The following is a 144179-nucleotide window of genomic DNA, read 5'->3' as shown; positions in this document are numbered from 1 at the left end:
AGAAAGCTTAAACCCAGCAGGAGAAGAGAAATAATAAAGACCACAGCATACATCAATGAAATAGAAACCAAAAAAGCTAGTAGAACAAATCAACAAAACTAGGGGTTGCTTCTTTGAAAGAATTAATAAGACTGATAAACCCCTGGCCAGACTTATCAAAAAGGAAAGAGAAAGGACCCAAATTAATAAAATCATGAATGAAAGAGGAGACATCATAACCAACACCAAAGAAATGCAAACAATTGTAAGAACATATTATGAGCAACTATACAGCAGCAAATCTGACAATCTGGAAGAAATGGATGCATTCCTGGAGACATATAAACTACCAAAACTGAACCAGGAAGAAACAGAAAACCTGAACAGACCCATAACCAGTAAGGAGATTGAAACAGTATCTGTATCTGTAGTGATCGAAGTGGCACGTACACCCGAATGTTTATAGCAGCAATGTCCACAATAGCCAAACTATGAAAAGAACCTAGAAGTCCATCAACAGATGAATGGATAAAGAAGATATAATGGAATACTATGCAGCCACCAAAAACCTGAAACCTTGCCATTTGCAATGACATGGATGGAACTAAAAGGTATTATGCTAAATGAAATAAGTCAATCAGAAAAAGACAATTATCATATAATTTCTGATATGAGGAATTTGAGACGTAGGGCAGGGGGTCATGGTGGGTAGGGAGGGAAAAAATGAAACAAGATAGGACCGTGGAGAGAGACAAATCATAAGAGATGCTTAATCTCAGGAAACAAACTGAGGGTTGCTGTGGGTGTTGGGGGAGGGATAGGATAGCTGGGTTATTAACTTTGGGGGAGGGTATTGCTATGGTGCTGCTGTGAGTTGTGTAAGTCTGATGATTCTCAGACCTGTACCCCTGAAGCAAATAATTCATTATATGGTAAAAATAGCAGTAATAAAACTCTTAAAACACAGGGGGAAAGCTTTTAAGACATTGAATTTGGCAATGATTTCTTGAATGTGACACTAAAGTCAGAGACAACATAAGGAAAAATAAGTGGGACTACATCAAAGAACACAATCAACAGAGTAAGAAGGCAACACAAAGAATGGGATAAAATATTTGCAAGTTATATAACTGATAAGGGGTTAAGATGGAGAATATACAAAGAATGCCTACAACTCAAAAACAGACAAACAACACAATTAAAAATAGGCAGAGGGCTGGAAAGAAGAGATTTCTCTAAGGAAGATATACAAATGCCCAAAAAGCACATGAGAAGATGCTCAGCATCTTTGATCATCAGGGAAATGCCAATCAAAACTACAATGAGATAACACTTCATATCCATTAGGATGCTACTATTAAAAAAAAAAAAAGATGACAAGCGTTGGCAAGGATATGGAAACATTGCAACTCTGCACTGTTAGTGGAAATGCAAAGTGGTGCTACAACCAATGAAAACACTATTGCAGTTTCTCAAAAAATTCAAAATAGGGGGCGCCTGGGTGGCTCAGTTGGTTAAGTGGCTGCCTTCGGCTCGGGTCATGATCCCAGGGTCCTGGGATCAAGCCCCACATCGGGCTCCCTGCTCAGCAGGGAGTCTGCTTCTCCCTCTCCCTCTGCCTGCTGTTCTGCCTACTTGTACTCTCTCTCTTTCTCTGTCAAATAAATAAATAAAATCTTAAAAAGATCTATTTAAAAAAATTCAAAATAGAATTACCATATGATCTAGCATTTTCACTTCTGGGTATATACCCCAAAGAACTCAAAGCAGAGAATCAAAGAACTATCTGTACACCCACGTTCATAGCAACATTATTCACAAGAGTCAAAAGGTGAAAGCAACATGTCCATGGAGAGATGAACTGATAAACAAAATATAACAAATGCTTATACAATAGAATATAACTCAGCCTTAAAAAAGGAAAGAAATCCTGACACATGCTCCAACATGGATGAACCTTCAGGAAATAAGGTAAGTGAAGTAAGCAAGTCACAAAAGGACAAATACTGTAGGATTCCACACATAGGAGGTACCGAGGGTAGTCAAACTCATAGAGACAGAAAGTAGGATGGTGGTTGCAAAGGGCTAGGGATGGGGAGGGAAAAATGGACAGCTATCTAATCGGCACAGTGTTTCAGTTTTACATAACAGAAAGAGTCCTGGAGATGGAGGGCGATGGGTCGAGATGGATGGAGATTGATGGAGATAGATGGTGGTGATGTGGCAGAGCACCCTCAATGTACTTAATGCCACTGAGCTGTACGCTTAAAAATGGTGATATGGTCAACTGTCTGTTATGTGCCTCTTACCACAATTTGAAAAATTATCCAAGTATGCTCAACAGAAAAGTAATTCAAGAGGCAGAGGTTAAACAAAAGATCAACATAAAGTATTTCTACCCAAGTGGGAAAAAAAATGTTTGTTTTTATTAAAAAGCATTAAAAAATTTTTTGAAAATTTACAATATGGCACAAGAAACAAGTGCTCAATTTTAGAAAATTTAAAAACATAGGCAAACAAAATAAGACAATACATAAAAAGATCTGTGGTTTGCCATCCAAAGGTAACTGCGGCTAACTTTTTTGTATGTCTCCTTTACATATGATGTGTGTGTGTGTGTGTGTGTGTGTGTGTGTGTGTGTGTGCATGTGTGTGTGTATATAAAATATACCAATGAGAGTTGTTATCTGTGTGTACAGATGCAGCTGAACAGACAATGGGGAGTCCTTTCTGTCCTGCAAATGAAAGCTACTTAATCTCCCAACATTTTATGAACATTTTAAAAAATTTATTTATTTGAGAGAGAGATAGAGTGTGAGAGAGAACATAAGAGTGGGTGGGTTGGGGTAAAAGGGAGAAGTAGACTCCCTGCTGAGCAAGGAGCCTAATGTGGGGCTCGATCCCAGGACCATGAGATCACAACCTGAGCTGAAGGCAGACACTTCACCGACTGAGCCACCCAGGCGCCCCTGAACATTTTCAAACAAATAAGAAGTTGAAATAATTTCATAGTGACCACCGTATATCCACCACCTAATTCTTCCATTAACATTTTATTATGCTTATTTTTTCACATATATATCTATTCTCTCCATCCATCAATCTTCCTTATTTTGAATGTTGCAGATGCCAACTTCTATCCTATTACCCCCAAATACTTCTTTGTGCATATTATTGTTTTGACATATAATTTATATACAATGAAATGCACAAATCTTAAGTGTGCATTCACTGAGAATTGACAAATACCTATAGCCATTTAATCCAGACTTATCAAACTATAGTTCATGACCATCACTCGAGAAAGTTCCCTCCTACCCTTTCTCAGCCACCACTGCCCTCACTCCCCAAAGGCAACTCATGCTCGGATTTCTTTCCACCATAGGTTAGTTTTATCTGTTGCAGAATTTCATGCAAGTGGAATCAGGCTTCTACACAATATAAGTAATATGTCTTATTCAAGAGCTCAGATAGAGGGGATTTAATTCCTTCTGGTCTCCAGTGAAGGTGGGACACCCATTTGATGCTGCTGCCATTCCTGCTGGCTACTTAATGTAGCAGCTAGCTGTGCGCAGGACTTACCAAAGTCTATGAGATGGATGACTGTGCCAGGCCACCATTCACTGGGGTCAGAGGAAAATGGAAATCATGGGTTAGGTATTTACAAATGAAGTGTGGGAAATAGCAGCTGCCCAATTCTACTGGAGAACATCTATGGAGTAGTCATAATGGCCTTATGCAGTGATTTTATCATTAATTATACAGTATAAATCTACAACCATTTATTTTAATTTGGCAATACTTTAATTTTGAAATAAATTCTTTTTTAAAGATTTTATTTATTTGAGATAAAGAGTATGTATGTGTGTGAGAGAGAGAGAGCATGAGCAGGGGGAGGAGCAAAGGAAGAGAGAGAAGCAGACTCCCCACTGAGCAGGGAGCCTGATGTGGGACTTGATCCCAGGACCCTGGGATCATGACCTGAGCCGAAGGCAGATGCTTAATGGACTGAGCCACTCAGGTGCCCTTGCAATAAATTCTTCAGGTAACAAGAAGTAATAAATTTTTAACTAAAATGAAAGTGTATATTTAGTGAAAGATTAAATACTAAAATTCTGGGTCTCAAGATAATTGATGATGATAAGGTGCACAAAATACGTTTGGCATCTACCCTCCATGAAGAGTGTCACAGCGAAATCACCAACCACTTGGAAATGGGAAGATACAACCACTGCTGAAGCCCCAGCTACTACATAATCCTAAGTGGGATTTAAAGGAGAATGTGTCCATGTGGAGAGATAAAAGGCTATTCCTCATCTACACTGCATGTGCAACAACATTGGCTGAGATGTGCCCGCTGCTCTGAAGTCCAGGGGTAGGAATTTGAACTTCAGTTGTGATTTTCATGGGCTGAGAGTCAAATCAAAGCCCAGACTACTGTGTTACACTGAACTTGGAAGGAAGCATAAGTTAAGATATGCCCTGCATTGAACAAAAGCTGCTGGAATCTGGAAGACTCTTCTCCTAAACAAGGATTGCCTTTGAGGTTCACTCCAAAGACCGAACAACCACTGGGCATAGCCGGTCTCATAATTTTGAGTATGTAAAGCGCTGCGATTCCAGTCCATGGGGACTAATGCAATTTGTGAAAACAGTACACTCACAATTGGCAAGGAGCTCAAAACTTAACAAGATCTCGGGGCGCCTGGGTGGCTCAGTGGGTTAAGCCTGTCTTCAGCTCAGGTCATGATCCCAGGGTCCTGGGATCGAACCCCACATCGGGCTCTCTGCTCAGCGGGGAGCCTGCTTCCTCCTCTCTCTCTCTCTGCCTGCTTGTGATCTTTCTCTCTGTTAAATAAATAAAATTAAAAAAATAAACAACTTAACAAGATCTCTTTTCTACTAGATGCATTGTTGGCTAATTGCTCTCAGCCGTTACCTGGAAGAGACACACGGGAAGAAGCCTGTGGAGGTGCACAGAGAACCAGGTGATTTAATTTTTTCTCACATTTCTCTTTCCTTGGTAGTTAATTAGCCAAAACTCCTTTCTCTACCTCATCTCTTTGTTGAGGTCGTATCAGCAAATATCTGGTCCGATTTGTGCAAAACTACCTGATTAATTCATAATGCAGAAGAGCTTATCAGCTTGCTTCTATCTACCGTTGCCCAAGAATGATTAGCAATGAAGTATTTCAAACATACAGAAGAATAGGTCAATAAAATCACCTAGGTTTAACAGATGTTAATACTCCACTGTACATGCTTATTGTAATATTTTTAACAAAGCTCTTCAGTCATTACTGCCCTATTACAAGAATGTTTGGCCTTTTGCGATAACATGTCGTATGAACACATCCTTATGTGATAGTCAGTCAGATTTCTCTGAAGTACTTGCCTCGCTGTCAGCCCCGTGGTCTTTGCTGTTCCAGTATGGCCCCCTCTCATCTCAGGGATGAGACCAGGTGGTGTAGTGGTTGCAGCGTGGCTTTAGGGCCACACAGATCTGATTCCCAATCCCGGCAACCAGATTTCCAATCTGGTGGGCAGATGTCTGTACCTAGTTTCACATTTATAAGATGGGACTAATACTACCTATGTTGTAGAGATGCTGTGAGGTGATGTTTGTAAAGCATGGGAAGAGTACCTAGAACAGAATAAGTGGCTGTTACCAGCTTGTGTATCTGTTGTATGTGCCAAGCAGCCCCATTCTTCTTGGGTCCATCTCTAACTGAGGTGGTATTTACCAGGAACCAGCCAACCACCATCCAGATAATTAACAACTTCTTATTTGTGGACTAATGGACACCAGCTTTCCACATGAGCCTGGATTTAGCCAGTAAAATGGCGGTCCCCTTTATTCCTTTTCCTTTTTCCTTTTTTTTTTTTTAGCAGTTGGAGGTGACTTTGCCCCAATGGTATGATCTCAAAAATATGATGGAATTTTAAAAAAGATTTTATTTATTTATTTATTTGACAGACAGAGATCACAAGTAGGCAGAGAGACAGGCAGAGAGAGAGAGGAGGAAGCCCGCTCCTCACCGGGCAGAGAGCTCGACATGGGGCTCAATCTCAGGACCCTGGGATCATGTCCTGAGCTGAAGGCAGAGGCTTTAATCCAGTGAGCCTGGGCATTATTTATTTCTGTGAGCATCTTCTAATCTTGTCCTTAGTGTATCTATTATTTGTCATTAAAGCAAAATGGCTTTAAAAGACTACATAGTTTGGATGCTGGGTGGCTCAGCTGGTTAAGCGACAGCCTTCAGCTCAGGTTATGATCTTGGAGTCCTAGGATCAAGTCCTGCAACCGGCTCTCTGCTTAGCAGGGAGTCTGCTTCTCCCTCTGACCCTCCCCCCTCTCATGTTCTTTCTCTCTCTCTCATTCTCTCTCTCAAGTAAATAAAGTCTTTAAGAAAATAAAAGACTACATTGTTTAACATAGTGGTTCTCAACCAAAGCTGAGCCTCAAAATCATCAGTTTTTTTTTTTTTTTTAAATCGTTCTATCTATCTATCTACCCCAAGGTCCCCACCTAAAACATACTGGGAGTCTCTGAGAATGAAATCTTCATCTCCTGGATGAAGTGGAAGGGATTAATGTTCCACCCAGGTGAGGATGTTATAAACCCAGGGTTGAGAATCACACTGGGTTAACTACTTGAAGTGGTACCTATTTAAAGGGTAAATGAAAATTTTGGAATAAATCAGGAATTAAAAAAAAAATTTGCAAGCAAGATGCTGCTATTCCAAGTCTTCTGTTGCAAATGACATCTTCCACAGGAACGAAGCATACACATGGTCCATCCAAGAACAATGTAAATCAAAACACATGTCCACAGCTGGAGCAAAAGTCTTAGGACCGTCTGACTGGATTCCATTGGAATGAGTCTGCGTGACACCATGTCAAAGTAATTGTGCACAATTCCCCTAAAGAAAGCTACATGAAGGATAGCCAAAGCACAAAAAATTTGGATTTAACTCAATTAAAAAAAAAAAAGGATAATGCACGCACTATCTTTTGCAAACAAAAGCACATCAAATGTCAGAAAGTGATATAAGACCACATCATTTTCCAGACTTATATTGACCAGTGCTTCCAATAGTCACCTTTCCTCCCTCCTTCCCTTATTCCAAATAGCTGTCTGCTCTCTCAGGTAATTGGGCAGAGAAGTGCATCTAAAGATGGAGGCCATTAGGAAATCAGGCTTTCCTTTATTTATTAGTTTCCATGGCAAAAACAAAATAAAAGACAATTGTGTTTCAAAGCAACAACAGTAAAAGAAGCAACATCTCGCTCAGGCAGACAAACGTCAGAGGGAAAGTAAAAGCTACACTATCCTCCATGCCTTTCCCCAAACCAAGGGGCATGATTTCTAATGGCACTGGCCACAGGTAGACACTAAGTCCAGACACCGAGAAACTACTCCTGGAAGCTACTAACTTCTGTATTTTCCTTGGGGATTCTGTTGCTAAGCTTCTCTTTCATTTGACTCCCAGAAATCTCAGGGGCTTTCCAGGCCACCTAATTCAAAGTAATCAGGAACCAGAGTAGGGTCAGGATGCTGGCTAACTTCTTTCAACAAACAGGGACCTAGAATGCGGGCTACTGAGGTATTTCACAGCTCTATCCCTCAAGACACAGTCAGCAGGTAAAATGCCCCAGAAGATTGGGTTTTGTAGTACCCGAAGCAGGGAACTCCATGGCTAGATCCCTCTTCCTCTGAGCAGCCAAGGCCACCACATTCATTAGTAACACAGTGGTCTACTCCTGCACTGCAACCTCATTCTTATGGGTCCCCTGTGCCTCAAATTCAAGTGCCTGGTCCAGATCAACTGCAGCAGTTTGCTTTCCTTTTCTAATAAAGTCTCCAGTATCAAATTGTTAGTTTCCTCAACCACCCAACACAATGACAGTATTCTCCTTGATGAGCCTCCATGGTCCCCTGTTAGAAGAGTGCGATATCAGGCAAAGGTAAAATGGTGAAAGCAGTAGTTTCTAACCCCCCCGCCCTTTTTTTTAAAGGAAGGAAATTCCCTCAGTGGATAATCCACTTAGAGCAAAAAATGATTCTCACCCTTGGGCTTGCCCCTACATTCATTCACGTTGGTACTTTTTATTTAAGTTTTTATAGTAGGTAGGTTCCCCTCTGCCTAAAAACCCAAGGGAAAACACCCAATTCTTTAATTTACTCACACCCCGCTGCTATGCTTTCTCAGGCTACTCATTTCCTTACCCAGCTTCATCTTCAGCTTCAAGAAGCTGGAGTTGGAGGAAAGGGGGAGGCAGGCCAATTAGAGGTTGTCCTGACCTCAGAGGGAGAGGACCCTGGTCATCAACACCAGGGCTGCCCTAGGCTATTTCAAAATGTCAGCAGGTTCAATTCCAGAAGAAAACACCATTTGCTTCCCAACAGGCTGGGGCTCAGTGAGGCATAAAGAATAAATTAAGTAAATTAACTGACAAAATTTGGCAATTGCCACTTCCTGAGAACTTGAGAAAGAAACGGTAAGAGGTATCCTCAACCTTCAGGGCCATGAGGAGACTGTCTTGATGTAGTAAAAATAAAGGAATGACGTACTCTACAGATTTGGGGAGGTCTTCCTCTCTGGTCCTGGGGGTGCCCATGTCCCTGGCTCTAGGAGACTATCCAACCTGCAACACTGACAGCTCAGAAAAGGAGTGTTGCTCTTCCCCACTTACCACTTGGGGCTGTGGACTGCTTTTATTCTAGCGGTGATTTTAAATGCTTCTCTTCCTGCCATGGCTGTTGTACACTGTGACCCATCTCGATCTGTATGTCCAGGTTTGATTACATGAATTCTGAGCATCATCAAGGAGCCACAGATGGAGGAAGGAGGAAGAGGCAGTAAAGAGGAGCCAGAATGCCTACTTTGGTTGACAAGGATAGTCATGATCTTGGGGTGGGCTGGGGGGATTTTGTGTAGACAATATGTGAGACAGGACAATAAAATAAAGGCACCCATGTCACTGGCTGGCTAGAGAAACCATCTTCACTACTGGGCCACCACACTGTATATGCTCATGAACCATAATGTATATGCACATGAACCACACATCTTTTTTTAAGCTCTTGCTGGCAAATCCACTTCTAGCTCCTCGTAGGCAGGCTTCCTTGGTCACTACTGAGCCATCAGTTATCTCCAAAGCAAAGTTCCCTGGCCCTCAAAGTACGGACCTCTGACCACTTGCTATTTGTAATATTGCCCCCTGAAATCTATCTCCTTCTGAGCTCACAATGCTTGGATTTTGGCATTATATTCTTAAACTATTAAGTCCCCCACGTTATGGCCATTCAGAAAGTCTAAGCAGGCAAGACTAGTTCTTTTAGTAAATGGCCAATTTAGTCCATGGAAATTTGTTCCTTTCATTGCCTAGGACCGGTGGATAGCTAGTTCTTAGTCTCTCCCTAATAGCCATTTGACTTCAGGGAAAGACTTGCCTTTTCTCTGGATTTTAGTTTTCTCCTCTTAACAAATGAGAAGCTGGGTAGGTAGTATCAGTAATATTTCCATCAGCTGTATATTCTATGCTTTGTAACCCTGAGATTGAAGATTGGAGAATTCACACATTCCCAAAGAGCATAAAAAATAATAGTGCCTAATACACACTTTCCATGTATTAAGTCATTTAATTCTCTGTAGAATCCTAGAAGTATTATGACTTCTCTATTTGTTGGGTGAGGAAAAGGCCTAAAGAGGTTGAGCAGCTTAAATTGTGTCATGAAGTAGCAGTACAATGGGGGTACAAACTCAGTCTGGCTCTAAGATATGTTCTAGAAACCATGTCAGATACGGGGGAATAGGCAGATTTAAGGACCGATCTTTCTTGATGTTTCTGTCATTAGGTGGGAATCATAGTTATCTGCCAGTCGGTAGCAGTTACAAGGAGCCAAGAGCAGAGCTAGTCAGCATCCTCTCTGGCACCTGCTGGATTTTCCTGCATTATTTAGGGCACACATTACCATAGACAAACACAAGCACTTTGTGGCAGTGGTGTAAATTAGGATGATCCTACCAGCGAAAGCCTAGAATCATGAAGATAAAATGACCAGCTTGGGATCTCTGCCACCTACTGAACTGTCAGTGTACTGATGCCATTTGGGGTAGAAAATATTCAGAAGATCCTCGATGAAAAGGGAACACAAGAGACCAGGCAAAGAGAGCCACTCCAAAGACTAGTTTAGGGAAATAAATTGTGTGTCCAGGGGTCTGGAAACACAGCCACTCTGAGGTTCTGACTGCCCTATTCTGATATCCTAGCTGTACTCCTCAAAAGCAAGGAGCCTTAGCACCTTTCACGGAGGTCAACCCCAGTCCAGGGAGATCTTTGCACAGGAAAGACAACAGGCTCATTCATTTTAAAAATAGGTCCATTAAGAACCCCAAACTCAACAAGACTATCTACCAGGAGAGTTCTTGCCAGTTCACTATAGGTTAGTAATGAAAATTATAAGGCTGTCTTGATTCTAAACTCATTGCCAGTAGTGCCCACGGTCTTGAATTGGGCCTCTTTTCAATGCTTATTTAAACATTGCTGAGTGTTGAGTGTTGAATGTTCTTTAGTTCTGTGCCCTTCAGGTCTTTTCCATCTTTAATCCTCTTGGAGCAGGGTGGGGCTGAGCTGGGAACTAGTGTAAGTCAGCTTGCAACCATCCTTGTGCAATCTAGCACATCCACAAGGTAACAATGCCTTTTGGGGGAAACCAACACAATGGTGCTGTTTGATACAGCTTCTGGCTGTTCATGGTCACTGATAGGTCTATGGCCAACTGGGAAAGAGTTCTATACATTTTTTTTTTTTTAAAGATTCTATTTATTTATTTGACAGAGAGTGAGCACAAGTAGGCAGAGACAGAGGTGGGGGTGGGGGTGTGGGAAGCAGGCTTCCCGCTGAGCAGAGAGCTCGATGCAGGGCTCCATCCCAGGCCCCTGAGATCATGACCTGAGCCAAAGGCAGAGGCTTAACCCACTGAGCCACCCAGGCGCCCCAAGAGTTATATACATTCATACTTTCTTTGACCTTATCTACCAAATGGCTATGTGGCATACACGCTATCATGTGGAGCGAAATCCCTTTCTTTCCCTGGAGCTAAAATCACACTATTATAAGAAGCTATGTATTCTTGCCGCCATGTCATGATTTACCTACTGTACTTTGTAACCCAGAACTATGAATCATCCTTCCTAACTTTTCAGCTAAGAAAACATGTTCCTTTAGATACAATCTCTTCTTTATCTAGATTTATTTGTTCTGAATCTTGATGCATTCTTACGGCATTATTTCTTACCGAAGGCAGCCCTCCCTCAGTGTTTGTTTAATGATAAGTTTTATTTCAAGTTCTTCATGAGTAGTAGGCTTGTCCTTTCTCAAGGCTTTATATTCCTGGGACTCTCTGAGTCAGTTGTCCAATTTCTGGTATCTGTCAAGAACAGGCAAGGGGGTCATATTTCCTTGCCTCTCTTTCATGGGTCACTGAACAGTGCTAAAATTCTGAATTCCCTGGGAACAGAACTCAGAAGAGTTTCATTTATTCCTCCATTCTCTTATTCATTAGTTTTAATTTAATTTCTAAGCAATGGAATAGATCATTTATTCATTCCAACACGAGTTGAAGAATCATCACGTGTCAGGCACTTTGCTGGGGACACAGAGATGGTCCGCTCTCAGGAAGATCACAATACGGTGAACACAATCAGGTCATGTTTAGAAAAGCAGTATGTGCTCCAAGGTCTGCAAGGCATTTATAGGTGTGCAGATCCCAGAAAATCCATCCAAAAGCCAAGAGGTGCTGCTTGACCTGAACTTTGAAGGACAAGTAGCAGTCCTTTTGGAAGAGTCCAAGCAATGGGTAGAATGATATGCAGCAGAGGGACAGAATTAAGGGACTGACAGGAGAGTCACAGCAAGAGCACGAAGGGCTTTGTCCTTTGGGCTAAGAAATTTGAACTTTATCTTAAAAAAAGAGAAGGAACCATTAAAGGGGAGAGGCAGCAGAACTGTAACATAGAATGGTATTTTGTATGAAAGAATGAGAGCTCTAAGTTCACAAAAGTTAGTAAGATTCTGACATTGCTCCTTGGCCCCTGGGATGGCATGTGGAGACTAGTCCGGGCTCAGTGCCAGTTCATGGTGCCAGTCTGCCTCTCCAGGAGATTTACAACCATGACCTTCTTCCCACTCTGAGAGAGCTGTGCTTGTTCTGTCCTCGGCCCTGTACAGTGATAGTCTGGGAAGCCTCACTGGAACACGGCCTGTTTGCAGAAGGTCACGGAATAAGGAATCCAGACGGTGGACAGCAGTGCTAATGGCACTTGGGGACAGGAAGAGAATGTGTGTGCAGAGGCAGAGACAGTCAGCAAATACAGGGAGGCAGGGGAAGAGGTGGGGAACATGGGGAAAGGGCCAGAAGGCCCACTGGTTCCCTTCCAGGAGAGTGGTGCTGCACGGAATATGAACCCATTTCCAAGTAGGAGAAGCTAAGGTTCAAAGAGAGAGAGCCTGAATTGTCTCAGCACAAAGGTGAAGCAGGAGCAAATGAACAAAACAAATCACATGGGTTTGCTTGCTTCTTTTGCCAATCTCTGTTCTCCGGACCCAAAGCCGTCTGCCTGTCACATCAGGTTAAACATTCTCCCTGGGAAATCATGCAGTTGCAGAGCTTAAGGAAGCCCACAAATGGAAATGTCATTACTTAATTTAAAAAAAGAAAGAAAAAAAATAAAATAAAAAGGCCCAAGTCTTGCCCTAATCACCTCCTGTTGCTGTTCCTGTCTATAGCAGTCCGCCCGTGCTAATGCATTCCAGACTCACGAGGGGCCTTGGAAAATGTTCAAGGGAACAACCGGATGCCTAAAGATCCCTGGAAAATTCTTCTCACGTTTTTCTCTGGACACTGACTTTTTACATTTTCCTTGAGAAACTCTGGGTATGGCTAATGAACATAAACGTGATGGGTGCGCAGAACTGTTTAATCTGGTTTCGTGAACACTGGCTCCCTGTCCATAGCCAGCCATGGTTTTTTTCCTCTCACTTATAAGCTTTATGATGGATTTATGATGGATTTAAAAGAAAAGTTGAAAACTTTCACTCGAGCTGAGGTTCCTCAATTTTCATTTGTAAGTTCATTGGCCAGGATGGGACAAGAGCGATTTCAAGATTGCTGGCCCCGTGACTCTCAGCGTAGCAAAGAAGAAAGTGTTTTGTGTTGTTTACTGTCCTCAAATATATCCTTTCTGCTCGGACGTCACTCCTAGTTCCTCTCCTTTGGGCCACATTTCCTATTTCACAGCTACAAAAAGACATGTTCTGGATACTGTCTTATGAAGGTAAGTTTCCTATGTGTAATGCAATAGGTGCATGTCTACAAAACATACGTGAACAAGGGTTTTGTGAGCACCATTTAAAACTATGTGAAGGGTATTTTCTAGGGAACTTTCTGTGGATCTTCCCAAAAAACAAAAAGCCCTATGGAAAAATATCTATCTCTACTTCATGTGGATTTCAGGTTTTCAAAAAACTGAAGGAGGCCACCCATCTTTCTCCTTTATCAAGCAAGCTCCACATTGACACGAGAGCCAATCATGCTTGGCTGTTAAGCTTTGCTAAACAAAGATATTTGCAATGTGGAGTACTGAAACAGAAAACTTCCCCATGAGTCAGTAGCCAACCCCAGCAAAAGACCTCATGGTTCCAACTAACCAGCCCACAACCTTTCGTATCCAGTTCTGCTTTTTCAGTGGTTTCTACAGTCGAGTTTCTAGTTAGGAACTGAAAAACTGGTTTGGTTTCAACTTCCGTAGGCTAGATAGTGGTGCTAGCCACGATACACTGGGAGATCCAGGATCTCAAACACGTGCATGCTTCCCCACCTGAGGCCCCCACTCTAACCTCTGCCCCACAGGGTTCCAAAGGGATATCACATATGAGCAGAGAAGAAGGCCAGGCAAGAAAGACATCTTGTTTGTGGGACTCCTGGCTCGAACCCTGGGCAGCTCACTTGGAGAACAAGCACTCTCACCAAAGGAATAGTTTCCAATTCTCCTTAAGCATCTTAATCACCTGGGGAGGTCTGAGTTTTGTGGTTTCAAGTCTCGCCCTGGACTGATCTTCAGGGGTAGGGCCCTGGATTCTGTATTTTAAAAGGCATGTTGGTGTATGTCTCCCCTGTTCCCACCACCACAGGCATGAAGGAAGGACAGGCCAGAGTTGGAAGGTGGAAAGCCAGGGGTGTGGAAAAGCTACCTTGTACCAGCTTGGGAGAGCTGACTGTTAAAAACAGCAGACTGTTTCAAAAAATTTTGCAAGCCCTTACTAAATGTTAAATTATATAAGCTTAACTATTAAATAATTATCAAAACCAAAAATAATATCCACAGCTCATCACCTCCTACTCATTTCCTATTATCTATGTTCTTGAGGTTTTTCACATCTATTGTATCTGTACTAATGGTGGGAAATGCTACTTAATGGGGCACAGCCACGTGCCTCTTCCCTGCTCTGCGTTCAATGACGTCACATTGGTAGCTTGAGATCAGAGCATTTATATAACAGGCGAAAGCTAGATATCAAGGCTTGACTTATTGTTATGTCCAGGCTTAAGATGGAAAGTGTAAATAATGCAGATTAAACTTAAAGTTATGTCACAGGTAGAGGGTGTCTGGGTAGCACAGCCAAAGTGACTGACTCTTGGTTTTGGCCTAGGTTGTGATCTCAGGGTCGTGATATGGAGCTGCTGTCCCACCGGTACTCAGCAGGGCATGTACTTCAGATTCTCTCTTCCCCTCCCTCTACGCCTCCCACTAGTGCGCACTTCCTCTCTCTCTCTAAAATAAATCAATCTTAAAAAACAAATGTCACATCTATAGCTGGTATATTGTGAAGAGCACAAAATTTGAGGAAATCTTCGTCCAGTATCTGAAAATGGTCCAATTTCAGTAAAGAAGTGACTCTCTTCATTGACAAGTGAAATTTCAACATATGTCTCTTGTGCTTTCATCTTAGTCTTTCATGTAAAGGAAAATACCAACCAACACTCATGCTGGGAATCATACTTCTTCATCAATTGCAACCATAGTTTGGCTACAGATAAAAGAGTTCCATAAAATCAATGAATGCATTCTGTGAGAATCAATGAGCTATATAAATTTACAATAAAGCGGACTGTGTATTCTATTATTATTTTTGAACTGTGTATTTTATTGCACTGTATTATTAATGTATTTATACACTATTGTATTTAACAGTACTACATATTCTATTCAATTTTTTAATTGTATATTTAATTATTTGTACCTTAGTAAAATTCATAATAGACTTACACTGGGTTATATGTAACTATACGTTTTCTCCCAGAGAGCCATTGTTAAACATTTCCCAGTATACCGCTGCCTAAGCCAAGAACAAAAACAGGTTCAACAGCTTCCTTGGCTTCTATCCTATAGGTCCACACCCTTATCTCAGCCGTTTAGTTTACCACCCTCTCATGTCAAGAAAAACACCAAGAACTGTACAAGAACACAAATCAAAAGGTTAAAGCGATTTTCCTGAAGACTCAAAGCAGCTAATTTAATCTGCCTAATCCAACGCTTCCTAGGAAGGCTGCCTTCCAAGGAGGGACAGCTTTGGGTTTATCTAACTACACTTGCCTCTGGAAAAAAACAAGCAGACGCTTCTCCAATGAAGACATACAAATGGCTATCAGACACGTGAAAAAATGTTCATCATCACTAGCCATCAGGGAGATTCAAATTAAAACCACATTGAGATACCACCTTACACCAGTTAGAATGGCCAAAATTAGCAAGACAGGAAACAACATGTGTTGGAGAGGATGTGGAGAAAGGGGAACCCTCTTACACTATTAGTGGGAATGCAAGTTGGTGCAGCCACTTTGGAGAACAGTGTGGAGATTCCTCAAGAAATTAAAAATAGAGCTTCCCTATGACCCTGCAATTGCACTCCTGGGTATTTACCCCAAAGATACAGATGTGGTGAAAAGAAGGACCATCTGTACCCCAATGTTTATAGCAGCAATGGCCACGGTCGCCAAACTGTGTAAAGAACCAAGATGCCCTTCAATGGACGAATGGATAAGGAAGATGTGGTGCATATACACTATGGAGTATTATGCCTCCATCAGAAAGGATGAATACCCAACTTTTGTAGCAACATGGACGGGACTGGAAGAGATTATGCTGAGTGAAATAAGTCAAGCAGAGAGAGTCAATTATCATATGGTTTCACTTATTTGTGGAGCATAACAAATAGCATGGAGGACAAGGGGAGTTAGAGAGGAGAAGGGAGTTGAGGGAAATTGGAAGGGGAGGTGAACCATGAGAGACTATGGACTCTGAAAAACAATCTGAGGGTTTTGAAGGGGCAGGGGGTGGGAGGCTGGGGGAACCAGGTGGTGGATATTGGAGAAGGCACGGATTGCATGGAGCACTGGGTGTGGTACAAAAACAATGAATACTGTTATGCTGAAAATAAATTAAAAAAAAATAAAAAACAAAAAACAAGCAAGGAACCTAAGAGATGGCAGTTTGGGCACTATAGCCTAATAAACATCTTCCCCCTTAAAGCCATATCAGATGGTTCCTTGGGAGCAGAAGTAAGGGGACTACGAAGTCATCCAAGTAGGGAACAAGAGGAATTTGAATTTTCCCATCAACTATGATACACGTTTGGGGTACATAACAAAAGGATCAGTGAGGATTTCCACTTGTCACCAACCGGAGTACACAGGCACACCATGGCTTCTTCCATATTTAAATTATCATTGCTTGTGATGTAAAAATGTCTTTCTAGGGGTCCCTGGGTGGCTCAGTTGGTTAGGTGGCTGCCTTCGGCTCAGGTCATGATCCTGGAGTCCCGGGATTGGGTACCGCATTGCGCTCCCTGCTCGACGGGGAGTCTGCTTCTCCCGCTGACCTCTCTCCTCTCATGCTCTCTCTCTCTCAAATAAATAAAATCTTTAAAAAGTGAAAAAAATAAAAACGTTTTTCTAAACGTGGAATAAAACTCAATTACCAAACCAAGATGTACAGAAATTTTAAAAATTCTGTTACTTGGGGGCATCGGGGTGGCTCAGTCAGGTGAGCATGACTCTTGATTTCAGCTCAGGTCATGGATTGAACCTCGTGTCTGCCTCGTCAGACTCTGTGTTGGGCATGGAGTCTGCTTGAGATTCTCTCTTTTCTCTTCCCCCTCTCTCTGCCCCTCCCACCTTCATCATGCTCGCTCTCTCAAAAAAAAAAAAAAAAAAGAATTCTGTTACTTGGTAGTTTTATAACTACCAACATATAGTACATCTTTAGTCTCAGATGTAGTGTTTAACAATTTATCAGTTGCTTCTGAACGTCTTGTATATGGTACTGCAGATGTAAATACAGAGACCTTTTTTGACCTTCAAACAGAAGAGGACTCTGCTACCAGATACGTATCTATCCACCCGAAAGGGAGACTGGTCTCAGAACTCATCCTCTAGAGAGCATAATATTATGGGTGAGTCTTGCAGAATGTTAACATTTTTACTTCATCAGTATGTTCTTGAAACCTAGGTGCAGAACTGCTCCAACCAGATTCCCCAAGCCCTTAAAAAAAGTAATGTTTGTTGAAAGTCAGACCACACATTTGGGGATTGGGAGGAGGTAAGACGTAAGAAATCCAACCAGTCAAGAATCCTATAATATGTCAGCCTATGTTTTGAACTAACAGCCTTGAAAGCGATCATAAGTATGAGGGGTGCTGTGATAATACTTCAAACAAAAACATATCCAAGACACTTGCAAAACAATCTGGGAAAAATCAAGAGGTTTCTACTTACCTGGTATCTGGCATCTTATCTGGTATCTGCATTGAAAGAACATGTACTTTCAAGTGCAAAGACATTTATTTATTTATTAAAAAAAAAGATTAAATAGTTCTTTTTCCTGTAACTTGTTATCTCAGAGAAAAACTGAAGAACTCTGGTTATCACTCAAAAACTTGCCCTGTAAATAAGAAGGGAGAGGTGTCTTCCTGTTTGACTAATTACTAATCCACATCAGCCACCACCCCTTCATGAATCAGAAGATTAAAGGAACACATCACTCATTAATATACAAATCTAGAGGGCACTAAACATCAGAGTACTGTGGCTTTAGCCAGACTCATTTGTATGATATTCCTGTAGGAGATGCTTCTGAGTTCAATAAGCTGTCTTCACTATTATCAATACAGAGGCATTTCTGCAACTCGTATCTTTGTCATGTGCTAAGCTCCAGAATTTCCTAATAGATGGTTTTGTGTTTTTTTTTTTTTTTTTTAAAAGAACTCTTTTGCAAGTCTCTGGGGCCAGACTGCCTGCCTTGACTCCTATCATCACTTCTTGCTAGCTGTCTGCTCTCAGACATGTTACCTAATGTGTCTTCTGTGAAGTACTGATAGGACCGATTCCTATCTCAGGCGGTTGTGAAGATTTAATGAGTTAATAATACTTTGCAAAGCATTTGGGAGAATGCATGGAACACATTAAGTCACCTATTTGAATCATATTATTATATTTTCATGGTCAGCATATGTGTAGTTGGAAGAATGGAAAAAAGGTCCATACCCACTTAAAGAGTATTAAGTAAGCAACTAGAAAAATTTTATTAAAATATCCACCTGGAAAATAAAAGTCGTGTAGAGGATTTCCCAAGTAAAAGAATACTCTGGGTTTTACTGATATGTTTCTTTTATCAGTTTTTCCATTTTTAAAACATTTTACAAAGCTGTTCTTCCCAATATTTCTCAAAGTCATGAGGATTCCTTCAGGAAATGAGGACACACACATACCAAAGCCCTATTCCCTAAAGAATACTGTTTCCAATTTGCCCAATTCATAGGCTTATATATTCTGCATAAAGGAATAATGGCTTCTGAAAAATGGCCAATATTGAAATTTTTTTTTCTTTTTTTTTTTTTTTAAAGATTTTATTTATTTTTCAGAGACAGAGGGAGAGAGCGCGAGCGAGCACAGGCAGACAGAGAGGCAGGCAGAGGCAGAGGGAGAAGCAGGCTCCCCGCCGAGCAAGGAGCCCGATGTGGGACTCGATCCCAGGACCCTGGGATCATGACCTGAGCCGAAGGCAGCTGCTTAACCAACTGAGCCATCCAGGCGTCCCCAATATTGAAATTTTTAAAAGGAGAGTTTGAGTCTGCTTTCAGGAACAGATAGATCCATAAAACTTAACATATTTTCATTCTTCTGAAGTTATATCAAAGCATTAAAAGTATAAGAGACTACCTGGAAACTTAGTTCTGATTAGCATTTAATTAACAGGTTGAGATAAAATACACTCTTATTACATGCCAACTAATTAATAGATGGTTCGCTGCCAAAACGAAAATGCCCACAGACTGCATAATGTATTAAGTAATGGAATCAAGTTAACTTGGGGGGAGGGAGAGAGGAGGCTTATGGTGCTAGTGGGCAAATCAAGTTGGCTTCAGATCCCACTAATTTGATACTCAGCATCAAAGATACTGAATGGTAGAAATAAAGCTTGATATTCACTTGCACCTATCGTTTTGCTCAGCTAGCTGGAGAGCCCAAAGATGATCATGATTCTCTAAAAATAAATTCAACAGATGGTCCCCTTTGAGATGTGAAACAGCGAGCCTGAAGATACCTGAAGAAGTATGTGTCCTGACTGATGACTTACTCCATTATCAGAAGGCATCTGCACATACATCTTCAAAAGAGCAGAGGCTGGGCAAGAGGTAAAGGAATGGAGGTAATATTAAAATACATTTCAATTAAACAGCGCTTATTCCTAAACTAACATTTCTTTAGGCATGATGACCTTGGCAAAAACATCTTCTTGTAGATAAAGGGGTGTAAAGCTTTCTCTGCTCATGAACTGCCCCCATGGAGTAGCTTTCCTTCCAACTAACTTTCTAAGCAATGTTGGAGTTAACATTACTAGAACAATATGCACAGGTACCTGGGTCAGAGTCATATAAAGATGGACCGCTGACACCCATACATTAGGCATACAAAAGCGGCTAAATATTTAGCTACTGAAATTAGAGAAGTCAGAGGCAAAAAGGACGTGGGTTAAAACCAGTAAAAACCTGCTTCAGATGTTACCTCCTCTACAAAGTCTACCTCTCAACCCAGCTGCTATGCACATACTTTGAATACAGAAGCGACCGAGTTGCCCATCATTCATCTGGTTTAAGCTGATTGAGCCGAAGGGCCATCAGCTGTAAATCCCGAGTGCTGATGCACAGATGCTCACCGCAACTGACTGAACACTGAATTTCACTTTACTTCTGTTTCACACTTTAATAACTGTCTCGCCTAGAAAATAGGCGAACTTATTTGAAATGAAGCAACGATATTTTCAATATTACCTCTCTTTCAGGTAATTTCTACCCACAAAGCAGGTCTTACATAGACTGCTATGCCTGCCTAAACTGTCTTATTATTTAGTATGATTTCAAGTAATGACATCGCATTTATTTCCCAGCCTTTCTGGTTGGGATGATTGTGCCAGTTATTAATTCATTGTCTCTCAGCTTCAAACTTACCCTTCAGTGCCTGGTCTAAAACAACAAATACAATTCTTGTAAGCGTTTCTCCTTTTACAGCAGGAACAACGTTAGGCTTTCTCAGAAGACGCATGAAGGAACAAGTGGGTGTCTTTGCCCCTGACGTATGTCCAGAATGGCCCTCCCAACACCATGTCCCCATGGCCGTCTCAACATCTACATACCATGTGCTCCAGGCCTCCCACCCACTGTGGCGCTCCGACCCCCTCAGTGGATCAGCCCAGTGGCTGAGGCTCATCTGTGCCCCAGAGGGCCACTTCCTATTTCCCTGGCGCATGTGGAGAGATCTGCCCTCGACAACCCAATGGACTCTGCCCGACAGTGAACTGCAACCAGGGGTCCCTGACTGACAAGATCGATACACAAGACTGGACCCTGACAGAGATGGCTGTCAACACAGAAGTCTGGAGCCTCCAGAGGAAAAATGGGTAACTTTGCTTTTGAACTTGGACTAGATTCCAAGGTATTTATTAAAAGTGAAATGCTCTATATATCATGTTTTTATCTTCAGAGGAACTAAGCTCCTAGTTTCTTAAGTTTCTATTTTTCTAAGCCTTCCATTCAGAGAGAGAATATAATACTTAAGTTCATCATTTCAGGTTAATAGGCATTGTCCATATTAAAACAAAATTCCCTCAGCCCTTTGTGCATATAATTACCAGAAAGACACCAGGAGAACTACTATAGAAAAACTGTGAACTGATTTTTAGAGCAGTCATGTAGCAAACACATCAGTGTTAGGGCCAAGGAGTTACTCCAGGTGGAAAATGCTATGTGTTAATATGGAACGGTCTCAGCAACAGTACTACACCCTACAAACTGTCCTGCGCTGCAGCCAGCTTGAATTTGGGTGCTGCATGGACCTGGGTTCAAATCCCAGTTGTGGCACCCGAGCTGTGTGCCTCTGGCCAAATGACATCCTGAGTCTGTTGCATTGCGCTGTCTGGCAAGGATGAAGCTCAAGTCAGATATATTTACCTTAGAGAATTGAGAAGATTAAACAAGATCAGCAACTACCATGGTTAATTTTCCCTCCTGATTTCTCATTTTCTAGGTAAGAATACTGAGCCAATACTGAGGCAGGAAACAAAGTTTCTACCAAGAGCACAGTCATTTATAGATAAAGCTGAAAGCAGGCTAAAATGTTCTTGATTTAAGTGTGCAAACTTGGGCAGCAAATTATGTTGCCATAACCAGTTAAAGACCAGTAACTCTGTTGAGGAGAGTAATGTATCAAGTGCTATCCTATACCTTCCTTTACCAGACTGTGGATGAGCCACTGAAAAGAAGTATAGAGTAAGGGCAATTTATGTGATTCAACATTGAACAACTTACATTTACAGAGTACTCTATGTTTTATGAAGTGCTATGACTAATATTTCACCTGATCACAAAAGCCTTCAGAAGACTGCTTTTTGGGATCGCCTGGGTAGCTCAGTCAGTTAAACATCTGCCTTTGGCTCAGGTCATGGGTCCTGGGATTGAGTCCCACATCGGGCTCTTTGCTCAGTGGGGAGCCTACTTCTCCCTCTGCCTTCTGTTCCCCCTTCTTGTGCTCACATACTCTCTCTGACAAATAAATGCACAAAACCTTAAAAATAAAATAAAAAAATAAAAGATTGATTTTTAGTGATAAAAATTCTTTCATAATAAAAGAATTTAATAAATCAAGAAATTTCAGAAAGAATAAATTTTATGTGTGAGTAAAGACAAATCATGACTTATTCATGATTTTATGAATAATTTCTCAACTTTTAAAAGAAGTCCAGGTTTCCTTTAGTTATATATGTCATATGTAGTAGAGGGTAAGTTAGAGGTTTTAAAGTATCTGCTTTCCTGGGAAGAACAGGCAGCTTGAACTTGTTGCAAAAAATATAGATGAGTGATAAAAAGTGAAAGTAAGCTTTACATACAATCAAAGAAATAAAAGACTGCTACTAACAGAGTCTAATCATCATTTTTCAAAACACATCTTTATGCCTTATAATTTCATTCAATATTACAAGTCTAGACAAACCACACCTTTCCTCCAACACTCACCTATCCCCATCTGATGAAACCAATGGAAGCACCAGAAAATACAATGTAAAAGTCCACAAAACTATTTAAAATTATTTTATTGGAAGACCACTGTTTTTTCCATATATAAAAAGTTTAAATGGAGATATACCAACTGGCGATGTGGGCCATAGGGGACTGTGTTCTGGCCTGGGAATATACATCCTTCTTGCTACAGCAAACACACCTACCCCATACATTCATAATACACCACAGCAAACTGACATGTACAATATTCTTCATTCTCTCCCTAGTGCAGAATCTATTCAACTCACACTCTCATTAATGCAAAAGCTTCCAGATGGTTCCTGCTGCCTGCATCCTCGTACTGTTTTGACCTACCTTGCACATTGTGGCCACACTAACCTTACAGTAGTTCTGCACTTTTACTTCCTTCTTCAAAAATCAACAGAAGTTTCCCATTAATAAGGCATATTTAAATTAATGGTTAATTCTTACCTGCAACATACTTGGTTCTTTCACTGACTCTTCACGTCACCTGAGACAAAGTCCATCGTGAGGCAGTGTATAATGAGGACATATTTCCCTTGAGCACGAAGATTTAAATGCCATGTTAATTTTTCTCCCACACTCTAACTACAATCCATTAACTTACAGCACCACCTATCTTTCAATTAAAAGGTTAGAAAACTAGGTTTACTTTTAACACAATTCTCAAATGTCTGGCCTATATAAATCAGTGGGAATTAAGTCCAAAATGCAAAAAAGAAAAAAAATTCCTAAAAATAAGTTTCATTTGACACCATTTGTAAGGTACCCATTCCAGTCCATATAAAAGACTTATATATGTTTCAAACAAAGAAGTTGAGCAAGCAGTATACTGATGCCACAAAATCTATCTGTAAATGTCAACTAGAAATTGCAATTGGAGAAACAGAACCATTTGACTTATGTCACCTTTTCCTTAGAAGTCTTCCCAATATTTTACCTTTTCCCTGTTTAAATGAGAAAAAAGATGACCAAACATAAAATTTCATTTTTATATTCTCTGTGTGATAACTATCAGCAGTACAAATAAATATTATCTATATATACACACTATATTTATTTATTTGTAAATAAATAAACAAATAAAATGGGGGAGGGAGACTGCCCACGCAGCGCATAGTTTGCTCTCTGCAGGAACCCAAGCCCAGTTTACCATACCTCTTTCTCAAATCAGTGCTATGGCAATTTCCTTACATAATCAGTATAAATATTCGAGAAAATGCTTTTAGTCAGAACCAAAAACCATTTGTACCAAAAGCTGAGAGGTCAACCCATGAAAAATCAGAATGTCTTAAATGTACATGTCATTTCTCCTGTGCAGTTTGCAACTTTATAAGGGAGGCTGTGGTGGGTATCAGCACCCATTTCACTGACAGGAAAACAGAGGCACTACTGTTGATGCACAACACAACTCCAAGCCAACGCCTGTTTATGGCTAGCCCGCGTTCTGTTCCTCAGATATAAAAATTAGGAAAAAACACTGGGGTGCCTGGGTGGCTCAGTTGGTTAAGTGTCCGACTCTTGATTTTGGCTCAGGTCATGATTTCAGGGTCATGAGATCAAGCCCCATGTCAGGTTCTGTGCTCAGCTTGGAGTCTGCTTGGGATTCTTTCTCTCCTTCTCCCCTGTCCCTCCTTCCTGCTCATACTCTCTAAAAAATAAACAAATTTTTTTTAAAAATTAGGAAAACATTTCAGTTAAAACCAAAAGCATGTAACGTATAAAAGTTATTCTGAAAACAGCACTTGTTTATAATTTTCAGTGTAACTGTTAACGTAACAAAAGTTTGGAAGACTACTTTGGAAAAACAGCTTGTTGAAACTGAATAATGAAGTTAAGTATATTCTTAACAGCTGATATACTGGGGCTCTAATTGTTTTAGAAGCTCTTTGTTTCAGGCCTAAGTCATACCGCACACTTTATACCACATGGGTCTTTTTTTTCTGGCGACTGCAGGCAGCAGATACCAACACAAGCCTTTCTGGGACTGGTTACTTAAATTACCACCCAGTTTCAGTAGAGTTAACTTGCCAACTGTAGCAAAGTTGTTAAAAGAGAGAAATAAGCTCTTCTAATTTTTACAATAATTAGTGAAAATTTCATACTGTTGATGGAGTAAAAAGGAGAGCTCTTGCCGACTTCTTAAGTTTTCCCTTCCACTGTCTTTCAAAGTTTCACATTCCTTGTCCATTGTTTTCCTAATGTCATATGAAGTTTAAATTCTTTCTCTCTTCCTGTAGAATTTCTTATAAGTTGTTCCAAGCAAATTACCAACCTACTTGAAGGTTTCACTAAACTTCTGTGTCCTAACATTTAAAATACAATAGAAATTTTTATATTTTCTCACATTTTATTGCACAATACAAACGATTAAAATGCACTAAAAAACCCCCAACATTTTGTGTTTAAAGTAACAAAAATTTAAAATGTTTGGTATGAAATAGCATAATTTATTATACTGCAACTTAATATGAAGGTGAATAGTTTATTTCAGAAAATTTAGATATTTTACCTATAGTTTATTACTGAAACAAATTTTTTGGTCTCTCTCTCTTGCTCTTATTTTTGACTTTTTAATTCTTCCTCTTTAGAAGTTCACAGTGTCATAGAAGTGAAAAATAAGACTGACAGAAACCACTCTAAGACCTATGGCTTTATATACATAAAAAATTCAATAATGTTGCCATAACCCCTAATATAATGTGATCCTTACTATTATCTAGAATAAACTGTACATATTAAATTGTTCAAGTAACAGCAGTGTTTATAAAAAGCGAGGTCCCATTAATTAAATCGATGGGCTTCTCTTTGAAGATCATGTCTAATTTCAACATTAATTAGTTCTAACAATTTTTCAATTTTACAATTTATCATACATTCTCAAATAGTCTATAATGCTCAAATGAGCCAAACATTTAATTTACATTGAGTTTAACTCCACTTTAGTTCAGCACCAGAGGTTAAAAAGGGATCTAACCAAATGCTCTCTTTCATTAGTTACAGTTTGTTATTTATTTCTACACCATTAAACCCAAACTGAAAATGAAGACAACTCGGGCCAAACTCATTCACCTTGAATAAATAAACAACTCACCTACTTCACGCTTACACAGCTATTTGTTTTCCTACAGTGTAAGTTCTGGTAACAGCTATACGATAAACTAAGCCAAAGACCAACTTCGTATCTTGGAGGACTAGGCCAGTCGGATAGGATTCTCCAGGTTTGCTTTAAAATTTTCAAGAAACCTGGTAGCCAATTCATCATCCACCACTCGGCTGTCACTTGACATGGTGACTGTTAGAAGCTGGTGCTGCTGAAGCCTGGGATTCCCCTCTTCGTCCTGCTCCAGCTTGAGCACAGGTCGGAATCTCCCAACAGCCAGAATGCAGGCCTGAGGAGGGTTGATCACCGCAGTAAATTCGTCGATGCCAAACATGCCCAAGTTGGAAATACTAGGGGAAAACAAAAGCTCTGAGAGCGGCATGTCCTCTATCAAAGAACCCTTTCCCAGAAGTGTATGTTTTGGCCCTACTGAAAAACTGTGACACTGAACCTTATAGCAAGTTATTCAAAGACCAAAAACAAAGATGCCAGGTACAATGGTATCAAAGAAACAACACACATATAAATAGTGTATCTAATATAAACATACATTCAACATGGACTGGAAGTCCTTGACAGTGGATTAGGACAAGAAAAAGAAATAATAAAATTTAAGAAGAAAAGGAATAAAGAAATAAAAGTCATTATTCACAGATGAACAGACTGTATATAAGAAATTTAAGACTCTACAGATAAACTGATAGGATTTACAAGTGAATTTAGCTAAGTCACAAGATAAAAAGGTCAACATAAAAATCCAATTTTTATATATACAGATTGCTGTAGTTAGAAAATGAAATTATAAAACAAACACCATTATAGTAGTAGCAAAAACCAAGTATGAAGAATTACATCTAATGAAACAAATTTAAGACCTCTGTATAGAAGCCTATAAAATGGAACTCAAAGAAACCAAAGAACTAAATAAACAATGGTTTATACTATGTACACTGCCTGGAAGACTCAATGCTGTAAAGACTGAATCCTCAAACTGATCAAAAGACTTAATGCAATCCCAATCAAAACTCTGGCAAAGTTTTTTGATTTTGGCTCAGGTCATGATCTCAGGGTTGTGGGATCTGGAGCCCTATGTCAGTACCTCTGCGCAATGTCTGCCTGAGGTTCTCTCTCTCCCTCTGCCCTTCTCCCCACTCATGCTCCCTGCTCTCTCCATAAATAAATAAATAAATAAATAAAATCTTAACACACACACACACACACACACACACACACACACAAAAAAAAAAAAGCTCCAGCAAGGTTTCTGTGTGTCTGTATATGGAAAGTGGTAAGTTGATTCTGAAAATTCATTTGGAAAAAGAAAGAGACATAAAAGACAGTCTTGAGGGTGAACTAAACTAGAAGATTTTCCTTACCAGATATTAAAAGTTATAGCTAGTGTACCGAGCAAGAGATGGACAAATAGGTCAATTGAAAACAGAACACAGAACAAACCAAACATACACAGTCACTTTCTCAGTGTTATGGAGTAAGCTTTTCAATAAGTGATGCTAGGTCAACGTAATATCCATATAGGGGAAAAAAAGAATCTTGACCTTTATCTTCCCACCACACACAAAATCCACTTTTAGATGGATGGTGATCTACATGTGAAAAGTTTTAAAGCTTCTAGAAAATAACACAGAAAAATAACCTCATGATTCTGGGACAGGCAATAACTCCACACATAAAACAAATAGTACCAGCTATTAAAAAAATACTAATAAATAGAATTTCATTATGGTTCAGGACTTGGGTTCATTAAAAACACCATAAACAAAGTTCCAAAGGCAAGGGACAGAGTGGGAAAAGATAGCTGAAGTAATATGTATGCTATAAAGGTCTGTGTATCTGAAAATAAGAATTCCTACATATAATTTTTAAAAATGGACACAAGACATCAACAGGTACTTTATCTGATAAGTTACCAGATATGCAAAAGGTTATTAAATGAAAACAGTATTAGACATCATTAACTTGCATTTCCCTGACCACAAAGAGTACCACTACACACCCCAACAACTGTTATAATTTAAACCCAACATTACTAAGTATTGGTGAGAATATGAAGCAATGAGAATTCTGATACACTGTTGCTAGAAGTATAAACTTGTATAACCATTATGGAAAACTGACATTATCCATTAACACTTTTAATTCAGGCATTTCACTTGCAAGTCTATACAACAAATATATTCTCCATAAGATGCTAATAATAAGAATGTTCACAGTGCCATTATTTGTAACAGCATCAAACTGTAAACAAAGACAAATGCCCAACAGTAATATGGCATACGTATACAATATACTATAAAATACCATATACTGCAATAATACCTGTTTCATACTGCAACATGGTTAATCTTGCCGACATTAATACTGAGTAAAAGAAGCCAGACACTAAGGAATATATATTATTTATATAAATAAAAGGTAGCAAAAGAAATCAACGGTGATGATTTTCGGAAGAGTGGTTAACCTTGGCAAGGGGGATACTTAGGAAGGGGGAAAGGGAAGCTTCTGGGATGCTGGTAATGGTCTATATCCTGCTTTGGTTGGTTACACAGGTTTCTCCACTTCTTGAAACATTCATACTGTACTCAGTATATTACACCGTGTATAAGTGACACTTCAAAATAAAAATAGAGCTGATGATAACTAAAGGCCCTATGTGTTAATATTTTCCTTCAAAGTAACTTAAATAAGAGATCATGAGTAGAAAAAGTTGAGGTTTATAAATCTATTATATTTATAAATACATTTTTTTAAAGCTTCAGAACCTAGAAGTCATTCTGAGAATACCTGAATGGGTTAACTAGCTAATCCTAGTGGGTTCCTACGAGCCCTGACAGGTCGCTTCAATTAAATAAAGTGTTTCAAAAGTGACACAGACTCCTAGATACCTGTTTGATGCTACTGATAACTAAGAGTTTAAATATTACCTGAAAGATCCTCCTTGGTACTCTTCAGGTAACAGTTTTCCATCTCTTGCTTTCTTCGACAGGACCTGGGAAAGAAAAACACAAATACAGCATGACAACCAACACCACATTACAGGCTGATGTTGTCACTTAAAATATTTGTAGAGGGTATACACTCATCTCTCACATGCCTTGATTTGACTTCACTTTCTCTAATACAATTAAAAAATGAACAAGTTAGAGAGCAGATAGTCCTAAGAAGCTAAAGCTGTAAATTGATACTCTACAAAAACTGCTTTCCTTTAAAAATTCTTCCAGTACTAGAATTACTCTGTACCTCACTACCATGCAGAATGCTTCAGTGTTTTCTATAGAAACAGTGAAATTTATTGTGTCTATAGTGTTTTTTTCTTGTAAGACACGGTATTACATGAAGCCATTCTTGTCCATCCGATTGCTTTTACATAATTGTTCAATGGCAATAATCCCACAACCAATGTATTAGTTTTCATCTTTCAGTGTTTGCTTCTTTTTCACATATAACATAGCTACATAACTACAGACGTGTAAACATTCTAAAGATGCTATGTCGGCCACAATTCAGTCACGTCCCCAGTGTTTTAATTTGGTTCGCTGGTTTTTCAATTATTTCATATAAAATTTCAGAAGTGGAATTACAAAGTCCTAGTACATAAACATTTTCTTGGTTCTTAATTTTACAACTGAGGCATTTCCTGAATGAGCTAGTCCAATTTGCACTGCCACGAGAAATAAAAGAATGTGGTAATTTTTTTATCACTTTAGCAAAACTGATTTCTAAAACCGATAGAGGGAAAGACAGACACTCTGAGAGTGACCTTAGGTAGTTAAATTTTCCTTTACTTGCATTTGCAATTAATCACACTTACATTAACTTTTATTTTTTAATGCTTCAAAAACAAAGGAACGGAGATTGAGTCATTACATATGAAAAATTAATAATGAACTAATTCATGAGTGGAAGAGAAAAATTAAACTATTGTCATTTTGGGAGATGAAATAAATCTGATGCTTAATTTTCTGTACTATACAGCTAACATAAGTACAATTACAATCACCGTTGAAAACTGTTCAATTTTAAACCAGAAAGGACTTAATTTTTGAAAACCAAAAACATCCTTTAAAAAGTCATTCTAAATGACTTTTAAAAGTCATTTAGATCATTCTAAAAATGATCTCAATGTATCACTGTGACTTTCTGACAGTTGAGACAGATGTAGTTATCTGGATGCAGTTATTTATAAAACTACTTGGATCCAAAACGACAACTGAAAAGATGAATTTAGACTTGTGTGGTCCTTGGACTATCAGAAATAGACAGGACAATCTACAAATGTGTTTTTTCTGCCTTAAGCAATGTGACTGCTCACATGATATAAACAGACATGTATCATATGAACTCTGAAAGGCATTTCTTTAAAGGCACATGATCTCAACAAACCTGCTGAGTTACCAGGCTAAAAGCAAATAACATAGACATTCTTTAAAAGATGGGATTGCAAGCCCACATTAAAAAAAAAAAAAAAAGAAAGAAAGAAAGAAAGAAAAGAAAAAACAAACAAAACTCTGTAGATCCTAAACACATCAAGCAGGATATTCCTACCAATGAATTCTAAAAGCTTAGACTAATTCTGAGGAGGATTACTGGTTTTGAAAATCGCTAATTCTCACTGGGATTTCCCAGCAATGCACACTTAAAATCAAAGCATATGCTATCCCAAGCCTCCAGCTGAAAGGATGTAATACAAGATGACCAGCAAATACACATTCTTTATTAATTCATTTAAAAAATTTACTGTGCAAACAGAGAAAAACTTGGCCTCTGTCTTTTAAGACTGTTATAATTAATGAAGAATTAAGAATAACATGGGTTCTAAGGCTTGTTATTGTATTACTTTTTATTTAGGGATAGAAACTTGAACTCAGTTGAGACATGACTTTGGCACCACATAATGACATCCTTGAGGCTTGTTATGGTCAGGAAGTAAAAACTTAGTGCAAATATTCTTAACCTGGGTCCACGGACGGAGTTCCAGAGACCCACAAACTCCTTAAAAAATTAATCTTAGTAACATTTTTTATTGAAAATTTAAAAAATAAATTCACTGAGCATCTATGATCTTCCTTCCACGCACTCTTGCAGAATTGGTTATACGGCAAGAACAAGGCCCTCAAGGTCAGACAAAAGGGAACAGAGAAGGACCAACAAATAAACAAGGTAACTTCAAAGATTGATCAACTGCATACAATAAAAAAACAGGGTAAGGCCAGGAAGCTACTTTAGCTATGGAAGCCACAGAAGACCTCAGAAAGTAGCACCTGAACTGAGAAATACCCAGATTTAAATAAATCCTCTCTTCTACTGCTTTTTAGATGGATTACCTTGGGCAAACTTGCTAAAGCTTCTACTAAAACTTCGTTTCCTCAACTTCAGATGGGGAAATTAAGGTTTCCACTATAACACGGGGCTAACAGAATTAAATAAAGTGTTTAGCCTAATGGTTGGTATATCCCAGGAACAAGAAATAGTGGAGTGTTAAACGCCAGCAGCAGGGTGGGAGAGAGAAGCAGAGAGAATGGGAAGCACAGGGTAGCCAGAGAGCAGGATTGCTGGGAATTAGAGGAAAGCCTCGAGGACCACCAGAGGCCCTGGAACATTCCAAATGGTTAAGACTGCCCTTCTCATCGCTCAGAGGCTGCTCACGCTACCTCCTTACCACCTCAACCTAGGGTCTTCCAGGATACAAGGAACAGACTATGCATTATCATATTAAAATTAATAAATTGGTCAAAATCAAAGAAATCATCTTGAAATGGTTAATTTAAAATTTTTATGTATGAAATATGCAAATATTAAAAATAAGAAAAATATACAAATATTTAAGAAAATTCTAACTCTATAGTTATATGTGATCTCATTTGAATTTCACAAAAACACTAAAATACATGAATTCTCATTGTTGTTGAAAACTTTTGATGAACAAAAGGCATATAACTATCTTATTAACCAATCTAATTACTTGACTTTTCAATCAGTCAAATTAATACCACCACCCAATTAAGAAAAAGTTACATTTTTATCTATAAAAACACACTGAAAATCTTTTCAAAGAGGAGTGAAGATCTAAAAATGTCTACTCCACTAAGATCACCCTTAATTATATCTAACTTGAAAATTCAACAGTATGCTTTTAAAAGTAGATTAATTTGTGTTCATGCATTTTGGGCACGTTCATCGATATGTGTATATACTGTCAGCTCTCCAAAGAAATCTTATCTTCTACTTTTAATTCCTCCTTATAACTTTTCATCTACTATATATACAACTGGTCTTTGGTAAATGAAAGAGAAAAGAATCACTTATCTAAATGAATCTGAAATGTTCAGTTCTAACACTATAAGAGCTGATACTTCTGTCAAAAAAGTACCTTTGGAAATTACAGTGTTTGTCAGAGCTGACCTACTGTCTGGTTCCTGCCGATTCAATGGAATATTTTGGGGGAAATCGGACTCCTCCATATTGGGAGCTATAAAAACTGCTTTTAAAGAAACTTGGGGAAAACTCCGTACTTTTGCTTCTATAATATTAAGTACTTTAGTGGTCTCAATTCTAGAGAGGAAATGAATGAAATCAAATTTGAAGAATAAAAAGCTGTGAACAGTGAGGTCTCTCCATTACCACCTTCATAGGAATATGGTTTCAGCTTTAACTTGAAAACCATCTAAAATATCCTTGTTAGAGTTGAATTCTAGACTTTGGGAAATAAAGCATTCACCTATAACTTGAATACAGTTGATCCTCATTTATCTGTATGTTTTTTTCTGAACTCTTGATGGTTAAATGTTCTTTTTTTTTTTTTTAAAGATTTTATTTATTTATTTGACAGACAGAGATCACAAGTAGGCAGAGAGGCAGGCAGAGAGAGAGAAGAAAGCAGGCTCCCTGCCAAGCAGAGAGCCCGATGCGGGGCTCGATCCCAGGACCAAGGAATCATGACCTGAGCTGAAGGCAGAGGCTTTAACCCACTGAGCTACCCAGGTGCCCCGATGGTTAAATGTTCTTAAAGTGGGTCATACCTAGGTTAAAACTTAAAAAACCTTCATATATAACTGATGATCATTTGGAAATACATCACAGTGTGACTAGATGATGCCACAACTTAACCAGAAAGTAAATACTAACATTCCAAAAGCATAATATTTCTTAAGACATACCTTTACAGAGTCAGCAATCTCCTGTATACCCTTAGCAGCAGCATCTTTTATGATTGGTGTAATTAAACCTTTATCTGTTGCCACAGCCACTGAAATATCAATAAAGGGCAACTGCTTTGGGCCCTCTCCATCCCAGCTTACATTAACATCTGGCATTTGCTAGGGAACAAACAGAAAAAACATGTCATTCTAAAGAAGCAGATTTATTTGTTTGTTTGTTTTAAAAAGCAGCTTTAGACCAAGGTGGTTACAGAGAAATAGCATTATTATGCATTTTTGAAAGTGAGCATAGGAAGAGAGAAGCAAATAAATGAAGATTTGGTTTGAAACAATGGTTCGGATCTCTGTGTTAAACGGCTTCTATGTTTGGGAAGAATAAGGCATACCATGTTTTTTGAAGCAAGGTTGAGGAAACGCTGATGTACGTGTTTTGATCTCTTACAATAAATAATGGTTAAAAAAAGGTCTCCCTTTGTTCAACCTGATTGCTAAAAAGCATTCGACATTTGTTATACTTCCTGTCTCTTATGCTGACCAAGATGGCCTTGAGGAGAAGAGGGAGGGAACAGGGTAACAATTCAACCACATTATTTCCACTGGGAAGGTAGAAAGCCCAAGTTTCTAGTATAGCCCTGGGAGATCCATCCGGCCTTTAATAAGTGACTTCCCTCTTGAAGAAAGACTTCCTAGGCTTCATGAACATAAGATAAATGTATGAGCATGCTTGTACTGAACATACACAAAACGACACAGAGGATGAAAAGAGCAGAAGAAATCAGTAAACGCCTGGAGACGGTATGTACTGTACAAATATTGTAGAAAAAACGATGGTGAAAAACAGAAAGCACAAACTAATTTCTCTTCTCAAAAATTCTTTGCTTTAGTAATAGCCTACCTAACTGTACACTGACCACTCCCTGGAGATGCATTCCCCACTGTACTCCGGCTTCTCATCATCCTGCTATGCTCGCTCTCACTGCATTTTTTTTTTTTTTTTTGGGAGAGCACACGCTTGAGTCCTGGGCGGGGGTGAAGGCAGAGGGAGAGACTCTTAAGTGGGCTCCACGCCCTGTATGTCCGGCTCAATCTCACATCGTGAGGTCATGATTGGAGCCAAAATCAAGAGTCTTGATGCTCAGCCAACTGAGCCACCCAGGCACTCCTCCACTGCACTGCTTTCAGCTGCTCTGTGCACGGAGTTCTCCATCTCTCAAGGCTCAGCTGGTTCATTCAAAGTATGCAAAGCTCATTTATGTCAAAATAATAAACAGTGAAGTCCCAAACCCCGAGAAGATTTTAAGTTCTTCATGGAGAGCACTAAAGTAAAAGAGGAAAAAAAAACCCTCCCAAGTGAGGAATATCTGGTAAATAAATGTAATTTCAGAGCTATGCAACAAAAACCTACGGGATCTGGCCTCAGTTGTGGTCAGAGGAACATTCCTACTCTTAAAACCTCTTTTTCATTTTCAAAATTATAATAATTACACATTCCCATTTCCTAACAAAGTATTTTCAACCAAAGTCTAAAATAATTCCGATCTAAAGCAGAAGGAAATAATGGAAGGAATACATAAGGCAACAATACAAATGAACTGAGAACACAAATGCGTAATAATAAGAGCAAGACAGAATTGAGAACAATGTGAGTGTTGAGGATTATTATATTAAAATATTGTATGAAGCAAATTTAAATGACTCTGGGCTAGCAAGTTTTGGGAATCCAGCTGAAATGAGTGATTTTTCTGGGAATATATGTTTCCAAAATTGATTCAAGAAAAAGCTGAAAATTAAACGCTCAATAATTATGGGGAAAAATGAGGCAGTTGTCAAAGCTCCCTCCTCAAAACAGAACTAGGCTTCAGATATTTTTACTGGTGGATTTTATGAAGCTTCAAGAAATAAAAACCTTTATAATACTGAAATATGCACAGAGAAAGGTGAGATGCCTAAATTATAACCATTACCGCTATTTCTGCTTCTGTACCTTCGCTTGCTAACCCATGAAAAGATGGAAAAATACCAGCAGACGTTCTATAGACACTCTGTAACCACACATCCCCCTCCCAGAATTGAACCTGACAGAATGGCTGCCCCCAGACCCCTCCCCGGGCTCTGGGCCAAGAGATAACAGCCATCTGACGCCCGAGAGACCCCCACCCGGAATTGGCCGTAACATAATGACTGCTCCCGGATCCCCACATCCGGCTCTGGGCCGAGAGATAACAACCATCTGGTGCCCCGCGGCTTGACAGGAAGGCCCTGGTCAATCCTGAGGTGACACATACCCTAGTGGCGCCAACTCAGCAGTTTGAAGAATGACCCTTTGTTTGAAGAGCCCTTTGCGCTAACCAATAATCCGTTCCCAGGCTAGCGCGCCAGTCATATTACAGAGTTCCTTTTTGATTTTCCCGCGGTATGTGGTGATTTGTTACAAGATACTATGATGTATGCTAAGTCCCCGCCTCCCCAAAAACAGTGTATAAAAAGTGTTGTGATCCTGAGCTCGGGACCTCTTAGCATCACCGGCCACGAGTGCGCGGAGGTCCGGGTTCGAACTCGTAATAAACGACCCTTGCTGTTTGGCTTTGACTCTGGACTCTGGTGGTTGTCTTTGGGGGGGTCTCAAAATTTGGGGACAACAAAGGGAAGGGAGGAAGTACCCAAATTCACTTTAAGAAGACATTGATTTTAAAAAAGAAAAGCACAAAATATAAATTATAATTACTTACAGCTCCTGATACAAAATTATGAAATGAAATGTAATAACCACTAGAGATTCACAAAGGGAGGACAAGAATGATTCATAATTAGAAAATCACTAATATAATTCAAAATATTATTTGCTCAAAAGACAAAAGCCATATGAACACTTAGATATGAAAGGCTAAGAAAATGCAGGACTTTAAAATTCTCTATTACTGCACTGTTCAAGAAATAATAAATTCCTTATAAATATATATATTAAATATAGCACCTAACACGCAATGAACCAGAAAAATAGCCTAGTCATAGAGAGAAAGGACAGAAAATGGAGAAGAGCAAGAAAGCAAGAAGCCCGGGTTCCAGATCCAAGTCCAACTCTAGCCTCCTGCTCCTCTGCCACTTTCCCCACGTCAGCATGCGGGACTCCATCCCTCCCACTGCTTGGGCCAAAGTCCTGGTCCTTTCTTTCACACCCCACAGCCAACCCATCAGCAAATCTTTTTGGCTCTACCTCTGAAATGTATCCTAAATCCTGCCTTCACTCCAGCTTTACCACTAGCTGCTGTTTTAGCCCAAACCACTGTCGCCATCCATGGCCTCCCAGGGGAGCGCACTGCTGCCCCCTGGCCTCCCTGCAGGCTGTGTTCCACAAACCACCAGAACAGTCCCTCCTTTTTCTTTTCCAAGTTTAAGCAGGATGTCAATCCTTTCTCAAAACCCTCCAAAGGCTCCTCCCCTCTCCTTCATAATAAAATCCCTAGACCTTACCACGGCCGCCAAGGCTTTAGCAGCTTCTGGCAGCACAATTCCTCCCTCTTTCTTCTGTTTAATCCCTTCAGCTACCTCCTCTCCTCCAGAAACAGTATCCCCTGCTGGCTGCCAGGTCTGAAAGGCAGTGGCCCCTCCCCCCAGCCTCCGTGGGCAGTTCCCTCTGCCTGGCACACTCTTCTGATAGCTCTCTCTTCCAGGCCTTGACTCAGTTACCCCTGTGACAGAGAGGCCTATCTTGCCTAACTGTGTGCACCATGACACCCTGACTTACTCTGCAGCGGGGTTGCTTTCTCCTCCTCCACTACACTTTCACTATCTGACAACTACTGGTCTCTCCCAACTATACTATAAGCTCCAGGAGAGCAGAGAACATGTCCACTTCCATTCACTCTAAATGCCTATAATGTACTCAGCACGCAACAGGGGATCAGTTAGTATTTGCTGAATAAACTATAATTAGTTACAGCCCCCTTGATTCTTAGTTTCGTGTATAAAACTGAGGGAGTGAGATTAAATGGTATAATATTTTTAGCAATGAAATTACTTAATTTTCATGGCTTAAAAATGACAGTTCTATTTATCATATAAAAATCCCAAGACATGAAACCATTGTATAAGCCAAAATGATTTAGGGTCTGCTACTTACTTTAAGGGTAATGGCTGCTGCCTTGATGATAAAATCATTCACTGATACTTTAATGTCATCTGAAAGAAAAACAAGCATATCAAAATTAGCATTCATAATGAAACTTTAACAATGGCCATTTATGATTTCATTAACGAATTATAGTGAAAAATATTGTAGGTTTTTGTTTGCTTAGTCAGTTAAGAGCCCCCTCATTAGGGGTGCCTGTGTGGCTCAGTTGTTAAGTGTCTGCTTTCCGCTCAGGTCATGATCTCAGGGTCCTGGGATCGAGCCCCACATTGGGATCCCTATTCAACGGGAAGACTGCTTCTCCCTCTCCCACTCCCCCATGCTTGTGTTCCCTCTCCTGCTGTATTTCTGTCAAATAAATAAATAGAATCTTTAAAAAAAAAAGTCCCCTGATTAGAAAAACTTTTATGAGATTCTGCAGAAGTAATATTGACCATAAATGTAAAAGATTACTTCTGAATTACAAGTCTTTTAAACTACTCAGATATACTCGAGAACTTGACACATTATAACCAGTTAGAAAGAAAAGAACCACTTCTATGTCTCTAAAAACACAAATGGTCTCTACCGTGATTCAACTGTCTCTCACCCTTTCCAAATGTCTTTATTCTGCATATGTTTTATGATATACTGATTATAGTAGAACAGTGGTAACATTACAGTCATTTTAAAGATATCTGTACCTATCTATGTATCTACCTGAATCTAGAGAGAGATTTTTTACTAATGAAGTGTGTACCAAAAAAATTTAAGACCACCAAGCTGTTTTTTCACTTAACAAAACAGGATATATAGCAAAAGCCAAAGATGAAGCAATGCTGGCACAGATCCTAGTGCAATGAACAAGACGAAGTTTTCTGTCTAGTTGTATGGTGATTCCATCTGAATCAATTTCCTCCCAGTATACATAATTATTTCAAGATAAAGCTAAGCTACCCTCCCTTCCCACAGAGCTGATCATAATGAAAGCATCTGATATACACTTTTGCTTTTCCCAATGGGTAGGAAAGTGTTGAAAAATGTAAACTACACTTGATTTTCTATTGCAAAAGCTTCTAGAAAAAGAAGTTTTAAGATCAAGATCTAGTCAATGGTATGTGGCAAGATACACAAATCCTGTTACTATAGTATCATGGAATTTTACATGAACAATAGCTCATTACAAAGGCATGCTGGGGATTTCAGAAAGACATTAGATGAATACTGCCAAACAGTCATGGTAACCACCACCTGCTCATCTAATTCATAGCTCTTTTAATTCAGATTTCCAGAGATATAAATATTTTTGTTTGCTTGTTTAAAACCCTTTTAGAAGTAGAAATATAAGTAGTTTCCCAGAGCTTACAGAATTTTAATGATAACATATAAAAGACATGGCCTGCATAAATTCAAATATGTGGACATATTTTATGACCTCATTATGCCTACCTCTTGTGTCTCCCTCAACCTCCCTCGTACTTTATCTATTCTATAGGTATCTACAGTGAAGACTTCCCAAACCACCCCCCAGCTAATGATTCCCTATATACTGCCGGAGTCCCCATGCTCACCTAAATTCTCTGCCCTCATCATATCCAACATTTTGTACTTTGGAGCTGATCACTTTCTTCATTGTGGAACACTTTTTCTTACTGTCTTCTATGTCACGGTACCCTCCTGGGTTTTCTTTCTCTCTACCACTCACTCATTTTCTGTCCCTTCCTCTTAATGGTGGCATCTTCCCAAGCAAGAACCTCCTGTTCCAAGGTTTTGATACCATCCATATGCTGATGATTCCTCCAAATGCTACCTCTTATCCTGATGCATCAGAAGCTTGACTTATATGTTCAATTTCTCACATGACATTTCTAACAGGTATTGGAAATCAAAAGAGTACAAAGGAGATTTTTTTTCAAGATCTTTTACTGTCAACTCTTTATTATGGAAATTTCCAAATAGTAAGGAGACTGTTGGTGACATGATTGAGAAGAATAGGAAGTAGTTTCTAAGGGAATATTAAATATTTTCATTTGCAAATCATTACAAAATACTGTAAACATACTTATCTAATGTTACATAACTATATAAGAAAGAAGATTGGAGACAAATAACGTGGGCTCTTTGGAGACCCCCTAGAAACTTCCTAGCTGCAAGGACATACCAAACTTGAACCATGAAAAGATACTAAATTAATCCATCTCTCCATTGAAATAGTACTGTTTCCTGCCTCATGAAAGGAAGAAACCAGAAAAATTATTCCCTTAACGATCTCTATACCATGAGGGGAAGGAATCAGGGAAAGAACAGATAGGTACAGCTTTCCTACCACCCCCCCCATAAATTCAAAATTCAAAATTCAAGATTTCACACAAAGTTTTGGTTTCTAGCAGTAAACATGGAGTTACATTCATCCATCTCCTATTAAACAGTCTTGCGGCCGCTTTGACGTAAGTTTCTTACACCTGCATAAAAGTTCCTGAGTGACTTGGATATACATTCATCTTCCCTTTCTTGGTCTCCCAACCCTACTTTCTTTTTTTTTTTTTTTTTTTTTTTAACATTTTATTTATTTATTTGACAGAGAGAGAGAGAGATCACAAGTAGGCAGAGGTAGGCAGAGAGAGAGCCCAACCCTACTTTCTATATGGAAGGCCCCCACCCTTCATTGCTTCTGCTGCTCTCTACCCTAAGACTAGAGATTCAAGTAGGTTTATTCCAACCAAATATAAGCATATTAATATGAATCACATCAAGGAATGGAGATTGGGAACAAGGGAGGAAGTGTTCTTCGCTTCTACCAGATGGAAATGTGTATGTGTGGGGGCTTTTGGGGGGAGGGGAGATAAATGAGGGGTAGGGTAGGAGTCAGGTTTTTAGGACAGAAGATCTGTCCTAAATACTTGATTAAGCAAGTATGCTTAAAGCTTGTAAGGGGAGCTTTTAGGATAAACTTTTTGAATATTGTTAATTTTCTGTGAGGCAAGCTTTCCATTCATTTCCTTTAACTTTTAAAATCTCTCAGGCTGTCTTCATATGAATTCTTCAAAGTCTGTATTTAAATTGAAATATCAGTCCTGTTGTCACTTAAGATGTAGAAAGCCACAAGAGAATGTTTTTCCCACCCTAATAGAGTAGGGGGAAAAAGCAGGAGAAGTTACAAAATCGTAACTTCTTTTGAGTCTGTTAGGGAGTCGAGGTTACAAGACCAACAAGTGACTGAAAATCAAGGGTGATGATTCCCCTCTGAAGAAGGATAAACACATGTCAGAGTGCGGGAGTGTGGGACAAAGCATGGAACAATGCCCATGAACAGATGGGGATATCAGCAGAGATGGAAACTCTAAAAAACATTCAAATGGACAGTTAGGAGGAAAAAATACGCAATTAAAGATAAATCATTTTTCGTTAGGTTTCACTGACTAAACATAGCTGAGAAAAGAGTCAGTGACATTGAAATTAGGTCAATGAAAATTATTCAAACAGAAACACAAAGGAAAAAAAAGGATGAACAAAAAAAGAACAGGGAATCTAAGAGCTTTGGACAATTCAAACAGTTGAACATTTATAATCAAGAGTTCCAAAAAGAAAACACATGGAGCAGAACATACAGTAAAAACTAATGGCTCGGAGTTTTCCGAAATTAATGAAAGAGAACAAATCAAAAATCCAAGAAGCTGAGAGAAACCCAAACAGGATAAATGCAGTTTGTTTGTTTGTTTGTTTTTGAGAGAGAGAGAGCAAGGGCAAGCAAGTTCACAAGCCAGTGGGGAAGGGCAGAGGGAGAAGAGAGAATTCCAAGCAGGCTCCCTGCTCAGTATAGAGCTGAACTTGGGGCTTGATCTCAAGACACTGAGATCATGACCTGAGCTGAAATCAAGAGTCAGATGCTCAACCTACTGAGCCACCCAGGTATCCCTCGTTTTTAAAATTCTTTAAAACACAGCTAATTTGCTAAAGAAAAAAAAAATCAAACACATATGCTGGTGCTTACACCATAGGCAGAAATAAAACATGATAATAAGAACACGAAGGACAGAAGGAGGAAAATGTGATGTCCTGTTGTAAAGTTCTTACATTATACATGAAGGGATGTGATAAAAATGTGAAGGTAAATCATGATGAGTTAAAGAATTATATTATAAACCTTAAGGAAACCACCACAAGAGAAAGAGAGAAAGTAAGATAGAATTAAAGTGGAATCAAAATTAAAAAATAACCAATCTAAAAAAAGGCAAGAAAATAGGAAAAAATTGGAAGAGATGGGACAAATAAAGACAAAGGACAAATGGTACAAAGGACAATAGTACAAAGCAAAAGAAAGGATGAAATTATTAAATGAGAATGGTCTAAATATTTAATTAAAAGACAGTACAGGATTAGACAAAAAACAAAGAAAAATAATGTGTTATCTGCAAGGAGTCAATTTAAATATAAAGACACAGATAAGTTAGGAGTAAAAAGATGTAAGATATTAAAAACATTAAGCAAAGAAAATTGGAGTAATCGTAGCAAAACCAGATAAGAAAGGCTTTGGGGTAAAAAAAGATTACACCAGGAGTGGACAGGGATATTCCATGACAGATCTATTCATCAGGAACACACCAAAACCCTAACGGTGTGATGTGCCCCCAAACAGATCTCCAAATGATGTAAAAACTGAGAGTGCTCAAAGGGGAATTAGACAAATCCACTGGAGGTTTCAACACTCTTCTAAGAATTGATAGAACAGATAGGAAGTCAGTAAGGACATAAAAGACATGAACACTACTACCAGCCAACTTCACCTGACATTCAAAAAACACTCCTGAAAAGTAGAACACACTTTCTTTTCAGGGGCTCCTGGGTGACTCAGGTGGTTAGGCACTGACTCAATTTCAGCGCCGGTCATGATCTCAGGGTCATGAGTTCAAACTCCACGTTGGGCTTTGAACTCAGTGCACAGCCTGCTTCAGATTCTTTCTCTTTCTTGCTCTCTCTCCCTTTCCCTGTCTCCCTGCTTGTCCGTTCTCTCTCTCAAAATAAATAAGGTAGAGGGGCGCCTAGGTGGCTCAGTTGGTTAAGCATCTGCCTTTGGCTCAGGTCGTGATCCCAGGGTTCTGGGTTTGAGCCCCGAATAGGGCTCCCTGCTCCAGGGAGCCCGCTTCTTGCTCTCCTTCTGCCCTTCTCCCTGACTCATGTTTCTTCCTGCTTGCTCTGTTTTCTCTCTCTCAAATAAACAAATAAATAAATAATCTTAAAAATAAAAAGTAGAACACACATTCTTTTCGACTACACATGAAACATTCATCAAGATAGACCATATTACGATTATAAAATCTCAAAAAATTTAAAAAGATTTCAATCATAAATACAGTGTTCTCTAAGCAAAATGTAGCTAAGCAAGAAATCATAAAAGAAAGGCTGAAAAGTCCCCAAATATTTGGAAACTATACTTACACCTCTAAATGACTCATGGATCAAAAAAGATATCTCAAGGAAAAATGGCAAACATCTTGAACTGAATGAAAAGAAAAATAAAACACATCAAATTTTGTGGCATTCATCTAAAGTACTGCCAAGAGGGACCCTGAAAGCCTTATATGCTTATGTTAGGAATAAGGTTTATTATATTATATTGATCTCAGCTTTCCCCTTAAGAAACCAGAAAACAAAAGAGCAAATTAAACCGAAAGCAAACAGAAAAAAGTAATAAAGGTTAAGAGCAGAAATCAATGAGAAGAAAATTATAAAAATAGAGAAAGTTAATGAAATCAAATGCAGATTATTTGAAGAGATCAATAAAACTGAGCAATCTTCAGCCAGATTGATCAAGAAAGTAAGAAGACACAAATTACTAACATTGAAAACGAGGACCTTACTTCAGATTATATACACATTAGAAGTATAATGAGGTACTGTTATGAATAGCTTTATGCCAATACTGCAGACCCCCTTATTCATGGTTCTGCTTTCCACAGTTTCAGTCATCCATGGTCAACAGCAGCCCAGAAGCAGATGATCCTCCTGACTTACCACCAGATGGCCAGCAGTAGCCTAACGCTATGTCACAATGCCTACGACATTTACTTCATGTGATCTCATCACATGGGCACGTAATCTCACAGAATCATGAAAACAATAAGTACAATACAGTATTTAGAGACGGAGAGACCGCACTGACTTAACTTTTATTACAGCATTATCATTAAAATTGTTCTATTTTATTATTGTTGTTAATTTCTCACTGTGTCTAGCTTTTAAGTATGTAAACAGAGGAGGAACCAGAGTATATACAGAGTTTTGTACCATCAGGGGTTGCAGGCCTCCACTGGGGGTCCTGGACTGTACTCCCTGCAGATGAGCGGGGACTACTGTAAATTTCATTACTTAGATAACATAAACAAATTCCTTAGAAGACAAAAACTACTAAAGCTCATTCAAGAAGAAACAGATAACTTACACCTATTTTTAAAAATTCATATTTAAAAATCTCCCCACAAAAAAAAATCACTGGCCTAGAGAGCTTCAATGGTGAATTCTACTGGGCAGTTAAAAAGGAAATAAACCAATTCTACCCAAACTCTTCCAGAAAATAAAAGAGAAGGGAACATTTCCCAATTCATTCTGTGAGACCTGGTAACAAATACAGAAAAAAAAAATCTTTACGGGGTGCCTGGGTAGTCTGGTCATTAAGCATCTGCCTTCTGCTCTGGTCATGATCCCAGAGTCCTGGGATCAAGCCCCACATTAGGATCCCTGCTCAGCAGGAAGCCAGCTTCTCCCTTTCCCACTCTCCCTGCTTGTGTTCCCTCTCTTGCTGTGTCTGTCAAATAAATTAAAAAAAAAAAAAAATCTTAAAAAAAATTCTTTAAGAAAAGAAAACTACAGCTTTTCTCATGTGCACAGATATAATGAATCTCAGCAAAATTTTATTTTTTTTTAAAAGATTTTTATTTATTTATTTGACAGAGAGAAAGAGAGAAAGTGAGCATAGGCAGGGGGAGCAGGAGCAGCAGGCTCCCCACTGAGCCAGGAACCAACTAAGCCACCTGGGTGCCCCAATTCTTAGCAAACGTTTAGAAAATGAGATCAAGAAATAGGTGAGAAAATTAATGATTTTGGGGAATACAAGGTTAATTCAACATCTGGAAATTAACCAATATAACTGACCAAAATAACAGAGTGAAAAAGGAAAAGATTATTTCAAAAGATGCACAAAGTGACAAAATTCAACATTCACTTATGCTTAAAATTCTCAGCAAATTAGGAATATAAATTTCCTCAACCTAAAATAAGGAATCTACAAAAACCTATAACTGACATTAAAGAATGAATGTTTTTCCTAAGATCAAGAACAAGGCAAAAAGTCTGCTTTCACCGTTGACATTCATTAATGTACCAGAGGTCTTAGTCAGTACAATAAACCAAGAAAATGAAATAAAAGCCATACCGATTGGAAAGAAAGAAAGAAAAAATTTGTATGTCTCCCAGCAGCCTTAGTTTTAACTGACTGCTGGGAGGTACACTGCAAATTTCATAACCAGGAAGTTCACTTGGAAGAAGAAATAAAAAATTAAAACTTGTATAAAGCACAGGAATATCTTAAGATCTATGTAAAATCTAAAGCATCCTTCAATCAGTTGGGATTTTATACTTTCTAAAATGTTAATAATTACTGCTTTGTTCAGATATCATACTAAAAGCATGATTTACTCCGTACTATGGAACCAGTTTGTTTCTCATAGGAAAAATGAGCCAATTCTTTTCTCTAGCACTAAAATACACCCAGATGATGATACTGAAATAAAAAGTTATACAATGTACCTTTATAAAGTAAAGGATTTCATGTGTATTGTATTAAGTAAATGTAACTTTACTAACCTCTGACCAGACTTTGTCTAGCTTTTAAAACAGCTCCAAGGTCACAGTCAGCAGTAGCGTATGAATGAGGTACAGTACTCTTAGATTCAGTTAACCTCTTGGCAATAACTCTTCGAATATTGCTAGCAGGGATTTCAGTGAATGTGCCCTGCAAAGAAATTGCAATCTGTTCATTAAACCATAAATATGGAAATGGAAAAAACAAACTCCATAACTAAAATCTAGTCTCAGTGACTTAGCTTTCGGTAATAATTAACAATTACTATAGGAAAAGTACAAGTAAAAATTCTTAGTATAAGGAGGAATATAAGAAATCCAAAGAGTTTTAATTTTATAGTCCATGACTGTAGAAAATAGTACAATTCATGTTTTAGTTATAAATGGGTCATCTTATGTTACTATGTTTAAGATGATCAAAAAGAAATCTCCCAAGTCGTGAATAGTTCTCCCACGGGTGTCTGTGTGAAACAGAAACAGAGAGATAGACACACACTCATACCGCCTGTAAGCAGCTTCTGTTACAAATATCACTTCTTAATAAAACTCAAAGCATACAATAATTCAACAAACAGCAACAGACAATTCTTACTTACAAATGGCCTGCAGTAGAAAAAGGTAATTCAATATATTGGTTAATCTGCCAAACCATTTCTTCTTTGGTTTGTTAATTTTAAAAGAAATTACATGAGTATCATATTTCCTAAAAATTCACAATATAAAGTATAGGTGAGATAATAAAATCTTCCTATAACTCTATACCGCAGCTTTTCTTCTCTGTTCCTTGAAGCTTTTACCAAAAGCAGGATGGACCTTAAACCACATGTGATCCCTTCCTTGTCCTTCACGCCATTCTGGGACCAGATCAAAATCACCTCGGAGTAATAACTACGCAGCTGAAAATACACCTGATTTTCAAAACTACACATTTTAGGTTTGCAGAGAACTTGTTCAAACAGAATAAATGCTCTCTATATACCATAAAAATTTCAAAGTCAGGTTTATGTTCTTAATTTGAATAATCTACTTCTTAAAAATAGAAGATCTGATTACACATAAATGTTTTGTATGTGCTATCATGAATCATGAATTTACACTAAAGAATTTTGTTTCCCAAGAAATTTATACAGTTTGCAACTATTCTGAAATTTACTGGGATATACTTCTCCAGAAGAAAGAGGAAGATACGTTTGTGTGTTTAGTTCCCAAGTGCCCATTCAGTTTTTCCACAAACCTGATTATCCTGCATTTCTTCTGAAGCAAATGACATGAAAAATACTAAGAGAATGAGGTAAAAAGAGGCAAAAATGGAATATTTTGACAATAAAAAAGGGTTGTTACACTGCCTGTATCCGAAAAAGAATGTCTAGCAGTGCAGTCTCTAACAGTGAGACTATCCATTCTCTCAGTCAGAATCAAACAGCCACAGAAGAGGGCTAGTGGCAGCTACCCATTAATAGTGCCACACCTAAGAAAAGCTACATGAAAAGTATCATAATTACAGAACATACATATATAGCAATGAATTTGGAAGTCAGCACCATACAAACAAATCAAGTTTGCGTAAAACAAAACATCTGGAGTATTTCCTCTTTATCACTTTCAGGTACTAGTAAAATGGATTAGTAGAATCACTTGTTAAGAGATAGTAATGGCTCTTGTTTTCTTTCTCACTGAAATCTAGAAAAAACTGAGTCTACTCAAATGGTATTACCGCTGCATTAGGTTGTCCAGGAGTTGACAGTGGTGGGATCATTGGCCGTGGATACGGTGGCGGTGGCGTGGCTGTGGCCTGTGAGGGTGGAGGCACTGTGGGAGTGGCTGGAGGGGTTGGGGTGGGCCTGGATTCAGTAATCTTGCCCGTTTCTTTCAACTGGACCAGTTTGAGAGCATCCCTTAAGATAAGAGATACAGAATCATGATTAGAAACAAGGAACAGAGTGTTTAGAAAGCAGAGATGAGCTGTGGAGAGAAGGTACTGAACTAGAGAGATGTCAAGGCCAAAATAATGCAAAATGAATGGCTTGAGTTAAGCAAGCTAATCTTATCTGGTCTACTGATTCATATTATTCACCCACTACAATATTTGGACATTTTCAAAAACCAAACAACCATTCAAATTTATCAAAGTACTGGGTGTAGGTATCTTTAAAAAGGAAATTAATCTTTTTTTTTTGAGGGGGGCTATCATCTGATAGATGAACAATTCATAAACCATACTCTTGTTCTTTATACTGGTCAAATAACTTTCACATGGCATTTAGAAAACATCAAATTTATCACAACTTTATTAGGATATTTACTAAATTATTAGATTTTCTAGTGCAGATTACCTTGTTTATAGCCAGGATATCACACCATTTTGAATTGCTCAATATGTTGTCAGCACCATCTAATGAAATAAACCTAACCCAGAGCATCATTCAGAATGAAAGGTAACTAAACTAGTAATAGACTTAACTTGCATTAAAGGTATCTTTGGTTTTTAAAGGGATTTAATTAGATTACTATATGTGTGTGTGTGTGTGTGTGTGTGTGTGTGTCAAGCTTTCAATCTATGCTAAGTTATAGTGGGTATGAAGTAATACATTCTCTTAAACAAAATGGCTTTTACAAAAATTATAATATTTGACAATTCAAAAGAACCCTTTCCAAAAACATTTTACAGATTAAAAGTGTTTTTAATCTAAAAGTTTTTTAAAGGGTTTTACATAATCTAAAAACAACATCATGGTGACACAATTTAAAGGCCAATTACATTCCTTAACCTTCTCAAACACAGTTTAATTATTATTGTTTATCAAAAGAATTATGAGGGGGAAAACCTAGCAAGCTGGGCATATTTGAAATGACAATCAACCTCCCCTAAACAAAGCCTTTTACTTAATATCTTATGGCAACATGGTAGGCAGAATTCTGAGATGGACATGATGAGGGAGCAGGAGGCTGGCTGAGGACAAAGCAAAAGCTGGCACCTTGTGCTCCCCTCTCCACTCGCTCCCGCTGCCCTCGGTAATGTGTGTGACATTCCTCAGGCACCCCTGACTGCCATAAACTAGAAACAAATAATTAACTTGCAGAGATCACAATCCTGCAAGACAGGAGTCTCCCTCGGTTTACAAATGTCCTACAGATCTACAAACAAAGAAGTTACCTTATCAATAGCACAATTTCCAGAGGCAAATAACTCAGTTCCTCAAACCCTAACGTCACCCTCCCCTCCATAAACAAAACTGAAGGAGGCTGAGGTAGAAGGGAATATAAATATAGTTAAATCTCTTCTAAACCTAAATCTCACTAACAAAGATGACTGATAGCAGGATTGTGACATCCCACCAAGAATCTCCCAACTATCTTGATGTTAATGGCTGGCCTAAAGACAACATTGACCAAGCTGCAAGGGCAAGGCCTCAGGTAGGCCTCCGATATCTTGGCACCTTGCAAGCCCTCTTTAGCATATGAAAACTCCTTTGAAACCTCCCTTCCCCTCACCTTTCCCCAACCCGCAGGGTACATAACCTGCCATCGCTCACAACCTGGGGCAGGAGTTCTTCCTGCCCACGGGTCCTGTCCCTGTGCTTTAATAAACCACCATTTTGCACCAAAGATGTCTCAAGAATTCTTTCTTGGTCATTGGCTCTGGACCTCAGCACACCCAACCTCACCTAGGTTCTAGAACTTTATCAGACAGCTCCAATATTCTTGTATATACAGAATTTTACCGGGTGTACACAGCCCACATAATCCCTTACGAGTATGATGGATAAGCTCCTGATTAGGTTACATTACAAGGCAAAGGTGATGGACTTTGTAGACATCATTAAGGTTCTCAATCAGATGGCATTAAGTTCACCAAAAAGCAAAAAGTAAAATTACCCTGGTGGGATCAGACATATCAGATAAGCCCTTTAAAAGAAACCAGGAATTCCTAGAAGAAGAGACCTGAAGGGAGAAAGATTCTCCTGCTGGCGCTGGAGGAGCCTATGGGCATTTGTGAGGATAAGCACAGGGCAAGGACCTGAAGGCGGCCTCTAGGAGCTGGCACCAGTCCTTGGCTAAGAGCCAACCAGGGGCCAGAGTGTGAAAGACTGGATTCTGATAGAGAGACTGAGTTCTGACAGAACTGAATTCTACCAACAACCATGTGCCTAAAAGAAGACTCCAATAGATGAGACCCTAGTCCTGGCCAAAACCTTGATTTCAGCCTTGTAACCAGGAGCTGAGAACCCAGCCATTCTGGTTCCCAATTTCTGACCTACAGAATTGTTAGATAATAAACGGGTGCTGTTTTAAGCTGGTATGTGTGTAGTAATTTGTTTTGCAGTAATAGAAAATTGACCCGGGCAGACATGTTTCAACTGGGAGCACATTATTAGAGGAATCCCCCCATGTGTACTCATACCATTTTTAGGAAGGAGAGTCCATGCTTTACCTGGTCCAAAAAGGGGCACATGGAATTAACACTAAGTATGAACTAACTTGTTTCAAAATTAATAGCTGACATTTAACAAGAGAGGTCAGATTGACGAAGAACTCTTAAACGTTTTACCATCTTGGATCCCTAATAAGCATTGAAAGGGGAGTAAAAGTGAGAAAATAAGCCTCTTATGCTTGTATTGTGCTTATGCATCTTACACGAGCCCTGTAAGGGAGGTATTATTACTCCCAATCCATTGGTGACTAAGTGGGTTCAGAGAGGTTAAATTCCAAGTATAAGTTAGTATTTCTCAAGCACCTACTCTACTCTAGGTGTGGAGGATAGAGCGTTTAAACAAGACACTTTATTCTGCAGAACAGTCTATATTAATCAGGCAAACAAACAACAGATAATGACACACTATGAAGAAAATAAAGCAGAATAACGACATGAATGACAGGTGAGAGGAGGGGTTCTTTGAAAATAGGATGGATGGTCAGGACCTGAGGATGTGGTATTTGTGTGGAATGATTTGAAGGAGCAAGCCACAAGAAGACCTAGGAAAGCATGTATTTAGACAGGGAAAATACAGTTGCTTCTAACAATAGAAGGCAGGGCAGTGTGGAAAGAGCAGTGCAGAAGGAGGAGAGGGTTAAAAGATGAAGCCAGGACTGGCATCAAACCCAGGTGTGGCCAACTCCAGAGCTTGTGCATTTTCTACTACTTTTCTCATACTTGTGCACACAGCATGCAAATATAAACCAAGGCAGAGTCAGATCAATTTTTTTTTTCACATGAACAGACTGGGATAGAATGCAGTACATCTCAGATTAACAGTTAAGTCTGAGATTGAGCAACAAAATGTGATCTACCTCATCTAAAGCCAAATGTAGGATCTCCTGACCATGGCCTCCAACCCATCACACAAAAATCAGCACAGGCATAACTGGAGGCAGTGCTGGTTCTCAGAGCAGGTGCTACAACATAGTGATGGGAATGCAAAGAATGAAGGCAAAGAGGAGGTACGTGGCCTAGGAGGGAATGACCTTATGTACTGTTAAGCCTTTTGACAACTTTGGAAGTCAATTTTTAATTTACTCATATTTACAACCGAAAGCACCATTTTCCAGTTAATTATGATAATATTTACATGTAAAATAAATGGCTGCCAATAACATTTCTGGGGATTTATGCCATAAGCTAAAATCCTAGCCAGATAAACAAAAAAATGAGCACTGAGGGGCGACTGAGTGACTCAGTGAACTGAGCAACCAACTCTTGATTCCGGCTCAGGTCATGATCTCAAGGTGGTAGGATGGAGCCCATGCTGGGTTCCGCGCTCAGCAGAGAGTCTGACTGACAATTCTCTCCCTCTGCCACCTCCCCACCTGCTTGCTTGAGCACTCTCTAAAATAAAATAAATAAATAAAATCCTTAAAAAATAAGCATTGATATATAAAAAATAAGCATTGATATATTCTGTTGATTCAGAAAAAAAATGCTTTCAACAAAAGGCATCTAGCTTTTAAGAGCTCTCACATGTCATAGCCTAACATTACTAGTCTCTTTCCATTATATAAGGTAATTAAATATATCTAACAAAACCTATTACTAATCTGGGTTTTAAATCAAATTAAAGTTTAGCATAAGAATGTCATGCCCAAAACACACCCATTTCTTTTTTTTTGTTAAGATTTATTTATTTATTTGACAGAGATCACAAGTAGGCAGAGAGGCAGGCAGCGAGAGAAGGGGAGGGAAGCAGGCTCCCTGCTGAGCAGAGAGCCCCATGTGGGGCTCGATCCCAGGACCCTGGGATCATGACCTGAGCTGAAGGCAGAGGCTTTAACCCACTGAGCCACAGAGGCGCCCTCCCCCAGCCCGCCCATTTCTTTCTTTCTTTCTTATTTATTATTTATTTATTTATTTATTTGACAGAGAGCGAGAGAGAGAGAGAGAGAGAGAGAGAGATATCACAAGTAGGCAGAGAGGCAGGCAGAGAGAGAGAGAGGAGGAAGCAGGCTCCCTGCTGAGCAGAGAGCCCGATGTGGGACTCAATTCCAGGACCCTGAGATCATGACCCGAGCCGAAGGCAGCGGCTTAACCCACTGAGCCACCCAGGCGCCCACGCCCTGTTTCTTTATATGGGGATCACCAGTTTACTCTCAGGCATGAGTTAAAAATAAACAAACAAAAATAACAGTTGTCTGAATATGTCTATTTAAGAAAAGACTGCTCACACTAAACTGACACATTTTTACTTCACTAACAGCATAACTACTATTTACTATTTTGTCAAGAAATAGGCAATTGGGCTTCATTCTTGTAGTAATTAAGATTCCTGGGTATAAACGCTCTAAAGAATAAAAGTAAGGAGAAGTCAATAATCATAACCAAGTAAACAGGAAATCAATTCTGGCCACTGCTTCACAGTAAACTTTCACTGCTGATTTTACACTTACATACGTCATAAAGTATAAATATTCATTAATGTTTAGTAACAGCCAACAATTTAGTTTCTATAATGCAGAGAATGCTTTTAATGATTTCTGTCCATGAAATAATGAGTAAGATTCTACATGAAGAATTGGGTGGGCACTGAAAGCTGTAAAAATTAGGAGGAAAACAAATAAACCACATACTTCTGCACAAAAGCAGAAGAAACCCTGGTAGTTCATTCAGGGTAGAACCTTTTCTACGAGGATCCTTAGAGAGTAATTCATTTGGGTGGGCTATGACTTAGTTTTAAAAAGAAACACCACTGCAAACATGCTACACACTTCCTTGTCACACCTATCAGAGCTTTTCATGCTATGATATAAACACAAACATTAGCTACAGCTATGACTTAAGACATAGATATACAAAAGATACTAGGTTACAGGCAAAGATCTTAAATGTATTCTGTTTCTAACTGTGGACCTGCACTAGCTTTCCTAAAATAATCACATACAAAGGCAAAGTCAGGTCTGTATGCTTTTGTGCAACATACATTCTCAGCAATATGTTTCAGCAATATGTTTGCTCTGCTGCAACATTTAAAATAGCAACCCTAACACTGAGTTTACTTCATAAACACAATAGATCAGAGGCACTTCCACAGCAGTTGGAACTGATTTTTTTAATTCTGCTTGCATTTTTAGTTGACAGTGGAAGGAGCAAAGATGTCCCTCCAAATTTCAAGAATTTGTGCTGAGGTATTTTGGGGGAAGCTTAGCCTGCAATTTTTCAGTCTTATCAGAAGATGGTATTTCTGTAGGTGACAGCAAGCCAAAGTATTTTCCCGAAGGCCACCTTAATATTAAACTTAAAACACAGGCATCTTTAGCAGTATACAAAGCAAAAATCCTAAATAATGCATGCCTTCAGGATCAACTTTTCTCATGAAATCTTTGGTAATGTGTCAGATTTTGAAGACCAAAGGCTGACTCTCTTCTGGTGCAGAGTTAAAGAATAAGGACAGGAAAGAAAACTGGAAGTTAGGAGGAGGAAGATGGCAAAAATATTAAAAATATAACTCTACTTTAATAGTGCTTCCTTTGGGTATACAGCAAGACAATACCATTTTGTTTTCCTTAATAAACATTACATTACTATTATAACTTCAATTCAGGTTTTAAAAAAAAGCGCTATTTGTTCGTCATAGATATATAGGAAACACACGTGGCAAGAGAAGGGCGAAGGGAAGGAAGGGCTATTTCATTCCTCTGCTGTCACACCACTGCACTGCCTTCTAAAATATCACCTAATAACCGACTTCAAGATTTTTCTCGGATTATACCTTAACTTTTTATCCAGCTCCTAGATATCCTCCAACACAAGAAAAGTTGCCTTCTAAATGTTTACCTCCTGATTATTTCAATTATAACTACTGCTCTACTACCTATCAAACCTCCTCTCGACTCCCAAAATATCGCCTGCAAATAACCTTCACCTCACTGATCCTTATGCCTGTGGGCTTGTCTGCTCTGATGACAGGCTTCAGAGGTAACACATCACTCAATCCACCAAGACAAACAGTTTCCCAAAGCCCTTACTTGCACTTATGGAGCCAAAATTTGATTATCCGGACCAGACTCCCAAATTCATTCCTTGATTTGCTGCTATCCTGGTCTAGGCTCCCCATCTGATCCTTTATGAAAGCTTCTGGATTCTGTCCTTACAACACTGTCTAGGTCAATAATCTCCCTCTACTTCTTTCACCTACGTTCAAGCATTTTTTATCTTTCACCTGAATTACTTTATAAGCCTATTATCTCCTAACCTCAAGGTTTTTTCTGCTCCATTGTTATCTTCTACAAATCCATGGAATTAATCCAAGGTACAGCTATGATTACTATGATTACTTTACCAAAGATTTCACCAAATCTTGATCAATGATTAATGAATTAAATACAGACTCTTGGTCCTATCCCTCAGAAATACAGGTAAGTCTATTTGGTTACAAAAAAAGTTGCTTTATCCCATTTTTATGGAAAGCTTACTAAAAACACAGACGGGTAGATTAATAAAATCAAGGGACAAATTGGATGGATGTGGGAGAAAAACTAGGCTTAACTGGCTATGAAGATACTTAATTTTAACATTTTATGGCTAAGTGAAACTTTTTAACTCCTTTAAAACTTCACAGTCTTGGGGCACCTGGGTGGCTCAGTGGATTAAAGCCTCTGCCTTCAGCTCAGGTCATGATCCCAGGGTCCTGGGATCGAGCCCCGCATCGGGCTCTCTGCTCAGTGAGGAGCCTGCTTCCTCCTTTGTCCTCTCTCTCCGCCTGCCTCTCTGCCTACTTGTGATCTCTGTCTGTCAAATAAATAAATAAAATCTTTAAAAAAAAAAAAAAAAGAAACTTCACAGTCTAGGATACTACTTTTCAGTCATGGGGCAGGACAGCTGATTTACGCTGCATGTAGTATGGCAGAACTCACGGTATGCATTTAAGAGAACCACATACACGTCTGATGAACATATCGATACAGCTGTAATACAGGTAAATGAGGCTACCTAAGAATCAAACCTGGATTGCTCACCATTAAAAAAATGCCCTGAAATAAACCAATGTTTTATTTTTCTTTTAAGATTATTTATTTATTTATTTGAAAGAGACAGAGAATGAGTATGAGTAGGGGTAAGGGGCAGAGGGAGAGGAAGCAGCAGGTTCCCCACTGAGCAGGAAGCACTATGCAATCCTGGATTCCATCTCAGGACCCCGAGATCATGACCTGAGCCAAAGGCAAACACTTAACCCACTGAGCCACCACGTAGGCACCCTAAATCAATGCCTTAATGAAGAGTAAAATAATCTAGTGGAAAAAAAAAAATGTCCCTTGGTCCAGCACTGCCACTTAATTTCATAACCTTTCTCAACTTAAGAAATGTTAGCTGATATTACTGATCACTTTTATCAATAGTAAATGGGGAATAAGCATACTGCTTTAAAATGTTAACTCAATTTGAGTTACTACCACCAATAGAAATGTAACAGAGAGGCACCTGGGTGGTACAGATGGTTAGGCATCCAACTCTTGGTTTCAGCTTAAGTCATGATCTCAGGGTGATGATCTCAGCGTCTCAGCGATCTCAGCATTGCTCTGGGCTCTACGCTCAGTGCAGAGTCTGCTTAAGACTCTCTCTTCTTCTCCCTCTGCCCTCTCCTCACACTCTCTCTCTTTCTAAAATAACACACACCACTATAGCAATTTTACATCAATCATATGTCTAAAGGATTAATCTTTGTCTTCACCGCTAGACTAAGTTTCAATAGAGCAGGGACCATCTGCTCGCATACACTTTCTTTTTTTTTAAAGATTTTATTTATTCATCTGACAGACAGAGATCACAAGTAGGCAGAGAGACAGGCAGAGAGAGATGAAGGGAAGCAGGCTCCCTGCTTAGCAGAGAGCCCCATGCAGGGCTTGATCCCAGAACCCTGGGATCATGACCTGAGCCGAAGGCAGAGGCCTTAACCCACTGAGCCACCCAGGCACCCCTGTTCTTATACACTCTTAAAAGAAACAAAATGTAAACAAATAGAAAAACATATCAGTATTCTTGAATAGGAAGACTCAGGATCATCAAGACATCAGTCCCTCCCCAAGTTAACTGTAAAATGTGATACAATCCCAATAAAAACACCATCATTCCCCTGTACCATCAGGGCAAATGGACTGTTTAAAATTCATTTGGAAAGATAATAAAATAAGAATAAACCAAGAAAAGTGGGTCTATTTGAAAAAGAACAAGGAAACTATCAAATTTTAAACCTTACTATAAAGTATTTATAATTAAGAGTGTGGTACTGAACAAATCAGGTGAAACTCATGGACAGTGGACTGAAAAGAAAATCCAAAAAGAGCCAACCACATATGGAAATCACTTGGATCATACAAGTGACTAAAATCCAAACAGGTAAGAATGAAACTGTTTTTAAAAGGATATTTCCAGGTTTTAAAAATTTAAATGTGATTTAATCTTATTTCAAACAACCGTAAAACAATATAAAGTTTCATCACTCTGTACTCTATAATTTTCTGCATTTATCACTATTTCTAAGGATCTGGCTTAGTTACCGAATCAGAACCATTTTTCACTAATGCTGTAATTACTCCGAAATAAGTCTTGTATAGAATACAAGTCTGCACTCACAAAAGCAATTGAAAATACAAAGGAACAGTGTACGTCCTTTTAAATCTTAACACTGAATAAGCTCTTCTTTAAATACTTCCAGAAAAAGATGATCATGATAACTAATGGAATTGGTTATTACAAAAAGCACAAACATACTCTTTGGTGAATATCCCCCGAGGGCCAGTGGCTATCCCCTGGCTAGCATCCAGGGCATGTTTTTCCAGAATATTACGGGCAGCTGGACTTAAACGGAACCTAAGAAGAAAACGTGATGATTAAGAAAACCAATAAACACTCATAATTTGAACCAAATATACCTAAACATCAACAGTTCTACTGATAATTAGAAAAATAAAAATTTATAATAAAGTTAAAATTATTCCCATAGTCACAGGCAAATAAACTAATCCATACTAATTTGTTTATTTTACCACCCAAACATTTTCATACAAATTTAATTAGTTACTATTTCAAAATATTCTTTTAATAAGAGTATATATTCAAAAGGAGAGAGCTTCTATTTTGACTAATAACTTTTCACATGGCTCCTCATCAAACACATCAATAAGGAACTAACCACATTGCTCCTTCATTTTTTTGTGTGTGGTAAAATTTACAGAAAATTTACAATTTGCATACAATTGAGTGGCATTAAGTACAATTACCCTGTTGTGCAACCATTGCCATCATCCATCTCCAGAATTTTCATTCTCTCAAACTGAAACTCTGTACCTGGTAAACAGTAATTCCCCATTCCTGCCCTACCTCCCTGCACCAAGCAGCTGGCATTCTACTGTCTTTACTAATTTGACTAGTCTAGGTAACTCATAAAAGTGGAATCATACGGTATTTGTTCTTTTGTAATTGGCTTATTTTACTTTAATGTCTTTAAGATTCATCCACATCATCGTATGTTTGTCAGTATTTCCTTCCTTTTCAAAGCTGAGTAACATTAACATTCCATTGTATGTATATAGCACATTTTGGACACATGGGTTGTTCTCACCTTCTGGCCTCTGTGCATAAGGCTGCTTGCTATCCACAGCTGTACAATTATCAACGTGAGTTCCTGCTTTCAATTCTTTTGAGTGTGTACCCAGAGAAGGAATTGCTGGGTCATATGGTAATTCTATTCTTAGTTTTCTGAGGAACTGCTGTACTGTTTTCCAAGTGACTGCACCATTTCACACTCCCACCAACAGTGCACAAGGGTTCAGCCCCTATATCCCCATCAACACATTATTACTATTTTTAACAGGAGCCAATCCAGTGAATGTGCAGTGGCAGCTCGCTGTGACACTGTGTGGCAATTCCCTCATGACTAGTGACACTGAGCACCTTTTTGCATGTTTATTGGCCATTCACGCATCTTCTTTGGACGAAATGTATATTTGAGTACTTTGCCTATTCTAATTGGGTTGTTAGTTTTGTGTTGCTGAATTTTATCACTCATGTATTTTTAAAAGTCATTATTATTTACATAAAAGCATTTTTATTTCACATATGCCAGGAGAGTAAGTGGCAAAAACTTATGTTGATTGTTAGACATGGAAAGAGATACACCAAATAGTGACACAACTACTAAGTATCTACTTTTCAGGTAAGATGTTTAGATAAAGCAGCAAATACAAAAGACTATACAGTCAGATAAAGAAAATGAGTCAAAGGGGCTAAGTCCTGAACTTTATAACCAAGAAATGGAGAACAAATGTTGTGCTTGCTGTATTTCAGAGAAATAGCTCTCGGTGATATGGGCTCACTGCTATCAGTCTTCAGATTTTTAAAAAGAAACTGAAATTTTAGATTTCTTAATGTAAGATTAACTACAACCAATTCAAAAATTTATTTAAAAAAAAAAATCACTGTGTGGGCCAACATTGCATAGTTCACAGGTCTGAGGAGGTTTTTTTTGTTTGTTTGTTTTGTTTTGTTTTGTTTTAAGTAGGCTCCACACTGGATGGGACTTCAATGCAGGAGGCCTGAACTCACGACCCTGGCACCAAAACCTGAACTGAGATCAAGAGCCTGATGCTTAACGACTGAGCCACCCAGGTGCCCTAGGTCTGCTGCTTTTTCTATACCTCGGGGCTGCACATTAAGTCTCTAGTGATGGATCTTCCAGAATGATAGAGGACATGCCATGATCTCTGCCTAAGGAGAAGAGCAGTTAAGTACCTCCATGACTCTACCTTCTGATTTCCATGGTAAATGAAAGAGAAAATAAAGGGAAGTTAAAGCAACACAGCGAGAAATGCTGTGGGGAGGGGGATGGAAATTTACAACTCAGCACTTCAAAATCCTTGACAAAAACTGACACTGGTAATGTAAGGAAAAACATTTTAAAATGCTGAAGGATCTGTGTTTTAAGTTCAAAAGCGGTATTTAAGAGGACCTTTCTTAAGAACTTTTTCTTATAAAGAAAAAGTAATCTTGTACAGAGAATATTAAATAAATGAACCTGTTAAAATTTTCCAAATCCATCAATTAAAGCTATGTAAGGCTGAAGTGAAATGGTGTTTACTAAGTCTGTGTGTTATCCAGGACCAAAACTGAGCTCCAGTCTCTGTCAGACATTCGAATGCAATACAGATGTAAAGGAATGCATGTTAGGATGCCAATTCTATTTTATGTCAGTTATCCATTTAGAACTGGAATTCCCATTACGGTAACTAGAACACAGTATGAAGCCTGGTGTACTGAATTCCATCTTACAATCCTAAAACCTACTTCAAGCTCAACATGGACACAGACTATTTGCTTTGTTCTCCACCAGGTGAGCAGGGTTTTCATACTACCTGGAAAGTGACAGGTATTCAATAACTGTTTATTGAATGAACAATGAGAGTAAAAGAATCATCCTAGGCCTCAGTTACCTAAGAGAAAAAGGGAAGATCACCTACTTCCTACGTAAGGTGCAGAAATGTTTTAAATATGACAATAATTAAAATATCCTAAAAGCTGCTGTAATTTTTTTTTTTTTTTAAACATCAGCATCCAAATAAACATACTCACTGCAGTTTTTCCAGTGTGTGTTCCTTTTTGACGGGAGGAGAAATTTGGGGTTCGGGTGGAGGACAAGGCACTGCTGGTTTTGAAGCTGGCGATGGAGGACCTACATCTTTGGGGATTTCAACATGTTTCCAATCTTCTCCTTCTTCAACTAGCAAACCAATTAGTGAACCTAGTCGTATATTTTTAGATCCTTCTTCAACCTGTATTTTACAAAGAAAATAATTGCAGAGATGGAAAGGCTCATGATCATATGAAGTAGTTTAGGTAATTCTGTACTGATTAGAAAGATCTCTTAATTTGAGCTAAAATCTGCTTCTAAGTCAGCTTGCTTCCTCCTTCCACCCCCCACTGTCCTTTCTTACTGCTATACCTGCTATACCGCTATACCCCAGGATACCTTCCTTCACCGCTCTTCCCATCCCAGTTATTAATGCTACATCCTGGGAAAACGAAACAAAACAAAACACGAGAATTTCTCCTCTGACAGCTTTCAAATATCTAAGAGCACTCATTACCATCTTCCTTTTGACGTCCAGCCGTACAAATCCAAACCAGGAGACTGTGGTTTACTTCAACTATTTGTCTTTCTCAGATAGCTTCTTGTTACAATAGCTTAGGAATCCCAAGAGCTCACAATGAATTAAGTACCCTAAATTAGTCCTTTTACTAACATTAACCTAATGTAGAATGTATTCTGTAAACTTAGTCTTTAGAAAAAAGCATAGCCCATCACAGAAACAGAATTGTTTAACTACTCTGGTTAATGCTGGTTTCTGTCTTTCCTTACACCCAATTTTTCCCATACATATCTATTTACAAAACCTGACAAATAAAATAAAATCCCATGAATTTTTACAAGTACATCAGAAACACGGTGGTGTCTCAGCTAATCAATCTTTCATAGCTAATGTCAATTAAAAGGATAAGTAAGATTGAATTCTAAAAAAACTTATATGTATTTCAAACATTTCAGCACATTAACTCATAGACAAAGGACTGATTTTTATTTACTTAAAGAAGTTCCTAGGGAAACTTCAGATGACAATGTTTTTAAAGTTCAGTACTGGAAGAAAATGTCATTCCTTTAAAATTTTTATTATTATCTTTCAATTACATTAAATAAAGCTCATTACAGATGTAATTTAATGAATAATAGAATGAGAGGCTGTAGGATGTTCGCTAATATAGTAATTATAACTAAGAACATAACTCTAAAATGGGCTTGACATTTCTGATTAACATTAAATTTGATGCTTATTAGTATGTATGCTATTCTAAAAATAAATAAGGCATAAACCATGGGATTTAGGAAGCTTTTTAAGTTTACTAATTACTGATGGAGAACAGAAATAATGCTTCAGTGAAGCAAAAAACATATATATAAGAAAAAAGTATAGAATATAGGGGTATCTAATGAATTTCAAGCTGTGAAAAAATAATAAACAGCTCAAGAACAATTTGTTCAGCTGTCTGTCAACACACTAAAATAAAAAGCTTTAGTTCTGTGTACTACTCGGAGTTTTTGTACTATTATGTCAAAAAGATGAGTAAATTTGATGTTAAATACAAATTTTGTTAAATACAAAAACCAAACTCAACACAGGTCAAGAATGGACTTCAGAGGAGTGCCCTTTGGTAAGCGTTGGAAAGTCTCACCTCAAGGCCCACCCCAACTCCCCAGGCTGGCGGGACTGGGGAGTAGACAGCAACATGGGACAGTAGGACAGAAGCCTGGGGCACCTGCTTCTCCAAACACCCACACATGGGCTGAACTCTATCCCGAGGGACAGACGCCTAGGATGGAGCCTCTTTCTTTACAAGAGACATTCCATTAGGTGGACAGGAATCATCTGCAAAGACAGCCCGCCCGAGCTCAGCAGCGTCCCCCGAGGATGTGAGATGGGGAAGTCGAGAGACAAGATCTCTAGAGCAGAAATTCCCAACAGAGAAATTATTTGAGGGAGTTCACTCCATTTAAGGTGGTGGTAAAAAACTGTGCTTTGAAGTGAAGTTAAAAAATAATCAGTAAGTTAAGTATTTTCTTCTGTAAAATCGAATAGTGTGAGAGCTGCTGAGCACAGAAGGAGTGTGCACTGTGGTGAGGGGAGAGAAGCAGTCATATGACTGACTGATCGGGTTTGAAACCTTAGTAGGTATTTTCCATCATGGCTTCAACCATCGTATAGTTTGAAACTGTCTATATCCTTTTAAACATTTTAACTTAAATGCACAATGAATTTCGGTCTGAAAGGAAGATACATAAGAAACACTGAAGCTGAAACAAATCAATGACAAGTTAAAAATGCAGAGGGGGAAAAAAAATGCAGAGGGGGAGCAAAAACACTCATTAAGTCCTTGACTAACAGTTTGACAGTCAAGTGCCAGGCACTGTTCTAGCACTATGTCAACTCACTGAACTCTCCTAATGACTGTAGGAGGTAAGTGATGTTAATATTCAAGTAGAGATAAGGAAACTGAAGCACAGAAAGATTAAAACGACTTGTTCAAAATCGTTAAGACCAGTAGGTATCCAAGCCAAGACTCAAATGTAATCTGACATTACAGGTAGCATTCAACACGCCAAGTACCAAATCCGTAAACTGCATTCACAGGACCAAAATTATCATACAGCAGTTCAAGATCATGCTCCTACTTTAAAAAACAAGCTTAACAGAGAGGAAGATATAGACCAGATTACAGTTCAGTCAGCTTTTAATTCAGAGGGAACACAGACTCATCTACCACTGTAATATGTCATTTATCCATTTCAACATGAAAAAATTAGAACTGAGACTATCTCTCATTTAGTAGAATTTCCTTTGAATTTTGAGGGTTATTTTCTCAATTAAAAATGCTATTGTCTACAGAGAAGAATCAATTGAAGGTCTCACAATGCCCAATTTCAACCATAAACTTTCAAACAATGAAATGCAACTTTGAAGTTGACTCAGGCAATTTAATGAAAAATAAAGGGTGAAAGGGACCTAACAATAAAGTCATACTGAAAAAATACATTAAAAAAAATAGATTCTTTAGAAAAACACCAGTGACACAGTATTAGAGTGAGATGCAGCTAAGAAACTGAAGAACATGAATAGTACCAAAAATATTCTTTGTTAATTTTTAATTTTAGGATGATCAACAAAAAGAAGCATTTTTTTTCCTTTTTAAGTAAACTCTCCCGACATGGGGCTTGAACTCATGACCCAGAGATCAAGAGTTGCATGCTCCACCAACTAGCCAGCCAGACATCCCTAAAGGAAGGACTTCTTAAAATTTTGCTTTAATATTCGTGGATTTTCGTTTTCAGAAAGAACTCTGGTTTTTTTTTTTAAGATTTTATTTGTTCACCTGACAGACAGAGATCACAAGTAGACAGAGAGGCAGGCAGAGAGAGAGAGGGAAGCAGGCTCCCCGCTGAGCAGAGAGCCCAAGGCAGGACTCGATCCCAGGACCCTGAGATCATGACCCGAGCCGAAGGCAGCGGCTTAACCCACTGAGCCACCCAGGTGCCCAAGAATTCTGTTTTTGAAAATGATTTTGAAAAATAATGGTCTATCAATGCTATAAAAATCAATGAATGTTTTGACAGTCAGTACATTAAAATGTCAAAAAATTATGTACATTTAAATAATCTTAAGGTCATACAACCTTTTCATCCCCAAAAGTATCCTGGTTTGCAATAAATCATATAATAACCTTAAAATGTTAGAAGTCAAACAAGACAATCTTTAATAAATTCTTCAAATAGGAGTTCCTGGGTGGCTCAGTCAGTTATGCACGTGACTCTTGATTTCAGCTCAGGTCATGATCTCAGGGTTGTGAGATGGAGCCCCGTATTAGGCTCCACACTAGGCGTGGAGCCTGTTTAAGATTCTCTCCCTCTCCATCTGCCGTCCCCCCCCAAAACAAACAAACAAACAAAAACCCCAAATATGTCATCCTAATATTCTACTTTATTAACATCACTTAAAATGCCTGCTGAATTAATTTAAGACTAAGCTTATGAATTGATACATGTGTAAAAATTTAAGGTATTCTGTACAATTTACTAGTTAGTAATTAAGTAAGAATTTAACAACTTTCTCATTAGCTGAACTAAACTGGAAATAAATCCTAAAATTATCTACACTGACAGCAATTATTCTTTATTAACATTATTAAAAGCTTCTAAGCTTTTTTCTGATTCTAACTGAAACATAATAAATATTATTTCATATAAAATGGAAATCGGATGCAAAACTTACGAATGAGAACAAAGAGATATGAAACTGGGCAGGGGGAGGGGAAGAATCCTTTCAAAACTAGGCAAACAAATCTCCATGAAGAACATGATAGCTAAAGTTTCTGATGGTTTAAAAAATGTGTGCAAGCTAAAAACTAGAGCTTTCTATTATCACTTGCCTTTTAATTTGATTAATCTCCAACTCCTTGATTCTCAAAGTAAAGATCTCGTATAAGTATTCTTATTAAAATCAGTTTATATGTACTCATATGAGAACTGTTCCACAATGAAAGACAAAGGTGCAACCTGCATGGAGGTGGGAGGGCTGAGAGTAGAGAGGGGTGAATGACTAAAAACCCCAGGGATATCACCAAATATCACTTTGATTCTTTTTCTCCATAAAACTGTTACATTGTGACATGCATATACTCCCATTCCTATTATTCAAAACGCATGTGGAATAATAATAAAGCCATAAAGCCCTAAAATACACATACAATCTTTTCTTTGGCAAGGAAGTACCCATTTGTGCAGCTAAAGCCCTTATTAATCATACCCTTCCCTCAGCCCCCTACCTTTTTAGAGCATTCGGGCCCAGATAAATAGGCACTACCGACCTCTAACACTGCTAGCAATTTGAAATGCATTACTAAGCAGCTAAGTGGGAAAAGCTATCAATTCTGGAAGCCTTTCATAGTCAAACAATCCAGAGCCAGGGCCAAGAACACAGCTTGCCAAAAGCATTCACAATAAAATGTAGCTGGGTTTATTACATATGGTAATTCAAACAATCTTTCCCTTTTTTAAAATGCTGCATAAATTAGTTGAAGAAACTATTCTTGGTATGAATATTTATATTTTCCTCATTAATTTTACTTTTCATTCATATTTCCTTCAAGGAAGTATTTTCAACACTGTTAATAATGTAGATGACAAGTAAAGGAAGTTTGATAATTAGAATTTAAAAAGCAGCATATAAATGATGAAAAGAGGGAAAAGGATTTTCTAGTAAGAAACACGAGTGAAAAACCCTGTCTAGATCTACATCTAATTAGACTATAACATTTGGGTGAAATGTACAAAGGAAGGTGCTGTATCCATTCCCAAAACAGAGGAGAGCCGGTATCTCAGAATTAAAAACATATCAACAATGGACTTCGAGCAGATGTGCAAACCAAACTACAGAGGCATGAATGGATATTTACTGTTCAGTTGCAAACAACCAATACAAATTATTAGATAAACATACAGATTGACACAGGGGCTAATGGTCACCAAGAGCTGAGTAAGTAATTATAATAATAATGAAAGTAGCAATATTTATTGATGCTTGGTGGGTGACAAGTCTTGTAATGAGTGTATATGTATTATCTCAATCTCTACTACTGCTCCATGGTGCATATATTATTATTAACTCTACTTTATTATGAAGAAAAAGGCACACAGAGGTTAAAGAGTTTGCCAATCACGGGGCGCCTGGGTGCCTCAGTCAGTTGAGCATCTGACTTTTGGTTTCAGCTCAGGTCATGATGTCAGGTTAGTGAGATCAAGCCCCAGGCTGGGTTCCACGCTCAGCATGGAGTCTGCTTGAGATTCTCTGTCTCCTTCTGTTCCTCCCCCTGCTTGTGCTTTCTCTCTCTCCCTCAAATAAACAAAATTTTTAAAAATAAATTTAAAAAGTACAATTAAAAATGATAAAAACATACTATGTAGATATAGACGATACAACACTATAAATACAGTGGTAAAAATAAAAGGAACTTCACACTTAAGAGATCTTTATCCCGTTGAAGATAATCAAAATAAAAACTTACCACTATTTTGGCCAAGATGCCATCATCACTTGCATCTAAGGTAACCACAGCCTTGTCAGTCTCTATTTCACATAAGGCATCTCCAGCACTCACAGCTTCACCTACAAAACAGGACTGGGTTTGTTTTGTTTTTTAAAATATGAATGTTAATTATGTGGGCTGGAGTGTGTGCTAAGTGCATAAAACATGAATAATGAATACCAAAATATCTGGTAGCTAGCTCTGGGCTGTAGAACTACAAGTAATTTTCACTGTGTATGTGAGTGGGTTTGCATGTGTGTAAGGTTTGTTGTATTTTCCAAAAGCTCTGTAATAGACATAAACTACATTTGTTATAATAAAAATAGCAATTACAAAAGATTATTAACAGATATTAAAAATGAAATCACATTTTAGAAACAATAGCAATGAATGCATAGACTTTTCAAACAAATCAATTCCCGACCTATTCCTTTCTTTTTAATATAGTTTGACTATTATTCCACAAGGAGAAAAGTTTTACAATTAATACCACTTCTGGGGTAACACTGTAGCATAAATTCAGAAACCCTGTTGGCACTGCAGAGCATAAATAAATAAAGCATATTAAACAAAAAAAAAAAACAATGTCAAAGACACAACTGAGGTCAAATAAGAAACATTTCTGTATAACAGAAACAATATGGAAACTCAAAAATGTTGAGCAAGACCTGACTTGCTGTTTCTGGATCTAGAAGCAGGTGAGGGTGGAGGGGCTAGGAAGGGGGAATGGTTAGCAGGGAGAATGCAGTGGTTTCCTTTGGAATAAAGAAAACAAAAAGTGATTTGCTGCAGACATGGTTGCAGATCAGAATGTCCTCTTAAAGCTTGGGCTGGGTCAGTTTTTCTACTCATAGTAGAAGCCAATAAAGGGGGCAATCAAGACCTGTAGAGTAGGATTATGGCTTTAATCAGAACTGTAGGTCTAGGAAGGTAGGGTATAAAACACTACCTCAATACCAGGATCTGAGCCAAGCCACTCTCTGGCTCCATTACTGCATCTGCTGATACTTCCAGTATCAACAGCAAAATTCCTAGACTGGGGGTGGGGAAAGGAAGAGTGGGGGGCAAGTGGAAAGACATTGAAACACAAACAAAAAGTCTTTTAAAAGAAAAAGAAGGAAGGAAGGAAGGAAGGGATAGTTAGTTCCAAAACATTTTAGGAAATTTAATGCTAAGAAAGAAAACCACAAAACCAATAATGGAAACAGAAATTTATTTCAGACGTAATTCATTCAGTGCAACCTGCCAGAGATTTTTAAGTAAGTATTCTGAGGATGTTCAGAAATACAAATGAAGGTAAAAGATCCATCATGAGAACAAGAGATAAAAAACAATGTACAGAAATGAAACAAATGACATCACATATGAAGGAAAAACCTAATTAGAAATCTTGGAAATGAAAAATACAGTCATTGAAATAAAGAGAAACAATCAATGGGATGTATTCTAGACTGGACATAGTAAAGTGAATTAGTAAATTAAAGGCAGCATTAAGAACTACCTGAAACTTACTACGTGCAGAGAAGATTAAAAATAGAAGAAAGCAGATTGAGAGACAGAGAGAGAGACAGAGTGAGGTTGCAATGTTTGTCTAATGGATTTTCCAAGAGAAGACTGGAGGGAATAATGAAAAAGCAATACATGAGAAGATAATTGCTGAGAATTTTCTACAATGGAAAATACATATCCTCAACATGAAAGAGCTCTGAATGAGTTTAGAGCATTGTAAACTACACTGTATTGACTAGGAAGGGGCACTGGGAGCCTTGTAGCTTGCTGGCAATATTATTAATCTTGACTAGGTGGTGGTAACCTGGTTATACGTGTATGAAAAATTAATTGAGCTCATATTTCCTAAAATTAAAACCTCACTAAAAGAATTAAGCAGAAAAAAGTATTAAGACTGTATGAATCCACATTACATACACTGCAGTGAAATACCATACAATAATTCTATACGATAAAAACAACCTTAAAATCTATCAGAGGAATATTAAGCAAGATTATGTCAATGGAAATGACAGAGAGCATACTTCTCAGAAGCTGTAATAAAGGTCAGAGATAATGGAGTAATATCTTCAAAAAGCTGAGGAAAACTAACTTTCTAGAATGTTATACGCAACCAAACCATCATTCAAGAATAAAGGAAAAGTGGGGCACCTGGGTGGCTCAGCCATTTACGTGTCTCACTCTAGATTTCAGCAGGTCATAATCTCAAGGTTGTGGGCTGTGCCATCGACCCCTGTGTCAGGCTCTGCTCTGTGTGGAACCTGCTTAATATTCTCTCTCTCTCCTCCTCCTCTGCCCTTATTCCATCCTTTCTTTCATTAAAAAAAAAAAAGAGAGAGAGAGAGAGACTAAAGGAAAAGGATTCTTTAGACATAAAAGGCTAAGAAATACGACCTACTGATGAGCTATTAAAAAATGCAGTTCATTAAGAAGAAAAATGGACACAGGAGGGGATCAATGGACTACATGAAACAAGTTACTACAGAAATTGATAGAATGGTAACTATGAATCATTTAAAAGCTAATTTCCGAGGGTTTAAAAAATGTAAAACTCAAACTCTAAAAAACAGCGAGCTGGATAAGAAAACGTTTAGTTGATGGTTAGAGCATGCAAAGAACTTCTGATACAAATAGGCAGGAAAAATGCTAAATAACTCTAGATTTTATTACCAAGACTTAAATATGCATCCAAAATACTTAATGATGTACACCCCCCAAGCAGAAATATATTCTACAGCATTCCGCAAAGCAGAGAAAAAATAAAATAAAAACTATCATCCAACTGAAGACAGACACGTGGAAAAGAAAAAAATTAAAAATACACCGAAATTGTAGAAATAAGTCCAAATGTATCAGTAATTGCAATAAATATAAATAAATATATTAAAACAACCTACTAAAAGCAGCAGCAATTACCCAAATGAATACAAAAAAATAAAATCTGGATAAATGTGGCTTACAGAGACATACCTAAAACAAAACCAGAATAAAAATATAGGTACAGAGAAACATGTAATATACAAATACACTCCCTCCCACATATACCAAAAATAGCTAATTCAGCAGTATTCATAGGCACACTCAATAAAAGAACATGAAGAAAAATCTAAAACATTACGATAAATATACTCTGGAAGGAAGTTCACTGTACAGAAACTATACTGTACACCAAGATGGTCACACAGATGGTTATATTATCTTCGGTTAACAGTTTGGAACCGCCAATATAAACTATTTTAATGGAATCAACATTATCTGTTAGATGATATTTATGAAACACCTAAAAGGAGATTACTGGCCTAGCCCCAAAGAGATTTTTCTACTCAGAAAATATTTATTGAGGCGCCTCGGTGGCTCAGTGGATTAAGCCGCTGCCTTCAGCTCAGGTCATGACTGGGATAGAGCCCCACATCGGGCTCTCTGCTCTGCGGGGAGCCTGTTTCCTCCTCTCTCTCTGCCTGCCTCTTGCCGACTTGTGATCTCTGTCTGTCAAATAAATAAATAAAATAAATCTTTAAAAAAATATATATTTATTAAAAATGCTTTAGGGCGGGCGCTTGGGTGGCTCAGCGGGGTAAGCCTCTGCCTTCGGCTCAGGTCATGATCCCATGGTCCTGAATCGAGCCCCGCATGGGGCTCTCTGCTCAGCAGGGAGTCTGCTTCCTCCTCTCTGCCTGCCTCTCTGCCTACTTGTGATCTCTGTCAAATAATAAATAAATAAAAGTTTTAAAAAATACTTTAGGGCACTGAGGATACAGCAGTGGTGGGGGGAGGTTAAGATTCTAACCTCAAGCTTGCTTACTATCTAGTGACAATTAACTGGAGATTATGGTGGGATTAGGTCAAGTTAGGATGCCACAGGAACATCCAGGAGGGATATCTAATTTAGTTTTTGCAAGGTGAAAAGCTTCCTAAAAAAAGAATATTTATTTATTTACAGAATTATGTGTATTATATACATACTATTATTTATACATATAGATAATCTGAGCCTGAAAAGATGAGAAGACAATCAAGTAAAGCAGTGATCCAAGCAGAAGGCAAAACATACCCAAAGCCCAGGAGGCAAAAGAGAACAGGAAACTTTGGAGGAGCTGGCTAATAGTACCTGAGAGAAGCAATGAGAGGTTAGGCTGGTGAGGTAAGCACAAATCAGACCCAAACGGAACCCTGTATGTCACACAGAGAAAGCAGATTATATCATCTTATACACTTCACAGATGTTTTCATAGTTAAAATAGATTGTATTTCAAAAAGAAAAAAAAAATCATACCCTTATGTTTCTGTTGTAACCGTGGAAAAAACAATTGAACTAGGCAACCTAGCAATTAAATACGTCTTCTAGACACCTAGAAATTCTCCCCATAAGAAAACAGTAAAATGTTTTATCAATTATGCTCACCTACTGCACATTCCAAACACCCTTTAAGAACCATAGATAAGCGAGCGCGCGCACACACACACACACACACACACAGAGAAACAAACCATAGATCAGCCATCAATCAATCTAGATGACTTTGTTCCTATTCCAGAACTCCCACAACAGTTGTAATTAATTTGAAATGAATCACAAACTGCATTCTAAAATGTCATGTTGCTACTGTTACTTTTTGTTTTCAATTGAGTTTTTCTCTGTTTACCTTGCTATGAGCTTCCTCACAATATGAATAGGATACATCTTAAGTGTTTTACATTCTACCTCATTACCCTGGACTGAAGTTAGGGTTTCATACATAATGAGCTTGCGATTAAAACACCTGAAGAAAAAAAAAAACTGCAGTAATTTCACAAATCCTCATGTCATCATAAAGTATACACCAAACTATCATTTATATTTCGTTTGGTTCTAACATTTGATTTGTGGCATGCTCCTAACAGTTAATAGCTCAGGTAGCCTATTTCCTTTTTATGGTGTTTTAACTGTATATACACCTATTCATGTTAACACATATAGCTGCTATATGAGTATGGCAAGAGAGAGAAATGGAAAGAAACATAGAAAAGGATCAATCCTTTACACAGTGAACTTTCCCCAGAAACCACAGCAAAGTTTGAAACATCGCGTTACTACATAAGGGCACATTATCCCTAATTTTATGAAACTAAGGTACTAGCTATCAATAAGCGAACATAATGTAAATACCAAAAGAAAATTTTGAGACTAATAAAAAGCCATGATGATTCTAAATAGCCTCAGTTTTGGCCTCAAATAACAAGTTAGTGCTATAACTGAGAAAAGCTGCGAAGCAGAGTGGTTACAAGGAACTTTTCCAACTCAGACACAGGTCTGATTCTGCGCTCTGACACAAGTAATCTTGACCAAATTAGTTAATGTCTCTCTCAGGAAGGTTTTGAAAGCCTAGCTGTTAAAGAAAGATCATGGAACTAGAAATGTAAGGTTAACTCTTCATATACATCTTCAAACACTCCACAAGATCTTAGACAAAAACATTGGTATGTTATTGAGAACCATTAAGAACCAGGACTCATTCTCACTCTCTATCCCGTACTGTCCTTTCGAAGAGATCATTCAACACCCATTAGTATATAAGGCATCATACTAAGCACTGGTTATCAACACGAGAAGACGTGGTTCTGTCCACAAAGAGTTTGTAGTCCAAAGGAGAAGGCCGAGAAGCCGACAGAACATCATGGATGGTGTGAGGTGATAGACGGTTCCTCAGCTGCCCTGTTGCAGGAGATGGCAGCTTTGCAGTATCCCTGCCCCATCTCCTCGTGGCTTATGTCAGCAGGCGAGGTGGAGCGGGCCCGGAGCGAGAGTGCGGGCCCCAGGAGGGGCCAGAGCAGAGGCCCGCCCGGGGGCCGCTCCCCAGCACCGAAGCCAGCATCATCGTTGGATCCTCTGTCCAGATGGGCAGCTGCCGGAGCTGAGGCCTGGAGTTCCAGAGGTTTCCCTTTCTCTTTTTAAATTCTGGGTATGAAGTATAGTCTTGATAAAACACAATGGTCATGCTTAAGAAGTAAATCACAGCCTGTGACTTTAACGAAATAATTTTGTCCTGCCAAAAATTAAGAATAAAAGTCTTTATTCAAAAGGTATAAAGGTGTATATGGTCTTGGTAATGGGGAGAGCTAGCTTTTATCTGTAAGACCAAGTAAATCACATCTCCGTAAGAAAAAAACCTTTTCTCAGTACTAAGCTGAAGCATAATGACAGCTATGATTTGAGAAAAATAATTCAATGGTTTACACAACAAATACTTACTGGTTGAGTATGTAAATGACATTGTACAAGACAGTACGGTAAAAAAATAATAAAATCGGACAGACCAGCTTCATGAAGTTCTTAATGTGACCAAAGAGTACAAACAAGCAGGCCATGGCCATCCCACCCAATCAGGGTTTACAGCAGTGTGGGAAGACAAAGGAGGGGCCTCTAGTCAGTGTTTGTCAACCCTGTTCACCTCATCATACACACACAAAATATTATTTGCATGACCAAAGACCCCAGACAACTGTGCTCCTGGGCTATCTGAGGCTATGCCCTGAGAGCTAAAGGCAGGAATAGCAGTTACCAGAAGGAATGGCTGGGCCAAGCCAACCTCCCTTACATCCTCCTGACCCTTTACATTTTATTATGTTGCCTTTCAAGTGCTCAACACACAGGTAGCTAGGGGTCACCCACTATATGGGACGGGGCAGACACAGAACATTTCCATTGCCACACAAAGTTCTACTAAATAAAGCGGCCATCAGTAACTGCATCCAACAATTCTAAAATCCTGACATGATAGCAATATTAACAATAAATGTAGAAGAGCACAGAAGGAGTGCTGTTCAATACTGAAAGGAAGACATTGCTGACACATGCTATGGCATGGATGAACCCCAACATCACGCTAAACGGAAGAAGCCAGTCACAAAAGACAACACCTTATAGGAGTCTATTACATAAAATGCCCAGGAAAGGCAAAATTGTAGAGCCAGAAAGCAGATCACACTACGGATGGGAGAAAGAAGTGACTGCAGTCAGGCACCCGAGATCTTGTAGGTGACAGAAATGTTCTGAAAAACTGGACGGTGATGTCACACAACTCTTTCTACCTAACTAAAAACCATGGAATTGTGCACTTAAAATGAGCAAAATTTATGGTATGTAAACTATACCTCAACAAAGCTGCTAAAATAGTAACAGACTGAAAAAAAATGGTGAAGCTATTTATGAAACACATGTTTCAACAGTTTTCCATTCTAGCACCACAAACATGGATGCAAATCCCCAGAAATAACAGATGTGGGAGCTCTTCTTCAGTAGAATTCAGAGACCCATATGACTCCCCAAAGGTACCTTGTAATTACACTTTCAATAGGGAAGAACTCCTTCAACACAGTTTTACTTCAGAATTATACACTCTACATTAATGAGATGTTGTCTAAAGACTTATACCAAAGCTACTTGAGAGTCACAGTTTCCAGTCACATGACAGGAGGAATGTCCACATAACATTACAGTCTCTGAGGGCAGCAGCAGCAGCCAACATCACTGAGGAAGCCCGCGCTACGTTCCAGACACCGTGACTAAGGAAGTACTTTGTGCGACTACCTCCACCAACTTTTCTTCCAGTATTTCATGGTATGCCCTGACATATCCCAAGAGAGAAAACAGTGTTTTTCATATCCTTAAATATTCTCTCACAAAAGGGCGGACACACGACTATTTTCTTCCTTTTGTTATTTTAACAGATTTGATTTCAACTGACAAAAAAATAAGCTATATCCATGCTCATTAAACTGAAAATATCCGAAGCACATTTTTCCCTCCAAATAACACACTTATAAAAAAAGATGTGGGGGCGCCTGGGTGGCTCAGTGGGTTAAGCCGCTGCCTTCGGCTCAGGTCATGATCTCAGGGTTCTGGGATCGAGTCCCGCATCGGGCTCTCTGCTCGGCGGGGAGCCTGCTTCCTCCTCTCTCTCTGCCTGCCTCTCTGCCTACTTGTGCTCTCTCTTTGTCAAATAAATAAATAAAATCTTAAAAAAAAAAAAAAAAAAAAAGATGTGGAACTAGAGTTCAGTTTACCTTTCAAGAGATTCTGACATTGTACATGTTACCTATCACTTTTGAAGTATCTTCTCCACCAATTTTAAAATGCATATCCTTTACTTAATCCCAGACTAAAATTAAGTGTTATAACATTCATTAGAAAACTGCTTTGTTAACATTCATTAGATCAACAAAAATGGGAAAAATTTATATATTACTGTATATTTCCAAAACTGACAAAACAAAATGAAATTGAGTTATCATAGAATTCTAAAAGTAGGAATATTACCTTAGATTTTAACTAGTTCGACTCCTGGATATTTCATGGCAAAGTGGGAACCCCAAAAGACAAACTGTGATTCTCAAGCCAGAGTTCCTTTCATTGAATCTTTATCACCTTCGCTTAAAACATACACCCTCCCAATACCCCTTCAAAGCATCCTAATAATAGTTGTGAATTAAAGGATCTCGAAGTTTCAAGAAATCATTAAAAGTCTGTAAGGCTGAACTGCTATCCATTAAAGGTTATCAGATCATTAGCCTTAAAAATAAACTAGATTTATAATTAGGTAAACACTGTTCTTTTTTTTTTTTTTTTCATTCAATCCTCTTAACATTTGAAGGTCTAAACTCATTGTTTCAAATAACAGTGACTGCATTAAAAAGCATTAAAAAGATCTCAAGATCAAATTTTTTTAAAACACAGCTAATAAGACAAAATGGTATACATAAAATTTGTTACAAGAACTGAAATGTTTTTAATACAGAATGACTGAACCAAGTTATCATAAACGTATCAAGCCCCACACATACGTAAATGTATAGTCACATGTGTACTGTACATAAATGTTAATGAAAAGGAAGACAGTGAATTACTAAAGACCAAAGATTTCAATTACTCTCAATTATTTATAGTATATTAGTAAAGGAACATTTCTCTTCAGTTGGCAGAACACAATTTGAAGAGCAACCTTCAGGGAAACATGCTCCAGGGGCTTACAGCATATCCTGGTTTGTCCTATGTGAAAATAGCACATTGTCATCAAAAGGAAAAAAGAACAGAATGATGAGACCGTATGTCTGCTGGCTCTTCATCATACTCTCTGTATTCTAATGGATGTGAATAAGTTATCCGGCTGCCAGTGAGCTAGAAGTCTGAAAGATAAATGTGGTCCAAAGAATCCTTCTTATCTACTTGCCTCAAAATGTGAAAAAATTTAATCTTTTTATAATAACTCTAAAAGGCTGTTCTGTGTCTGAATCATTATGTAATGACAGCAACACTCTGTCATATTGAATGCGGAAACAGCCAAAGCTCTGTAATTCATCAGGAAAAAGACACCTAAAAATAGATTCCAATTGATTACATTATTTATAAAGGTGAAACTTCCTTAGATACTAGTAATTATTTTAAAAGATAGCAGCCATGCAGAGCCAACTGCTCCGAGTACTTTCTAATGAAGTGTTGGCTCTTTCATTTATGTGATCTATGTCCTCCTCAAATTCTAGAAAATTCTCTGCCACTTTTGCCTTGAATATTACCTTTTCCTCATTCAATTTTTTCTCCTCCTAGAATTACTGCTATTGGATTACTGGGTGATTTTCATTTTATTCCTCATGTCTCAACTTCTAGTTCATATTTTCTACTGCTTTATCTCTCTGGGTTGCATGCAAACTTATTTTCTCAGGTTGAACTTCTGTTCACTAATTCTTTGCTCAGTTACACTTTAATCCAATCTTAAGTTTTTTGTTTTCCTATTTTAGAGACAGTATTTTTCATTCTTAGAAGTTCTGTTTGTCCTCTTCAAATCTGCCTAAACTTTTTGGAGAGTGTCTCTTTTCAGATTTTTTTTTTCTTTTCAGATTTCCAATTCCTTCTCTTACATGTGTAGTCATTTCAAACAGACAGTTTTATGTATCTAGTAATTCTAATTAACTGAAGTTCTTGTAGGTCTGGACCTGCTGCTTGTTATGTCTCATGCCCTTTGCTCCTAAAAGACTGCTTCCATGCATATTATTAAATTAAAGACTATGAACTCTTCGTAAGTGGGACTTTATCTAGTAATCTTGTACGGCTTGGACTGGACACTGTGTCTTTCCAAAATAATGGCTTCTGCTAGGTAATCCAAAAAGATTATCAGCTCAGAACCACTTTATCTCCACTGTGGGTTCCCAGAAAATGCAAGTATTATAAATGTGGACCTCAAAGCCTCATGAGGCAGGCTATGAAAGCAAATTTTCAAGGGAGTAAGCATTTTTTATTCCACAGAGATCTCAAGTCAAACAAATGAATTCACCTATTATCTATGATATGGCATTCAATTCCATCCATATAATACTGATGACACTCAAATTTCTATCTCTAAGTCAGTCTTCACTCATGAACTCCAAATCCTACAATGAATCATCTATTCAATACCTTGGCTTCAATGTCTAATAAGCATCTCAAATTTACCATATAAAAGCCTAAACCTAACTTCTTGATTTCCCCTCCTCCTGCTCTCTCCTTCTTCCCTCAAAAACACCTGTGCCCAATCTCATTTATTCTTTCCACTTCCGGTCACCACGGGGCACATGGCTCCTATTCCTACTCACCACTGTGGGTGCTGCTAGCGTTTGATGATTCCCCTTTCTTGTATTTTAAGCACCACCTACCATTAAGAAATTTGCTTTATAATTTTCTATTTAGTAGTGAGCAGAAGCCTTACCCCATTGCTTAGATGGTCATAGTGACTGAAAGTCCTCAGGGACCTTTCCAATGTGAGTGGGAAAAGGGGGCAATTAAATGACTTAGAGTTTGCTCTTGACACTAGATTGCCGTTAGGGCCTCTCCATTCCATGTAATGCCACAAACAAGGCTCAAGAAAGCATACAGAAATCACTTCCTATAAAATAACCATGAGTGTGGCTTTATCTTGGTTTTAGGATAAAGACCTTCACAGACTGACAAACTGATGACTAGTATTTAATATCCTTCCTATAATCAATATGACATCACACACACTATGCCCTTAATGCAGCCTGAACTACTTACTATTGCCAAAACATATGTCATGATACCTCACTTCCAACACTTTGCCAAAATGTTAACATTACCCAGGATGGCCTTTCACACCTTTTTATTTAAAAAAAAAAAACAAAACCCCTACAAGGGCCAGGTCAAATAGTACCTCATCTCCAAAGCTTAGATCCCTGTCACATTTCCTGCTTTTGGCTTATTCTTCCCCTGCCAATATATTTACTGATCAACCACTAACTGTGTTGCTGGGTGTGTTCCAATTACATGCTAGTCATAAAAGGAAAAGAAGACATAGCAAGACATTCCCCACTGAGCAACAGAATTAAGTAGTGTTTCCAACCAGATGTGGTATCTAGCATAGCAAGAACCAGTCATAGTCATCTACACAGCCTCACTGTACCACACCTCCTAACCTCCATATTGGTCTAATCCCTAGTCCCAAGTTCCTGCTGTGAGGTCCATTTTGTAATCTATCTTGCTGTGTTACCTAGCATGCCAATCTCCCTCAAAGAACTGAGGCCTCCTCGTAAACTCTTAAGCTTATTTGGCTACGGTTCAGAAGTAAATACTTGTAGCCTTCTTCCCAATCCCCATATCTCTCATCATTGGCAAAAGTGAAACCATGAATGGCTCTATCTCCTGGAATCAGAGGATAACTGTCAGACTGAATTCTCGTCCACTGCCTAAACTCTCTCAATGTTATTTTATAAGTGCTAGACTGGACCACTCAATACCAGAATTTGCCTGGATAACATCTGTGTCCACCAAGTCACATACAAGTCCTTGCCAGGGCTAGTCTCTGGAATCAGATATGGCATCCCAAGTCATGTCATACTAAGCTTTCCTCTTTCAGTTTTTAACACTTGATTCATCATTTTTCAAGCTGAAGCATAATAACGGCTGTGGGAACTCACATGGTCCATTTCTCTGCATATCTAACAACCTCTTTCCTCCACAAAAGTTAAACATGTTGCAGAATGAGTAAAGCAGAGGGAAACACAGCTACATCAAGTGCGGAAGGAAGCTGTCCCCAGTCAATACCTGTACTGGGGAAGGTTACTCTACTGCCACATGTGGCAATGACCAGAGGTGGTGGGTGGGGAGAAAGCATCAACCAGAAATACAAAGTCTCCTTCTCCAGATGGCTTCACATTAATCATTCCTTTGTCCCTCTGTATGATGGAGGCATAGTAATACATTTCACAATCTAGTAGGGCTAGAATCCTTCTCTACTGCTCTTGAGAGTTTTCTCTATTATTCTTATTTGTTCTTGCCAATGAAATTTATAATCATCTTGCTTAGCTTCAGGAAACACACACACACACAAACACACAGATAGCATTGTCATAAAATCACAAATTAACTTAAGGGGATCAACAAATTTATGATGTTGATACTAAAAACTAAGTATAAAAACTAAAATTCAGAAAAACATGTCTCAAAATATTTAACCATTCTCTGCTTATGAAAAGATAATAGGTTGAACCCAGAAAACCTTCCCTACATTATACATTACCATGGGAAAAGTTTATTTGAGCAAACGTAAAATAACAAGCGGAGGATGTGATTTATTTCATGTGTTGTATAATACAGCTGATTAGAAAAGAACCCCAAACAACGAAATAACACAGGGCATTAGTAGTGTACTTGCTCACCTTCCTTTTTCAGCCATTTCACAATGTTTCCTTCTTCCATTGTAGGAGAGAGCGACGGCATCAGTATCTTAATGGGATCAGCTGAAAATGAAAAAGGAAAGATTAGCCATAAAAAAATAATGCAACTCATGAGGCATCAATGAAAAGTTCAAATATGCTAAAATCAAACTCAATTTGAGAAAGAAAATACTCTAAAACCTAAAAGACTCCCAAGTGGTCAAACTAACTGTTTGTTTCCAGTAAACAGTATGGAAACATAAAGCTGTCATTTTTTTAACAACATAAAACTCTTATTGGAATACTTTCAATTCCTTTTTCATAGTTCCCCAGTCATGTATATTTTCAAGCCAGATGCATGCCAGATTTTAAAAAAAAAAAAAGCTAATTTATGTTTCACCTCCTTCATGTTCATCACTATAAAAAAATACAAGTAAAATGACCAAAGGAAAAAACAAATAAGAAAGAAAAAAAAGTACTAGGGTTCTGATAACCTACAACAAAGTAATCAAAATAGACTTTAAGAAATTGATTATAGGGGTGTTTGGGTGGCTCAGTGGGTAAAAGCCACTGCATTCGGCTCGGGTCATGATCTCAGGGTCCTGGGATCGAGCCCTGCATCGGCTCTCTGTTCAGCAGGTTGCCTGCTTCCCTCTCTCTCTTTGCCTGCCTGTCTACTTGTGATATGTCAAATAAATAAATAAAACCTTAAAAAAAAAGAAATTGATTATATTTTTTATTTTCCTCTACTATTACACTATTCAAGAATCAAAGGTTCTTGCTGGTAAGCATGAAAAGAAAAGATCTGCTTTGTCAAAGAGGACCAGGAAAGTGAACCTGCATGGTTAAATTAATCTCAGACTGTTCCATACAACATTTCAATTAGGGATCCAAAAAGGTAGACTCAAACTAGGGTGACCCCTCAGGGAAACAAAGCTACTTTCTCCTTGGATATCAAAAAGGACACACTCTTCTGTATTTGTCCAGATGTGCTTCCCAATAGTCATCCAGTGTCCAGGACCATACTCAAGGAGCATCCAACTGGTACATTAACATAATCCTATATGAATATATATATTCATATATATATGAATGGGTGTATATGAATATACTGAATATATATTCATGTATATGAAAATTCAAATCCTATAAAGCAGTTAATAGCATATACCAACTCCTAGCAGTAGCCATGGTAAGAAATTACATTCCCTGAAACCTTCCACAGAACCTATCCTCTCAGATCATTCACTCTCTGACCCCAAAAAGCAAAACACTATAAAAGCACATCTAATACATTTCAAATGTGAAAAAGTACAGGATAGGGTTTCTTTTTTTCCATTGACATTTTAGGGTTTAAAACAAGGGATCTGAACACTAATGTTAAAGGAGGTTAAATATTTCTTTCAGGAAAATGAACTAATTTACTGTGACTTCAAGCACAGAGTTCCTACAGCTTCATGGTAAAGGAGTTTCGTCTCGGAAGCATTTGGAGAGAAACTTCTATCTTCTCTCTCCACCAAGCACACACACCTGCCTCAGCCCCTTCCTCATTTTCTCTTAAGAATTAAGCACTGGGGTGCCTCAGTAAAGTGTCAGCCTTCAACTCAGATCATGATCCCTGGATCCTGGGAATCCCTGTTCAGCGGGGAGTCTGCTTCTCCCTCTGTCCCTAACCCACCACCTGAGCACGCTCGCTCTCCCTAGCTTGCTCACTCTCTCTCGCTCTCTCAGGTAAATAGATTAAATCTTTAAAAAAAAAAAAAAACATCGGGGCACCTGGGTGACTCAATGGGTTAAAGCCTCTGCATTTGGCTCAGGTCATGATCCCAGAGTCCTGGGATTAAGCCCCCTGTTGGGCTCTCTGCTCAGCAAGGAGCCTGCTTCCTCCTCTCTCTCCGCCTGCCTCTCTGCCCTTTGTGATCTTTGTCTGCCAAATAAATAAATAAAATCTTCAAAAAAATAAGTAATGAATAAAAAGAGAGAGAGAGAGAGAATTGCCTGCCGTGAGGAACGTGCATCTCCCCTTCAACTCTTTCCTGTGCAAGGTGTAACTGGCCCTGCCTTTCAAAGGCAGATAGCAGGCCTACCTCTCTTCGGGCCATCAGGCCCCACTGGGTGTGAGGAGCAATTCAGGTATCTGTCTTTGCTTTATACACAGGAACACTCCTCAAACAAAAGCCCAAAGTCTCAATATGCGGTTAAACTGGAAAGCACAACTTGCAAACGGCCACAGATAGAAGTCACATCCTCTAATCCAATAAAACCACCACACTGAAACTGGTACTTTGATCTCCAGCTGACTTTTTTGCCTTTCTCTCAATAGGTACCAAACTCAAAGAAGGACAGAAAAGCAGAATTTTTCACTCCTAATACCCCAACCATGGTAGGGCCCAAACTAAACTCTAAGTCAACACACCCATTTCATCCACGAGACAACTACAAACCACTGCTTAAGGGATTTGAATTCCTCCTGCCTAACCCTCAAGGCTATACTTGACTATACTGCACAGATACTTTTCATCATTAATTGATGATCCTTACAAACACAGATCATCAATTAATCACTGGTTATTCATAGTCTACTCACCCAGAAATCCAAACACAGCAAATCAGACATCTCAAATCCATGTGAACATATCTTCGGTCAAATTTCCCAACAAGTCCTTTCCCTACCTCGGGCTTAAAAAAATTCCTGTATCAAAATACCATTTTTACTACTAATACTGAATATTTTGAATGTAGAAGAAAGCAGGTAATCATTAAGTGCATTATATCCTGAAAATAAGGGAGGAAAACCAGCCACAACTGACTATCCTAATTCCTGATAAATCCTTATTTATTATATATTATTAATGTATTATTATTAACACATGTATGTTATTAAAATGTGATTTATTGTTAAAACACATTTATCACAGAAGAGACTGGCAAACACAGGTCATCAATTCCTGTGTACTACATCTCTCTAAAACTCTTACCGCCACAGTTTCATTTAATTTCCCAGCTCCGTCTAGTTAAGATTCAAACCATGAATGTAATACAGCTTAAAAACATCTGCACATTTTTTTCTTTAGTAAAATAAGTCCTCGTGGACTAAAATAGACACATTAAGATACTGAATGGGAAAAGAATGCAAACTACTACACCCGACCGTGGCGCAGTGCTGTCTATAGAACACACCAGAGTATCAGATTTTTAAGTGAATTAGAATTCAGGGACATGCACTTAGAGAAAACACAACACACACAAGGCAAACTTAACATTAGCAAATGTTAAGGCAAACAATATTAGTGGTACATCTCCAAATCTGAACTGTAACAAGCCTATGCTTAATTCCAAGTGCTTGAAGCTGATAAACTAACCCTATTTAAAAACAATAAAATAAGCTTTCTTATCCCTTACATTACATTGCACGTGCCTCTTTCATTTTCTCATGGCTTGATGTAGAAAACAAATAAAAACAGTTGCCTTCAAAATGTTTGGCGAGTCTAAGCCTCCAGTTTTAATTTTTTTAAGTTCACAGTGACAAATGGGGTTTTAAAAAAAAGCAAATAAAAAATTTACCTTCTAATAGCACCATGGTAAGAGGTCAGCCTCTTCTTGAAAAACACAGCTTCCAAAAAAGGCCCAATATATTGCTTCCTTCAAACAGCTCAAGGCTGGTATTATGAGACAGACTATTTCATAATCACATACATATGAAATTTATATCAAATAGAGTTCCATTTCAAAGCAACAAAATAAATGGACTTCAGTGATTCTACGTCCAGATTCCAATTTCTGACAAACACTAAATCAAGTTTCCAAAACAAAATCTCCCCTCAGCATTTTTATACCTTGGTTCCAGTTGCCAAGATAGAATTCATATTTATTTTATGATTCTATCTCTTATTATCTCTCACCTATGAGACATTCACATTACCATTATTCCTGACATTAAGGACTATATTATGAAACTTTTGTATTTATTAAGTATTATTTTCCAAATTACCATATCACAAACTCAAAAATTTTCATATTTTAAAAATAAAAAGAACATAATCATTCTTCATGCAGCCACCCCTCAAGGATGAACTGAAATTTCTTCTCTGAATTACGACCATAAAATAGAAAAATTCTGTAATAGATCACCATCCAGTTCTGAAATGAAGGTGACAAAAACCAAAGAAAGACATTTTGGACATCTCTTATTTGGTAGTACCTCCTGATTGATTACACTAGTTTACTACAGAAATAAAGCGTGCAATGTATTTTCTGATTAATCCAGCCAATCTACCCTTAATACCAGAAAATCACCTCAAAACATAAACATCAATTTACTCATAATGGTACATATTTCATTCTAGTATATTCTCGTTTGACTGGAACATTATACATATCTTTTCAAATGTATTTTTCCAGTGGAAAACAAGTATACAATCATATCAGCTTTGAATGACAGGCTGCACATTATTAATATATGCCCTTTATGGCTGTTGTCAATTCTATTCAGATAGTTTGGGCTTTTTTCTAGACTTCTTGGAATTTTGGCCTATACTTAATATTTTTAATTTCATTAGAGAAACTAAATATAGCTTCCCTTTTCATTCCAGTAAGCAGTGCATCCCACGACCTTCTTCCTGTCAAGTCGAGGCCGTGAAATGAGCACCAACTGTATTTCCTACAAATAACTGGGCACTACTATGAATAAGAATAAAGGAAATGTGTTTTCTTCTCCACGGGTAATACCAGTTATTTCAACAAATACTCAAAAATACACCCAAATTTTAGTTAGAGTTTAACTCTTTGGTAGTTATTTTAGTCTTAGCCTTTTACTCCTTTCTAGCAAACTAACAAATTATAGCTAATCGCTTATGAAGTCTGTACTTCTGCAGTTAAAAACATATGTAAAAAGTTTTAAGATGACTACAGCAATGTACATTTCCAGTTTATATTTAAAATATGATTTTTAAAAGTGGAGTCTCAAAAATCACTAGAACTGTACTAATCTTTTTTTTTCCTTCGACAGAATGACACAATAAATTAAAATTTTTTGCTTAGTGTATTGTTGTTTTACTTGTCCTATCAAGCACACAAGCAATTTACCAATCACTGAATTTTATAAGCTTCTCTAAGCAATTCCTGCATGTCTTCAAATCTGCTCTTCTAATCTTTCTGCAGAATAATTCTGTCTTCAACTTTAAATGTGGTATACTAATCTAATTCTACTTCTTGTTCCTTAAAGAACTTCTTTTATGCTAAGAACAAAACACTCATACTTCACATAAAATTGATTATATCAAACCTTTAAACTAATGTTCTATACATCACTTCAAAGAGATCTCCAGATTAAAACAACAACAACAATATATGCAAACCCTTAAAATATAAAAGCAGACCAAATTGCTTTGTGGTTAATATGAAGCAGATCTGAGTTCCATTACTGTGCCTGAGGAAATTAAGGAAACATAGCAGTTTACATATGATAACGCTTCAGCATCAGGCTCTAGTCCATTTATAGTACCATTATGCAAATACATAAAAAATCGTGAAGATAGACCAAGTGAAGAAGTAAATTATCCAATACTTTCTTAGTGTGCCTCCCTGTTCTTCACATTAATTTGCTTCTTCTCTAATAGGGAGAGATGCTGCTCATTTAATCACCTCTCTTTCCAATGCAGGAACTCATTAAATATAATTAGCCTTTAAAATACCTGTTAAAAATAAAACAATTCTGCCATCTGCAGGCTGGATGAAATAAAGCACAATGAAGAAGTACAGGTAATTTAAAAATCAACACCAGGGCACAAAACAGTATTAACACTGAGCTTTGAATAAAGGAGGCTAAAGCAAATTTTTAAAAAAATGAGTGCTTGTCCTATATATCATCTTTATTCAAACAGTGACTTTGGTGTACTACCAGTGTAAGAATAAACTGAAAAGGCCAAAGGACAACAGAAGATGCATGAATAACTTGTAAAAACAGCATTTACAGGTCTTTTTTTTTTTTTTTAAAGATTTTATTTATTTATTTGACAGAGAGAGATCACAAGTAGGCAGAGAGGCAGGCGGAGAGAGAGAGAGGAGGAAGCAGACTCCCTGCCGAGCAGAGAGCCCAATGTGGGACTCGATCCCAGGACCCTGAGATCATGACCTGAGCCGAAGGCAGCGGCTTAACCCACTGAGCCACCCAGGCACCCGCATTTACAGGTCTTGCCATGGTAAAAGATGGCCCACAAACACTATGTATGGCATAACCCATTTCCTACCTGCTTAGCTTGTACACACACACAGACTGAGAGGATATACTCCAAAATGGCAGAACTGGTTCTCTGGTTGGTGATATTGCATAAGCGCTTTTTGTTTCTTTTGGTTCTTATAATCTACATTTTAGCAGTTTTCTCCCGTTAAGTTTATTCAATCTTACTCCCTGCCCAATACTAATCTAACATAAGGGAAAAAAAAAAAAAGGTAGTGTTGTTTTTTGTTATTTTTAGATACAGACCCACAAGGACAGAAAGGAAGGAATAACAGCACACAACTTTGAAAGTAGGAAAGTAAACGGATGAGTACTAATTGACTGAAGAGATTCTAGAAAGCTGAATCCTAAGCCAGAAGTGGGGAAGGCCAGGCTAATCACCTGTTCATACAACACAATCCCCCAAAGGCCCAGGAACTGGCAGTCCTGAGAATCTTTGGAACTGGGGAATGGGGGTGGGCCATTGGGTGAATGCTATCTGAGATGTAGATATGCGGATCCCCTCCACCCCCTCCTCCAGTCCAGTGCTAGGTAACAGCTCACCCTCCTTCAACAGAACACTGAGACACTGGAGACTGTTTCTCTGAAGAAAGTAAAAGACCTTTAAAATGGAGGTTCAACTTACACATCTGGAGGCATGCAGAAACTGCAAAAAATAAATTAACTGAGAAATTATCTGATATGACTGACAATAAAGTCGCGCTGAGAAGCTATGGGATGGCGTGGGATGAATCAGCAATAGTGACAGAGGAAACTAGAGTAAAAATTTAAAAGGCAATAATGTCAGGAAAAGAAAAAAGTAAGAAAGGTAACAATCATAATTTGGGACAATACCGAGTTGTGTATAACATTTATTGGGTGTAAATACTGAATATGGATTTGACCAAGAATTGCAAAAATAATTACATTGGCGGAACAAAAGCCTAGGGGATGCCCCTGTCCAGCACTCATCCAAAGGTAGTATGTAAAACAGAAATAGGGAGATGAGCACATGCTGGAATGAAGCTAAGAGACGAAACTTGGTGCTTATAAGAAAGAAGATGGGGAAGCACTGATAATGCTTATTATAATAATGCTTATTATAATATATATAATGCTTATATTATTATAATAATGCTTATTATCAGTGCTTCCCCATCTTCTTTCTTATAAGCACCAAGTTAATAATAAGCACCACTGATAAGCATTATCAGTGCTTATTAGAAAGAAGTAGGGAGAGATCCACTGCATTGCTATAAACCTCTTAGTACTCTTTGACTATTTAAACTATACGCATCTATTACTGTGTTAAGGTAAATATTTTATTATTTAAGAAAATGATTCGTTAATTTTATAAAAATCCTAGTAAGCAGCAGCATACCGTGGTGATTCAGAGAACAGGCACTGGAACCAAACTGCCTAGGTTCAATTACAGATCCACTACTTAATATGTCACTCAACTACTCTGTGCCTCAGTCGCCTCTTCCGTAAAATACAGACTTTGTAAGGATTAAAGGAGATTAACATATACGAAGTCTTTACAGTGAGGCGAAAAGACAGTCTCAAAAACATTCGCTATTTATTACTAATAGGTAGCATAGAAATGGTTAACAGGGAGGACTCTGCAGACATCCAGAATTGGCTAGATGTATCACAATATCCTGCCTTACACCTCCTTCCTCAAGTAATAGAAGATGGAATGACAGTTGCTTTCACATCCCCGGCCTAAAGGTGAAGTTTTCCTTTCTACTCTCTCCTTTACCTAATCTGGCCTTTGTTCTCACAGTTACAGTCTACTAATTCTTGACCTCTATTTTAACTTAAGTGCACATCTGAAAACCAAACTCTCATTAAAATCAGCAGCAAATGTTTTCTTTTCAGTGGTGCTGCCCATAACATTCTCTACCAAAAGGTAATGAGCCAATTAGGCCCTCAGTAAGTGCCTCTTGAGCTCCTGTTATCCTGGCCCTGGACCAATACAAGACCAGAATCTTGACCTCAAAAGGATTATGGTTTAATTGGGCAGTCTAGATACATACCTAAGTACTAGGGGATCTAGTACCAGTTGACTTCATACGCATTAGAATGGCTATTATCAAAAACCAAGAAAACAAGTGTTGGCAAGATGAGGAAATTGGAATCGTTGTGCATTGCTGGTGGGAAAGTAAAATGGTGTGGCTGCTAGGGAAAATAAAATGATTCCTCAAAAAATTAAACACACGATTACCATTTCATCCAGGCCTCCTATGTCTGGGTATACATCCGGAAGAAGGGAAAGCAGGAGCTGGAACATATCTGTACACCCATGTTCACAACAGCATCATTCACTTTAGCCAAAAGGTGGAAGCAACCCCAGCGTCCAACAACAGATGAATGGATAAACAAAATGTGGTAGAGACATACACTAAAACATGACTCAGCCCTAAAAATGAATGAAATTTGAATACCTGCAAGGAAACAGACGAAACCTGAGCCATTACGCTAAGTGAAATAAGCTAAACACAAAAAGACCAATGTTGTAGGATTCTGCCCTTGTGAGATACTCAGAACAGGCAGACTCACAGCGAAAGAAAGTAAATGGTGGTCTAAATGGTGGTCGCCTGGAGCTGGGGAGAGAGGGGAAAGGGGATGTATCAAGGAACACGGGATTTTAGTTTGGGATGATGAGAAAGTTCTAGACATGGATGGTGGTGATGGTTTCACAACAATGTAGATGTATTTAATGCCATGGAACTGAATGCACAAAAATAATTAAAATGGTGAATTTTACATATTTTTACCACAATTTTTCTAACTTAAAAAAATGTATGCCAGGCAAAGAAGAAAAGGTGAAGGAATGAGCAGGTATTTCAGATGAGGGGAACATCATTTGCAAAGAAGGTGGGAATTACAGCTTAGTTTGGCTGGAGTGCAAAATATAATGAAAATGAAAAATAAGCATGTGAATTAAAAAAAGTATGTTGGGACTATTACCTTGTGGTTGTCTACAGTACCTTACAGTACTATTGTAACTTAACTTTAATACCTCATTAATGGGTTTGATGTTATTTAAACAGCAATGGAAAACCCTGAAAAAAAATTCTGAGTAAGAGAAATAACCACAGTTAAAAACAGCTTGGTTACAGTTCCACATAAACGGCTTATGTTCACAAATTTGTATCATTTACAGAAAAAAAATTAAAACTGCATATGTTTGGAGATGGTAGCAACTACAAATGTTGCAGAAAATTTAAAATAATAGAATTTTAAGTACAAAGTGAAGCTACCCATGAATTTGTTACCTATTCTCCTTTATCTATTTAGACCATTTGTCTTGAGAGACTGAAAAGGCACCCAGAATCTTCCATTAGATCGTCCAAATGTTTGGCCTTCATTCTAGCAGTGGTAGAAAGAAATGAGTGGCATTTCTGAAGATAGGGCCTTGTATACTAGAGTCAGGACTTTAGACCTCATTCTGAGTTTAAAGAGAAGTGCTGGAGGTTTTCAGCAGAGAGCTGACATGATCTGATTTATAATTTAAAAGAACTCTGGGGGGCGCCTAGGTGGCTCAGCTGGTTAAGCATCCAACTCTTGATCTCAGCTCAGATTTTGAACTTAGGGTCATGAGTTCTCAGGTCATGAGTAGGCCCAGCGTGAAGCCTACTTTGAAAAAAGGTTGGGGGCACCTGAGTGGCTCAGTCAGTTCAGCATCTGTCTTCAGCTCAGGACATGATCCCAGGGTCCCATGATGGAGCCCCACACTGGGTTCCCTGCTCAGTGGGGAGCCTGCTTCTCCCACTCTCTCTGCAGCTCTGCCTGCTTGTGCGTTCTTTCTCTCTGTCAAATAAATAAAATCTCTAGAAAGAAAGAAAGAAAGAAAGAAAGAAAGAAAGAAAGGAAGAAAGGAAGGAGGAAAGGAAGCAGCCCGCAAAGCTGTATGGAGAACAGTCTGTACTGGACCAAGGGTGATGGTAGGGCTATGTCCTGGGACACTCCTGCAATAATTTAGAATAAAGGTAGTGGTAGCCTGGACCAGGCTAGCTGGAGAGGAGTGGCCAGATTACATACAAAAGCTAGAGCCAACAGGAATTTCTGATAGACTGGAAGTGCCATACGAAAGTCAGGAGTCAGGGATGACTCTAATCATGAGTACAAGTGAAATAACAAAAATGAAAATTAGATGCCACAGCTCCAAAAAGAAAATCTTTCTTCCTATAAAAAGTGCCCCAAGAGCCCTATAAACTACATAGATTTGGTTTCTATTCAGCTGTAAAATGCCTATACAAAAATAGGAACATCAGGTCAGTTATATAGACCCTGTGCTTACCCCCTTGAGCCTGGCCCTGGCCTTGGACCACAATCCAGGGAAACTACACTTGACTTCTTCCAAGTCTAACAACTATACTTGTTCTTTTCCTCCCTCATAGCACGAGAACCACCATATTTATAAACAATACAGTACTTGGTAGTCTCAGCGTTCACCTGAAGTGTAAAGTGTGATGACTGACAGGGAGGGGTCAGTCAGAGGGCACAGGAGAGATCTCCCATTCGCCCCTCTAGATCTACTCGTCAGCTTTGCCCATACCATTGTGTGTTTCATTAGGCTTCCCTGGGCACAGGCTTCTGCCTGGGTTCAGCCAATGGACAGGATAAGCAGGAGATGAAGGGAGGAAGGAGAGCAAGGTCAGGGTATTTATTTCCCCAACTCCCTCCCTACGGGGTCAGGAAGGCTGGTTGGATCCTTTAACTGAAGGACTGCACGTCCACCACAGATCCTCCCCTCAGGGATCCTCCTCTGAGGCTCCATCCTTTCTAGTGTGGCAACTGCTCTCTCCCCAAGCCTCTCCATGCTAAGGAGTGGGGAGAGCATCTCACTAGTATAGCACCATCTCTAAACCCTGAATTCACAGAAATCGTTTAGTAAACTCTCCTCAAATAAGCCATTTTTAGATCGCTATCTATTCCCTGCCAGGACCCTACATAAAGATTTAGGAGGCTGGCACTCAAGTAATGAGAAAAATTTCAAACCACAGGGAAGGTCCCCCCATTTGAATAGTATGAATCCAGATTTCCAAATTACTGGCTTTCTATAAAGTTATTCTCTAGCCATTTGTTTCTAATGGGAACCCCTATAAAAAACATGTATTTCTTGTTTTCCGAGAGGGTAAATATCCTTGCAAAGTAGCACCATTCTCTACAGGAAATGACAGACTTGTTTATGGAAATAGGCTGGAGACTAGGTAGTGTTCATAGATAAATTATAGGGAGATCCATGGGCTTCCAGGAACCACACAGAAAATTTTGAATGTACACATTTGTCTCAAAAAGTGGTAGAGCTTTATCATTTTTCAAATAGATTTGCACCCCCCTAAAAACCAAGACTAGGACGCTGGGATCACGACCCGAGCCGAAGGCAGCTGCCCAACCAACTGAGCCACCCAGGGATCGAGTCCCGCGTCGGGCTCCTTGCTTGGCAGGGAGCCTGCTTCTCCCTCTGCCTCTGCCTGCCACTCCGTCTGCCTGTGCTTACTCTCTCCCCACCTCTCTCTCTGATAAATAAATAAAATCTTAAAAAAAAAAAAAAAATTAAAAAAAAAAATTAAAAAAAAAAAAAAAAAAAAACCAAGACTAGGAGATTCCCAAGGAAGCTCTCCTGAATTATAAATACGTCAACCTTAATTCTCCCCTAAAATTTTTCATGTAATACAAGAATACCCTTGATTGCAGCAAAGTATTGAGCAGATCACTAGCTACAGTAAATGTACTGCCTACCAAGTACTAAAATTAAATTAAATTAAATTAAATTAAATCAAATCACCATTGCCCCCATTTTGTTTAAGGGCTTTGCTGATTCTTTCATAATGTAGTATCCAATGGTGCATCTGTAAGGAAGCTGGCCAGAACTGTAGGTAGTCAGTCTGTGGCTGCAGAACTACCTCCTCTGAGCAAGAAAAACCAAACACCACACAAGCGGTTTCAGCTTGCAACACTGGTCTTGCAATTAAATCATAAAATTAAAATTCTACTTGAATCCATTTATTTTGCAATCTTGGAACAGGACAAAAAGAAATCACCACTCACATGAGTCTCGCAAAAAAAGGAACACATGTGTAAGTTTGGGCATTTATGCATTTTACTGTAAAAGGCAAATGAAATGAAGCCAGAGACAAGGAGAAACACTTAAGAGTATAGGTGACCCTTGAACAGAGTACAGGAAACCCTTGAGTTTGAACTCTGTAGGCCCACTTATACACAGGTTTTTAAAAAATAAGTATACTGGGAAATTTTTTGGAGATTTGCAAAAATTTGAAAAAACTCACAGATAAATCATGTAAATAGAAATACCAAAACATTTTTTAAAAAATATTTTATTTATTTGTTTGAGAGAAAGAGAGAGAATGAGAGAGAGAGCACAAGAGGAGAGAGGTCAGCGGGAGAAGCAGACTCCCTGCCGAGCAGGGAGCCTGATGCAGGACTCTGTCTCTGGTGTCCAGGATCACGACCTGATCCGGAGGCAGTCGCTTAACCAACTGAGCCAACCAGGTGCCCAAATACCAAAACATTTAAAGAAAAAATTACATATATAAGAATATAGTATATAATACATATAACATACAAAATATGAGTTCATCCACTGTTTATGTTATTGGTAAGGCTTTTGTCAACAGTGAGCTATTAATACCTAAGTTGGGGCAGTCAAAAAACATACATGGATTTTCAACTGTATATGGAGAGGTCAATTCCTCTAATCCCCATGTTGTTCAAAGATCAACTGTACATCAATTATCAATTAGAAACTTAGAGATGGGAGAACATTAACATACACTCTTAACTCTCTTAAATGGTTCTGCCACCCTTTATACAGTCTAGACTTGTAACTGTTAAACCGTATGATTATCAGGACTATTGCTGAAATACTATTTCACAGTGTAGCTATTACTAAAATATGTCTCACTTTATTTAAAAAAAAAAAAAAAAAAGGACAGGTGTTCACACAGAATACACACCTGGTAAACACAGCTTCAGCGCACAGGCACTGCTCTGCTGATGGCTAAGGCCAAGCCACCACAGATACTGAGGTAGGCTGTGGTTACGGAAACAGGCTTTGGTGTCAGGCAGAGCTGGGCTGAAATCATTCTATCCCCAGAGCACAGCATTAACTGCTGTGAGGACTCGATGAGGTAAGTCATGTCAAGTGCTGAGAAGAGTACATGGTACATAGTAAGTGATCGATGCTACTTGTTATACTCAAACCCACTCCCCCAACTTCTTTCCTGCTGGAAGGGACCAAATTTTGTTCACCTGTATGCCTTTCCTGTGAACATATGCTCTGAGTAAAGGACCCCACTACTTGGTGTCTCAGTGCCTTCAGACTGCTATAACAAAATATCCGGGACTGGTGGCTTACAAGCAACATTTATATTTTCACAGCCCTGGAGGCTGGGAAGGGCAAGATCATGATGCTGACAGATGTGAGATGGCTGACGAGGGTCCACTTCCCAATTCACAGACAGTGCTAAGCACATGGCATAGGTCATTACTCATAAAAATGCTGCCAACAAACACCACTTAAGGAAACCAAAACTCCAAGTGTGACTTCCATGGACAGACTTTAAGATCCTGGTTGATGTAGGAGTGTGGAAATTACTCAGGAAGTGTACTTAATTCATATAGTCTATATATTACCAAATAGTTGCTTCGTTTTATGAAATTATAATTTCTACCAAGCTCAGTGAAAAATGAGGCAATACCATGTAATTCATGCTTTGTAAAAGAAATAGTTCAAGGACTGCCACGTGCATTCACCATGGCAAAACAAAAAAATCTATATGTTAAAAGTCAGGAGACAAATTTGGACTCAGTATTAGGGGAAAAAAAATACACCCCAAGATTTCCTAATAACTTAAAGCTACCCAAATAACAGTTAGCTACTGGGGTAGCAGAATAATACCCTTGCCGCTCTCCCACCTTCTTCCCCCCTCGATGTCCCACATCCCAATATCCAGAACCTGTGAATATGTTATGTTACATGGCAAGGAGAAATTAAGGTTGAAGGAGGAGAGAAGATTGCTGAAGAGTTGGCCTTGAGATGGGGAAAGAATCTTGGTGGGACCAATGTAATCACCAGGATCCTTACACATGAAAAGAGGAGGAACTAGGAAACTAAGACGGCTTTCTTGGGATATAGTGTTCTCTCTCTTATGGATGACGTTCGGGCTGAGTTAGACATGTTGCTCATGGTACACAGTGGACTGGGTAAAATGTCATGCTGCTTCAGATGAGGATTGTCTAAGTGAGTTTGAGAGGCAGGAGTCCTTAAATGGGGTCTAAAGAAAACCCCTAAGAGAAGATATTTGCAAATGACGTATCAGATAAAGGGCTAGTATCCAAAATCTATAAAGAGCTTGCCAAATTCAACAACCAAAGAACAAATAAACCAATCAAGAAATGGACAGAAAACATGAGCAGACAGTTCTCCAAAGGAGACATCCAAGTGGCCAACAGACCCATGAAAAACTGCTTAACAACACTTGGCATCAGGGAAACAACAAATCAAAACCATAGTGAGATACCACCTCAACCCAGTCAAAATGTATAAAATTAACAAGTCAGGAAATGACAGATGTTGGTAAGGATGCGAAGAAAGGGGAACCCTCCTATACTGTTGGTGGGAATGCAAACTGGTGTAGCCACTCTGGAAAACAGTATGGAGGTTCCTCAAAAAGCTGAAAATAGAGCTACCCTATAAGCCAGCAATCGCACTATTGGGTATTTACCCCAAAGATACAAATGTAGTGATCTAAAGAGGCACCTGCATCCCAATGACTATAGCAGCGATGTCCACAATAGCCAACTATAGAAAGAGCCCAGATGTCCATCAATAGATGAGTGGTAAAGAAGATATGGTGTGTATACATACACACACACACGAATATTATGCAGCCATCAAAAAACCCCTGAAATCTTGCCATTTGCAATGGCAATGACATGGATGGAACTAGAGGGTATGATGCTAAGCAAAATAAGTCAATCAGAGAAAAACAATTATCATCTGAATTCACTGATGTGTGCCATTTAAAAAACAAAACAGAGCATCACAGGGGAAGAGGGAAAAAAAAAACCAAAATGAGACTAGAGAGGGACATATCATAAGAGACCCTTAATGGTAGAAAACAAACTGAGGGCTCCTGGAGGGAAGGGGAATGGACAAATGGGGTAACTGGGCGATGGACATTAAGGAGGGCATCGTGATATAATAAGCACTGGGTATTATATTAAGACTGATGAATCACAGGTCTGTACCTCTGAAACCAGTAATACACTATATGCTAATTAATTGAATTTAAATTTAAAAATCTTTAAAAAATAAATATAGGAGAACTGTAAGAGGCAGAAAAGAAAAAAGAAAACCCATGAAACTGCATGCACTTATTTGTACCTTTTTCTGTAGAGTAGGTCTAAAGCTTTCAAAGATTCTCTAAAGAATCTGGTTTACAAACAAGGTTAAGAACATTCTTCCTAATGCAAGCTGGTGCAGCCACTCTGGAAAACAATATGGAGGTTCCTCAAAAAGTTAAAAATAGAACTACCCTATTACCCAGCAATTGCACTACTATGTACTTACCCACGGGATACAAAAATACAGATTTTAAGGGATACATGCAAACTGATGTTTACAGCGGCAATATCCACAATAGCCAAAATATGCAAAGAGCCCAAATGTCCAATGACTGATGAATAGATAAAGAAGACGTGGTATATATACACTATGGAATATTACTCAGCCATCAAAAAGAAAGAAATCTTGCCATTTCCAACAATGTGGATGGAGCTAGAGTATATTATGATAAGTGAAATAAATCAGTAAAAGAAAGATAAGTTCTATATTATTTCACTCATATGTGGAATTTAAGAATTAAAACAGATGAATACACAGGAAGGAAAAAAAAGAGAGAGAGGGAAACTAACCATAATTGACTCTAACCCATAGAAAACAAACTAAGGGTTAATGGAAGGAGATGGGTGGGGGACAGGCTCAGTGGGTGACAGGTGTTAAGGACAATTGTTATGATGAGCACTGAGTGTTATATGTAAGTGATGAATCACTGAATTCTACTCCTGAAACCAGTATTACACTGTATGTTAACTGGCTAAAATTTAAATAAGAATTTGAAAAAAAAAAAAAAAACCCCAAAACTCTTCCTAAATTATTTCCAACACTGAGCTTTTACTGCTTCATGATTTTTGAAGGTAGTGAGTGTCAAAGTGCAGCCCATCAAACACTAACATAAAACATCACAATTCACCAAAGGTAGTTTGTAAAATGAAGATGGCTGAGCTCCACCCCAGATGGAATATCTGGGGGCTACAGGAAAGTTTAATCTTTAACAAAATGAGGAAAGGGAAAACAGGGAATTCTATACACAGTTAAAATACTACTACTCCTAGAGGTATTTTATTAAATATTAAGCTGAAGAAACAAATAAATTGCTCTCATTGAAGATTTGGTTCTCACCAAATCTTAAAATCTCAGGGCACTCATCTTGTGATTCTTCGTAACTTACTTTTTTTCTGAGTGTCAGGTAGCTCTGAATATTTAAGCACTGCCTACTGCACCTCGTTTCATACTGTGGAGTGCCAGGATGACTGGCAGGTAATACATCACACACACACATAATGTTAGCCATATCCCCCTCCGCCCCCGTAAAGAAAAACAATGCCTGGCATACTCTATTGCATCCTGTTAAATACTAAAAGAATTGTATGAACAGTGTTAATGTCATTACTTAACGCCAATTTTTTTCTAATAACTTCTTGGTATGATTCCCCTCCTAAAGTGCCCCAAGATTTTTGCTTAAAATATTCTTGTGCCCCAAGACTGTGATGCCGTAGGTATTTACAGATTAAGTATTCTGGGAGTCGTCGCGCGGGGCAACCCGAGGGGCCTGGAAGAAAAGACCTCCCCATAGAGATGGGCCCAGAGAATGAATACGAACTGCTACCAGAGGCATTTGAATTTCAGCAACCTTGGGAAGCTTGACAGCTCTAGGGGAACCTGAGAAGTGGCCTGAAGAAAAGCGTTTAGGATCTGTGTCTGCGCGTCACAAATAACCCAAATTCCAAGGCAAGGTCACAGAGAAGCCATACCAACCAGGGGCCCAGGAACGGAGTCAGGTTCTTCCAGCTCCCAAGAAAACCCTCCGCGGCATGCACTAGGGCATGTCGGCGGCCCCCTCCCAAGAAAAGGTCTCAGGAACAGAGAGCCCCGGGCACCTTCAGACCCAGATGGGCCCTGAATCAAAAAGCCCCTGGCCCAGGCCCATTACTCAGCTACACAGAGAAGCTGAGCGACCCCGACCACTCACCCCACAGCCGCTGCGTACTGTGAAGCCATCTCCAACTAGCTCCGCGCCCGACAGACCACCCGGAAGCGCCCTTCACCAGCTCTAGTCTTCGGCACCCGCCGAAGGCCAAGAGATAGCGCAGCACCCGAGGGTCACAGCCTAGCCTCCAGGAGGCCGCCATCTTCCCGGCCTTGTCACGGGCTGCCCGCAGCACAGCCTGATGGTCCCGTCAGCAAGACCCTCCCGGGCCCCGCCTCCTGTCATGTTGGCCACGCCTCCGAACTCCTGCGGCATTTGTGCCTCTCCGAGGCTAAGAGGCCCTCCTTAGTCCCGCCTCCAACCTCGTTCGCCCCACCTCCCGGCCAGGAGGCCGCGCCTCCGGATCTCGCGTCCGCGAGGCCCTCAGAGACCCGCTTTCCGCCTGGTCCGCCCAGCCCTCGGGCTGCCCTCAGCGCCCGCCCGTTTGCAGTTGCGGCCTCACCACAGACGGGTCTTCCTTAGCCCAGAGTGAGCGCGGGTTCCGAAGCCCGCGAGGATAGGAGGTCGTGGTTCTCCTCACCCGCGCCATGTCGGGCTGTCACGCTCCGGAGGGAGACTGCGGCTCGCGGCGCTGCAGCGCGCAGGTAGGGGCGGGGCCACGCTGCGGTATTAGCCGGGAGGTGAGGCGCTGGTGGCACGCGGCGGCGGGAGCGCGGAGCGCGGACCCGCGGGGCCTGGGACCAGTGCGGACGCGACCCTCGCTCTCCGCCGCTGCGGCTCCCCCGGCGGACGCGAGGCCACGGCCCTGCCGCGGTCCCTGCTCCCGGGGCTGGGCTCTGACGGCGGGCGAAGGGCGCCAGACACTTTAAAGGGAAAATAACGGAGGACAGCGCTGGGTGTCTTGAGTGTTTTGAAACAACTTTGGGGACACACAGGCCAAACAAGGCAACGGGAGACACTGGAGTGCAAATGGAGCTAAGGCTGTTTGCTCGCGAGCTTATTTTCTGCGCCCTTGGCGACCAGCCCGACGTTTGGCAGGCAGTGGACGCACTGGAAACGGTGGCCAAATCGGGGCTGTGCTCCAGGAGCCCGCGCTTTCCCTCTCTGCCTGCCTCAGTTTAGAGTGACTGTGGGATGATCGGAGAAGCTTGCTTCCTTGAGCAGGAGTCAAAGGAAAATGCACTCTCGGGCTGCATCTGCTTTTCGTTCACTGGGTATACTCCCCAGCAGTTTAATGGAACACCTACGTGCTCAGGGATACGGCAGTGATTAAGTCAAATGGCCTGGGGTCTGGAGGAAAACTAGACGGATAAATAACTGCAGTACACCCTGCTTCAGAGGCAGGGGCAGCCTCCCTAAAATTAACCTTCTTATTCCCCATGTTATTCTCTCTTAGGACTGAAGGTTCCAATTAAAAAGTAATATCACGTGGGAGATTTTATTGAGAAATACTTGTCAATCTGGTATGAATAAGTAACTCCCCAGATGAGCAGAAACGACTGTGAGGAGGGAATGCTGGACAGGGAAATTTGGGTGAGAAGGGGGAAGACGTTGGATACAGGTCAGGTGGCCAGGCAGGTGTGTGTGGAAAGTGAGAAAAGCCACCTGTTAGAATCGTTGCTAAGACGATTCAATAACGCATATGTTAATGCCCCCAGTAGATAAATCTTGGTGAAATATAATCTAAATGAGCATCAGGGAGAGCCTTTATCAAGGGAGATGAGAATAAACGAGAATTCTCATACCAAACCTGGCAAGTTTAGTTCACTTCATTGTTCATAAAAATTTTGAGCCGACCTTTCAAAATGGGGAACACTTCAGACTTCTCTTAAAACTTTAGAACATCTGACGGCTCAGAGTCTGGAGCAAGCTGACCAGTGAGTACCATCTAAATGTGCTCGCCAGGTTACCATAGCTCCATACTCAACAGATTTGGATATGCACTTCAGTAAACCACTTCTTGTAAGTCTAGTTCAGGCCATGGGCCACCGGTTTGTAACCTGTGCCATAGGACTTTTCTTAATGTAGATGTGATCTTAACCCAGTGTTCATTGAGCAAAGCACTGTGGTAGGTATATTGATAGATCAAGAGCATGTTCCCTGCCCTTCAGGGAGCTGTACTTAGCTCGGAAGTAAACCAGGAACTACTTGTATTTTTTAATTATACCTTACCTATCACAGTGTCCTGGATGTGTGAACCCTGAATAATTCTTGTTCTTTGATATTACAATAACACAAGGTTTTTCAGTACCCTTCCTTCTATTTTCCTTGACCTCATCAGATCTCCACCCTGCCCTCTGCTCTAGCAGCCCATCCCCACGGCCATATCCTTCCCTGCCCAACCACTGCCCCATTAGCCCATACTTCTTTGGGTGAAGGATCTTTCTTTTCTTTACTCAAACAGATCTCTGTGTGTAGCCTCTATCATAGGATCCTCCATTAAGTAAAGGCAAATAATTGCCTTTACTTAAATGCCTCCCACTCAGAACTCCCAAGGGATGGGGAGGGTGTCACTCAACGATATACATTTGTGTCTCTACAAATATTACTGTGTCCTACTGCAGCAAGCTCCTGAGCAACTCTGGGTAGTGCCCTGTGGGGCTTCCCTTCACATTACCTTAAGTGACTATCCCAAAACCTCGCCATCTCACCTTGTCCTCTTCTCTAAGCCTGTTTGGAAGAGGACTTTGCCTCCAAAATCACAAAGAAAACAAAGCTATTAGGTGTGAACTTCTTCAGTTTCTTCCTGTTCCCACCTACTTTATAATGTAAAGGTTAAGACAAGACATCCACGTTAAAATGTAAGGGTTAAGAATAAGACATCCAGAATCTGACTGCCTGTGCAAATCTTGGTTCTGCCAGTTGCCATCCAAGTGCTCTTGGACATTAATCTTTTTAGCATAATACGGTTATTAGGAGTAAGTTAAATTGTGCATATAAAGCCTTTGGTATGTGGTATAAAATAAATATTCAGTGAATGTTAACTATTTTTGTTATTAATTATATTATTACATATTTTCCGGCATCTTTCTTCCTCCTCCTGTCTAAGGTAAATACCTCCCTGGTCTAATTCCAGCTGCTCTGTCTCGACAAAAATTGACCTATTTTAGGCTTTGCTTTCCTATGTCATTAATCTCTCCCTCTCTCCTAATTTTACCTTTTAGCCTGTAAAGAAAATTCTGTATTAACCAGTTTCCCTATCCAGCCTTTCACAGCCACACTATCGCGAGAGTCCTTAGAATTCTCAGCTTCTGAGTTTTATTCACTACTTCATCCACTGAGATCTGGCTTCTACACCCAGTCTATTGAAACAATTCTTACTTAAGGTCATGGTTGACCTAATTTACAAATACAGTTGGCCTACCGAAACCCCAGCCCAAGATGAACCCTACTGACTATCGTTTTTGTGATTGCTCTGAGCCACATTCCTAGAGAAAACTACACAACTACATGGACCGGCGTCTCTTCATCTTCAACGTTTCCGCCTCAGATTGGCACTTACCACTGCCCAGCAACCATCCTGGGTTTCCCTAGTGCTTTACTGTCCCACTCCCTGAAATTACTAGTTTATACCTTTTCAAGGTATTTATCTTTTATGTTATCTTTTTTTATCTTTTCAAGCCTCCCATACATACCCTGTCCTCACATTGTTACTCAGCTGATGACTTTGTTCATACTTGAGAAAATAGAAGACATTGAATGTGAACTTCCTCACCTTCCTCCCACCAAACCTACTGATCTGCCTAAACATGAACCCATCTCATTTCTCAAGGTGGAAGAAGCCCAATCCCTCCACTCAGGATTTCCCTGCACTCTCACATCCAGAAGTTGTTTCTCCCCCTCTCCCTGTCTCCGACCATGAATGCCTTCCCTCTCAGCGAGACTGTTCTCACCAGCATGGCTTCCAGGCCCCTTTGTGATGTGGCCCCTGCAAAGACATCCGCACTTTCCTTGTCAGTACTCTGCTCTGGCCACCTGGCCTTTTTCCTATTCCTTAAACATGTAAAGCACTGTCTTCATTCCACAGCCTTCACATTCACTGTGCTCTTGGACTGGAGTGCTTGCCACTCCCCAAGATAAAACCTTGCGTGAGAGGGGCGCCTGGGGGGCTCAGTCCAATAAACATCTGTCTGCTCAGGTCATGATCTCTGGGTCCTGGGATTGAGCCCACCTCAATGGGGGTCTGCTTTTCCCTCTGCCCCTCTCCCCTGCTTCTGTTGGTGTGTGCTCTCTATCTCACAAATAAAACATTTAAGAAAAAAAACCTTGCATGTACAAACACATTCATTACAGTGGTTTTTTTCTCCACACTTTGTAGGCTTTTAGATCCTTATGTGCTCAGAGAGGCTATCCTTAACCACCTCAATCAAAGTTGATCTTTGCTATGTTTCTCTAAGTTCCTAGTTTGTTTCCTTCTTCCTATGTAAATTTCTTTAGGGCAGGGACTTTGTGAAGTGTTCAAGACTGAATTGCCAGGAAATGCTTGGCATACTCGGACTGTGCCTCATTAAGGCTTAGTTCAACCATCCCCTTCCCTGTGAAGTTTTCCCGGCTCCTGCTCCCTCCCACCACTAGCTCCCCCCGCCCCCCCCCCACCAGTAACTACCTTGGACTATCTTGTATTATGTATTGCTTTGTCTTTTCCTAACTTCTTTACTAGATTGTGAGCTTCTCAAGAGTAAGGATTTTTATGTTACTCATATTCATTTCTTCAGGGCTTACAGTAAAAATTTACTGAAAGAATGAATGAGAAGAAGGCTCTATAATACCAAAGGAGAGATACATAGAGCAAATGTTGTGGCACAGGATTAAAGGAGGGAGTGATCACTTCCTGCTGGGATGATGAGAGAAGGAATCCCAGGTTAAGAGGGTAGGGAGTCTGGTATAATGGCCAACAAGCAGGAGTCCCACAACTGGAGTTGGGATAATTGAAAATCCAGCATGAGCAATAACAGTGTGAAGAAAAAAAGATGCACTTAGAAACTAAGAAAATATATCTTAGTTAACTAGTGCTCCATAACAAATACCCCAAAACTTAGGCTTAAAACACAAGCATGTACCGTCTCACAGAGCTGCTGAGGATTAGGAATCCAGGAGCATTTGGCTCAAGGTTCTGGCTCAGGGTTTCTCCTATGGTGACCGTGAAACCATCTGCTGGAACTGCTGTCCTCTCAAGGCCTGACTGCAGCTGGAGGTCTGCTTCCATGCTTGCCCATGTATTTGTTGGCAGGCCTCCATTCCTCACTGACTTTTACCCATACACCTCTTCACCACATGGCCTTCTGCATAGGCCGAGTACCATTACTACTTAGCAGCTGGCTCGCTCCCCTAGAGCAAGTGAGCCAAGAGAGAGCAACCAAGCTCAGTGTTTTATAGGCTAATGTCAGAAGTGACCTATCATCTCTTCTGCCCTGCTACTGCAGTCCCTGTTCATGCAGCCCCACCCTGGTATATGATGAGAAGGACTGTGCACCAGGGTGTGAATACCAGAAGGCAGGGACCACTGAGAGTCATCCTGGAGGCTGACTACCACAAGTAGGTTGAATACCAACAAGAGATTTATATAAACATAAACTGAAAGAAAATATTTGAAAAGGTAAACTGGGGTAAGAAAGCAGAAGGTCTTAAGTAACAGACCAAGGATGTTGCATTTGAGCTTTCTGTGGTTGGAGAAATAGGGGTTCAGTGATCAAAGTAGTATATCCTTTTAGTACCAACAGGAGAGTGGAGGGTAAGCCAGAGAAGAAGGAGTGGAAGGAGAAATTGTAGACAAGGAGACAAAATAGGAAAAGATCACCCTATTCCTCCCCCAAATAGGAGTTCCTGGAGAGGTTTTACTCAATTATTGCAAAATAGAAAACTCAGGATAATGAAAAAGTGAATTTCACAAAATTAATGCATTCAATTTAAAGGACTACCTTTTATTCTGAGATGATCCTACTTTTTTTATGTTAAAAATGCCCTTTCTTTTTGGAGGAAGGTGATAATAGATGGTTAAATGACATAAATGCTCTAACTTATGTCAGTCGCTGAAATTTAAACAACAACAAATTGCTGGCCTATCTAGGGAAGTGTGGGAATCAAGGATTCAAGTTATGAACCTAAGGAAACTGATACCCAGGAAGTGTCCCTGACTTGCCTGAAGGCACTCAGCTAGTGGGAGGGCAAAGCTGAAGCCGGCTTCAGATCTTCTCATTTCTTCTTCTTCTTCTTTTTTTTTTTTTTAAAGATTTTATTTATTTATTTATTTGACACAGAGAAAGAGATCACAAGTAGGCAGAGAGACAGACAGAGAGAGAGGAAATCAGGCTCCCCACTGAGCAGAGAGCCTAATGTGGGGCTTGATCCCAGGACCCTGAGACCATGACCTGAGCAGAAGACAGAGGTTTAACCCACTGAGCCACCCAGGTGCCCCTTCTCATTTCTTCTATTTAGTGTTCCGCTGACCTGAAGAAGTATGGTAAAAGCGAAAGGGAGAAATAGGGCTCTGAGGGGAGGTGAAGTTGCAAAGAAAACTCGGTACACATAGAAAGGAGAATGAGACTGAGAGACTCTGCAAGCCCAGAGACAGAGAAGATGCTGACAGCTTGGCTCTGCCTGCATCCAGTCCCTGCCTTAGGCCAGTGTCAAGAATTATAAAAGACTGAAATGACCAAAAAAAACCCCCCAAAACAAAAAATCATTAGGTGTCTTAGGGCTATTGTGCAGCTCTGTAAACTGTAGAATGCCGATAACAGTGCAGATGATTATTGATCAGAGAAGTGACCTCTATTCTGGACATTGGATTTGCTGCTGCCTGGTGGATATTGTCCAGTTTTTCCTTGTTTGTAAATCAAGGATTCTGGATTATTTTATAAGGATGTGTGTTTTGCATTGTCTTTGGACATAGTTGGATCATCTTTCTGGTTCTGTCATTAGTTGATGGGTTAAATAATATCTTTGACATGTTTATTTTATAGTTGTGGAAGAGTCTTCCAGGTTCTCTGTCCCAGCAGTACATGTCTCTTACGCTTAAATTGAAAGAAAAGGTGGAGAGGGGCAGGTTTAGAGTCATTGTTGGCTGGGACCAGGTATCTCAGTGACAGTAGAGCTGATTTCCTTAAAACATCTGGATTGGAAAATTTTTAAAAAGTATTGATTCAACGACTTTTTAGCCTTTACTGTTTTTAATATACAAAAAATACTGTTAAATCTTTCTCCTTCATGGTATAGGACCTCTACTATAAGAAGCCGATTGTAATCCAACTTTGGAAATGTCTTTCAACATTCTTACTCTAATTGAAAACCAGACATAACAGTTAACAGACAAGTAATATTACTGACATTCCAGGGAGAAGTAAATGTTAACTTTTTTTTTCTTGTCTGTTCTTACTGAAATATATGTTCTAATATTTATTTCCTTACCATTCTGAACAATTTAGATGACTGCATTTTACCCAATATATTTGTTAGTTCCCACTGCTCCCTGATTATTTTCCCTGAAATTGTAATTTTATGGGTTTGAACGGTTGAATGAAACTTTATTAACAACAGCTGCCTTATCATTGTTATTCCTGTGGCACGAAGCGGGCTAATTGCTGTAATAACTCAGTACTGGAAAAGACAAAAGGAAAAGGGGAGAGACCCATAATAACAGACCATTTTCTATAATGTTTGCAACTTGCTATGCAAATTGATGGTTTTAAGGATTGGAAGACTGCAGGAGTCTTCTCATTAGCTGTACTTTAATATATAATTAAAATATCATTTGTATCACCAAAAAAGGAAATAGCAAATTATACAGGGCATGGATAATTCTGGCTAGATTTTGTAAGGACAGATATAAGGAAAGGCAACACAACGTTCTTATTATTTTTAATTCAAGAATTTTTAACACATTAGAATAGGAAAGAAAGTAAAACTTCCAGTTATAAAATAAGTAAGTCACAGGGATGAAAAGTACAACATATGGAATATAGTCAGTAATACTGTGATAACATTATATGGTAACAATGGCAACTATATTTATTGTGGTAAACATTGGGTAATATATAGAACTGTCAAATACAGTATATTGTACACCTGAACTAACATAACACTGAAAAAAAAAATGGGAAGGAAACTAACCCTGTGTCACATATTGTCCTGGTGGATGCTTTATCTTCATTATTTTCTCTCTTTAAAAAAAAAACTTTTTCATCCCATACCTAGAATCCTGTAGCAATGTATCTCCTTTTAATCCTCAGAACGTTCTCATTTTATGGATTAAATTGAAATCCAAAGTCATATAAGCAATAAATGCTATAATGTCATTTTCACTTTATGTCCATTAACTCCTAAGCCTATGCTAACTCAGAACTTCAAAAGCATTTAACATTCCCATGTTCTTAATTTTATATTTTGAAGTCTACTCCATCAAATTATCAATTATACCAAAATACAGTGTATATGTAAAATATTAACAGTGAATTTTGGAAAACACCATAATTTCCAAAAGCCAGTTAAATAGCTGAAAATTTGGTCTGTTCAGTAATTCTCTTTGGACTCAAAGATATTTTTCCCTTTACTCAGTGCCAAGATTTAGCCAGGCAAGCTTCCTTGCTGTGCTTTTGTGCACCAGCACTATGTCTTGTTCACCCTTACCTGGAGGGTGTAGCTCCATGTCTGGTCACAAGCCTATGGAGGGATTTTCTATCAGGTACCCCATTCTGAGGCCATCCTAGGTTTTATCTCACGTTTCTCGTGGCTTATAGAGCTATCAAAATTGAAGCTTAAGCTCACCAGAGTTCTGCAAATACCTTCAGGGAAATTATGACTTCAGAGCTTCCCTCCCAGGTTAGACTCACCCTGGGTTCTTTTATGGCTACTGTGAAACCTTACTTTCTTGCCAGCCTTGCAATTTGAAATGCTTTAAAAAGGGGCACCTGGGTGGCTCAGTAGGCTAAGCAGGCCTCTGCTTTGGGCTCAGTTCATGATCTCAGGGTCCTGAGATCAAGTGCTATATTGGGCTCTCTGCTCAGCGGGGAGCCTACTCCCCCTTCTCTCTCTGCCTGCCTCTCTGCCTACTTGTGATCTCTCTCTCTGCCAAATAAATAAATAAAATCTTAAAAAAAAAAAAAGAAATGCTTTAAAAAAAAATTACTTAGCATTTTTAGTTGTTTTCAAGTTAAAGGTTGTATTTCACACTGCCAAAAGTAGAATTCATTGTATTTCTTTATTATTTTCATTTTCTTTAATTTTATTTTTTTTTAAATGGGGAAAACATTGATTTTTTTTTTTTTTTTTTTTTTTTTTTAATATAAAGCCCTGACAGGGTTCTTCCCTGCTCCTTTTCCTCCTCGCTGGGCTGGAACTGGAAACACTAAGGCCGAGAGATCGCAGACCGGCTCCTTAGGGGAACCGCCCGGGGCAGGCGGAAAGTGCAGCTCGTGGGCCAGACCCAGCCCACTGCCTGCTTTGTGTCTTCATTCTACATTTTTTTAAAAGATTTTATTTATTTATTTGACAGACAGAGATTACAAGTAGGCAGAGAGGCAGGCAGAGGGAGAGGAAGGGAAGAAGGCCCCCTGCTGAGCAGAGAGCCCTATTCGGGGCTCGATCCCAGGACCCCGGGACCATGACCTGAGCCGAAGGCAGAGGCTTAACCCACTGAGCCACCCAGGCGCCCAAAACATTGATTTTTTTTCCTAAAAAAGTAATCATTAGACTTAATAAAAATAAGCTCTTATTTTAACTAGACTTATTGTGCTCATCATTTCACAATATATACAAATATCTACTCTTTATGTTATCCACTACTATAATGTCAAATGTCAATTCTACTTCAATAAAAATACATAAAGCTTGAAATTTATCCCAACCTGCATACATTTGTTCCCAGATGCACATACCCTCATCAGAATGGGCCCAGAAAGTGTTTATGGTGATTGCTTCTTAGTGAGTCCTTTTCATGTTATTTTCTTGACTTTATACTCCATAGTGAGTAGATACTGCTTTTGTAGTAAGAGGAAACAGTGTAATCACTGGAAAAAAGATCTTAGAATAAAAATAAAATTGAACCAACACAAAATATGAACACAAAGCTGTCATAGATCATGACTTAATTGAGTAATGTTTTGTGTAAAAAAATTCGCTGGACAGACAGAAGCATGTTCCTCTCAGCACTAGATTCTGTTTTATTTCAGCCATTGTGGTAGTCACTTATATATACTGGCATCTCCCCACCTTGTTATTGCAGCCTGTCCCATGGAGTTGTTCTAAATGCTCCTATTCTGAATAATTCCACGTTGCTAAATAACAGTAGGAGATCCACCTTCTAAGCATTAAAAACAAAGCATGTCTTCTAATAGTTTTCCTCCCTCGTGGTACCTTCTCTATGTTAGATTTTCTTAAACTTCCTTCAGTCTTTTTTTTTTTTTTTTAAGATTTTATTTATCTATTTGAGAGAGAGAGAGCACAAATGGGGATGGAGGAGGCGCAGAGGGAGAGGGAGAAGCAGACTCCCTGCTGAGCAGTTGGGGGGAACCCACCCCGCCCCTGCCAACCACAGGGGACTCCAGCAATCCCAGGACCATGGGATCATGACCTGAGCCGAAGGCAGACGCTAAACTGACTGAGTCCCCCAGGCACCCCCTTACATAGGCTTCTTAACAGAGTTGTCAGCTTAGAAAAGTCACTTGATAATATTATGTCTCAGAAAAATCATTATCTTCCTTTTAAGGACAAGGAACATCCAAGATACCTGATTCCAGAGCTTTGCAAACAGTTTTACCATTTGGGTTGGGTCACTGGGACTGGAGGAGGAATTAGCTTGAAACATGGGTAAGTTTGGGGCTGATTTCACTTCTGGGAATTATCCATATAAGTAGTCCAGTGAAAAGCCTAATATGTGTTATGTCAAAAGAACACCTGGTGCCAGTTTTTTGTGATACTAGAAATATTTAGTTTCTAAATGGAGAAATGAATATTTGCATAACTGAATAGTAAGTGTGCAGAAGTTGTAGACACAAAAAAATACCTAAGGATTTAAGAACGACAATTTCTAACCAGAATAATTTGGTCCTCAGTCTTTGGAGTACCAAAGTTAAATAACATGCTGCCAAGTATGTTTATATGGCTAGAATTAGAAAAGGTCCCCGACCTCTAAGTGAACAGGATTTGTTTTAAAGGTTCAGATACATATTTTAAAAGTCACTTAAGTACAGATGACAAGCGATAAAAAATACTAAAAAATACATTTTATTAAGTCAAAAGACGGGCAATATGCCTTTCTAAATGCATCGTATGTCATCATCAATGGACAGCACCTGCTGGTCTTTGTTGCTCAGAGGACAAAACACGAGGCACTGGCTGAAACAGAAGGAATGAATAGTATTTAATTGTTCATGAGATTTAGTCAGTGTCTTTCCTCCAAGAAGATGAAGTGGTACATAACCTACTAACGATGAAAATGCAGGTTGTGGAATCTCGTTCGTTCCAGTGTTTTAAAAGAGGATGAATTTTTTTCTCCTGAAATGTTTTAGGAATAGTATTGTCTGGAGGCTGAATGTTAAACTAAGTAACTTGATTTATTTCTTTATCCTAATTCACTTTCTATAGCAAAATTGAGTTACTATAACACTTGTATAATCTCGAATATAATATAGTAACACCCCCTAGGAGGCTGCATTTCCTAGAAAGGAATGGAACGTAAAACTTAATCAGAACATCTAGAACAAAAAGGGTTTTTCGGCATACTACAAGATGATGCCAGTGAAATTTCACCTGTTTCAAATTGTCAAGTTACTCATAGAATATTAATTCAACTATGGGGCCTTAACTGTCACAGTTACATGTGTAGGGATATGCTCTGTCTGGAAGGGTCATGTTCCTCATGGGACATTGCATGTCCTCTGTGCCTCCCCTCTTACCATCACCCTGTGCTCCTGTCACTTCAGCACTTTGCAGGTTTTCAGGTGATTTTGCCAGAACCTCCCAAGTTGACCTGTTCAGAGCAAAGCCCTATGATAACAACGTTTGTCGTTGTTGTTTTCATTTATCCACTCATTTCATGGAGTTCCCAGTAATTTGGTTTCTCAGCTGTATTTATGATAAATTATACTCTAAACATTGTCTTTAGTTAACTGCTTTTTATTCATATATGGAGAAAGTTTATGTGTGTACACAATAGAGCTTTCTACCCAGATCACTTAAAATAACTGTTTACTAAGTGGCTTTTTAAAGAAACAGCCACATGTTTTTTATCATAAAGACATAAAAGACTGTGTTCTTTCTAGAAGAATTGTGTTAACCCATGCACTGAAATTGTGGGTGGTCACTCTAAAACACTCACTGGCACCTTTTAAAATTAAATGGTTTTTATAGCACTACAATCAATTAATGGGGACATTGCATCATAAGCATAAAATGCTTTGCCCTTAGTTAGATTCTTAATAGGTGAGGAGCTCCTCCTGGAGGTCACAGGTGGAAGCAGCCACAATTATATGGCATTGTTTGGAATCTCACTAAATTTGTGCTTTACAAAGATGGGTAATTTGTAGTAAAACATCCAGTTTTTTCCCTAATAGTTAAATGACTTCGTAAGTCCCCATCATTAACTTTATCCACTATGTTATACCCATGCAGTTAGTAAAACTTCACTTTTCTTTGCCTGAAGCTTAAAGCAAATAAATTTGGAATGAAGGATAAACCCAATAAATAGATTGTATTTGGGAACATAAAATTATTTACTGATTCCAAGGTTTGGCCAATGTGATCCTAGATTATGCTACTTGTGTGTAGTCTGTGTAATCCCAAAAGATGTATATAAAAGACAGTTTAAGATCCATACAAGTGTCAAATCAGAAGGAGGAAACGGAAGACCAAGAAAATGGCAGTAATCATAAGCAATTCCAGGATACTCTGCAGCCTCTGTGTTTAGGTTGGGTCACTGTCATTCACATTTAACATTTCCTGTTTTCATGTTATGATACCATCATTTGTCAGAGACACTAATCCTGTGGCATGATATTAGAATTAAAATTTATCAATTCATACTGTAGACAAGATAACTGAGGTTTAAGATTTAATTTTTTTTTTAAATAACTAGACAGTAAATAAAAATAGAAGCAACTGAAAACAGATGTATTGGGAACTCTTGAATTTTGTCCCCTTCCTTACCAAATAGTGAAAGAGCAGGGAGTATGGAGAAATAAATGCCAAAATTTAATGCCTTCAAATTTCAAAATGCTTTTTGTTGGCAGCTTACAGCACCAAGTAAAAACTTCACTTTTAGTCCTTGGCATATTTCCCTCCTAAAATAAAGGTTCTGTCATCTTCCTATTTTTATCCAGATAGCTCCTTCTTTTAGGTGTAAGTATGTTTTTTCCACAACCTATTTAGCTTATCTTTTAATTGCCAAAAGGTGATCAGTCTAAACTGATTTGTTTTCAGAAAGGCAGCAGTAAAAACAGACTCAGATTGCCAAATCATTTGAATAACAATACCCTGGATTTCCCCACTTTGTAGGTAGATTTTATTTACCAGCAGACTCTTGAACTTTATTTGAGTCTCTTCCCAGGATTGCATAAATTTCTCCCCACACAAGAAGACTTACCCTACAAATCCACTGACTTCGCACTACACATGATTCTTGAATTGCTTCCATGTTACCCAAAGACAAAAGATTTGGATCCCTGTTATTTGCAAAGGGCCCTTTTTCAACAGTATGACCCCTACCAATTCCACTGATTCCGGAGGAATGCCATTCCTTGTTTTCTTATGGAACAAAGCCTTACATTGAGCTGTGCGGTGAAAACAAATGATTGAGATAGCTTGCTGTGCTTTGGATTTCTCTCCCATTTTCAGGCATTTATTTTGTAGACCTTAGATTACAAGTGGACCCTTAAAGGAACTTTCATTTCTGTCAGTTGCAAGTCTGTAGGTTTATTAAAAACCCCAACTGGATTGATAGCTTGATTCAATATAGACCATCATCCTCATTTTCACTAGGACAGTTAATATTCAGTGTCCCTCTATGCATGCCTCAGAGGCAGAAGCTGGAGTGGGCAGGTGCTGGGATTTCCTTATTTGCATGTACATGGCAGCTCTTTAATACCCTCTGGCAGGAGCTGAAACTGGCAAAGGAGCCAAAGGACCTTGTTGAGAGCAGAGAGAATTTAGCGAAGGTTCTGAAATTGATTTCCAAATCAAATTTGAGAGTACTTTCTGTTAAGTGGAATATATAGCATCTCCCTTAGGACCACAACATTCTGTAACAGGAAGATCTCAAGATGTAAGCATGCCTTTTATATTTTTAACTTTCTGCTGTTGTTTTAGCTTTATTACCAAATATTTTCACAAGAAAGATGTGCTTTTCAAATAGGAAGTGTGTGTTCCACCCAGAAAGTAGACCTGTTAATGCTGTAATTTAACAAGTTGTCCAGCAGGGGTCCCTGAACTTCGTGTTTTATAAGAAGAGCTTTTGAAGCAATAGAATTAAACTTGATCCCTTGTAAAATGGAGATCTACTCCTCATGAGTATATTTTCTTCTGAATGGATTTTATAATAAGTACTCTGTGTGTAATAAGATAAACTTCTTACTCACACTTAAAGATGCTAAAGACTTGTGTTTTTAGAATTGTATTTCCCCTAACCAGATAGTTCTGATGACCATTGATTTTGCACTGTAAAAAGAAATATATGTGAAAAATTATACCTATTATAGTAACATATATAATATACATATTATATATGAAAACTATCAACATTTTGCTGCGTCACTGGCATTATAAATACATTACAGTAATTTGATATTCTTACTATATAGCATATGCCATTAATTAAATCAAACAGCTTTCTGTGTGACTTGATGTATAAAGAATATTGATGATTGGACTGCAAGAATACACTTGTCTTTGGTCAAAAGCAGAACAGTAGAGTTAAATAAATGCCAATTTCTATATTTTGTGTTACCAGCAATGAAATCTACATTGCTCCTTCAGGAGTGCAAAAGGAACGGATTCAGGTATGTTAAAGGCATCCTTCTTAACACCAAATGACTTGTCTTGTCTACTTGACTATTGTTTTATGAAATGGAATTAATTTCAAAAGAAGTTTTGAAGGGGGTAATATTGCTATAGTTTAAATAATCAACAAACATTTGTTAAGTGACTATTAACAATTTTTTAAGGTGATTGATCTCCATCCAACTCATATGTTTTGAATTCTCATTCTACCTCTAGAGGGCACAAGTGAATAGCGCAATCTTTACAAAGTGATTCTAATTTTGCAGCATTATACCACCATCTTTATCAGGATAGTAGGGGAATCACACTGATAGTCTCAAATGGACCAAACTGGCTCATATTTAGCAATAGCCAGGCTATTCCAATATAAAGTTATAAAACTTTATTTCAAATCTTTGAGAAGTCTCATTCCACATTCATGCTTAGAAGACTCAGAATCTAGTTAGAACAAACATATAGCACTTAACTTCTAGCTAAGGCATAATGCTTCATTAATAAAACATTTAGACTGTAGTTTGTAATAAACCCTGGCAAGTCCAAGTCACAAGTCAGAAGTATGCCTGCCCTACTAGGAAAAATCCATGCATCTGCTTAACTCCTTGAACTTTAACATAATATGCTTTATTGAGGTGAACATGGTTCTGATTACCAGAGAAGTTTCTCAAGAGATTAGAAATTCTACTCTAGATTTTTCCTCATGTCATGAAATATAAAAAAAAGAATTGTAGCACCCATCTCAGAATGATGACTTCTTTGTATAGCTTCCCTGAAATATAGTTGTGAAATTGCAGGGAAAATCTAAGAAGCTATATTAATGAAAACAGCAATATCATTACAAACATATGAAATTTTCCACATCAATTGTTTCTTCAAATTCTAAAGGAAGAATTTTAGCTCTTGAGAATAGTTCATCAGTAGAAACATTTTTTTTATTTCTCAAAATGGCTAAAACATTTTCAAAGAGAAACTGTATATGGATTTTTAAAATGTGAGTTAAGTATGCTCACATATATATTAACACGCACAAGGAAAGGGACACTTCTAACTGATACTATATAAGCCTTTTTTTTTTTCCCCTACTCTATAAACAGCCTGAAGATATGTTTGTTTGTGACATCAATGAACAGGACATAAGTGGACCTCCGCCATGTAAGAATCTTAAAAAAAGCCAGTGTACTCCTCTTTTCATGAATGCTTACACAATGAGAGGTAGGCAGAAAATGGTACCATTTTGACTCTGATCTCCTTGATTATTACAGCTGTACTTCAGACCATCTAAAGCTATTTCTTGAGCCACGTGTAAAGTATTGAGCATTGTCCCAATGTAGATAAAAGTTAAATGCCTTTTGCTTTCCAGCTTCTCTGTTACTATTTCTCTCTTCCTCTTTCCCTTCCTAGCCTCCTGTCTGCTGCCAACTTATGATTCCATGCCAAGAAAAACAAGTTCGAAATTACATACAAATAAATATATGTGTTGTATATATACATATACAGATGTTTCTCTAAAAGGTAACATTTCGTTTTCACTGGGCATGTGACTTTTTTCTTCCTCCTCTAGGAGCAGGTGCAGTGATTCATACCCACTCAAAAGCTGCTGTCATGGCCACCCTTCTCTTTCCAGGACGAGAGTTTAAAATTACCCATCAAGAGATGATCAAAGGAATAAGGAAATGTACTTCGGGAGGGTATTACAGGTATTTTTTTTTTCTATTTTTGCTTAAGTAATTTGAAAAGTATTTTTCTGTCTTCTGATAAAGAGGCTGCTGATCTTTTTATGCCTTTAATGAGGTATTGTGGGATCTATGTTAAATAATAGCCCACTTACCATTATACTATTATACAGATCTGTTCTCAGTGACACAAATCAGACACTTCTCCTCCTTCCCTACTCCTGCCCCAACCTTGGTAAATTATTAGCAACATGAATAATGAAACATTTGTCAGAATAAAGCGAAAAACCCTTGGCTGAGCTTTCTGTAGAGATGGAAAGATTATGTTCCATATGAACTCACCCAGAGAGCAAGATCCCCTTACTTTCACTTGGTCTCCAGGAAGCTTCAGCCCTCACTGAAGTTTCTACTTCATCCCAATTTAATTAGGTATTTCCAGAACATTTTAGTATTTATAAACATTGGGCAATTATTTCAATTAAGTAGATCTCTGTATTTTTATAATTTTTCAGAATGAAAAGTGGCATAGATGGTTTAATAGAACTTTCTAGATAAAATCAAATCCACCAGCCCACAAAAATGTAGTAATTATTTGCCAATCTAGAATACAGGGACAGGAAGAAACGTGTTCTCAGTGCTCAGGTACAAGCTAAGCATTTCTTTTGAATGTATTGGCATTCTATTTCTGAGCTTATTAATTTGCTAAAGGGCCTGATTCTACCTTATCTTGCTTAGAGGAAATGGGTGCCAGTTTTTCTAAAGTGTTCTGATGGCAATATCTTATTGTTACTCCACGTCGTAGAATGTACAAGTTTAAACTAGTGTGTTGAGAACTTACTACGATTTGATTTTAGTTAATATTTATTGTATGCCTACAGCATTCCTTGGCACTGTGAAAAACCTATTTACAAAAGTTAAATGTTTAAATTATGGAAGTGTACATACTAAAGAAAGTATAGCTTCACATTGCCTTTTCCATTTTGGGTCTTGAAAGAGAAGCAATATGTGTGCTTTTAATTTCCTCAGCATTTGATTGCTTTGGTGAAGAAATAAAAGTAGGTCAGAAGGAGGTATAACAGGGTGCCTAGAGGAACACCACAGTAGAATTCCACAGCCTTTGGAATTCTGTGGGGAAAAGAATGTCATGAATGAAAAGATACCATTTCTTATGCACCATAACATACACATTTCGTATATTATTTTAAATGTTTTGGAACTTAAAGAATACAAACTTTTTTGAAATGTTCTTTCCAATTCTCTTTGAGCCTGGAAATCAGAAACAGGCTCATTATCACCACTCAGGGGGCAGAGATATGGCTTTTTTTTTTTTTTTTTTTTTTTTAGTCCATCTTGAAAAACAAAAACTTTCAAATACATACCTAATTCTCCTCAGGGGAGGTTCCCACATGTAAGTGTAATTGTCCTCTCTCCTGGCAGCAACACGCCTGTGGTAGAGTGAAAAGAACACTATTTAATGATCAAAGGACCATCCTGGCTCTGTTCCTCATTTAACTCAGAAGAATTAGTTTTCTCTCTGTAAAGTGGGTGATTCGGATTGAATTTCAGGTCTTATTGTGCTGTAATACTATTTTACCCCTGAAAAGATGTCTGACTATTCAGTATAGGTTCAAGGAAGATACATGTTTGTGATTCTCTTGGCCAAAATTAGGAAATGTTTGGGATTAGCAATTCATTCCTTCCATATTTAAGAATATTCTTTAATTGGAGCACCTTAGTGGCTCAGTCAGTTGGGCAGCTGCCTTCAGCTCAGGTCATGATCCGGGAGTCCCACGATCGAGTCCGACATCGGGCTCTCTGCTCAGCAGGGAGCCTGCTTCCCCCTCTCTCTCTGCCTGCCTCTCTACCTACTTGTAATCTCTGTCTGTCAAATAAATAAATAAAATCTTTAAAAAAAAAAAGAATATTCTTTAATTACTTCTATTTTACTTAAATGAAATAGTAAACATCTCCTTACATGACAGCTACTTAACCTATTCCTGTCCTAAAGTTGCAGGTTGTGATAAAACTATACCTAGAACTTCTTTGTTGTTTAGTTTGGCCATTACAAAGGTAGTGAAAAAGCAGATGTTATATTAACAAGGCAAGAGAAATTCATGTAAAAGGGAAAACATGTCCGAATTTGACTGGGTATAAACAACCTCAGAGATAGACTTAATTTTACCAGTAACTAAGTTATTCACTTAAATATTATCTTACACAAACAGAAAGGAAACACATGTGCCAATTTTATCACATGTATTTCCTGAAAACAAGGTGGAAGCTAAAGAAGTTCTAATGCCACAGACTTGAGACTGTTCTGAAAAAATTATCACATCATATACAGAGTTATTTCCAGAAGATTCTAGCTATCCCAGTGCCACAAACCACACCTGTATTTATTTGCCTCAAACACTTTGGGGTCTTGCAGAGATAAAAGGAATGGATTTTGTATCTTTGGAAAATTCATACTTAATAAGTAAATTGTTAATCCTTTCTATGCTTCTGGTTATCCGATCTATCATTGTCTCATCACCTGTTGAAAATATTATGGTTGTCTCTGCTTCAAGGAAATACATGTATGATCTTGATCATTTCTTTGTTAGGTTTTGGTATCCTGTACAAATTTCTGCCACTTATACTTAGAATAATACCTGCCAAACTCCCAAGGCGTCTTTTGATACAGCTGTTTATGCAAGATATACAGAATAACATGCAACATCTTGTCTGTAATTTGGAGTGGCTTTCAGATATAAAGAGAATGTCTAACTGCTTACTTGAAAAAAAAAATTATAAACCTAACATATGAATACATTTATTTGTTTTAATGGGGGAAAAAATGGCTCGTTTTGTCCTGTAGATATGATGATATGTTAGTGGTACCCATTATTGAGAATACACCTGAGGAGAAAGACCTCAAAGAACGAATGGCTCGTGCAATAAATGAATACCCTGACTCCTGCGCAGTCCTAGTCAGGCGTCATGGCGTGTATGTCTGGGGAGAAACCTGGGAGAAGGCCAAAACCATGTAAGTATCAATCATAGGACACTTGGGACAAGTCACCATACTCGAAATGTGAAAGGGAATGAAGTATGTTTTGTGATCTGAAAGGAAGTATGATTTTGTGTGTGTGTATTATTGGTCAGATTGGTTTAAATTTAAGTAGCTTACTATTTCTAGATATTTGATTTGTATTATGTATTCACTTATTAAGAAATATTTATTGGACAAGCTATTATTTGGCAAGGCGCCATCATGCACTTGACAAAAAAGAAGGAAACACAGATCTCATTCTCCAAGTTTAAGGCTAGAAGGAAGAATAAAGCTAACCCAAGTTATATAATGATTTGCTACACTTTTTTTCAAAAAGTGACACATGGTAAAAACAACAACTTAAATTTATATAAGTAGTATATTTTGAACTCCCTTTATGTCCTGGGAAGCATGTAATATGATCGCATGATTCCGTAGGATTCCTGTCCATGTTTTAATAATGGGGGCAAAATGAGAAAAATTTGGCCTGGAATTGAGGGGGGGGAAATGCACGAGAAACAAGGTTGGCTTTATGAAGAGGAGAAACGTGACTGGTAGGATTGGAGAACTCTGTTTCACTGAGACCTTCAGTTCTTTGCTTTTTCTTTTATAGGTGTGAGTGTTATGACTATTTGTTTGATATTGCTGTATCGATGAAGAGAGTCGGCCTGGATCCTACACAGCTTCCAGTTGGAGAAAATGGAATTGTATAAGCCAAATGAAAGTTTAATGATATACACCAAGTTTTTCTTAACTATGACTCAAATGAAACTTGACTATTCTTTTTAATGAATTGAACATTGCTGTGATACTATTAATTTGTCACTAAGTACAAGATGGCCACCCTGAATCTCTTCTGACATTGGATGATATTTGCTTATATTTTTGTAATTTTAAATGACACTGCAGTGGAATAAAAATTATTTCATAATGAATTTTTTTATGTTTACTTTAAAATCCTTAACAGCAAAATATTCCCCTCTCAATTAATTCCTTTCTTACATATACTCCTAGAGAATTCCTCTTGTTCTTTAAAGTTACTGATAACATAGACATCATGAGGAAATTTCCATTCATTATGAAAGGAGCATTTTTCTTATTTTAGTATTGACATCGTAACATTGATGTGAAGAGTTAAAATCAAATGCATCTCTCAATATTGATGTCAAAGCAATTTATAGATTTCCCCTCTATGCTGTATTGCTTCCCTCTGATAAAACAAAAGGCACTCATTTTATATTGGAACCGATTGTGAGGTTCCCATTAACTCCCACTCTCCAAGCCAAACAAAGCCCGACCAAACCAGTGATATAATCAGAAAGTGCTTTCTTAAGGGCAGCCAAAAGCAACATCAGCTTGATCATAAAGGTTTCACTTGGTTAAGGCTCTTTTCAGTTGCGGGAGAAAAATCAGTAATGCATCATCTCCACAGTCTGAACCTCATACACCCCCTCTCAGTTTCCTGTCCTCTACCCTTTGAGTTCATTTACCCCAGTTCTTTCACTCCAGCCCTTGGATCATACCCTTTGTCACTATCCAGACCCCATTCCTGTCCTTGCTTCCTCCCTTACGAAGCCTAGGTGGCAGCCCCATATTTGCACCACTTCATAGCAAACATCCTAACTGTGCTCCCTCCATCGCGCTCACCTGGACAGCCCTCCGTGCTTGTGAAGCCACTTACTTGGCACCTGCACCCACACAGCAAGGTCTGATGGGGGAAAATTACACAACTCTGTTGACTGATCTCATTTCAGAGTTAGGACCACAAATCTCAGGTGGGCACTCGATCCTGCCAAACAAACTTCCTATAATTCCTTAGTAACTTCATTTTCCCAACCTTGTGACAGTTTCTCCTCACCCTTGTCTTTCCTCAGATCTCCACCATTCCCCCCCAACCCACTGCACCAGATGACAACCTCTCATACTTGAAGAGATAAAATAGATTCATTGCAAAGAGAACTAACCTTTCCAGCTCATGTTTCTACCAGCCTTCCTGCCTACAGTCTTCTTTGCCACCTTCCTTGTACGGAGTTGGTTCTAAGGCCAATTCTGCCACTTCTCCCTTGAATCCAATGCCCTCTGACCTTCTCAAGGGCTTTGCTTCTACAAGGATGCCCACATGCCATTTTTCTCTTATATTGACATTTTTTCACCCTGTTAACTGGATCTCTTCTATTGGTATAAAAACCTACTAAAATATCATCTATCTTACACACACACACACACACACACACACAAACTTGGCCTTCAACCTTCAGCTCTTTCAGCACCTTCAGAGCAAACATTTCTTTAAGAGTTGTCCACTTCTCTCTCAGCTCTTCTCTCACTTGTTCCTTGACCCACTTCTTCCAATCGGCACACCACTCAAGTGAAACAGATTTACCAAGAGTAACAACCCCCCAGCCTCCTTGAATGCTTCTTTTACTTCTTTGCTTAGAATGAAACTTGTCTCTCCCAAAGACACAGTTTCCCCTGAGGCTAGCCTCTCAATTGATGGTAGTTCTCACTTCCTGTACCCTCAGGCATGGGGTGAGTGAATTCCTTGAACATTAAAAGTCTTTCCCCTTCTCATTCCATTGTACTCAGCAAACCTTTGGTCACAGCTAATTCCAGCTCTTCTGACTCCACACCCACACCTGTGTGCCTTAAGGTGGCTGAAGGAAAACTCATAACCATGTTAAGGTCACAAGGTTGAGTGGTTTTTTAATGCTGCCTGGGCATTTTACTTCACTACCTCATCCATTCATTCTCTCACTCTCTTGACCAGTGTCTCTGCAAACTTCAAACTCCTCCTCCCTGCATATTCACTCTTGGCTGACAACCCTGAGAGCTATTTCACTGAAAAAATAGAAGCCATCAGGAGAGAGCGTAGTATAATGTATAAAGTTATTGAATGACTGTGTTGTACACCTGAAACTAATGCAACATTTTGTGTCAATTATACTTCAATTAGAAAAATAATAATTTAAAAAAAAAAAAGAGCTTGCATGGGCTTGTACATCTCTGCTGGGATTCTGATGATGAGCTGTCCATGCTTCCCACTAAGGCTAGCCTCTTCAAGTAAATAAATCTCCACTCCCTTCTCATGTAAGGACAATATCCATGGCAGAATTTCCAATTTCCTGAAGTCCTCCCCAACGCAGTTAATGGTAATGCCATCTTTCCAGTTGCTCAAGTTCATAATCTTGCTATCATGTTTGGTGGTTTCTTCAACAGGCTATACATCTAGCTAATCAGCAAATCCTATCTGCTTTGGATTCCAAGCCTATCCAGAATCTCTCACCTTCTCACCAGGTTCACTGTTAACCCCCTGGCCCAAGGGCCACCATTTCTCACCGAAACTCTTACAGTTGCCTCTTAAACAACTTCTCCACTATAGTCTTTGCTCAGCTCCCCACTCCTGCCCCCATTCATCTATCTATTCTCAACACAGCAGCCTGCACAATCCTGTCAACACGGAAGCCAGCCAGTGTCACTCCTCTGCTCCCTGGCTTCCGGTCTCACAGTAAAGGCTACACAGAGCCTCCCCTCCGCCCTACCCCCATTGCCTTATTCAATTTCCCTCCTCCCCACTTACTCTGCTCCAGTCACACTAGTATCCTAGTGAGTCTTTAAACTTTTCAGGCAATTTCTTTGGCAGGTGTTCTTTCCCCCCTTAAATGTTCTTCCTCCAGAACACCTGCATAGCTCATTCATGCCCTCTGCTCAGAGAGGTCTTCATATTCACCTGTGTGGTTTTCCCTGACCACCCTATTGTAATCACAACACTTCTCTATTCCCCTCATCCAGAATTCTCTCCTACCTTGTTTTAGTTTTAGTTGTAAAGCCCTTATAACCAACTAGCATGCTATTGTGAAAATTAGTAAGGGGGATAAATAAAGTCAGGAGCTTTCCACAGGGTGAGCGATCACACCTACCACTCAGTAGTCAATGCTCCAGCTGGAGGAGGACAAGCTTTCCTTGTGCCCTAGCAACAGCTCAGCCAATGCGAAGCCACCACGCTTTGAACTCCCAGTTTACTCCGGTGGACTTTTAGTTCCTAACAGCCTTTTCAAATTACCCTTTTTCTCCTTAAACCCACGTGCCTATGGTTTGCTGCAGCTTGTTTGTCCCAGATTGCAATTCTTTTTTACTCCCTAGCAAACTTATGTTTTGCAGGTAAAATCACTGGCAATTTTTACTTTTATGGTTAACACTGTGATTTAACTGTTCACCTTTCCCCCCTCACCAGAAAATGATCCCCATGAGGACAAGGACTTTTGTCTGTTTTGTTCACCGGCCCCTTGAGCATATCTAGTACAGAGTTGGTACTAAATAAAAATTTGCTGAATAAAAGAGCAACTTTTTGCCAAAACTCGTGATTAGTTCTCTGTATTTGCGAGATTTTACAGTAGCATGACTAGTGATTATTTCCCCTTGAAACGTTTTTCTCTAGGCTTCCACGACCCCAGACTCAGGTCATTTTCCACTCACCTCATTGGCCATGTCTGCAGTTCTTTTCCTGAGTATTTGCCCTTTCTCAGACCACAATGTTGGGGGGCCCCAGGGCTGTCCACCCTTAACCATGTTCTCCATCTTTACTTTTTTCCTGGGAAATCTCATTCAGTGCCACAGCTTTAAATATTATCTACATGCTGATGACTCAGTGTTCTATCTCCAGTCCAGACCTCTCCTTTACATTCCAGACTTGTCTCTACCTCCTACTCCTCACCACTTGGATGTCTAACAGGCATCTAAAAGCCACTGTGGCCCAAAACAGTGCTATTGATTTTTCTTCCCTATAAACCTTCACCCTACCCTCCCCACTTCCAAACATTTTCTGGAGGCTTATGCTAAAATCTCTTGAGACTGACCTGTCTTGTTCTTTACAATAAGAAAAATGCCTGATACATTTTAAGCACCCAATAACTATTTGTTTTTCTAGGTTCTAGGTTCTATAGTTTTGGTTACTTCAGCTTCATTTCATTCTCTTCATTTTTTTTTAATTTTTTAAATTTATTTTCAGCAAAACAGTATTCATTGTTTTTGTACCACACCCAGTGCTCCATGCAATCCATGCCCTCTCTAATACCCACCACCTGGTACCCCGACCTCTCACCCCCCGCCCCTTCAAAATCCTCAGATTGTTTTTCAGAGTCCATAGTCTCTCATGGTTCACCTCCCCTTCCAATTTCCCCCAACTCCCTTCTCCTCTCTATCTCCCCATATCTTCCATGCTATTTGTTATGCTCCACAAATAAGTGAAACCATATGATAATTGACTCTCTCTGCTTGACTTATTTCACTCAGCATAATCTCTTCCAGTCCCGTCCATGTTGCTACAAAAGTAGGGTATTCGTCTTTTCTGATGGAGGCATAATACTCCATAGTGTATATGGACCACATCTTCCTTATCCATTCGTCTGTTGAAGGGCATCTTGGTTCTTTCCACAGTTTGGCAACTGTGGCCATTGCTGCTATAAACATTGGGGTACAGATGGCCCTTCTTTTCACTACATCTGTATCTTTGGGATAAATACCCAGTAGTGCAATTGCAGGGTCATAGGGAAGTTCTATTTTTAATTTCTTGAGGAATCTCCACACTGTTCTCCAAAGTGGCTGCACCAACTTGCATTCCCAGCAACAGTGTAAGAGGGTTCCCCTTTCTCCACATCCCCTCCAACACATGTTGTTTCCTGTCTTGCTAATTTTGGTCATTCTAACTGGTGTAAGGTGATATCTCAATGTGGTTTTAATTTGAATCTCCCTGAGGGCTAGTGATGATGAACATTTTTTCATGTGTCTGATAGCCATTTGTATGTCTTCATTGGAGAATTGTCTGTTCATATCTTCTGCCCATTTTTTGATATGATTGTCTGCTTTGTGTGTGTTGAGTTTGAGGAGTTCTTTATAGATCCTGGATATCAACCTTTTGTCTGTACTGTCATTTGCAAATATCTTCTTCCATTCCTTGGGTGCCTCTTTGTTTTCTTGACTGTTTCCTTTGCTGTGCAGAAGCTTTTGATTTTGATGAAGTCCCAAAAGTTCATTTTCTCTTTTGTTTCCTTTGCCTTTGGAGACATATCTTGAAAGAAGTTGCTGTAGCTGATATCAAAGAGATTACTGGCTATGTTCTCCTCTAGGATTCTGATGGATTCCTGTCTCACATTGAGGTCTTTTATCCATTTTGAGTTTATCGTTGTGTATGGTGTAAGAGATTGGTCCAGTTTCATTCTTCTACATATAGCTGTCCATTTTTCCCAGCACCATTTATTGAAGAGACTGTCTTTTCTCCACTGTATATTTTTTCCTGTTTTGTCGAAGATCAATTGACCATAGAGTTGAGGGTCCATATCTGGGCTCTCTACTCTGTTCCATTGGTCTATGTGTCTGTTTTTATGCCAGTACCATGCTTCTTGGTGATCATAGCTTTGTAGTAAAGCTTGAAATCAGGTAACGTGATGTCCTCCGTTTTATTTTTGTTTTTCAACATTTCCTTAGCGATTCGGGGTCTCTTCTGATTCCATACAAATTTTTGGATTATTTGCTCCGGCTCTTTGAAGTTAATGAATGAGATAAAGTACATAGAAGAACAGACCATAGTGCTCGACCTTTGGCAGGTATTCAATACTTCAATAAATATTAATTAACGTTCTTTCTATAAGTCCCATCGAATTCTCATAAGAGTGTTTGGAGGTAGGTATTGTCCTTTTTTTTTTTTTTTTGAGTGAGGAAATTGAAGCTCAGATACGAATAATAACTACGTAGAATATAAGAAGTCTATAAACGTCTTACCGTGGTGCCTCAAACTAGAAATGCACCCAAGGCATTCAACTCAACCTCTTCAATTTCTCTCCTAAATAGCCCTCACTTAGCTATCCTGGAGATAGTTGTAATGCAAGAAGTCATTGATGTCTGGCTGCACCGCAGCACCTCTCCTTTTGTGTGTTTCTTACCCCTGGAAATGCAGAAAAGATTTGCAAAACCTGAGGTGGAGAAATGGTTGCTGAAAGTCTATATGACCCAGTATTTTTTTTTTTTTTAAGATCCTTACAATGTGGATTCTAGGAGCTGAGGTCCAAAAGTGAATGCAAATACAGTTGTGGGAGGGTTTATTCTCAGTGTCTGACACATAGGTGTTGAGTGAAGATTTGGGGGGGTGGGCGTGGACGGGCATTCTTCAGTTGCCCTTGTGACTATTCTCTCAATTATTCCTACTTCCTTAAATAAGGAAGGGAAAGGTTTGTTACCAATGAAGGATTAAACTGGTAAGAGATCTAGATCAAACACTTTTATTTCATTAAGTGCAGGACATTCCATTCACGTTCAGATTGAATAAAGGATTAACATAGTTTAGTCAAGAGTATGTCATCTGTTTCTCAACTGATTTTAGAGCTGTTTTGTCCCACCCCCTCTCTTTTGTGAGAAGCACCTCAAAAAATATAGTTCCCCAGAGAATGTCCCAAACAAGAAGAAAGATAAAGTTTCATCTTGTATTTCAATTTGCTCAAATACTTCCCCTTGCATGAAGAAAATGGGTATCTCATCAGGAATTCTAGTCAAGGTGGTCAGATATGGGAGTCATGATTGGTCGCACTTTTCAAGAAGCAATTAGAATTCTTCCTCCAAGTTTAAGACAGAAAGAGAATTTGGCTTTATTTCATTGATCTATAATCTATAAGCATTGAATCATCACATTTTGGATGATAATCACTGAAATAAGTAACTTCTTATGTGGTTATAAGTTATAAGCACTATTCCTCTCTTACTCTGTCACAATTCTTTTTTTTTTTTTAAATATTTTATTTATTTGTTGAGGCACCTGGGTGGCTCAGTGGGTTAAGCCTCTGCTTTGGCTCAGGTCATGATCTCAGGGTCCTGGGATCGAGCCCTGCATGGGGCTCTCTGCTCAGTGGGGAGCCTGCTTCCCCCTCTCCCTCTGCCTGCCTCTCTGCCTACTTATAATCTCTCTCTCTCTCCATCAAACAAATAAATAAAATGTTTTAAAAAATATTTTTAAAAATATTTTATTTATTTGTTTGACGGAGAGAGAGAGAGAGCACAACCAGTGGGGGCGGGGGGTGGCAGAGAGAGAGAGAGAGAAGCAAGCTCCCTGCTGAGCAAGGACCCCCACCCCCACCCCAATGCAGAACTTGATCCCAGGACCCTGAGATCACAACCTGACCTGAAGGCAGATGTTTAGCCAACTGAGTCACCCAGGCGCCCTGTCACAGTTCTAACTGTATAATTTTTCTCTTTCCATAGTTTGGCTATTGTTGATAATGCTGTTATAAATATTGGGAAGCATGTGCCCCCTTTGAATCACTATTTTTGTATACCTTACATAAATACCTAGTATTGCAGTTGCTGGGTCATAAGGTAGCTCTATTTTTAACTTTTTGAGGAAACTCCATACTGTCTTCCAGAGTGGTTATACCTGTTTGCATTCCCAACAACAGTGTAAGAGGGTTCCCCTTTCTCCACATCCTCACCAATATCTGTGTTTTCTGTGTTGTTAATTTTAGCCATTCTGATAGATATGAAATATTTTTGATTTGTATTCCCTTGATTATTAGTAATGCTGAGCATCTTTTCATGTGCCTGTTAGTCATCTGAATGTCTTTCGAAAATTTTTATTCATGTCTTCTGCCCATTTCTTAACTGGATTATTTGTTTTTCAAGTGTTGAGTTTGATAAGTTCTTTATAGATTTTGGCTACTATCCTGTTATCACATGTGTCATTTTCAAATATCTTCTCCCATTATGAAGGCTGCCTTTTAGTTTTGTTGATTGATTCTTTCTCTGTGCAGAAGCTTTTTATCTTGATGAAGTCCTAATAGTTCATTTTTGCCTTTGTTTCCCTTTCCTTCAGTGATATGTCTAGTGAGAAGTTGCTGTAACTGAGGTTAAACAGATTTCTGCCTGTGTTCTCCTCTAGAATTTTGATGGACTCCTGTCTCACATTTAAGTCTTTCATCCATTTTGAATTTTTTTGTGTGTATGGAAGGAGTCCAGTTTCATTTCTTTTTTTTTTTTTTTTTTTTTGCATGTTGCTGTTCAGTTTTCCCAACACCATTTGTTGAAGAAAATGTCTTTTCCTTTGGATGGTCTTTCCTGCTTTGTCAAAGAAGATTAGTTGACGATATAATTATGGGTCCCTTTCTGGGTTCTCTATTCTGTTCCACTGATCTATGTGTCTGTTTTGGTGCCAGCACCATATTGTGTTGATGATTACAGCTTTGTAATAGAGCTTGAAATTTGGAATCATGATGCCGCCAACTTTGCTTTCCTTTTTCAGAATTGCTTTGTCTATTCAGGGTCTTTTGTGTTTCCATACAAATTTTAGGATTGTTCGTTCTAGCTCTGTGAAAAATGCCGATGGTATTTGGACAGTGACTGCATTAAAAGTGTAGATTGATTTGGGTAGTATAGACATTTTGTCAACGTCCTTCTAGTCCATGAGCATGGAATGTCTTTCCACCTCTTTGTGCCCTCTTCAGTTTCTTTCATAAATGTTCTATAGTTTTCAGAGTACAGATCCTTTCCCCCTTTGGATAAAGGTTTATTACCAGGTATCATACTGTTTTTGGTGCAATTATAAATGGGATTGATACCTTGATTTCTCTTTCTGCTACTTCATTATGATATATAGAAATGCAACAGATTTCTGTACTTTGATTTTATATCCTGCAACTTTGCTAAATTCATATATGAGTTCTAGCAATTTTTTGGTGGAATCTTTTGGGTTTTCTACATAGAGTATCATGTCATCTACAAATAGTGAAAGTTTGATTTCTTTCTTGCTGATTTGGATACCTTTTATTTCTGTTGTCTGATTGCAGAAGCTAAGACTTCCAATACTATGTTAAATAGTAAGGGTGAGAGTCAACATCCTTGTCATGTTCCTGACTGTAGAGGAAAACCTCTCAGTTTTTCCCCACTGAGGATGATAGTATCTAGGGGCCTTTTATATATGGCCTTTATGATGTTGAGGTATGTTCAATTTATCCCTACTTTGTTGAGGGTTTTTTTTTTAATTAAGAATGGATGCAGTGTTTTGTCAAATGCTTTTTTTGCATCTATTGAGAGGATCATATGGTTCTTATCCTTTCTTTTATTAATGTGGTATATCACATTGATTGATTTACAAATACTGAACCACCCCTGCAGCTAAGGAATAAATTCCACTTGATCATGGTGAATAATTCTTAATGTACTGTTGGATTTGATTTCGTAGGATCTTGTTGAGAATTTTTGTATCCATGTTCATCAGACATACTGGCCCATAATTCTTCTTTTTTAGTGGGGTCTTAGGTTTGGGAATCAAGGTAATGCTGGACTTGTAGAAGAAGTTTGGACATCTTCTTTCCATTTTTATTTTTTGAAACAATTTGAGGAGAATAAGTATTGACTCTTCTTCAAATGTCTGGGAGATGGGTGCTTTGGTGGCTCATCAAATAAGTGTCTGACTCTTGATTTTGGCTCAGGTCATGATCTCAGGGTTGTGGAATCAAACCCCACATCAGGCTTTGAGCCCCGGGTTCGACTCCATGCCCCACAGAGAATCTGCTCAAGATTCTATCTTTCCCTCTACCTCTGCCCCTCCCCCTCCTCCCTCCCTCTCTCTCTCTCTCTCTCTCTTTCTCTCAAATAAATTAAAAATATATAAATGTCTGGTAAAAATTCCCCTGGGAAGCCATCTGGCCCTGGACTTTTGTTTGTTGGGGATTTGTTGTTGTTGTTGGGGGTTTTTGATTACTGATTCAATTTGTCTCCTGGTTATGGGTCTGTTCAAGTGTCCTATTTCTTCCTATTTCAGTTTTGGTAGTTTGTATGTTTCTAGGAATTTGTCCGTTTTCTTCCAGATTGCCCAGTTTGTTGGCATATATGGTAAGAACCTTTAAATACATTATATTCAATTTTTATAGTAACTCTTGAAGATATTATTACCCCTCATTTTACAGATGAAGAAAATAAAATCCAGAGGTTAAATTATCCAAATAAAAAATCTACCAAGCCCATTCAGTAAGCTCTCTGCACTTTCCACATTAACTAACTTGATCTTGTCAGTGCGATATAATTTTACTCTTATGTCTATAAAAAGAGCTTGCCTCTTAAAGTATATGTGGTTTCTGAGATAGGTCTTAGAGACTTAGGAACTTAAGAACTTTTAATATGTTCACAAAGAAGCATCTTTGGTGTTACTGACTTAATACTTTCCAAAATTTCTTTGGGGACCATTTATTGATGGTACATTGAGTTTCCATTTATTATTCAGCTATATGATTAATTTTTATTCCTTTAAATATAAATATAGCATTCTATTCCTTCTATTAGTTTACTTATACTTTTATTAAGTAACTTTTACTTTCCTACTTGATATTACTTTTATCTCAAGAGGGGCCACATCTTTGACAACAAAACTAAGGAATCAATTTCTTAATGTACAGTAGAGCTACATCTTAGGTTTGAAAGTTAATGATTAAGTGAAAACTTCCAAATGTCAAAATTACCTTAAAAATTCTTTCAATCACTTGTAAAGTATAACATTATATATGTGATTTGTGAATTTAGCCTAGTTTTTTTCATTCTTTCATTGGTAAGTATTCACATATGGCCCTCAGTCATAACTATTTCCCATCTTGAGGATATGGACTAAATCATTACCAACAATTTTTCTTCTATTTGAGTAATGCGTTTTAAAATCACTCAAAAATGTTTTCCATTGGTTTCACAAATGTTCATTGTTGGTTTCAAGTTTCATTGCATCCATCACTTTTAATATAAGAAAAAAGGGTTCTTGTCCTGGTATACAACCTCTTTAATTACCCTGAACATGATAAAATACTACTGTAACAGGAACTCACTAGCTAGTTAAGGTTCCTTCTCTTTCTGGTATTAATGAACTATTCAGTTGAAAAATTTTCTTTCCTATGTTCTAAATATAAAAAGGTGTGTGTGTGTGAGTATGTGTAATCTTATGCTCATTTTGGCTTCCATTATTTTATGAAAACTGGGTAAAAAGCAAAATATCCTATCCCAAGGAAATACAATATATTAGTGTAATAAGTTCTCTCTGGAAGCAGGCAGTTCTTTTGGTATCCAATATAAGGCTCTCCCAGTTGAAGTACTTCTGGCCATCTGTCAACTTACCGGTTTGATATAAATGAACTAAAAGAAACCACAAGAAGGATACAGCAAAGGAATGAAATAGATCAACATTTCCAGAGCACTGAATGTTCCTATCTAATACTGGGTGGGAAATCTTGATCTTTCAAATGATATGACTGCAAACCTAAGATAGTAAGTAGATGTCAATAGATGTTGAATGAATGACTCTTGGGCCCCTGCCCCATAAATATTAAAGCAGCTAGGAATTAGGAATGAAATGAAGTATCGGTCTCACCTCCTCCTCCCAATTCTATTGGGAGAGAAATGAGCCTAAGAAGAATGAATGCTGTATTACTGTATTAGCTTTTATTTATTTATTTTTAAGATTTTATTTATTTATTTGACAGAGAGAGATCACAAGCAGATGGAGAGGCAGGCAGAGAGGGAGATAGAGGGAAGCAGGCTCCCTGCTGAGCAGAGAGCCCAATGCGGGACTCGATCCCAGGACCCTGAGATCATGACCTGAGCCGAAGGCAGCGGCTTAACCCACTGAGCCACCCAGGCGCCCTGTATTAACTTTTATATTATGGACAAAATTGGCCATGGTAGTTAATGGAGTAGGACTGGGAAAGTCTTAAATCCCTGCTTGGGACAGCACTGGAAGGGGGAGTTATAGGTAAACAAATCAGTCATATATTACATCACAAAAGAAGAGATTAGAAAGAATAGGATTCTAAAATCTTGAAGCAATAGAGCTTATCTAATCTTTTTATTGAAATGTCTTTATATTTTATGAGTCTCCCCATTAACAAATTATGAGTCACTTTAGTCATTAACTATGCTTAATAACAATAATTGCATAAAATCTTGTAGTTTAGCAAACACTTCCACTCTCCTAGTCATTTTCTTGACATCCCTGTGATTGCGCTGTTATCACCATCTGCCCACACACAGAAGCTTTTGGGGAACTGGCAGCCTGTCCCACTGATTCCCATAGCCCTGTTCTTACACATAGCAGACAATCAAAAAGGTTTTTTTTTTTTTTAAAGATTTTATGTATTTATTTAATTTAATTTAATTAATTAATTTGTATATTTTTAAAGATTTTATTTATTTATTTGACAGATAAAGATCACAAGTAGGCAGAGAGGCAAGCAGAGAGAGAGAGAGAGAGAGGGGAGGAAGCAGGCTCCCTGCTGAGCAGAGAGCCCGATGCGGGGCTCCATCCCAGGACCCTGGAATCATTACCCAAGCTGAAGGTAGAGACTTTAACCCACTGAGCCACCCAGGCACCCCAGGTATTTATTTTAGAGATTGGGAGAGAGAGCGAGCAGGGGGAGGGGCAGAGGGAGAGGGAGAGAAAATCCTTAAGTGAGCCCAATGCTGGGCTCCATCCTAAGACGCCGAGATCATGACCTGAGCTGAAACCAAAAGTCGGCCGCTCAACCAACTGAGCCACCGAGATGCCCCCAAAACCTTGTTTTTGTTTTTGTTTTTGTTTTAAGATTTATTTATTTATTTATTTGGCAGACAGAGATCACAAGTAGGCAGAGAGGCAGGCAAAGAGAGAGGGGGAAGCAGGCTCCCTGCTGAGCAGAGAGCCTGATGCAGGGCTCGATCCCAGGCTGAGCCAAAGGCAGAGGTTTTATTTAACCCACGGGCCACCCACGCACCCCAAAAGCTTGTTTTTTAATGTAAACCTCAATATTACAGATAAAAACATAGGTTTCAAAAGGTTAAATTGCTCAACACCTGTGAGTGGCAGGGGTGAGAATTTGTCCCAAGGCTTTGCCTCTAAAGTCTGTGACATTTGTCCAAACTGGATGAACAATTATCTCTCAGCAAATACAGCAATATGCATTTGATTTGTAACATTTTTAAATTGTTCAAGACTTAAAATGCAATAGGGACATTTTTTGGTTGCCATCTGTTTTTGTTCCTTACATAAATTTCAGGTATATTCTCTCTGACATTTTAGTAAAACTGCATGCATATTTTAACAATATTCATAGATGTGATAAACATCACAATATTAGAGTATTAGGATGTTATTACAGAAACAATTATATTCCTTTCTCTACAATTCCTAATAATGAACTTACACTAACTGATAAGTCTGCACATTTCTCTTCTTCCTGCTTTGTTCCAATATTTTTTCAGGGATATGAGGATCTTGATAAGCCTCTGTCTCATGTAAGTTAGAAATAAATGTGTTGATTCTGTTTTAAGCTCAAACTTCTAAGGGCCCTGCACATAAGAGATACTTCCCAAAGGTACTTTCAAAACCATTCGTTTTACAGAATATCAAATCGAAGTCTGCCCTTTAAGTTCTCTTCACAGCCATTACTGCAGTTATTTTAATCACACGGGATCTCTAACTGGTGATCTTATCACCCAGTGGAATGAATGAACTCGGTTCAGTCTACTGCTCCTCAATCTCACAGCAGCAATCACTGGGTGCTTTTTATAGAAATTCTCTGAAAAAGACTTCTTTCCTCCATTCTCCTACATTTCAGAACCTCCTATCATCTTCTCCTTGACGCCTTTTTATCCAGAAAGCAAAATTGAGCTCTTACTTCGTGTTGCTGATTTCCCTTCCCAGCCAAGAATGATTGTTAAAAAACCCCCGCTCTGTTGTGAAAACTGGCTGCTGTGAAGGAGACTCCTTTGGCCTCCGGTGACTTCCTAAGAATTACCTTTTTGCATTTACAATGATTCTGACTCACCATGCTTACAAGTAAGTGTGATTTTTAACCCAGGCCTTAACTACTTCTAGCTGTTAATCTTCAATCATTCAATGCCATTCACATAGTCTTCAGGCATTTTTCCTATTTACTTACAAAACACACCACCACCTGAAGTCCCAATATGAAATGAAAACTTGACCCTTACCCCAAATCCACAAAACACAAAAGTATGTATTATCACTTCGAATCTTTCGCAATGCTTTCACACCCTGAGAATGAGGCTTTCCTGCACGCTCTCCTTTTCTTTAATTTCTTCTGCCCACCCATTATCAAGACGTGAGGCTTTATTTGTTGCTTTATTCCCCCCCCCACACACACTTTTTGGGGAGGCCTTTTTCTTGTTTCTCTTCTTTTTTATTTGTTGAACATATATCTTTTATTCTATTCCTTTCATCTTCTGTCTTGACTTCTACTGTCTCTCCTGACGCTTAGATTCTCAGCCTATATGCTAGCTAGCATATAGGTATCTCAACTGATATCATGGGTCACTAATAGCAGAAGCTACGCAGTCATGTGAGAGGAACGGCTAACTCACATGAAGACTGAGACATAGGCTTCTGTGTGCATGATTTTGTAGAGAATTAGCAAACAGAGAAAGGTTGTTGGTGTCCCAGTGTGTCTTGGAAACTGGGTTGGTTCAGACATAGTTTTTCTCCGCACATTGTTTTAAAGCAACCAGGGCAAGCTTTCACAACTAATGAGAGTGTTTTAGAAATACATGAAAACCTTGGGGAAAAACTGAAAATCCTGCAGAAGTTCATTCTTGAAGTCAAAGGATAAAAGTGGTGCAGTGGGGTGGGGAGTTAGTGTGGGGCTGATCTAATGATCTCACGAGCTGTCACCGTTTTCACTTCGTTGCTCTGACTGGGGCAGGTGTGCATGAAGACCCAAGAAATTTCCCCCAACATAAAACAGTGGATTCATGAGGAAGGTCTCAGACAGGATCAGATTCTAAATTTGATGAAAATAGAGTCTTCTAGTAGGAAATGCCTCATAAGAACCACATCTTAAAGGAATTCTAAGGAAATAAATGATTAGCTAATGGTGATGCTCATTCGAACACTGAAGAGAGTTAACCATGCTGGTGTTTTTATTAGTGATATTATTATTTTTATTTGTGCTCTGGTGTCATAGTCCCATAAACATGGTAACACATTGGGTGGTCTGCCTCAGCCCTGTAGATCCCATATGCCATTTATATATCACCTACCTATACGCATTCTAAAAAAGATTGAGGACCATATACAAATTTACATCATAAGATGATTTGTGGGATAAGGGGTGGGAAAGGAAGAAATATAGATATAAATATTAACATTGAAGGCTAACGTTAAGGCTAAAAAAAAAAAAAAGAATGTTTAAAGCCTAGTGTTGGTGGATATACTGTTTAGATTTTGTGAAAAATCAGGTGGCAGTTCCCTAACACCTCAGTTTAATATCACCATTCATCTTGTGCTACCCAGCACATGTAGCTATCGTGGTTTAGCGTGAAAAACAAGAACATTCACATTCAACTACGTTGGTTTAGATTGAAAAATAAGAACTGAAATATTTTTACCCATTTGGTTATCAAGAGGTATGGTAGACTTCTAGATCTGTAAATATGAAGGTTTTATCTAGCTTTACCTTTGCTCAATAAATATTTGATAAATGAGTGCATTTTTTAAAGACATGAGGTGCCTGGGTGGCTCAGTAGGTTAAGTGTCTGCGTTTGGCTCAGGTCATGATCCCAGGGTCCTGGGATTGAGCCCCATGTTGGACCTTTAAATTTCCCCCTGTGTCAAGCCCCAGAATCTAGTTTATCTCCCATCTGCCCAAGCAGAGGCTAGTTTCTTTTTGCCCCTTCAGCTCATTCAGCATAATGTCATCAAAGCTCTGTAAGATATGCAGGAAGTCAAAATCTCTCTGGACTCTATGATGGGAGTGAGAGCTAACACAGTCCTGGAGGAGAGCTCTAACTATTGCCCATTGAGCATGAAGGCAAAGTCTTTGTGACCCTCTTTTCTGATAGAGAAATCAATGTCTCCATAGTATCTAGGCCATGCCAATCCTTTCTAGCAAAGATGTTGTATCTGATATGGCAACTGCATTTGTTTGTAACAATCTATTATCATCCTCTAAGAGATCTAATTTTTGTAAGGGTCCAAACTGGTGAGTTAAGTGGAGATAAAATGGAGATCTCTACCTCTGCCGCTTTTATATCCTTAAGGGTAGCATTAATTTCTGTTACCTGTCCAAGGATATGAATTTGTTTTTTATTTAGTATCCTGGCTGGGGGCAGGGCAGGAGTAGGAACCAGTTTCAAAGACTTCTACTTGGTTTTCTGTACTGTGATGGATAGATTTTACTTTACAGGCCAAGGATCCTGTGTGGGGGTTATACCACAACCAACTCTATCTATTCCAATTATACATTTGGAAATGACCAGTAGGTGGGTCCATGGACCCTACAGGCCCTCAGTGAACCAGAACTTGGTCAACGGTCCATTTATAACTTTGTTCCCTCTGACTTCACTCTAACGGAGGTTCATGATGACACTTTGGGTCACCAGCTATCAATGTCACCTCAGACCCTGTGTCTAACAGTTTTTGAAGACTTGGATATACCTTTGCCAAGGAAAGTAAATTAACTCTCCTATAACCAGCTTTATGTCTCAGCCTTACATCCTTAGAATTCATTCCCACATCATTCCCCTGGCTCCTGCCTATACCTATAGATGGTGTTGTGGCTCCCTAAGGGTCTCTTTCCTCTCTTCTGGGGCCCAGTACAACCTTGGCTGGATTATTTAAAAGTCCAATAGTTAGGGGCATGTTAGTATATCTCATCCAAAGTGAAAGACAACTTATTACATCTTGTACTTCCCACTAAAAAGAAGGAGGCACAATGCCTAGTAGATTCCTTTGGGTTCTGGAGGCAACATATTCCACACACGGAAATATTATTCCAGTCTATATGCTGAATATCCTGGAAGGTGCCAGCTTTGAGTGGGACCCAAAGCAGGAAAGAATTCTGCCACAGCTCTAGGTTGTGGTGCAGGCAGCCTTGGTGCTTGGGCCACATGACCCAGAAGACCCTCTTGTATTGAGAATCTGTGGTGAAAAAGATGTCATGAATAGTTTATGGCAAGTCTCATTGCAAGAGTCACAGTGCAAGTCCTGGACTTCTGCAGTGGAAAATTACTTGCCTTTTGAAAAACTTTAGTGTGCTTCTGGGCCTTTGTAGATATGTAGAACTTGGGACATTGATAGTGATGGTTAGTTTTATGTGTCAACTTGGCCAGGCTCCGGTGCTGAGACGTATGGTCAAACATCAGCCTAGATGTTTCTCTGAAGGTATTTCTTTTAGATATAACTAACATCTAAATCAGTAGACTTTGAGTAAAGCAGATTACCTTCCATAATATGAGTGGGCCTCATCCAATCAGTCAAAGGCTTTAAAGGAAAAAACTGTGGTGCTCTGATGAATAAAGAATACTGCCTCTGGATTGCTTTCAGTCTCAAGATTGCAATATTAATGTTTCCTTGCATCTCTGGGCTGTTGGCCCATTCTTCAGATTTTGGACTTGCCAGGCCCATCGTCATAGGAACCAGGTTCCTTAAAATAAATCTGTGTGTGTGTGTGTGTGTGTGTGTGTGTGTGTGTGTGTGTGTGTTTAAAATATACAATATATAACCAATGTTTCTGTCTTATTGGTTCTGTTTTTCTGGAGAACCCTGACTAGTATGTCACATGATCATGCATCCAGAACAACCATCATCCATCATCATGCTGGGTTTTTCAGACCCACCCACAATTCACAAGACAGTGGTGGAAGACCTAGGGTCAAGCATGGGTTGGGCCAGAGGTCACAAGAAATCTGCCATAGCAGATAGCTCCGCCTTTCATCCATGTATTATTGTCACATGAACACTTCTGGCTTAGCTCACACCTATGGTCTCATTGTGGATTCCTTACAACCAACTGACAGAGAAGGAACAAGCCTGGGTTTGCGTCATACATAGGTAATCTCAGCATATGGATATAATCCAAAAAGGACAAGAAGCTGCACTCTATTCCCACCCGGGGTGGCCTTGAAAGACAGTGGTGAGGTAAAAATTCTTCCAGTTAGCAGAGTATCCAGTGATGAATTTGTTACCCCCTTTGCAGGGACAGAAGTGGCCCAGCATTAAAATATATACGGACTCACTGGCAATGGCAAATGGCCTGACTGGCTGATCAGGTGTCTGGAAGAAGGAACATGGGAAAATTGGGATCAAATTAGTCTGGAATGGAAACATGAGAACAAATACATAATAGCAGGCATGAAGTGTGCAGATTTTTGGATCCCATGGTAATGCCCACCAGAAGCACGTAACATAGAAAAGGCATGAAACAAGTGGACAGCATGACTCAGCCAGTAGATGTTATCCAGCCTCTAAGTCTCTCTCTCTCTCTGATTATACTTCCCACAAATTGTTTGATTAATTATTTAAGAATGAACAAATCCTCAGTGGACCACACCCTTAGTAACTAAGGCTAGCCACCAATTTTGGCATTCACAGCCAAATTTTATGGGAATATCTGAAGACTCACAACAGGAAGAGGTAACAAAGGGACACATCTGGAAGTTCTGATAGGATCATGACTCTTCATGGTTATGAGCTCATTATTCTTCCATGCCTAGACTTGATCTGGACATAAGTCTTCCTGGGCATTCAATACTAGGATGAATTTACCCAATGAGTGTGGTGATATTGTCACCTTCAAATGAGCTACTAGTTGCTTTGGATCCAGTGATCCTTCTTCATCTGTGTCTACTTAGCAAAGGACTCCACCCAGTAGCTGCACTGACATCATCCCAAAAGAGCTCAAATCATTGGAAGGAACCAACAACCTTCTATTCTCCCTTGCAGAAAGTCTATATAGTTTCCTTCAATGGGAAAACATAAGAGAACCCAACTGGTGTGGCTGCCCTAGCAAACTGTCAATTATTCTACTAAACTCTTACTGCCATTTCATTAGCAATAGCAGGGCATTATGGTAAATATCCAAAAGGTAGCTGGAAATATGGGTCTAGACTTTGGAAAAAGAGTATCTGAAAGACGTCATCAGATCAGTGACTCACGCATTCACTCATTTAACAATATTTATTGAACACCTACTCTACGTCAAGCACTCTGCAAGATGCTTGAGATTTTCAGTAAATAGGACAAATCTGGTCTCTGTTGTTCTGGAACTTAGAATATGGTGAGAACATAGAAGAATTAATTGAAGTCATGAGTAAAGATGATCTTTCTAACGGTGAAGAGAAAGACTGAGCTTTGAGGGCACATTCTAGAGTCTAAAAGAGAAAATAAACCAACGAGGGAAACAGAGAAAGAGGAAGTGGGTGGAAACCAGAAGAGCATAGCATTCAGTTTAAAATGTGAGAGTTTCCAAAGGAAAAGAGAAAAATCAAGAGTAAGACTGAGGGGAAAAAAAAATAGAGCATGATATTGTTAAGAACACGGACTTAACTTCAGAAAATAAACTTTTAGTCCATTTGCTATGGATGTGACTTTGGTGGGGATTAAAATGCCTCTTTTAAGGGCTATGTAAGTGAGATCATGTATGCAAAAGTGTCCATACTGCTTAATACATAGAAGTTTGGTTTTTTATTTTGCTTTTTTTTGGGACACCTTTGAATTCGGCAAAAAGGAGAATCAATGAATTCTTAAAAATTTGCCTGAATCCCTTAAACTTTAAAATCCAAAAGACTCTTCATAAAACCCTCCAGTCTATGTATCTCAGACCAACAGTCTTCCACTACACACCCCTCTGATAAGATGTAGGAGGAAGGGCAATACCAGGGACATTTGTGATAATAATTTAGGGCCACCATTTGGTACCCAGATGTCTCAATTTAGCTTAGAGGAGGATGTGATCAGTTACACAGCTAGAAATTGAAGCAAAGTCTCTATCCAGCCTCTTACAACTCAGAACTTTGGGGCTGAATTAGGTTCTGTCTCACACAGCCAGAGTAGCATATGAATAAATCCAGCATGAGACTCACCCCAAATTGGAAGGCTACAAATTATTTTTCTCTTGCCCTTAACTTGGACCTTGGAGGCAGGGACAATAGCAGAGAACCATTAAAATAAATAGCAGGGCAACTATGGAAACCACTGACAAATACAAATCCAAAAGGGGAGATGAATAGGTTTGGAGAAGACTGAAAAGTGAAAGCTTGGTAGAGAAGGGTTAAGGAGAAGACCTTGAGAAGCATGCATAGAACACTCAGAGAAATTTGGTAATGCAAAAACAGATACAGGGAGTTATGGCTGTGCTGCCGTCAACTTCAGCCCAAGTTTAAGACCAATTAGTTACGTACTCTTTGATGACCTGGTTTCTCAAACAAGCAGTTTGTCTCAGCTATTTCCCAGGACCTGACTTTCTTGTGTTCCATAAGCAGAGAAGATCGTAATCCTTACTGAGATGTCAGTGGAGAAGACTCTACCTTTCGTATGTCCACTCTGCAGATAATGATCTTGCCCAGAAGACTGCCAGTAAGAGCAACGAGGGTGCCAGAACACACTGTCTTTATTCCAGGTGGGGGAGGACCATTCTTTCTATGCCTTTGCTTAGGCAAATAAAACAATCACTGAAAGTCCCATTTCCTACATGACACCAGGTTTCAGGTCAGCTCCCACTCTGGAATGCAGGTAGAACAGCATCTAGGTCATCTCCAAATGTGGCCTTCCAAATCACTGATGGGCTATAGATCAACTCTATGGTCAGATCATTTTCTCAAAGAAGTTCTGGTCAGTGAAGGAGGATGAAGACTATAGTTTGACACAAAATTCCTAAGATCTCCCTCCCATCCCAAATCTACCCCAGAGCATCTTCTACTATGTTCTAGTTGGTCCTAACTCTGATCCTAATGAACAGGGAGAGACTGAAACTTCCATTTATGTCCTCATTTATGGAAGTGGCACTTCCATCCCAGGTTCACATGGCTAGATTAGCCACCGGGCTACCTGTGACCTGCTGTGTGTACATCTATGCCAGCCAGGGCAGTGAAGGGGGAACTACAAGAACGTTCCCCCCAATAGTGGGAAAGTACAAGAAATATGAGTTTATAGGGATGTCTGGCTAGGAGATTTGAAAGCCCCTTATGGATTATGGTCCAAATTGTATGTAAATCTGCATATTAGCCTCATGGCCATACAAAGAAATTTCAAGGCCTTTCCAGGGTTCCCTTCTGAGTACATTGATACCTGGTATAGGTCATGGACTGACATAGGACAGTCCAGCCTATCACAGTGATAAAATGGGCTGTTTCTATAGATTTCCATTGTGGAAATTAAATTTAAATAAAAAATTTTGACATTAGGTTGCTGGATGGTGAGGACAGGAATAAAACAAAGCATTGCATTTTAACTTTTGTCCATTCATTCATTCAGCATGTATTTCTTGACCCTTTGCTATGTGCTGGATATGGAGCTAAGTGCTGGAGATGCAGAACAAGCAATACCAGTCAGATTCCCAGCCTCAAAGAGCTGGAAGGATTTAGGTAAATCATTTTACAAGTAAATATAAAAGCTCAATGCTACAAAAAGAGCTATAGGGTATATGGGAATGTATGAGAAGGAAGTTTGACATGGTTTTGGTGGGAATGATGGTGGAATTAAAGCCATGAATAGCTCATCCCACTTGGTAATCTTGGGAAAGTCTTGAGATATGGCCTCCTTCCTCTATTCTTCTCAGGTTGTTCCATGTTTCTTCTGAGTGGAAAGAGAAGATGATAAAATATTCACACAGGTTTAGGGGGGTATATTTGGATAAAGAAGTAATCCAGTTAAAGAACATGATTTCTTGATTTACTAAATTCAAGACCTACTCTGCTAGTTGCTGCTATCTAAATGAAAACCTATCGGGTAGAATCCCAGGACAATGAGCATACTCAATCTTTTTTGAAACACAATCACAGCAAAATCATACGGTTTGGACTATATGTATAAAGACTTCAGATAAAGAACTTTAAAGTGTTGACATTAGAGAGGAGGGCTGAGCTTAAAGCACGCAATGAGGAACAGTGCCCCAGTGGTATTTTGCAATACAATGTTCAGGGAAACTCTGCAGTAACAGAAAGGTGTAAAAGACTACTAGACTGGGTCAGGAGACTTTAGTTCTAACTCCAGCAAGACCACAATATTTCCTCTGCGACTTTGCCTAAGTTGCTTTCTGTCTTGGACATGATAGCTCACTTTCTGTGAAATTAGGGGTTTGAGCTATAATGGTTAAGGTTCCATCCTTCAAGACTCTTTTCTACTCCTTGCTACTGTAAAACAGTAAGACTCACAGTAACAAGTTTTTAGAATCCCCAGCTCAGAGTACAACCATCTCTCATTTCCTATGCCTCCCTCTATGGACAGGTGCACACAAATGGCAATACAGCCCATATCTTTCTGCCCATCACATGTGCTCCATGTGGACCAACCAAGACAGGAATGGATTCACTTTTCTTGGTCAGATGATTTGTGAGTTAAGAACTCAGATTTGGATCCAAGTGAGCTAGGCAGAGCCATTTACTACCTGTGTGACCTGGGTAGCTGGTTTCAGCTCTCAAAGACTCTATTTGCCTATCCGTAGAATGGGGATGACAGTCATCATGTCTCAGAGTTTTCTTGTGTCTGGAATACAATAAATACAGAAAGATAATTTTCTGGTTATGTGCTAAGATGCTGGACTCATCCACCCGGGTTTGAATCCCACATGTACCACTTATCATCCCTGTGTCCTTGGTCAGCTTACTTAACTTGTCCTGAATTTCACTTCCCAATCTGTAAAATGGACATGATCATCACAGTGGTGTGCATCAGATGCAATAACCCATGTAAGCACATAGAACAGTCCCCGGCACTTGTTGGAACTCGGGAAAAGTTAATTGATAGGTGGTAGGTAATACCTTTTAGATCAGTGTCCACACTATACATCAAAGTGCAAACACTGAGCAGGAAACCATTATTGAGAACACTATCCAAGGAATCAGAAAAATAACTAACTACTGGCTAAAGCAAACACAAATTAATTATCAAGTATTTTACTTTTCCATCCTTGATGAAAACAGAGACATTATTGATCAGCCCTTCGGAGTTAAATCTGAAGAAATCAGACAGGAAATGCTTTCTGAAGGCCAGGCAGGGGCCCGGTGGCTCGCATCACCTCCACTCTGCTAACTGGCATGACCATGTACCGGTGCACAAACCCTCACATCTGGAGGCAGAAGGCGAGTGGTAACCACATGGGACTTAGGCCTGCCGCGAGTGAGGTCATGATTCAGGGTTTTGACTCTGTCAGCCAGTGCTGACAAAGACACACTGTTTTCTCTGCCAGGACAGAATCGTATTACTGCACACACAAGTGCCTCACACCTGGGAAAGATGAAATTACACTGCGCTTAATCCTCCGAAACCAGCTCAACAAGAAGTCACTTAAACATTTAGGTTAGGAGTTGTCTCCTGGCAAAGAAAATATTGCCAGGCCACTGGGCAGTTTTCACTAATTAGAAGGGCCTGGCTTTGTCAGTTGAAATAATCTTTGATCCTTTATTCTCTTTATTAATTATACCTTGAGAGGTCTAAACACAATCTCTCTTAAATGGACACTTGGGTCTTCTGTACTCGTCCTTATTAAGGGAAGAAATCTGTCCTTCGGTGGTTACATAAGCGCATTGATATATTTCACTAAAAATATAGATGCACAGATTCATCTATTTCAGCAAAACTGAGCCTTGCTTCGAGTAGGGCCAGTGACGACTGTTTACATGCTAGAAAGCATTCATGAATACAAACCGAGGGTTGTAACCAAAACTGTGGTGAGACAGAAGTTTCACAATCTTTATCTCTGGGTTCAAGTCAGAGAAAGCTAACATTTGGAAGGGTGATCAAACAAATCTTCCAACGAGCTCCGCTGCACACCTTTGCCCAGACACATGATCTCTCCCACCTGCCCGTCCTGCAGGAAGGCTGATTGTCCTGGCATTGCCTGAAGAGGGGGACTGATGCGGTCTCCTCCCCAGGCCACCTTCAGCCTGTAGCTCCAGCTCATGGTGGTCAAGCTCCTCCTTCTTCACTCTTCCATAGGAAGATAATTTAGTTTGGAATTTTATGGAACATTAAATCCATGGAACACCTATTGGTTGATCTTCCTACCAAATGCAAAAAAGGCAATGGGGGTGTGCGTGTGTGTGTGTGTGTATGGGGGGGGTGGCCAACCAACATTTTAAAACTTAACAATTAAGAATCAGATAATACAAGGTAAAGCATAATAATAAAAAATGGGAAATACAGGGCAAAAACTCAGAAGGCACTAGACTTGTACAATAAAAAAATAGATCTTTATAATCCCTCTCTCCCAAGCTGCCCCATCTCCTTCCCAAGAAGCACCCAGAATTACCAGCTTCTTTTGATTCTTACAGAAGTGTTTAATGCATATTCAAGCCTATATGTATTCATTTCCTGAAACAAACATGCACATAAAATGGCAAAAACCTAAACCATTATTCTGTACATTGCCTTTGCCACTATATCTGGGAGATTCAACCATATCAGTAAGTACAGGACAGATTTGCTCTTTCTAAGGACAGCAAAGAATTCTATGGTATGATTGCGCCATGATGGACTCAACCAATTTCTTAACAAAAAAGATTTAGATTTTTTCCCTCAATCATCCGCTATCACAAATAATGTAACATACATGTCCTTGTATGTACAACACCATATCCATGCTTGAATATGCTTTCAGAATAAATTCACAGGAGTGGAAATGTCAGGTGAAAAAAACTGCACATGTGTAGTTTTGAGAGATGCTGCCCAATTACCCTCATAAAGTTTGTGCCAAATTATCCTCCTACCAACAATGTATGAAAGCAGCTGTTTCCCAAACCCTGGCCAGGCCAGTGTGTTACCAAACCTTTTGTTCCTTGCCATATCAACAGTGACAAATATATCTTACTCCGATTTGCCTTTGCATTTCTCTTTTAAGAAGGCACAGTGCCTTCACAAATGTTTAGATACCTTTGCTTTTTAAACTCTCTGTTCATGTCCTTTGTCCTTGATGGTGTTGGTCTTTTCTCCCCTTATCTTTAATTTTAAAAAAATTTTTTTAATTTTTAAGATTTATTTATTTATTTATTATTTTTCATTAATGTCCACACCCAATGTGGGGCTTGAACTTACATTCCCTAGATCAAGAGTCACAGGCTCCACTGACTGAGCCAACTAGGTGTCCCTTCCCTTATTTTTTTTAAATTGACAATGTAACATTGCATTAGTTTCAGGTGTACAACATAATGCCCTGATATGTGTCTAGGTTGCGAAATGGTCACCACAATAAGTCTAGGTAACATCCGTCGCCACACGGAGTTCCCTTATTGATTTGTAAACACACTTAGTACATTAAGCAAAAGGACTGTGCTGTGCAGTGCAAATATTTCATCCTCGAGTGTTGTTTGACTTTTGACTTGGTGTCATTTCCTTCCATGCACATTGAAAATTTTTGTTCTGCATGATTGAGTTATCAAGCTCTTCTTTTGTGGTTTGGGAGGGATGGAAGTTGGGGGGGAGCCCACCAACATTCAATGGGACCAAAGTCCAAAGTGACCAAAAGCCAAACTCCTCAAAATGACCCACACATTTATGTCTTCCCTGCTTCACTTTCAGGACCCATCTCTACACCTCCTCCCCAGCACATTGAATCCCAAAGCTATAAACTATCTGCATCACCCAAAATAAAACATTTTATCGGCTTGTTTGTTTTATATGTACAGATGATGGCATAGGCTATTTCGTCTACTTGGAATATATTTCTTAATCCTGTACTCCATATTTATCTGTTGGTTGAATTCCTGTTTGATACAAAGCAATTCAAATATCATCTCCTTTGTGAGATGCCTTTTCATCTGACCTGTGCATAATTAGTGATGTAGCTTTTTCTATGAACGCTTCTGGTTCTGGTCATATGGGTTGGTTCGGACCTTAAAAATGCCAGAGTGTGGGCTCTTAAGCTAAGCTGTCTGGGTTCATATTGTGCCTCTACTACTTATTTACTGTGTGAATGACCTTGAGCAAATTCCTTATCTATCAAGTGCGACTGATAATAATACCCCTTAGGATTACTTTGGGAATTAAATGAGTTAATATTTGTAAAACTGTTAAAAAGCACCTGTGTTGAGAACAGTCCCTGATGCACAGAAAATGCTCATTAAGTAAAAACATATTGAGCCCATTGCTTCTCAAACAACAGACAGGAAGCCTCCAGAAAGCAGCTGTGCTCGAATTTCTCCTTTCCTGTCCATCTTCCTTTCTCGACTGTGAACATCTTGAAGGAAAGGGCCGAATACCATGCTTTACTTGGGAAGTCCTTCCATGCACGATTGCTATGGGAACAGTCGAGGAGAGAAGTAGAGTAGAACAAAACAAAGTCCTTGGGAACATTTCCTGTAAAGGTTTAAGTCCGTGGAAGAATATGGATTGTAGATACAATTTGAAAGAATCCCAGAAAGGAGATATGACCCCTACAAGGGGGAGGGGGTCACTTGAGCTTCATAAGTCCGAGGCAGCTCTCATCCAACATATTAATATATACCCATGTTCATCACAATTTGGGGGCAAAAACATTTGAAAGGCATTTTCTAATTTGGCTTTCAAAGTTCTGTTCTAGGGTAACTTCTTTGATTCACACTCATTATGATTTCTTAGCAATTGCTGGGAACCCAGGAGACATTTTAATTCAGAAAACCCAATGTGCACACAGTTTTTCATTGTAATGAGATCCTTATGAATATCAAATTCAGTAGTCAATGAAATTGACATATGCTGTCATTTGTAGCAACGTCAGTAAACATTTTAAGATTCTGATTTCACAATTTCCAGAGTTTGGAAGCATAACCTTTCTTTCTTTTTTTCCCCAGGTCTCAGATATTTTGATTGGATCTTGAAATGTCCTTGCTGCTAGCCTGGGCTTTCTGTGCACAGAGCAGCCCGGCTCGCTCAGATTCCTAGAGGCAAGTGCAATCAAGCTTTACGCTGAATATGGCAAACGTATATTTTCTGTTGAAGCCAAGTATTTATGTGGAGGATTAGTTGGGTACATCCTTCCTAAGGGCAGCAGCTGTTCTTGTAAGTAAATGCCTGTTGCAGAAAAAATAAAAAAAATCTATTTCGATCGGGAGGTGGGGCTGCAGAGGAGACTTCACACTTGTCCTCACCTCCCAGGGACGCCATATGCCCTCATTTCAACTCAAAGTCTATTAACATTCAACACCAGATACAAGATTCAGGATCAAAACTACTATTTTCTGTCACAAGCAAGTTCTCACACCTTTTCCAGAGGAATGTCCCAGCCTTTTCACACGTACCTTGGACTCTTTTCTTTTTCACCCCCAAGGTCTCCCTTGTGTCAGATGGCACATACCACCACCCTTTGGACTGCCTGAAAGGTCTTATCTTTGAAGGATGAACAGGAAAAGGTAAAAATAGACCGAGCTGGAAAACATCGCTTAACCTGAACCAGGTGGTGGGAAAAGAATGCTAGAAGCGAATATCTAGCTGGATAGGAACTTCATTTTTGGCAGCCAGTGATACAAACGGCCCCATTAGAAAGGAAGAAGGATTGGCATTTTGCACTACTGGGGGGTTCAACTTTCACATGTGGGATTGTGCAAACTTGTGGGCCTGAGAGCAATGATTACATGCCACTCATTCCCAGGGAAATGAGATGCAAAATATTCCAGGAGAAGAGAGAGAAAGTCCCACCAACTTGCCTGTACGCTACAACCATTCCAAAACTGCTAACTGAATTCATGCTCAACTCTTGCTACACCTAAGATTTGCATAAGCCAGTCCTGGGGAGGTTTGGGGGGAAAACCAAAATTCCACCCCTGAACCCACGCCAAGCCTTCAATGACTGGAGACTGGGAAAACGGCCTCCCCCCCCCCTTCAATTTTAATCTAGTTTCTCTTTCCCAACAGCATTTAAAGGACAAACATGTTCTGTTCTGCAGCCCTAGAACTCACTATTCATGGGTAAGTCATTACCTGCAAGGACTTTATAAGGGTTATTGGAAGCTGAGCTTTACCGTAAATGGAGTGTAATTTACACAATAAAATGCAGTCCCTTGCTTAATTACTTACCTCACCTATTGGGAGTTTTAACTTGTTTCTCAGGTCAAGGTTTTTACTTTGGCCATAACTATGGAGTTGACATGGCCATGAAACGCTTCTGAACCCCTCCGAATAAGACTTCTTGACTACACCTAAAGAGTAACTCGCCAAAAACAATGAATGGTGTTTCACAATCTGAGTGGGTGTACTTCATCTAACTAACGTGTAAACAAAGGAGTGGTGAGTTAACAGCTCAATCCTGGGGGCGCCTTGCAAGCAGCTCAGCTGCTGGAAATTAAGGGCAACTTCTCTCCAGTCCTGTGACACTG

At 39.0% G+C, this 144179-nt stretch overlaps 2 protein-coding genes across 4 annotated transcripts; one reads left to right on the top strand and one right to left on the bottom strand.

The window, feature by feature from the left end:
• Window positions 1-24971: 24971 nt before the first annotated feature.
• PDHX (pyruvate dehydrogenase complex component X) lies at window positions 24972-95813 on the bottom strand. 2 transcript variants are annotated; one of them, XM_032357547.1, is made up of 11 exons: window positions 95707-95813; window positions 77688-77768; window positions 64977-65077; window positions 58938-59137; window positions 56082-56180; window positions 46599-46779; window positions 44888-45035; window positions 37040-37098; window positions 32920-33078; window positions 28687-28751; window positions 24972-26094 (listed from the first exon to the last, which is right to left on the bottom strand). In XM_032357547.1, the coding sequence occupies exons 2-11, from the start codon at window positions 77746-77748 to the stop codon at window positions 25836-25838; spliced, it is 1332 nt and encodes a 443-aa protein (XP_032213438.1). In that variant the 5' UTR covers window positions 77749-77768; window positions 95707-95813; the 3' UTR covers window positions 24972-25835. The 2 variants fall into 2 exon arrangements, with proteins under 2 accessions (XP_032213438.1, XP_032213437.1); XM_032357546.1 differs by lacking the exon at window positions 95707-95813 and adding an exon at window positions 95247-95478.
• Window positions 95632-115825, top strand: APIP (APAF1 interacting protein). 2 transcript variants are annotated; one of them, XM_032357548.1, is made up of 7 exons: window positions 95632-95848; window positions 105904-106004; window positions 110140-110188; window positions 111281-111398; window positions 111748-111883; window positions 114717-114884; window positions 115504-115825. In XM_032357548.1, the coding sequence occupies exons 1-7, from the start codon at window positions 95792-95794 to the stop codon at window positions 115601-115603; spliced, it is 729 nt and encodes a 242-aa protein (XP_032213439.1). In that variant the 5' UTR covers window positions 95632-95791; the 3' UTR covers window positions 115604-115825. The 2 variants fall into 2 exon arrangements, with proteins under 2 accessions (XP_032213439.1, XP_032213440.1); XM_032357549.1 differs by lacking the exon at window positions 95632-95848 and having other exon boundaries at window positions 109991-110188.
• Window positions 115826-144179: the final 28354 nt, after the last annotated feature.

The sequence above is a fragment of the Mustela erminea genome, chromosome 9, assembly GCF_009829155.1.
Source record: "Mustela erminea isolate mMusErm1 chromosome 9, mMusErm1.Pri, whole genome shotgun sequence".
NCBI lineage: Eukaryota > Metazoa > Chordata > Mammalia > Carnivora > Mustelidae > Mustela > Mustela erminea.
Note: the sequence above shows the minus strand (reverse complement) of the source record. Positions and strands in the feature narration are given on the sequence as shown.

What these genes read in the sequence shown, in the direction of transcription:
- PDHX (XM_032357546.1), bottom strand. Translation starts at nt 95,406, where the DNA reads ATGGCGGCCTCCTGGAGGCTAGGCTGTGACCCTCGGGTGCTGCGCTAT. An exon ending in CACACACTGGAAAAACTGCA is followed by an intron (nt 56,181 to 58,937) that starts GTGAGTATGTTT and finishes TTTTCTTCTTAG; the next exon opens with GTTCCGTTTAAGTCCAGCTG. An exon ending in TACCAAGGAGGATCTTTCAG is followed by an intron (nt 26,095 to 28,686) that starts GTAATATTTAAA and finishes GTTTTCCCCTAG; the next exon opens with TATTTCCAACTTGGGCATGT.
- APIP (XM_032357548.1), top strand. Translation starts at nt 95,792, where the DNA reads ATGTCGGGCTGTCACGCTCCGGAGGGAGACTGCGGCTCGCGGCGCTGC. An exon ending in GGAATTAGCTTGAAACATGG is followed by an intron (nt 106,005 to 110,139) that starts GTAAGTTTGGGG and finishes TTGTGTTACCAG; the next exon opens with CAATGAAATCTACATTGCTC. An exon ending in ACTTCGGGAGGGTATTACAG is followed by an intron (nt 111,884 to 114,716) that starts GTATTTTTTTTT and finishes TTTGTCCTGTAG; the next exon opens with ATATGATGATATGTTAGTGG.